The sequence below is a fragment of the Calonectris borealis genome, chromosome 2 (genome assembly GCF_964195595.1).
Source record: "Calonectris borealis chromosome 2, bCalBor7.hap1.2, whole genome shotgun sequence".
NCBI lineage: Eukaryota > Metazoa > Chordata > Aves > Procellariiformes > Procellariidae > Calonectris > Calonectris borealis.
Window position 1 is genome coordinate 105,279,184 of NC_134313.1, and position 143,724 is coordinate 105,422,907.

General features: G+C 45.6%; 1 protein-coding gene across 3 annotated transcripts; it reads left to right on the forward strand.

The window, feature by feature from the left end:
* The first annotated feature begins 792 nt into the window (after window positions 1-792).
* On the forward strand, window positions 793-113,117 carry NFATC1 (nuclear factor of activated T cells 1). Of its 3 annotated transcripts, none has more exons than XM_075142847.1 (10): window positions 793-937; window positions 5,962-7,060; window positions 16,248-16,407; window positions 42,052-42,254; window positions 45,376-45,548; window positions 47,954-48,094; window positions 63,855-63,910; window positions 65,191-65,323; window positions 79,676-80,362; window positions 110,568-113,117. In XM_075142847.1, the coding sequence occupies exons 1-10, from the start codon at window positions 856-858 to the stop codon at window positions 110,615-110,617; spliced, it is 2,784 nt and encodes a 927-aa protein (XP_074998948.1). In that variant the 5' UTR covers window positions 793-855; the 3' UTR covers window positions 110,618-113,117. The 3 variants fall into 3 exon arrangements, with proteins under 3 accessions (XP_074998948.1, XP_074998949.1, XP_074998950.1); XM_075142848.1 differs by having other exon boundaries at window positions 79,676-80,055; XM_075142849.1 differs by lacking the exons at window positions 79,676-80,362; window positions 110,568-113,117 and adding an exon at window positions 67,951-68,106.
* Window positions 113,118-143,724: the final 30,607 nt, after the last annotated feature.

Below are 143,724 nucleotides of genomic sequence, written 5' to 3' on the forward strand. Positions count from 1 at the left end.
GCGGGAAAGGCGGCAGGCGGGGGGAGTGCTAGTGCCTGCCCCGCCGTCTCGCCCTGTCACCGGGGCCCGTCGCAAGCGCCTCCCGTGCGCGGCCTCGGCCCAGGGCCTTTCCATCCCCGGTGCACGGAGGCAGCCGGTAACGTTACGAGTCCCGCTTTAATGCGCTTTTTATAGCAGTTGGCACTAGTGGGTGCTGCAACTAAGTAAAATAAATAATAAATGAAAGCGAAGCCTCCTGGCTCGCAGACGCGGCGCGGTGGGGACCCTCGGAGGAAGCCTTAGCAGCCCTCAGCGAAGAGGGGGACACGCCGGCTGGGCGGGCAGAGCCCCCCGAAGCCCCCCCGGCCGAGGGCGGAAAGCGCCGCTGTTGCCCCGCTCCGTTTGGCGGGAGCCCGGCACCTGCGTCGTTAGTTACCGCCGGGCGGGAACAGGTGAAGTCCCGCTGCCCGGCTACCCCCGGCCCCCCCATCCCGCCCCCGGGGAGCCGGCGAGCGCAGGCTGCGCTGCAGGGGCAGAGCCCCGGCGGGAGGGGTGCGGCGGGGGGCCGGGCACCGCCGTTGTTTGCATCGACCCGGAAACATCAACAGCGGGAGGGAGGGCGGATCAGAGGCGGCGGCGGCGGCAGCGAGGTAGGCCGCCCGTCGGGGCCGGGGTCACGTTACCGCCTGCAGCGGCCGCCGTCCTGCGCCTTGCCGGGGCTTGCGCGCAGCCCGCCGCCGCCGGGGAGGGGGGAGCTCGGCCCGGCCCGCCGGCAGCAGGTGTCCGGGCGCGACGGGGCGGGCCCGACGGGGGCTGCGCCGCTGCCGCCGCCTGGGTGCCGGAGCGTGGCGGGGGTCGCGGCGGGCGGCGGGAGCCATGACGGGCGTGGAGGCCGAGCAGGAGTTTGACTTCGATTTCCTCTTCGAGTTCAAGCACAGCGACGAGGGCGGCGGCGGAGGTGGGTCGCGGCAGGGGCACCTGCGGGGGTGCTGGCGGAGGGATGCTGCGGGGACCCCTTCCCTGCGAGCCCGGTTCGGGCGGGGGGGAAGGTTATCCCCCCCCGCGGGGAGCGCGGCCGGGGGCGGCGGGGCGGGGGAGCCGGCGGTCCCGCCCGGCGGGGTCGGCCCGGCCCCGGGCGGCGCTTGTCGCCTCCGCCGCGCCGGGAAGCGGCGAGCGGGGCCGCGGCGGCCGGGAGTGAAATGCTGCCCCGGCGCCCGGCGCTCTCCCTCTCGGTGCCCATGCAGCACCCGGGCGAGCCTGCAAGGGGAGAAGGCTCGGGAGGCAGCCGGTGCCTAATTTTTGAAACTTCGGTATTGTTTGAGCTCTTCAAACCCCCGCGGTGCCCGCTCGCACGGCTGCCCCCATCTGCCAGCAGCCTGTGGCCGCCGGCCCGGCCGTCCTCGCAGGCTGCCCGGCGCTGGCCGGGGGGCGACACCCTCGCACAGCCCTCACCGCCCCCAAAGCCCCCGGGGGGTGCAAGTGGGGCTCTGGGGCTTGCACATTACAGAGATGGGCCAGTTCACAAACCGCCTCTGCCCCCCTCCCCTTCCCCCCGTGAGCTGGAGCTAGTTAGGCTCAGGGTTTAGCTTGAAGGTCATCTGTAAATAAAAATAACGGGCCTGAATTTATCACGGGTCACACCGTTCCCAACTCTGGTGTCTCGGTCCGGCTGTCTTTTTTTATGACTTTTAACAATACTTGAGGTGGAAATGAGGCAAACAAGTCTGGAATTGACACAGAGGGAGAGAAAGTTGTCGTTTCCTGGTACGAGGTTGGCTGCTACAGCGTCGGTGATAGCTGGTCACCATAAAAAGCTCTCATACGAGTAGATGATTTAAGGCAGCCTCAGAGTCAGGCTGTCTCTGTGCCTGTGCTTCATCTTTTGCCTTTAAATTGAAGCAGGTTCCCAAATCCTTGCCTGCGTAGTGCAGCGTGCTAGGATGCAGGTGAAGGCGTAGTGCTCCCCTTCCGAATGTTCCCCACTTGCCCAGCTCTCCGGCACATTGTCAGTGTCCAAATAGTTGTTAGGAGCTTCTCAATTTTTAGAAAAATGCGGTTTTAAGAGTTTCACTCCAAGCTTTTCAGATGAGTGTCCTAGTAATTAGACATCTGGAAAGTGGAGGGGCCTAAGCAAATTAAGTGTGAAAGTCCTAGTGAGAAAAGTATCTAACAGCATTAGGCAATTTTGAAAGCATGAATTTAAACACAGACCTAGATGTGGCTTCATCTTTAGAAATGTAAAATAGCCCTCACCTTCTCTGAAGCCCCTCTGAGCTGCAGGTATTCAGCATTCCTATTTAAAGAATGTAAATAAAAACTGATGCTGCCCTGCCTTGCAGGAACAGCCCATTAATGACAGAAAGGAATAAAACCTTCGCTCTGTGAAATTAGCTAGAGAAAAAAAAATCTGAATTTTTTATGTTGTCACAAAGTGAAATGTAATATGCGATGTGCTCACAAATCAAGGGGTCCAATTTCTTGTCCTAGTTATATTTAACATAAGTGTGGATTTGTTGGAACAGAACTGTTGCAGACCTGCAGTGGTCTGTCTGATACTGGGGTTTGGCTCAAGATATTAAAATACAGTATTGAAACTGTCTTGGTAGTAAGTGCACTGCTCCTGGGGGCCTCCATGGATCACGGTCGTGACAGTGACTCCTTGTTAAAACGTTACCTTCCTTTCATCCCTATCAGCACTGTCAAAATACCCTACACAGCTGCATTATGTGATGCAGTTGTATGCCTTTGTAGCCACCTCCATCTCCCGTCCCTCAAGACTGGCATTTTATTTCTACATGTCTAATTCACCCTGGTGAGGAAAACGTCAGCATGTTACGAATGCTGACTATGTATGTGCATTTGATGAATTTTGTAAATGCGGAAGTTGTGGAGAAGATTGTGCTTTTTCAGAAATTGTAGCTGGTGGTTTTTAGCTCACAAACCAAGAACTCGGTGCTGTTCCTAGTTCTGGCTTTGGGGGTTTTATATTTGGTGGGCATGCTTTCTACGCGCTGCCTGAAACTTGGAAGGCTTTGGATCTTGCTTCTTTCAATTTTGAGTACTATTGTGTGAGAAGTTGTATGACGCGTTATTTTTCTTGGCCCTTTAAAAGTTGACTTTTTAAAAATACGCATAATAGTTCTAAAAGAGGCTATTCCTTGCTATGTGCATTAGGGGAACTTGTTGCTTGGAGCACTTGAGGCTGTCTTAATTTTTTTTTTTTTAAAAAAAACTGGATTCCAAAGGCTGGTGTGAGCCTTTATGTTGCCTGTTCAGCCTGGGCTGCAGATCTCCAGCAGATTTCAGTGTTTGTTTGAATTTCACTCTAGTCATACATTAGATTTTAAGAGAACTGCTGGGTTCACAGTACTTTTCACGCAGGTAATAATTATCCCTGCTATTTTGTTTGTTTACCTATTTACTTTTAATGAAAGATCTAAAGGCATGGATTCTGCAGTCAGCAGATGCTGCTGTTGCACCCTGTCTGCAAAGCCCACCTGGTGGGCGCAGAGCCGGGGCAGCCTGTGGAATCCGTGGCCCCTGCCCGGGGCGTCCGACTGTGCGGTGGGGACCGGCTGGAGGCGGCGCCTGGCTGTGCCATGTCGCCAGTGCCATCATCTACATACCGTGCCGAGGGGCTGTGGAAGGGCTCGCGGGGCGTACGTGGAAGAAGAGCCTAGCCAGTGTCCCGGCAGCAGTGCGGTGCCCGGGACGTTGCCTTCCTCTGGAGCTGGAGGAAGCAGTCAAGGGGTTGAGGCTGCTTTGAAGGCGCTGCCTGGACCCCTTCTCTGAGCCAGTTTCTGAAACGGAGAAGGTCTTACCACTCTTGTACCACTTTGGGTTTGTTTTCTCATGAAGAGCGAGAGGGAAGGGGTGGTGGTTGTGGTGGCTATGAGTGGTGCTGCCATGTAGCAGGGCAGCAACAAAAGGGGACTAATTTTGGAAGGAGGGGACTCTGATTCCCCAGGCAGATCTGTGCCTCGCTGTGACCACTGCAGTCGGATTATCCTTGTCACAGTAGCATCTCTTTCTCTGTAGTTCCTCTCTGCCTTGTTTGAATAGCGTGTGAAGCTGCAGCACGTTTTGAATAATCCAGTTTTATTTGTGGCACACTCCAGTGTAATTTAATGACCCTTCCTCAGTAAATGGCTGGTCTCTGAAGGCAGACCAGAGAGCGAGTTCAAAAGGTGGTGTTGCTCATCGTTTTTGACTGTTACCTGACATACATCAGCTGGAACATCGCAGAGTTGCTGTGAAATTGCAACAGCACATTAATTTTTCCTAAGTACCGTTTGCCTTGGAGTCGTTGCCAGCGAAAGGCGAGCACGGGATCGCCGGAGGATGACACCAGAGAGGGCTGAGCTGATAAACAAAAGAAAGAGAATAGCCGCTACGCTGGCGTTACCAGCTTGGAGGCTCGTTTGCATCTACAGTGCTCCCGGGGAGCAGGTCCTGTTGGGAATAACAGCTGCAGTAATTAGCAAAGCTTTTCCATATCTCCTTAGGGAAGGTGGGCAAGGGTGACCACCCAGGGAGCTTGCCTCCTGGGGGAGAGGGGGACAAGCTTCCATCATGGACCAGCTGTGGCCAGAGGAGATGCAGAGTTTCCCTCTGTCCTGCAGGAAAGTGCCGCTGGTGTAACAAACCTCAGGGAAGGCTGATGCACTGCAAGCACAGCTGGGGGCTGGCGCTGGAGCTGGAGCCGAGTGCCTTTCCAGCCTGCTGAGAGGAACCTGTAGAAAAGCATCACTCAAAGTTCAGCGGCTGTTGTCCCTGATAGAAAGGTTTTGCTGTCTTTTTACAGTACGGCAAGAGATACTGGCGTTAGGGATCCTGGCCCGTGTGTGCTGGTGATGCAGAGACTCCCTACTTCAGAAGGCACCGGGTCAGTGACTCCTGATCCCGTTGCCCTCAGTTGAGGGCTGTCTGTCTCCCTGTGCGCAGCCCACCAGTGTCTCCAGGTGGCAAAGGAGACCCACACGTGGCCCTGGGACAGGGGAGCAGAGCTGAAGGGGTCCCTTCATCAGGCCGACAGTGGGGTGAGGCAGGGACACTCTCCTGCGGGCTGGCTTTGGGATGCTGGTTCCCTGTAGCACAGCAGGGATGGAGGCGTGCAAAGGGCGGGCTGTTGCCCTTCGCTGGGTCAGGGAGCCCATCGGTGCAAGTCTGTGATGTCATCTGTCACCTTCCAGATTTTTCACACTGGCTGTTTAGCTCTGTTGTTGCTTTTATACACCCGGAGCTGTTAAATCCGTTGGCCAAGAGCACGCTGCTGGCAGCGCTCGACGTGGCGCGCGTAATAACTAGCAATTTCAATGGAATTTCAGCTGTCGCAGAGTAGTGAGACATCCATGTTTATCCTTCACCTGGCCTCTGCCAGTTGGGCTGGAGGATAAGTGGTCCCAGAAACCAGAGCAGGTCAATAGATCCGTCTTGTTCCAAAATCCTCGTTAACTGGAACCAGTTGGAAACTTGCTGTAATGGAAATTTCAGTTGTGTATAATTTTTTTAACAGAACGCAGTTGATCATGTTCTTCGCTTTAGTCTGCCTCCACTTTTGTTTTTTGTCCTGTGTTTTTTGTGTATTCCAACTTTTCGAGGAGGGAATCAGGCTCACTTACGTAAAAGCACATGTCTCTTGAGCAGCACTGCAGTCTCCGAATGCTGAAGCACCGTTGTTTGAAGACTCGATTTTTTGCTCTGAAGGTTTGCATGAGAAGAGTGTCCTCGAGACAAAATCAGTCCATGTACATCCCCCTCCCAAGATAGCTTGTCTTGTGCCGCTCAGTTAGTAACATTTCCAAGGATGCTAGTCTGCAGCTTCTCCCCTAGCGAGGCGTGCCTGTGGGCTGGGTTGTTAAGGAGTGCTGTGCTTTTGTGTGTTGTGCCCCGACCCTCCACTCCAGCTCGGTATGTTACTAAGTCAGTATATTTGTGCAGCACTTCATATCATTCTTTTTTGTTTGTTTGTTTGTTTTCCAGAACACTATAATTATACATCCTCAAACGTAAATGCTGGCTTGCCTCTAAATGTGGCACATTCCTCATTGTCAACTCCATGTCATGGCCTTCAGACATCAAATCCCGTCATTTCAGTTGTCCCATCAACAAACCATCCCTCTGGATACGGAGGACACATTGACAGCGGGGCCTCCGAGTATTACCTGCCGCCAAACATCAGGCCTAATGGAGCTCCGGCGCTGGAGAGCCCTAGAATTGAGATCACTTCTTACATGGGACTTCATCATAACAACAACCAGTTTTTCCACGATGAGGTTGAGGAGGCCATCCCAAACACCAAGCGGTCGCCTTCCACTGCCACTTTGAACTTACCGAACATTGAGGCGTACAGAGACCCGTCCTGCCTGAGTCCAGCAAGTAGCTTGTCTTCCAGGAGCTGCAACTCCGAAGCGTCTTCCTACGAGTCCAACTACTCGTATCCGTACACTTCACCCCAGACCTCTCCGTGGCAGTCCCCATGCGTCTCTCCGAAGACCACCGACACGGAGGAAGGCTACCAACGCAGCATGGTGGCCTGCACTTTGCTCAACTCTCCGAGGCACTCTCCGTCGACGTCTCCCAGGACGAGCATCACAGAGGAGAACTGGCTGGGGGCTCGCAACTCCAGGCCTCCGTCTCCCTGTAACAAGAGAAAGTACAACCTCAACGGCCGGCAGACCTCCTACTCCCCGCACCACTCCCCCACGCCTTCTCCGCAAAACTCGCCGCGGGTGAGTGTCACAGATGAGACGTGGCTGGGCAACACCAACCAGTACACCAGCTCCGCCATCGTCGCCGCCATCAACGCCCTCACCACCGACAGCACCATAGATATGAACGACGGGATTCCCATCAAGTCAAGGAAGACCGCCATCGACCACACCCCGTCCATGACTCTCAAAACTGAACCGGCTGGCGAGGATCACGGGACCATATCGCCAACTGCCGATTTGTCACCGGAAGACTTCTCCAGCTTTCAGCACATCAGGAAAGGAAACTTCTGCGAGCAGTACCTGTCCGTGCCACAGCATCCCTACCAGTGGGCCAAACCAAAGTCTCTGTCTCCAACATCCTACATGAGGTAAGGGACCCCGACTTAGAGGGCAATCCTGTTACTATCTTTATTACGTGCTTTTTTTCCCCTCCCTCCCCTTCCCGTCTCTGCTTCCCACCAAATCTGCCCATCCACTCATTCCACTTAGCCCTTTCCTGCGACACTGCTTCCGTCATTTGTGTGGGGCGACCACGAGTAAAGCTTTGAAGGGTTAAAATGTCTGTCCTAGGAGTCGTCCACGGGTGGGTTGTAATTAGTTATCAACTTCCCAGGGGACAAGCCCCAGCCTGGGCAGTCTGGAAATGAAGTATTCAGAAGCTCGTCAGGCAGCAGGACAATTTGGTACCATCAAACCTTTAACTTTACTTAAATATCTCCTCATGTCTTAATACGTTTTTGTTGTAGAACTAAGAGATGTTCCCATAATTGTGGCTGTTACAGGGCCTTTTACATTTACGCTTCATAGACAGTGAATACAAAGAGAATAGGAATACGGTTCTTTTGTGCATTATTTCTGCTTTTACTTTGCTTCATCTGAAAGCTTCTTACCAATCTTCTTTTCCTATCTGCGTTGGACAGTGATTTTCTTTTTTCCCCTTTCCCCACCATTTTTATGTTTAAAGAAGAAAACCTTATTTGTCAGATGATAATATACTGGTCACATTTATTTATCACAAGAGGACTCCAGGTAGGAGGCACCACAGAATAGCCAGAATTTGAGTTACATCCATTGCTTTCTCTTTCGGTCTCAGTTATGGTCTTTATTTTGAAGTCTTCTAAAGGCTGTATATACAGTGGCACGTGGTGCAGGAAAAGAGTTTGGCTTTCCAAAAGTTTGCAGGCTGATCCCAGTCCCTGGTTGTGATGGCCACCCCACTCCTCTTCTTCCCCAAGCACTTCTGGCTTCTTGCTTTTGACAGCAAAGCTGTCTTTCTCAAAATGAAAGATGTGGACACGCAGCTGAAATGTTTTATTTAGCGATACTTTCCCTGGTCTCATTTTTCTCCAGCCAGCACCTCTCTGCCACGTGCTGTCTCCCAAAACTGAGATTGAGTGGTCTGTGGCCCTTCGTGTTACAGCATGTAGTGCTGTGGTCCCCCTCCTCCTCCTCCTCCTCCTCCTCCTCCTCCTCCTCCTCCTCTCTGCATTGCCCAGGCTTCTTGCAGGACCCTGCCTCAGCTCAGCGCTGGGAAGTGCAGCAACCCCTTTGGGTCTGGCTGAGCCACCCAGAGGTACGCGCTCACTGCCTTTCGGAGCTGGGATAGCGACTTTTAACACCGGGCAAATCCTTCAGAGCCTTTCTGCGTACTTAAAAAAATCCTTTTATGTTCTCCCACTGAAGTGCCCAGTAGCCCGCGTTCAGCCGGCCATGGGCTTTTGCGTCGGGGGGCTGCCTTTTCCCGAAGACTTCAAGGGCAGTAATAGGACAGTTTGACCAAACAGGCTTTTATCTTTCCGTTGCAGCGAGCGGCCCGTAGGCCCTTTGCTGCAGTCCGTCAGGAGGCACCCGGCATGCCTGTGCGCTAACACAAACAAGAAAGGTGAAGCGTACAAAACGGAGCCCCACTACGTTGTGTATTTAACATTTTTTTCCACTGTTTTGGTCTTGTATAAAATATGTTTCCTGGTTTGCAATATGTTTCCATGTGATCTCATTAACTCGTGCTCTAGGGCAGTTGGAAGTTACTGTCGAAATGTGATTTTAAGTTATTTTACCAATCAGATAGACTGACCGTGCTTCCTTCCACCAAAAATACCTCTCGTTTTATGTATATGAAAGTGCTGGGCAACTGAACACGGACGTCAACAGGATCACAGCCTACGCAACAGAAACTATGTTATTTTAAATCTTTCCAAAAAAATTGGTTAAGAATTTGTCACAACAGAGCTGGATTTTTTTCCTGTTATGTTACACATCTGTTCTATTTCAAACGCAAGGGCTGGAGGGGTGGGTTCCAACAAACAACTCGGGCTCCAAAATCTACCCGGTCATAATGATTGCGAGATAACCAGATTTGATTACCTCCTCTGTCTCTTCCTGAATACGCGGTACAATTTTCATCAAAAGCCAGCGTGCCTTGGAAAATCACTGACGCCTTTCCCTCCCTCTCTTGCATTCCCATCTCTTTGGGGCAGGAGGGAGCAGGCTCAGGCAGACCGTCGGCCGGGTGCCGTCTCCTTTCCCGGGGTTTTACAGCGGGCATCAGTCTAAAAGGGAAACTGCTTTTTTGTATTGTTGCTAAAACTGATGTTGTTTTCATTTGTCATAATTAAAGCTCAATCTGCTTTAGGCTTTTCAAGTCCTGGCGCAAGGGAATAATAAGAGTATATAATAAGAGAGTAATAATGCCTGCCGTAACAGAAACACAGCCTTTCTGTGCCTCGTGCTTCTCTTGGTGGCTTAAGAGGACTGTGAGCTCGGAGGCTCGGCCCGGTCCCCGGGCTGTGGGCTCTTTGGAGCGGGTTTGGGCTCACGCATCCCCCTCAGGGGCTATGGACGGGCGACTCTGTTCCTGCAGGGGACTCGGCAGGCGGGTGCTGAGGATCACAAGATGGGGTGGGAGGGAAGAGCCTGACCCCGCAGCCGCGGCTGACGCTGCACGGGGTAACCCAGGTCTGCTGGGGATTTGTCTGCGGTGCTTGGGTTGCAGCCCAGGGCCTCATGCCAAATCTTTGGATGTAGAAAATATTTAGAGACCAAGCAGAGATTTTCAGGGGAAGCTTTGGAACAAACCTTGAGGTAGCGATGGGAATCGTACCTTTTCCAGACTAAAATGGGTTACCTAAATGCACCAATCTGCCTCAAAAACTACTGGAGGTAAATCATTACGTGGAGAGTCAGGAGGTGGTCTTTGTGAAATTCTGCTTTAGCTTTTAGCTCCAAGTTTCAAGTAGTTTAAAAAGAAGCACTCTACTAGGCAGTTATTGTATAAGCTGGTGATGCTCTGTGTTTCTCAAGCCCTTGCTGCCTCAGTTGTGTTCCTTCTGTGACATTTCTCCATCGCTCCTCAACGCTGTGTAACGCAGAATCTCTCATGGGCAAAAATGTCAAAGCCAAAATGGAAGTACAGGACTGGACTTCTGCCCTCGGGTATGGCGGCAGTGTTAGTGACTATTTCCAAAACTAAACTCCCATTTTTGTTTTTTACCCACTCATTAGCATGTCCCAAATCATCCTATATTACAAAAAAAAGTATAGGCACTTATGGAAGTGCCGGATTGCTGACTATCTTACCCATTTTTTATGACTTCCTCTTTAGCCGCTGTATTTGACTAAACACAACCTGAAATTTCCTGGAGACAGTTTCATACTCGTTGAAAAATAATGCATTGTAGTTATTTCAAGTGTCATCAGTTTAAATCCAAGAAGTGTGTTGGCCTGCAACACTTGAGTTTTCATTAAACGTTGTGTTTTTTCAGGGGAGGGAGTAGAGAAATGGTTGGGTTTGTTGGTTGGGCATATGGCATGTATGAGGTCTACCACACCAAAAGGAGTTTCCAGGAATAGACACCCAGTTCCAGGTGGCTTATAAAAGCTCCCTCTTGTACAGTTTATTTTTTTAAACCGTTAAAAGCCACATTTTCTTTAGCTGCAGTCTCTTTTTCAGCCTCAAAAATATACGTGTATGTTCTTGACCTCACAGACACGGGGTCATGTAGTTTTACATATGGAGGCTGTAGTTTGCACCCAGAGAACATATGGCTGGATACCTGTCTACCAGTTGCAAAAGCGCATTTGGTAAAAGCCAAAAGTCTGCATCAATGGGCTTGTTTATTTTTTGTATATTTTCTGGATTCCGCTTTTGTGACTGTGACGGTATTAAACTCAAGCATGCAAAAATCATTCATTGAGGCCCCAAACCATATGATTTCCTTAGAAATCGTGATTTTAGAATGTTGCATATTTTTTTCCTTCTTTCTTTTGATTTGTGGACCTTTCAGATGCTCTTGATGCTTTTTTTTTTTTTTTTTGAAAATAGATGTTTTGGTCCAGATCACGAGATAGAGGACAACCTTACTTGGGAGAAGTTGCGTTTCTCAAGAAATTGGGGTTTTCTGAAGGTGGAAAAGGGCACCAGCTATCTTAAGATGAGATAGTCACCGGTGCAGCACCACTGGATTTGCTGACCATGGCAAACTTGTGTGTTTATGGTGAGCGAGGGGAAGTTCCTCAGGCAAGCAAAGGCAGGGCTGTCTGGGCAAGACCCAGTGAGATGGGGACCTGGGGCTGTGTCGGTGACCATCTCCTGGGAGTCACTAGTGTTAACTGGAGGGCGGGGGGCGCGGACAGGGAAGAGCCCACAATGCCTCTAACCTTTTTCTCTCTCCTGCTGCATTCATGCTGGATGGGGATATTTAGATGCTTCAACAAGTTTGGTTTGCTACCACGTAGCGGTGGCTTTTGATTACGTTAGGTTGCTGTACCATAAGGCTGAAGACTGCTTGGAAGCCTGTCTCGGTAAATGGATTTTTTTTTGTTTGTTTGTTTGATTTAATCCTCCCCACGCTTTCTGCTGACTGTTTTTCAGTTAATTCAAATACCCTTGTGAGCATCTTATTAATGGCCTTCCTTCACCAGCTCGTTTTAGCACCGCGTGATTCTGCATTCAGAAGGAGCAGAGATGCGATGCCAGCCACTTGTTATCTCCATTCCTGCGGCAATAATTTCTTGTTCTTTCTCGAAGCCAACAAATGCAAAATTTCCCATGCAAATCGATCTCTGAATGTGAAATTTCGGGACGGTAGTGTTAAGTATTATCTGGGAGTATGACGACAACTCATGTTTTCAGACTTCAGCGTGAGGAATTCCAGTGCGCCGCATGCACTCCACAGAGGAGCTACTTGCTCCACATGCCAGCAAAATACAGCCAAGTCTGGGGTGGGACACAGCATCTATTTTAAGAGCTCGCAACTAGATTGCTCAATTGTCAGACGGGAAATTAAAAAAAAAAAAAGAGAGAGAAAAATCTGCCCACGTTAACTCATAGGTGAAGTATAAAGCAGGTACATTTTTCTGACCACAACCAAGTTGGTGGACACATAGGCATCATTGTTGTTTTCTTACTCTTCGAAAAAACACACAGGGATCTTTAACAGGCATCTGCTTTGATGTGAGACACGGGTAATAAATAATGAATTGTAACCATATTTGCATTTGGTGCACAGTTGGAGCAGGGGCAAGCTAGCAGCCTGGTAAAAGTTTCAGCAGCCCTGTGGTTTCTCTAGTTGATGTTTTTGTTTCTGAAGGAACACTCCCTGTTAGAAAAAATAAGTTCAGTGCAGGGCACCCAGTCTCAGCCACACTCCTCCTAAGTCCCTGGCTTTACTATAGGCGCTGAAGCACACTTACCGTCCTGCTCTTCCAGGCAGTGGCTTACGCTGCTGTCAGGCAGCTATCTGGGGTAGGTGACTCCATGCCATGGTACTTGGCCAACGAGCAGGGTTAGTCCTTGGGCAAGACCAGCAGCTGTTCTGACACCTTTTGCACAGCAGCCTAGTTAAGGACAAAAATGTTTGCAAATCTCTTTTTCAAGTGGCCTTGGGCATCTAGTAGCTTAGAGAGTGTAATGGTAATTTAATTCCCAAATGCATAGCAGTCATGTGAAAATGGGGCTTAAACACCTTCACAAAGTTTAGTAGAAGTTTTTGGCTCTGTTTCCTCCCTGTCTATACTCCAGTGTGCTGCTTAGTATCTTTCTTTTTTTTTTTTTTTTTTTTTTTTTGTAACTTGATAAATCTTTCTGCTAAAGGCAGAAGTCAGCCAGACTGGATAATCTGTTTTTGATTTAATCATATTGTGTATCTGGTGTATGCAAAATAAATCACTATTCATCTGTTTTGTAATCTGATTTATGTAGGACAGAGTTACACTGAGCGAGTTTTCTACAGCCTAACACCAGGTTTTGTGAACCCGCCTTGAAACGACCATCCCTCATTACAGCATTTAGGAGGACTACAGTTAGATTTATTATGGCGAGGAAAGGAATGGGACAGGTTTTCAGTTGGTGGAAAATTCGATCTGAGGGAAATACACCGATGTGTGTTTGATAGGAAGACTGCGTGAAGAACTTCTATTTCTCTTCCTGACCCCTGTGGAGGGGCTCTTCTCCCCTCCGCGTGATGCTGGCTAGATGAGATAGTGTGGGCCTTTTCAAATTGATGAGGTTTATTTGCAGCAACCAGATTTGATTTTACCACTACACCATTTGCTTGGTGACTTTTTCCTTTAACCACGTTTAGCCGCAGGAAATTAAGTGCATGACGAAGATAACCTAACATAGGAAATAGCTCTGACAGCCCCAGCCCATGACACTGTTAAATGCATCACTCTGCTTCCTTTATCAGGAAAACTGCCATTAATTGTCAATTTATAATTGGCAGGTGGTATTTTGGAATTTCAATGATAGATTGCAGGCAAACACCAAACTGTGTTTTTATTTTCAGGCTTTATTTGAGAACATGAATTTTACAACCTAATTATACTGACATTTTCAGGTGCTGATTTGAAGGGGGTTTTTGTGGGTTTTTTCTTTGTTTTTTAAAGAGATGTAATTAGTTACGGAACTATTACTTACTTCCATGTATCTTAAAAAAAATGCCTCTTCACTTGAAGGCTACATGATGCCGGTCAGAGTTGTCCTTTTTAATTAAGTGTTAAAAATTTCTAATCTGATAGATGTTGTGTCCTCAGAAAAAAAAAGATCCATCAAGTGAGAATTTACTTAAAACCAGAAACATCTGTTTAAAAATGTGTGCTGATCATCACCAGGAGAGACACAGCTGTTTTGCTCTGCTCTTTGTCATTTATCATTAGTCAAATACGGTTTATCCAGAATTTTTTTTTTTTTTTGAGAGTTTTTCAGACTAAAGTATGTGTACCTAATGTGCTAGGCAAAGAATAGTGGCTATATACAATACCCAATTGCCTGTAATTTTTTGCCATCTCTTCGCTCTTTGTATGAGTGTCTAGTAGCGGAAGAGCTTCTTCTCGCCCCCAAGGTGGGCCCTGGCCATTTTGGGGGAAAGGCTTGCTCAGGAGCTCAGAAGACCTAGCATCCTGCCTCTAGCCAAGGCTGGGGCTCCCGTGCTTGGGGGGCAGTAGCCAAATTCAGGATTTGTCCCTGGCATGGCCTTGCCTCTGCAGAGGGTGCCCTGCTGGCTCCTGCTGGATCCAGATGTTCATGGGCGCTGGGAGCCCTCACAGAGGCAACATCTTTCTTTTGGATGAGCTCCCATTTGGGCTGAGCTGGGAGCTGTATGGCTACTTTCTTCTCTCCCCTTCTGTTATTTTTGCGGATGCTCTGTGTCCTGAGGGCTGGAGAGCAGAGTAGCTGGAAGATTGGAGCCTGCGACTCGCCAGCAAGCCGTGCTGGAGTAGCAGGAGGTGTCCAGGGAGTGAGGGCGGTCCTGGTCCTCACCCAGGGCTGGGACTTAGTGGCTCCAGCTGACCCCTGTAGCGCATGTCTGTAGGCATTCAAATCACATGGCTCAAATCGGCAAATTTATAAGCAGTGAAGAAAGATAATGTAGAGAAACTTAGCACCACCTGAAGTCCCATCAGTGTACGTGCACATGTGCGCTAGCAGACAGAAGTTAGATGTGTCGGTGATAAAGGGCTGGATAAGCACTTTTAAAAAAAAAAAAAAAAAAAAAAGGCAAAGCAAAAGAAACCCCAGTGTGAGTGGTTAAAGTCTCTGGCCCGCAGTGGGAGACAGCAGGGATGCTTTCGGGGATGTGAAAGCTGTGATGCCTGCGGAGGCGAAAGCGTGCTGGGGTAGCGTGTGGGTCACGGGGACGGTAGAATGGAGTTATTCAATCTCTAGCTGAATATACGCTTGTAATACACGCATCCAGTGCAGAAGCTCTTTTGCATCCTTTCCCTCCCAGCCAGCTCATTTCGGCCGTGATTCACGCTGCTCAGACTGTCCTTGCACCAGGGCTATAGCAGCGAGGCGGGGAACTGGTAAATCCCGAGCGGCCAGCCTCCTTGCAGACCGGGGCGAGAGCTAATTAGCCCTTCAGCTTCCTCATCTGCACGCTGCGGCAGGACGAGCCCTCTCACCATGGCGGGTAGCCCCGGTCCGTGACGACAACAAAAGAGTCGAGGATTGTGATTTTCTGCTTGCTGGTCGTCCTCTCCAGGCTGATGGGAGAGATAATAAAGTTTGATGTAAGAGGACAGAGTAGTATGTTGCGGTTGTGCCTTTTAACAACCTGTAAAGGCTTTTGAAGGACATCTGGTGAGGAGAATTCACCAAAGGACAGAATATACGCTAGACATAAAATTAGTGTTTTCATCATGAAGCTTTTTGCTTCGATTTTAAGATCAATAAATTTGTCTCACGACTAACACTGTTGCAACAGTGCTTGTTTGTTTCTTTTTCTTTTTTTTTTACCCCAAAGCATCAACCTGGCATTTCTTACAGCCGAGCTCTCCTGACTATTTTCAAGTGTGGTTTTACACTGGAAGTGGATTTCTAAGAATGACGCTTCCCCACCATCGCGTGCTGTCAGGCCAGCTTGCTTGTGCGATGGTAATGAGTCCGTAATGTTTTGGTTAATTGCAGAGTCAATACAGGGCCAGAAGAGCGAGCTGGATTTTCTTCTGGCTTGCGCGTCATCATTAGTAGGATTTGTAAGCAAGTTCTGACTTCAGAGCTTGCTCCCTTGCAGTGCATGAACCAGAAAGAGACCGGCTTCGCTTTGAGCCTCTCTTGATGTGTTTTGTGTTGGGAAGGAAGCTGGGAAATGGCTTTTCTTCTTCTTTCTGCCCCCTGTAAACTGAGCAGATCTGGTGAAATCCGTTAGATTCATTATATGCAGAACTCCTCCAAAGCTGGTTTGGCATTCACTTCCACAGCAGAAATCCTCTTCCTTAAATTCCTCTGTGTCTTTCTGCCTACCTTTCTCCTTTTGGTTCAAGAATCAATATATTAAGATATTTGTAAGCTGTGTCTTAACGTTTTTCCATTTTGTTTGCAAACAGGATAGCATCTGGGCCATCAGATATGCTCGACCCATAAATCTTCATAAAATAACCATTACCTTCTAAATTACTTATGTCGTGGCATTATCCATATTGATGAAATTTTAAATGTAAGATGGTGAAGGATGAACTGCGAAACATGGTCTCTAAAGTAATAGTGCTGGATGCTTGTGGTTTGTGATAGTGTACTTGATGTTAATTTTTAATACGTTTTCCTTTCCATTATAGCCCATCCCTGCCTGCCCTTGATTGGCAGCTGCCATCTCACTCAGGACCTTATGAACTGCGTATTGAAGTGCAGCCGAAATCCCACCACCGAGCTCATTACGAGACGGAAGGCAGTCGAGGGGCTGTGAAGGCATCTGCAGGGGGCCACCCTATTGTGCAGGTACCAAAACACGTAACGAGCAGCAGAGGTCGTTTATCTCGGTGCTCTGTGGTGAGCACTCTTTCTTCTCCAAAACCGAAAAGTGACAGGAGATTTTTCCTGTCCTCAAAGATTACTGCGCGTGAGCGTGCCTTAGAATGTATTTTAAACTGGATGGACCAAACCTTTATTAAAAACAGGGCGAGAGCATCCACTTGCTCTTAGCAACGTGAATACGGCATGAGCGGATTGCTGCTCTGTCGGTGCACGACTTAGCAAGTGTTCAGCTGGCAAGCGGTGGCCGTGGACCGATCTGTGCAGTCAGATTCCAGACATGCAGTTTATACTCAAATCAGCTGGGGACGTGCCTCAGTACTCTTAGTCCTTAACTTGTGGTTGGATTAATCAGAGCTGTGAACACATGTCGGAGGGCAGAGCCGTAGCAGTAATGTGGAAGTATGTCGCTGGTTTGGTTGCAGTGAATGCTGAGCAAAGCGAGGCTTTTTGAGTTTCTTCTGTTTAGTTCCTTAAGCCCTTCCAGCCACTCCGGAAAACATCTGAGGTCTGAATCTAGTTTCATGAATTCTACTGAACTCTTCAGTTACTGTATATAAAGCATTTAATTTAATAACGCTGTAAACTGACCCTTAATTCATTTATATGACTAGTCTCATTGATTTTTAAAGGACTTTTCTTAGGAGTGGGAAGAACAAGATTTAGTTGTTTAAAACAAAAAAAGAGAAAGTAGCGGGAGGGAGCCAACTGTGCCTGTCCCTCCTCAGCTGCTTCTTTCTCACCCAGAAGTTAAACTCTCAGTGCCTTCTGTCGGAGTTGTGACCCCCTGTGCAGTGGAGCCCAGGTTTTATCACTGCCCGGACGCCGTGGGACCCACGGGTGTCAGGGCACTGTCTGTGGGAGGGAGGCAGGCGCTGCCGCCGTGCTCGCGCTGCTTGGGTTTATGCCACATCTCTTCCTGTGGGAGCAGCGGCTTGTCGAAAGACCGGATGGCTCAAGATGATGCACAGACCACACATGCGGGGCTCGTGTGCGTTTGTTTATTTGCTGTAAAACCCTGTTAGCAAACACGTCATTCGAAGGAACGATGCGAGTTTGAGGTGACATTGGGCAGGGAATGCCACTACAGAATTTGTGTGCTGCTGCGGCAGCTGAAGAAGGAAAGTGAGGGGAGTTGTCAGCCGCAAACACGGTTCGCTCTTTACATCTGCCAAAACTCCTCAGTGACGTGGGATTATGGAAGTGATCTGCTGAAAGATGAAAGGTTTTAGCAGAACATTTGTGAACGGTATGAAAGAGGGGTTTGTGGCAGACACGCTTCATGACAATTAATACCTACTCTGTTTGCGGCTTGATGCAAGGAAATGTAAATGGGGAGGCATCAATTCGCAGCAGCCAGCCTGGCGTTTAAAGTTTCCTACGTGCTTTTTGGAAAGACTGAATGTGATGCCAACATTTAATTGGACTAAATGCGTCCAGACACTTCCCCTCTCATCCCCTGTCCCGGTCGGGAGTGAGCACGCTACTTCCAAACAAAAACAAGTGTCAGAAAAGAGGAGAGGAGAGGAAACTGCGGAAGGGCATGAAGGGAGAGGGGAGGAAGCAGCCAGCCCTAGCCCTGTCAATTGGCTCTACCGGTTTAATAAAGATTAATGTATTTTTCAGTCCTTTTATTACAACCTGAATATCCTTTTCTCCAAAAAGAACAGAAACATAAAGAGGGCCAGAAAAAGCTTCTCCGTGCTGACACTGCCATCCCAGCCAGTGTTACCTGTTTGAGGAAGTACTTAAAAGCTTCTGACTTAGACCAGAATTGGATGGATGGATGAAAAGTACTTCCGAAAAAGAAGGAAAATACTTATCAATATTTTTAATAAGGGGAATAGTAAGTACTTATAAATAAAGAACTACTTTAAAAACAAAAGTACTTATAAATAAAAGAAAGGAGGAGGAGGAAATCTAGGGAGTAACTTCTGATAAATCGGTGACTGACAAAAGCTCTAAAATGCATTTCTCAATCAACGTATTTCCAGATGTTGCAGGTGTTTGGGTTGGGTTTGATTCAGTCCACTATGTTATACAGAAAGGAGCCCAAGCTTCGAAGTTCACACCGACGTATAAGCTCAAACAGTATCTGAGCGTCTTCAGGTGAGAGATTTTGGATCAAGCTTTTCCCTCTAATATTTCCCAGTGTTTTTAATTGTGTTGACTCAGGGAAACCCCTCATAAAACTGATCTGACCTCTTGCACTACCCTTTTGCATTATTTTTTTTCCCCATGTGGGCAGTCAGGTCTTTCTTATGCCACTACTTTGGGGGAGTTTGCTTAAATTCTGCTTTTGTTAAAGCTCTTCCCCTTTACCTTTGACAAGAGGAGGATGCGGAAGAGGTCTCTTCCTCCCTTCTCCGTTTCAAACCCCCTCTCGCTAGCATCCTGCTTCCCAGACCAGGAGATTTTCTCACACTAATACCTCCACATACCTGTGGGGCAAGCATCCGCTACTCATGGCACGGTTCCCCAGCAAAATTGCCAGGAGGTTGCTTTCTCTGCACCCGGAGCGTGTTTATCTTTTTTTCCAGGCAACGTTAGCTTCCTTGCTGCTGCTCCATCTCTTCTTGTAGGAGGTGGAAGGGTCCGAGAATCAAAGGTTTCCAAGGCAAGCGTGCTGGATGAGGAGAGCGGTGGTGTAGGAGGCTGGGAGTCTCTTGTGGGTGTGACATGAAGTCCAGGGTTGGAGACCAATTTTTTCCTTGGCTCTAGTGGCTCCTCCAGGCTGTTGACTGTTCTCTGGAGCTGGAGAGGGCCGCATGTAAAGCTGACGAGCTTTGCGCTGGGACCCAGCAGCGTGCTCAACGCCCGCCGGCGTATGAGATTACTCTCCTCTCCCAAACCTGAGCCCGGGAAAGGGCAGGCAGTGCTGAGCGTGGCAGGCTGCCGCGGGGGTTTACGCTGACCCACGGAAGGGGCAAGCCTGGCGGGTGCTGGCAGCTGCCCGTGGCAGCAGAGTCTTGCCCCAACCTGGTGCTGGAAGGCGCCACTGGCTCCTTATCACCTCTCCATCATCTGCGTGGGGCTTGCTCACTGGAGACTCCTGCGGCTGTCTCCCAGGCGTATTTCATGCCAGCAGGATTTCCTGCTGTGGGATGGCTGCACCCTCCCTTCTGCACTTAGGAACAGTACAGTTTTGAGCGCTTCAAGTTGCTTGTGAGGGCTAATGAGCCCAGTAACGCAATATTCTTCTCTCTCACATTTTGCCTTCGCCTGTTTGGGTGTTTGGCTGCCGTGGCAGCCCCAAGCTATTGCTGTTCTCGATTGCTAAAAGTTTTGAGAATGGGATGAGCCGGCGCACCTAGCGAGCTAAAAATGCTGCAGAAGATTGGCAAGCGAGTGGTGCCGGGGAGTGGTGCTGGTGAGCTCACGGCTGGCACTGGCTCTTACCCCTTGGCTCGAGGAAGTATTTTGTGAGTTGTCGTTGCCTTCGGTGATTTCAGACCAGGGTGCTCCCCTCTCTGAGTCAGAACGGGGCCGGTGCCCCAGCTGGCGTCGGGCGTTATGAAGCTGCACGCCGTGCCAGGTGAGGGTGAAACCTGGGACCACTTTGGGGAGCAAAATCACATCCTGCTGGCACTTCTGCATTTGCAGGAGTTCATGACTAGAGTGAGGATTTCTCTGAATGGAGCAAGATGACATGAATGGGGATTTCAGGAAACCCACAGAGTTAGATAGCTACAGCCATATTTTAAGCAAGGTGAATTTAATTCAAGGGGTTTACGTCCAGAACATCTTAAAAACGTCCTCCATTTGGACCTATCTCCCATTCTTCTTAAAAGTGGTGGTGAGGAGTTGCACAAGATGGGGGTTACATTCCAGCCAGCGATGGCTCTGTTTCAGCTGCAGGTAAGTAATCTGGCAGATAAAAGTTTGGGATCCCCACGGAGGGATGGCACCAGATTATAAATATATGGTCTATAGATATTCTAATTAATAACTCACCTTTGGAGTAAGTCAAGCACTTTGGCTGCCTGAGATGGAATTTTTACAAGCAGGGCGCGGTGTATCTCTGAGATAAAATCCAAATACTCAAGAATGTTTAATTAAAGGGAATGATTTACTCCCATAGAAGACTGGACTAAAGGGTGAAAGAAAATGCTCAAATGCACAGAATAGTCTAGTAAGCACTTTCAAAAGTCATGATTATTATTCAGTTTTTTGACGCAAAATATGCCAAGAATTTTCTTCACGATCACTCTTGACGTGAGGTAGATAAATCAGTTAGAAAAAGGGAAGAAAAGGAGTTGTAGGGTTTTTCCTTTTTTATCTAGGTAACCGGTACTAGCCAGAATTTGTTTTCCTCTTGGGAAAATAAGTTAATATTGAAGATACAGTGAATGCTGCCTTGCCTTTCACTGTATCGCTCTGCAGTGAGACGGTAGAGGTTGTGTATGGCTTGTGTGCTCCAATACAGAATTTGATCAGAGCCTGTGAACAGGTGAATGGTCTGAACTCCCTCATTTTACAGGCAAAACACAATGTTTTGTCTGCTGGTTTACATAGTCAACATGTTGTCTGTGCCAGGAGACTTGCTCACAAGAGTTGGCTTGTGTCGTTTCTCAATGAGATCTCAAGTAGGCACTTTGGGTCTGATTTTCAAAGGCCTTGAGGCGTATGTTGGGATTTTTAAATCCCCTTTTGACGAACAAGTGTCAAACTCTTCTCTAAAGCAATTGTTGTCTCAGTATTTTTGTACATCTCCACATCACCATAATTAGGCACCAACATGCCCCTGAGCTATTTGTGCACCCCGGTAACACGTGGAGCGTGTTACCATTTGCTTCCCATGGATCAGTTGGTTTTGTTGCTTTCGGATAACGAGCTCAAGTACTCCAGGTCCAGGTGCTGGCCACCGCAGGTATCTATCAGAGTCCTTTCATCTTCCCAAAAGCTATGAATACCTTTTGCAAACCCCTCAGGGAGTAGAAAGCCTTGTTGATCAAACTCTTGTAACTTCAGGGGGCAGCAGTCAGTCCAGCGAGCTGCAGATGCATTCAGGTTGGGGCTTTATGTTTTAACATCACAGTCTTATATAGCACTTCTCATGCACCCAGCTTCACAAATAGTTAACATCGTGAGGCAATAGGGTTGTGCAGTTACACAGAAGGCAAGATGGGAAGAAGAGAGAAATGAAGAGCTAAAGGAAAAGACTGAAAAGAGGCGTTCACCATTGATGACAGGAAGGAGATGAAGGGATAAAGAAGCCGAGAGGAAGGCTTTTCCAGACAGAGCGGGGCAAGTCCTTCGCAGCGATGCTCAGATGCTGTACAGCAAGAGTGAGCCCGTGGTTAATTTCTAAGTACATAGCGTGGGACTTCTCATATACCTGCAGTGTGTGCGTAAGTGCTTTTCTTGGTAGGGGTCCCCCAGTCTGCGAGTTTGTTTTAAACAACAGGGCTGCCACCATTGCTGGGTGAGTCCATGGAATTGGAAGGAAAACAGTCCCTGGTGGGTCCAGCTCATAGCCATCTGACACCTGACCAAGAGGAGTGGATGTGGAAAAAATCGTGTTTGCCACTTTCCCCTTCCCTCTCTGGGTCTGTCAGAGCAGAAAAGAGGGCATATTCTCATTAGTAAGCAGTGATTCAACTTGTCATGCCACAGCGGACTTCCTCTCTGTGCTGCTCTTAACTTCTTTTTAGAAGACAGCGTCACCCTTTTATCCAGATGGAAATATAATCCTTCCTTATGGTGAGGATATAAAGATATTGGCAAGCACCTGTTGGCCAGGTTGCAATTAATAGCACAAAGCCATGCAACCATACAACAAACCAGACAGGGAGCCTACATTTTATAGCCTTGTTTTAGACAGCCGGTACTTCTTAAGAATAAATCTAAGCTGAATGGCTTTCTCACTTCTTGCATCTGTATAGTTAAAGCTAACCTCAAACTAGAAGACAGATAATCAAAACTGAAAAGTAGAATGATTTGGCAGATGTTTTAAGGCTGCTATTGCTTCTATAAATCCAACAAATGGAAGAAAGCCCACTGAGAGCTTTTTATCACGGTTTTTCATCGTTAGAAGATCGTATTTTGGGAAGGGGGGAGTTTCTCTTTTTTGGTATTTCACATGAAGTTGGTCCCACAGGGTAGCTCCACAAGCACAGCCGTATAGGTAGCTTATGGCCTCCCTGAGAAAAGCCAAGTCCAGAAGGGAGCCGTTCTGGAAAGCGTGCTGCTGTCAGCCAGTGAAGATTTCACGACCCTGAAAATGCAACTTCAGCTCTGATTTATGAGCAGTCCTGGGGACAGGCCTCTGCTGTTTGGCGCAACAGCCCTTTCCAAATGAAAAACGAAATTTGCACCAGCCAGCGCTTGGGGGATGCACTCTGCTCTCCTTTAAAAACGACGCCTCGCCCCCGCTCGGCCTGACGGACGCTGCCGTACATATCCCAGCTGTTAGGACACCGAGGTATTCAATCTGGCTTTCCAGCCGGAAGGATTTAGCCCAACATCCTAGGTTTGCCTTCAGTTTGGACTCGCTGGCTGCTGGAAAAGCAGAAGTTAGTGGTGGCCTTGAGGGAGGAGGGGATGGAAAGCGTTCCCACTCCTCCGCCGTTGCTGTCTCCATTCCCTCGGGAAAGGGGATGATGATACCAGCTCCCGGCTTTCCTCTTCCTTGGCCTCTCCCGGTTTCCTTTCTGCCTCGTCCTTTGCGACAAGGGAGTTGGTGGCATTGCTCTTGCTGTGTGGGGTATCTTCTAGCTGTCCTCAGGTGGTGGTCGATAAGGCGAAGACCTTCTAGGTTAGACCTAGGAAGGAAGCAGAGGAGTCATCTTTATCTCCACCACTGCTCACAGAGCCATCCTTTCTGCTTCCCTTGTCGGGCTGGTTTTGGTGACCAGCAGCACACGCACCTTGAGTGTCTAGAAACAATATGATGGACATCTCCGCAAGACCACGAAAGACGGAACATAAATGTAGTAGTCTGTCTTCTCTTATTCCTCATTTACTTTGTCCTCAGGTCTCATGCTGCGTGCTTTCACTCAGTGAATTGTTTGCAGTGTGGACAGAGTTTTTCTGCACACTGTCTGAAAGGGCGATTCATCATCATTTTGGAAGCATACCTCAAAAACGTGTATCACTGCTCTCCGGGGAGGAATTGGGACTCATCCTTGACTGTTTGAGTGCTATGCTTTTTTTGTCCTTTCCATCCCTTTTGCCCCCTGCTTAATATTGCATCACTCCTGCTAAAAGTTGCAGACGCCATGTCTCTTGCTGTCTCTGAATTTTCTTTCTAGAAGTTGCCATTCCCCTTTCTCACAAGCGGTCAGGTCCCAAGCAAGATAAGAAAAATCCCCCTTGCCTTGCTTTTTCTGCATAACTAAATAAAGTGCAAGTGTGTCTGTGGGCCTGGGGAGTATCTGTCAGTGGGTGGTGTTCAATGAAGATGGAAACAGAAAAATTAATATAATCAGCAATTGAAATAGGTGATTTCTTTGCAGTGGTGTGCTAGGAAAATACCTGCACAAGCCGCAGCAGCCCGGCAAAGGCGTTTGTGGTACTGCTAATGAGGCTGCTGCAAATGTGCTTACGGAGCTAAATGTTCCCAGTTCCTTCCTTTGTACTCTTTGTCAAGATGTGCTAGAGCTCAGGAGCCCGTAGTGTGATCTGTTCTCTCTTGTATTTCTTTTTAAAAAAAGTATTAGAAAGAAATTGTTCAGCTTAAGTGATACAAGAAGAGAAAAACAACAGCCAGTGAGATTCCTGAGGGTTTTGGCACATTTGAACGCTTGAAAAATGGACCTAATGTAAAAACAAAAATTGGCGATTGCTTAATTCATGCTCTAATAGATCTTTGTCTTTTGGGAACATTATTCGAATGCCTGAGCTATTCATGTTAAAAAATGGCCCCTGCATCTGCATAGTGATTGCTCTCACAAGGACAATTGGTGGTGGTGGGTTTTTCCCCCGGCAAATTCGTGATAGAAGCACTCTTCCACTGAAAATGCATGCATTGGGGGGAACACCTAGAAGTGATGAGCGTCACAGAATGAGAAGGCTGCAGTTCTGCAGACCTCTCTGAGCTTCAGCAGCTCTTCTTCTGCCCTCCCAGTGTCTGAGACGGAGCTGCAGATGCTTCTGGTTAGCCAAAAGAGGCTACCAGTAGTGCTACAAATGGGCACCCACTTTTCTAAGGAAAAATACAACATGAGTAGACCTTTTGCGTGCCTCAAATTACCAGACCTCGGTTACAAAAGGAAAAAAAACCCAAACCAAAGCACATTCAAAGCAGTATTGGGGCACTTCTGAAGTCAGTCAGCTTAGCCTGCTTAATTCAAGCACATGCTTAGGAGTTTGCTGACTCTTAGTCAATTTAGCTGTTTTTAAGAAAATAAGACTGTAGATGGGTAAGATGTTGAGGACTGGGTTTAAAATGGCTTTACAGGGAGGTTCAGATGATATGTGAGGCTGTGATCTGGGTGTGAATCACAGTTGTTACTTGACTTAGTTTTGGTTGCAGTTGAGAAGACCTACACCAAAGTTACCAATCAGCAAATCTGCTCCAGACTTGTCAGATTATTGCACGTTGACATACGCCCAAAAGCTGAAATGAAACACAGTTAAAATTAAAATGCAGCTTTACCAAAAGCCAGATGCTTCATTATGAGCTGAGCTAACCTACCTGCCAAATACTGCTAACCTGCATGAGGCAGGTGATTAATTTTTTACAAGTCTGCTTTGGCAACTAGACATCTGTCCTCTATTCCTAAAAGTAATATCTCAGGGCAGATGATTTTTTTTTTTCTTCTTGGTACTCCAAATTACATAAAACATATCTAACATGAAAAATATATTGTGTGCATTCTGTATGAAGATATACTGGGGGCCAGTTCGTATTGCAGATCACTTTCACACCAACACGACTCCACTGGAATAATTTCTGGTTTTATACTTCTTGATTTTCATATGTAAGAAGAGTAAAAAATGACATCCATAACATACCTTGTAATCTGGAATGTCAGTATATGTGGTTATAATATAGATTTTCCATTTTAATCAGTCATTGTTCCAACTAACAGGCTGAATCAGTGGAAAATATGGTGTCAAATTACTCAGTTGCTGTCTCAAAGTACATTGCAGCTTTCATTATGAGAGGGGTTTATCATTTCTTTCCTTGTGAAGAATAGCTCGAGATCTTCTTTGATATGTGCCCTGAAAGGGAGATGATCCATGACAGCATCTGCTATATACATACATATAAGTAAAATACGTTGCATGCTGTCAGTGCAGCGAAATCAAATAAACTTTCTCCTCCCTCCACATGTTTAAGAAATAATTTAGCAGGAGTTGCATATTTTCACTGAAACAGTTGAAACACGCTAGTGATCAATTTACTTGCACATGGTAAAAATAATACAGGTTGCAGACAGATTTGTAATACAATTTTTAAACACCTGTTTTTAATGTTTCAGTACCCAATAAAGCGGAGGAACTCCTGCTTTTGGTTTGCATGCAGACATTATGTACATGGGGATTTAAAAGTCTACTGCCTAGGTTTCAAATGCAGCCCTGTTCAAAGCAGTAAACAACACTTGCAGGCACAGCGTGGTTTCGTTTCTGGGAGTTCCTTGGCACTTCAGTTACAGACACCGAAGGTCCCCCTCAATGAGTTTTGCTCTTTGGGGCACCGATGACACGGTGTTACTGCCAAACGTGAATCCTGGCGAAAACCCATCGTCCTCACCAGAAAGGAAGCTCCTCCCTTGCCACTTGCAATCCTACTCGTGTAAAAATATTGCTGGTCCCGTTCTGTGTAATGTAAGGGAAAAAACGTAAAAAAGATTGAGCGAAGTGATCTTTCTATTACAGTGCAACAGAGCACTTAAATACATCCTTAAATTTTCATAAAGTGGGACTAAATGTTGAACACGTGCTTAAGTTTTCTACCAAGCAAGGATACATTGATCAACTCGCAATTAATTGTGTCACTTATTGTCGCTCAGGTTACTCAGCTGCAAAATCTGGATTAAGACATTTTCGCTGCCTTGCACAGGTGTTACAAGAGATTGGGTGTCACACGTGAGCATGTGGGGCTGCCAACTGTCCAAAAATAGCATGAAAAAGGGGAGCAAGTTGCAGAATCTGCGCTCTGTTCTTGCAGACCTCCTTGCTGCTTTTCAGGAGATCCATTAAGTTTTGCTTCTTAAAAATCTGGTGCACTTTGGGCATCGGTTGGACGTTCCCCGTGTGTCGCTGCTTCCTTCCGATGGTTTTCAGGTGAATGCTGTTAACTGGATCCTCCTTTTCCTCTGCCTCTGCCTTCGGTCCCTTTGATTTTGGGATCCCTTAGGATGATTGCATCTTCTTTTTGTTCCGCCACCGTTATGCCTGCCCGCATCTAATGGGCATGAAGTCCCTGTGTTGCTGAAGCTTTTACTGTGTGTCTTGATAGCAAGTCAGGTGTAATGATGCTAGAGCCAAGCTTCCCATCGCCGTCCAAAATCTTCCCATTACTTTCCTCTGTCTTTGGGCAAACTGTACCTTTCTTCATGTCATTTAAGTCTGTAATTCAGACCAGTTGCTGAAGTCTGCTATATTTAGCTGATTCCTGTCCCTGTGCCTGCATCAAAATAGCAATCTCAGCGTATCATGCGTGTTCTGCGCAAGACATGGATGCCCATATTCGCTGTACTTAATAAGCTGCACGTTCCCGTCCCCTCGGCTCTCTGCCCGTGAAAGGGCAGTGGCTAGCGTTGAGGAAGCCCGCAGCATATCGTGGCTGTGCAAGCAGATAAATAGCTAGAAGGGAGTGGGTCGGAGGAGAGATCACGTTTCGTTTCTGGGGAGCTGCTCAGAGCCGAGCCGTGCGTGAAGCCCGGGCGCAGCTCAGACACAAGGGGTTAGTCCTGAGTTTTCATCCCCCTCCCCATGTCCCCACCTGAGGCTGCTGCCTGATTTAGCACCGCAAGCAGAGAGACCTGAGCCCGAGACGGTTGCGGCACATCAGGATTAAGAAGCTCGAGCAGGGCTTGCACAACGTTGCCCGTGCTTGCCGGGGGCCAGGACTGCCAGCGCCGTGGCTCTCCTGCGTGTGCACGCAGGGACGTAACGCTCTGCTTACGAGCGCGGGGCGGAGAAGGGGTGCGAGTGCCTCTTTTGGATGAGACCGATGGTTGCCGAAGCGAGCACCGGCGAGCAGGGTGGCGCGCACCGTCGGGGTGCTGGATGCGGCCATGAGGCGAGGGGACGGGCGCCGCGTGGGTGCTGCCGGCGGCCTGCCTGGTGCAGCGGGCAGCAGCGGGGCCGGTGGGGGGCCGAGCTCCCGCCGCCACCCCCCTGCCCTGCACATCCTGGCCTGGCATGTTGTTGTTATGATTGCTATGGAAATAATTTCAATATGTTTTGTAGTTCTGAGATGCTGTGTCTTGCATTGTTTGGCTGGAAAGCTGCTTGACTGGTTTTCGAGGGTGGCTGTACATGCACAAACACTAGCTGATTCTTTTTTCGTGGCGGAAAGTAGGAGATTCGCAGCATGGTTTTAATTAGAATCGCTCATTTAGTCTTTCACTGCAGTGTGTTCTTCAGTTGAAAGATAATTTAATTTTCTTTGTTTTGGAAGATTTTCGTGCTTGTCTGTGTGAAATGTCTTTATTTACTGTGCCTCATTGTGCTTTGTGCATAGCTTTGATTGTGAGGAGAGTCAAAAACAAAAACTTCCCTGGGCTGTACTGTTTTCCACCTGCTGTGGCTCTTAATACAGTCTCACTGCTATATATGTACCAAGTGCCTGCATTTCTAGGAGAAAAACACCAGAGAAAATTGGCAAAGCGTGCAGGGTTAGATTTAGCTGTAAAACTCTCATTGACTTGAAGAGGAATAGCACGCCTAAAAGTTGTGAAGTGCTGAAGAAGTGTAACTGGTATGGGTTTGGTTTTTTACCTTGGAGAAGTCCACGGAAGATAACGCTTCTTGAAAACAAGGCAAAACCCAAAAAAAACCTGCCGCTCTTCACAGAACTCTGTATTAAGGTCTTGTAACAGCTCCTGTGCTATGGAGAGCATTTGGTCTGGTTGGAACACAATACAGCATGGAGCAGTCGTGTTTGTATATATAACAATATTTAGATAGTGCCTGTCATCTCAGAATTAAAAAAAGCTACATAAAATAGGTAGATCTCTCCCCGTATATGCAGGTGTTCATAAAATGGCTTGGAATGTGCAGCTTTTAAGGAAAAAATTTATAGATGGAATTTATTCGTCAATAATGCTTAATAATCCTGCAATAGTTCTACAAATGGCTTTCAAATTAATTTTCAACCGCATCTCTTGCAATGATGTTGTTTTCACTTTGTGGGCCTTATGTGTCGTAGCTCTTATTCTGCAATAATATAATATTCCTGAATATAGACTCAAATATTGTTACTGAATATAGGTTATAGAGTATTATTGACTACAAAATGGCATACAGTAATAGAATTTTACACAAATCTCCACCCATAGCTGCAAACATGAGCTGCCAGGGACAAACAAATTTAGAGCACAACTTGCAGGCACATGTGCTAGCATCTAGGTACACAAGTAATCTCAAGCACATGTCCTGAACACATCAAAGCCTCATTTTCTAATCCCTCCCGGTTGTGAGGAAAACCTTAAAATATGTGAACTGACATAGCCCCACTGCCGGCTGCAAGAGTCCTACTTGAAATGGAGGCAGGTTGGAGAGGTTTTGCAAAGAGCAAGACAGTGCAGTGGTGATGCTGGCGCTGGGCTATGGCTCTGCAGTTCTGCTAGCGTAAATGAAGCCCCTGAAACTCTCAGCCCAAATAGATTTTATGGGTAGTTGTTCTAATCACAGGGCAGCATTAACCTAGAAGCCTAGATGTAATAGCAGCTGGTTTTAGGAAAGTCGTCTAATGAGTAAAAGCATTCTTCTGTTCCTCCGGTCTTGAGTAAAATAAGGTAAATAAAATAAAGAAAAATGTGACCAAATTTGTCCTCTAGCCTCTCGACTCTCCAGTTATTGACGAATGCTCTTTTCCTTTTTGTATTAGAAAGATATGTAATATAAGTAAGTTTGAATTTAGTATAAAAATGAACATTAGCATTAGATTAAAAAATGAACATTTATTATGATTTCAACGTGCACTCCAGTTTTGAAACAACAGCAACAGCGAGGCCACCCAAAATGTACCTGATGCTGCTCCAGAATTTCCCGCGTGCTCCAGAGCTGAGATGGGGAGCGTGGCTGGGAGCCGGGGGGTTGCTGCAGTCTTTGCACGCGAATGAGTTGATCCTTGCAGCACCTCTCCTCTGAGAGAGGGAAGGGTTATTAGTCCCACCTCGGGCATGGGGAGGGAGGCTGCGGGTGGAGCTGGTTAAGTGTCTCTCTCCCAGCCGTCACCACCCGCTGCCCACCCTGTGTTGTGGCTGGCTCTAGGTCCAGGGTACAGCAGGCCCCCAAAATCAGGGTGGAGAAGCCAAAGCGCTGAAGTTGAGCTGCGGTGGAACTGACTTTGACCTTTCCCTCTGGGAGAGAAAAGGGCTGCATCAAGTTGATGGTCTCCTACCCCTGCTGTGAAAAGCTGAGGGCGACCGCCCAGGACGCGTGATGGTGAGGTGCAAAGCGTTGTGTCTGTAGCGGGCTCTGCCACCGCGGGGGTCTTCTTACAGCAGCTCTGCTCCGTGTCTCTTTGGGCTAAGCGCAGTGTGCCTTTCCTGCAGCACTGCCCTGGGTTTGTGGGACACTCGTGCTTTGAACTGTGACCTGGGCTGGTTACAGGGGCAAGTCTACGTTTTGGGTTTATTTGGCTAACCGTAGGTGTCTGCAACTGAGCTAATTGCCTTAGTTTCTCTCTGTAATCAGGGGAAGGCTTGTCGGTATAGAGTTTAAGGAGCTATTAATTTTATTCTGATGTGAACATCTGAAGCAGCTCAGGTAAGTCACACCTTCAGAGTGCGTGTCTCATTTTGCTGGCTGTGAAGGCAGCCAAGGTGACTAGACCCTGTTGTTGTCCAGCCTGTATGTGTTAAACTTAGGTGGCCTGAATCACCTGGCTTTTCCCTGTTTCTTTTTGACTTGATGTGTTGTGTATAATTATGTGTAACCGGGCCCAAGAGGCTTTAAGATCTTACCAGTTTGCCGGGACCGAGGTTTACTTCTTAGGTTAGATACCCAACTAAGGCTTGAGTATGGTGGGGAGGAGCGGTGCCTTTTAAGACCTTGGCGTTCCTATCTCTGGTTTGGGACTTGACCCGTGCCAGAGCCGTATGTTAGAAGTCAGCAGGTTGATACAGATGCTGTCTTGGTTTGAGTGTAAAAACGCAGATCCTGGTCACCAGTACTCATCGTACCTCCCTTCAAAGGAGAAAGCGTTACCCTCAGCGTCCTCCTCAAATTCCAGCTGTGCACTGACACCCTGCTACACCGACTGCAGCAAGGTGTCATCCATTTGCAGCAGCAGATAAGCTACTCTCTAAAGCTTTTATTGGCGAGCTCTGCCATTAATATTTGCAACATTTTACTTGGCCGTCTTACTAGCTTTAAACAGCGTTGTGGTATTAGCTCCTCAGTATTTGGATGAAATTCTAGTGCAACAGCTGTTCCTAAATACTGTTACTCAACGTGACAATATTTAGAATGATCGATTGAAAATGGTCCATATATGTTGAGAAAGTTTATCTAAGAGTCTTTCACGCTGATTTTATTTACTTGCTGTTGGAGATCCCAGGCCTTTCAGTTCATTTTAGCCCTTGTGGCCCGCTGGGCAGAGCTGCTCATGTTATGCTTGTTGGTCAGAGAGTCTGGTCTGTTGCATCCATTTTTTTTTTTTTTTTGGTAAAACAAGTGACATCAACCAGTGGTAACACCGTTGCTCTCAAACAGCTCACAGTGTGGAATCCAATCTCTCTGGATTTTTCACAGTTTAATCAGACTGTCTCGGAGGTCAAAACCTTGAAGCCGAGCTATAAGATACACCTGACCTATTTTTATTGCTACGTTAAGATGCTTTCTGTGGAAGGCACGCTTTCAGATAAAACTGCAGCGTAATCGGAGCTGTAGGACCAGGTGGATCAAAGGTGGCTTGTGGAAGGAGAGTAGGACCAGAAGTGTGTAGTGACCTGGCAAAACACACTGCCCTTTTCTGCTCTGAGACGGGAGTCACAAATACCATGTTTATGAATCTTGTGCATGTGATGACAACGCTTTTTGGGGGTTGAAACGATGGAAGCAGAACCTGTCTTGAGGAACATACATGTGCAGACAGCACTTTTCTGACTCCAAAGAGCAAGGGGGTTGCATTAATCTGCTTTATTCCCCAAGGAACGCGAGTGTAAATCGCGCGAGGATTGGAACCAGAGGGCTGGGAAGTGCTGCGTTTTCTGTAGTGAAGGAAGGGTTACCCGGCCACGTGGCACGGTTACTGTCTTTTATTTTATAAGAAGGCTGAAGCACTAATTGATTAAACATAGAGCAGGCTGGAAATATGTAAAAACTTGTTATGAAATTTTCTCTGCTCTAATCAAGTCATGTATCTGTGATGAAGCAAAAACTATCTGGCAGAGCTGGAGATGGGAACTCGATCACCCTATGCCCAGCTCGCTACTCCTTCAGCCGCAAAGCCATCCTTGCTCTGCGCTTTTATAAAATGCCTTGAAATGCTTTCCTTCTTTTAATTCATTTCTACATTAAAAAAAATGGACAGAGGTACTGTGAAATTTGGAAGCCATCAGTATTCATGTGACTTGCCGAAGAAGCAAGGAGGTTTATTTCAGACAGCCTCCCTTCCTGCTCCCGCCTTTCCCCAAACACAGAAAGCAGTCAGGGCTTGACTTATGGACTGTGTGATTATAGTAAGTCCCACTTGGGACATACAGCTATATAGCGTGCTAGTGCACTATGTGCTTTGTCTGCCTCTATCATTGAGTTTTCAGTTCCTGCTCTGTGCTGTGGCCTTTGACTCCAATGGCTAATTAAATAGCAAGACGTCTTACATAAGAATTTTTTTGTCTTTTTAAAGGAGTTCTTGGCAAATCAGAGAAATTAAGAATTGGAAGTGTATTTATAGTAATTTTCATGGCAACAGAACAGTAAGTCCAATATTCGTATTATGAATATGGCTCAGTATTTATAGCTCTCCAAATATTTACAGAGATAAAGCCTTTAAACATAGCCCCAGCTTTCTGTCTTAAGTAGCAGTTTAAATAAATGTCATTGGGATAGGAGTTAAAATTTTGGGGGAAAGCAACCATTTCTGGTCTAATATTGTCCCACCGGTGTCTATGAACCCCAGAGGTATTTTGCTTGGAACTGGTTGCCCCTGTCGCGTGTGAGCCAGTGTTGTTCTTGATGTGCAGGAAAAGCTCCTCAAAAGCATTGACCCTTAAGCAGATAACCCCTGGGGGTAGCTGCCTTCAAATTTGCAGGGGTGGGAAGTCAAAGTTACGCAGTTACTGCAGCGCTAGCAAGCCACCGAGTGATAACGCGGCATTCGGGGGGTGTGAGGCGTCTCAGGTTTGGAGAAGTCGCCGATGGATATTGGCAGTGGCGCTGTGCCGTGGCTGGGATGGGCATCGGTGAGGGCATCACTCCCGTCCCGCTTGCGCTGACGGCATCTGACACACGGCCAAGGATCCCGGGCCAGCCTGTGCTCACCCACAAATGGGAGCTTGCTGGATGCGAGCGATGCGTCAGAGGCATGACGAAAGGCAGGTTCACAAGTATAAGCTTGCCCGGGGTATCTGCCTAAGAATATGTAATAAATTCCTGTTGCAGCGCTCCTGTGATTTTTTTTTTTTTTAACTCTTACATGACTGTCCAAACTGAAAGCTGTTACGGATGCTGAGGGCAAACATTTGAGTGGAAGCTGAGTTAATTGAGGGGTTGGGTGCTTTCAGGCGGGGCACTACTGCACCGGACTTCCTCCCAGACCCGGATTTTTAATCCGCGGTTTCCAGAGCCCCTCTCTCTGTTCTCAGCGTACATTTACTCAAATGCAGTTTGAAAGCCTCCCGCACTTCAGCCTCAGATTGCTATGGACCCTGTCCAAACGCAAACGCACGCAGGCTGCTAGGGTGGAGAGCCCCAGAAGGTCACACATGGTGGCCGTGCCGCAGGACAAGCTACCTAGGGGAAAGGTTGTCCTCCCGCGCGAGGGCCAGCGGCAGCCCCCTCGGGGAAGCACGGGCCTGTTCACGAAGAGGAAAACTTCTTCATTTAAGCGGGCTGCCTGGCATGGATGCCACCTCCGCGAGGGAATGACTCTCCCTGGCCCTGTCCTGCAAGGAGGTTTTGGAAGCTCCCACGGCTGCACATTTAGGTGATGCCCTCTCAGAGATGGGCCGTGGTGCAGAGAGGGCTGGCTGCCTTCAGTTACCTGAAAGTGGGGCTGGGGATCGTGAAGGAGCTGCTAGGATTATGGGAAGGACATCTCTTCAGTCTCGTGGTAGAAGATGGCACAAGAGCAGTAATGATTTCCCAGTGTCCCAGTGAATAAGGTGCTCAGGACCTACAGATGCATTCTGTTAGTAACTCCTTTTCTGATGGGCATCCCTCGTGTAAGTCTAAGAATTTTAGGAGGAGCATGAGTTGCGTTGGTTTCTAGATACGTCTATTTTTGAGGAGGAAAATCCTTGCTAGAAATAGGGAGCAGCGTCTTGCGGCTGTTAGACAAGGAGGCTTCATGGCCGTGCTGAGAGCCAGCAGCCACGAAGGCTGTTTTTCCCTGGATAGAGACTGAAATGGCTTGTGAGCCAGTGACTGAGTGTACAGCATCTCTATTACATTAAGATTAATAATTCCTCACAGCATATTTGCAGCTGGAAGTTTTATATAGGTCTTTATTCATCATGATGTGAACAGCTGCTCTTTTGCTGCACTGTTGAATTAAAGTCCAAGTGGCAGCACTAGAAAGTGCCACATAAAACACACTCCTGCTGTTTTCCATTCACTCCTTCTCCCGTCCAGCTCTCGCCCTCTGCCCAGGCTTAGCCTTTTGCAGGAGCAAACCATTTTATTTTTATTTGTGGACCAGCTCTGACTACATTTGGATCTTAAAACAGAGTTTGAGTGAATCCAAGGAAAATAAGTTTTAGAAAGGAAAAATAAATCTTGAAAGCAGCAGAAAAAACTGTAGGAATTCCTGTTACATTTTTATTTGAAGTAAGTGAAGGACTAAGGTGTAGTAGCATGTATGTTAAGTCGCACAGGGCATAAATTATACACTTTTTTTGGTTAACTGTGTCAGATAAAATTCAGCAGAAGCTATCAGAGCTAGAGGGTCACCTCAGCTCCTAAGGAGGTGTTTTATTTTCTGGATTTTTTTTTTTTATTTATTCTGAAGTCTGTCTGCTCTGCTGTTTTGAATAAGACGCTTCTCTTTTTTTGGCTTGTGCTCTCATCTGAGAACAGAATGTACAGGAGCATTCGCGTGGCCCAAGTTTAGCACCTCCATTTTGAATCCACACTGACAAGTGGTCTGGAGCTGAGCTTTGTACCTCATCCGAAAACTGGCATCCGCTATTGCGTGCCTGGTTGCCGGCAAAGGGAAGAGGTACCTGGTCAGGATGATGTGCCTCTCTCAGTCCTAGGTACTCTGTGGGCTGCAGCAGCCTGCGTCCTTCTGGGCCAGAGACCTAAAAAGCAGGAAGGGCACGTGGGTGGTACGGCAGCGGCTGAAACACGCGCACCTGCGGAGCGTCATGCTGGAGGTGGAGAGAAGCAGCTGGAAAGAAGCAGCAGGGATGCTGCCAGAGCCCGCAGCGAGGCGGGTGCCGCAGCGGTTTGCCGGTGCCCCGCGGACGCTGTGCGTCTGGCCGAATCGGCACTGCCGGCGCCGCTCCTCACCCCGCGGGGTCCTGCATCTCTCTTGGCTGGGAGCTGCCGGCCCTTGCCTGGAGCCCGCTCCGTAGGGCAGAGTGCGGCTGCCTGCTGGTTCCCTGCCGCTGCCCTGGGGCGCGCGGTGCACCCCTGATCTGCGGGAGGGCTGCCTGGCTTCTCCCGGGCAGTTGGTGTTAAGCCCTTTGGTTTGGGAGGGGAGGCTGAGTGGAGAACCTCTTCCATCCCCTGGCTCTGGGCACCTGAAGTGGTTTTTCTGCAAGCCTCCCCAAAGCAAAGGCATTCGGAGTCAAAAGAGGCCAGAATAGGAATAGGAGGGGACTTTGCGATGAGGGCAGCCTTTTCCCAGAGCCGTAGGTTGCTGGCTCCCTGAGCCTTCGGCAGCAGGTCCCTGGGCATTTGCAGCCCAGGGGCGGGGAGGGAGGGCAGTTCAGCGGCTGCCCAGGCGGGGGTCGGGCAGGATCTCTGCAGCGCACGCGAGAATAGATGCCCGGGTCTCCTGACCTCGCCCTCGGTGCCTTCGCTTCACATGGCAGTCATTGCCCGCAAGACCAACTTTTCCCTCTTCCCGTTTAAACCCATGATGCAATGGCTTACGTCTCCTAGTGTTTCTATGTGGCAGCTGAAAAGTAAATTCTTTTTCTTAAAAATCAGATTGATGACCCTATTTTTATGCACGCTTGGTGCTCACAGCTAAAATCAGTACTCAAAATGTTTGTGCACTTTCTTTGTAGTTTCAACAGTTTGATCTTCAGTTTGGTTTCAAAAAATCAGGACACTGAGCACTCGCTGATGTTATTTTTTTGAGGCTGTATATTATGTACATTTTTAAAACATGACAATTTGTTTCATTTTATCATTAATCATGTGCAGTTACTGTAACAAAAAAAAGACTTACTGCTTGAGAAAGTTAGCAATAAAGCTATTCCATGTGTAGCTCCTGAAGTTTTGGCTTAAAGAGACAAGCAGCAATTATGTTAAAAATGTCACTGTTTTATAGATTTTATCCTGTTTGACCTTTTTGAAAGCATTGGAATTACACCCCAAAACATTGATGGGAAGAAAAGGGAAAGAAGCCCCCTTTCCCCAGACTGGGCAGTAATGATTCCCTACAGACTGATTCAAGGTATTCCTTGGACAGTTCTAGAAACGCAAGTGGGACAGACGGACGTGTAAGGCATTGCTGAGGGTAAGCACTGCGGTACCTGCTGCAAGCAGCGTGCCCATCTGTTACGTGATAGGATAAGAAAATGTAGATATTGTTCTTACTATTTTTAGAGGCATAAATGGGTGTATTTACTTGTTGTCTTTATTATGTACCAAACGTACAAAGAACAGGCACACACATTTGTAGATGCATCGCTGATATGGATGTTACCTATGGATTTTTTTGGCACATCGTTATCGTTAAGGATGCAGCCCCTAGTAGCCTGGAGAGTCTCGAGTACAAGCTGCTGACTAGTTTAGAGGGTCCCTGGTCGTGCCCTGCTTTATTATTAGTGGGAGCTCTGCCCTGAATGCATTGGAACAGGCTAAGCCCTAAATGAGCCGCTACAGTCATTTAACATATTTACAGAGTCAGAGTCTGAGGGGTTTTGCAGTCTTTTCCCGAAACTCCCAGTAAGTACACTTAAAAGCTATTATGTAGGGTAGCTCCCTTTTTTCCTGATGGCGTGAGTGGGTGCAGAGCATGTACGTGGCTGGTGTGTCCCGTCAGAACGGGACCATTCTTTCGGTGGCCTCCAGGAGCCTCTCCAGGCACAGAGGGCTCCTTGTTATGACAGGTAGCTTTCTGAGCATTTCAACAGATGCTTCAGCATGCCAAAAGCATAAAGCACTTGGAAAGGAGTACGCAGAATATTTCAGCCGCCTTTCTTAAAATAAATGTTGTGCCTTAAATAATAGAAGTTTTCCTCTTCTGAAGTCTGACTTTAGAATCACCACCAATGCTGAAATAGCGTTTGAGTTATTGGACACGTCGTTTGCAAAAATTCCTCAAAATTCAGTAACTATAGCGAGGTTTGGAGAGGTTTTGGTTTTTTCCTAACACTCGTGTTAAAAGCACCTCAGCTCCATCTGCTCATCGTTTTTCAAGTCTGTTTAATTCTGATTGCCAGGTTTCATAGATGCGCACCAGGCGCACAGTTGGAATCCAGGCAGGCTGGGTATGCTCACATCTCTGATAAACCTCAGGTTATCATGGCTCTAGGACTGAACCAGATAGTCCTTTGCAGTCGGATGTAGGCTGCGAGGGGTGAAGCAGCGCTGTTTCCCTCGCGCTTTGCTGGCCGCCGGAGGAAGACGCCTGGCGTTCAGCGCCGCGGCGCCTGGACGCGCGAAAACATTCAGCCCCGGTGCACGGCGCGCAGCGCGTCTGCCCGGGGAAAGGCTGGGATTTGCTTTGGCACCCTGCGCCAAGAAGAGCAGCAATCTACTGGTGAGAATCAAGACGTGTTGGTGGGAGAGGGCGTTGTGAAAGCGATGACAGAGAGATGTAGGAATCCCAGGGAAAGCTTGTTGCGGTGGAGCAGTCGCCCAGCCGGTGCAGCCTTTCCCTCGCTCTTGCGTAAGATGATGTAAGGTGACAAAGAGCTTAACTGTGATCGGTCCTGTTCTGATGTTAATTACCAGTGACTGCATCGCTTTTGATAGAATTAGAGGAGTGTAAAACCGGCCCACAATTAAGTCTGATTTTGATCTTAGCAGCTTCAGACAATATAAAATGCAAATACTATTTGAGACCAGTTCAAATATTTTTAACAGTGTTGCTCAAAAAGGAAAAGAGCAGAGTAGTCAGTGGTCAGTCAGGACAAGAGAATATGACCTGCTTTCATTTCAAAACCAAAAACACTGACCATAGAGGTCTTATCTGCATACTTAAGTTTCACCTGCATTTTTCCTTGGTACTAAACCAGGCGACTCCTGTATCCTCACCTTTATTTGGGAAGGAAAACTCATTCCAAAACATTGTGCGCCTGATCCTTATTTGCAGCTAAGTCCTTTTACACTTTCACAGCAGAGGAAAGTACAGCTCTTGCCACTTGGATCTGCGTATTGCCAAGCAAAGCATGCTTGATAGGACAGGCACATCCTTTATTATGAATGCCGTAGCCGAGAGCAGCCTTTGTCACCCGTACTCAGCCACTGAGTTATTAAGAGAAGAGCTTCGGACTGTGTTACACAGAGAAAAAGATAAAAATAGGGTGTCTGACGCATGCATCCAGTGTCGCACGCCAGGAAACAGAATTGTTATGCCACCGAGTACAGTATTCCAGAGCATGCGTGGAAAATATGCATGGATGTGAACGCGCGAGATCTTTCCTAACCAAGAAAAATACTCAGTCCCCCTTTTCTCCCTTCCCATTTTACATGTCTTGTTCGATATTCCCTTTACCTGTTGACAAATCTAACAGCCTGGAGTACCGCAGCTCTGCCTTTACTGCTACCGCTCCCCTCGTCGTCCTGCTGAACGATGTGACAGGAATAACGCTCTCCTATATTTTGAGGGAGCTGCAGAATATTCTCACTGCGCCCAGCTGAGAGTAAGCAAAATCTTGCCTGTTCTCCAGAAATCTGCAGCATGCCGAAAACTCCCAAAGCTCAACACTTTCACAGAAATTGTGCGCTGGGTGCATGATCTAAAATTAGTCATCCACAGTGTGTGCCCCTTTAAATGTTAATCCCTGCATCGTTTTCTTTTATTGCTTTGTTGGCATACACGATTATGTGACATAATATAAAAGCAAATAATGTGATGCAATGGGTAAAATTCAAAGGGAAGTATGTCTCAGAGATCAGATGCCTCCTACCGCAGAATATGAAATAAAACTTAACAGTGAATTGAGAGTGAGGATTTTGCCTGTTTTGAGGGCAGCAAAATCAACCGTGTAGTGATTATATTAGTCTTTCTGGATGTTTTTGACACTTCCCAGCTCTTGAAAACTCATGTTCGTTCAGCGCTGTAGCCACTACTTGTCTTCAGGTGCAGAAGTAGCTGTCAGGGAGTAAGTAACTGGGGGTAATGGATCCAAAGCAAAGCCCAGCAGGGCTGTACGACAGGTCCTTTAAGAAAAAACAAACATAAATTCAGTTTAAAGATCACAAGCCTTACAAAACAATGCGAAACATACATCTGAGATCTTATTATTTATTTTCCAGCATGTGAACCCTTCTCAGGGGAGGGCAGATACGCAAAGCTGAGGACTTTGGGTATTCAATTGCCACCTGTGGGAAAAGCACAAGCTGAGACTCAGCAGTAGGTTATGAGATACGGCAGCAGCCGAGTTCAGATTTAAAGATAAAGTCTGAAATAGCAGAACCCAGTGCAAGACCAGCATTTTTTGACCCCTTTGCTCGGATTCAGTAAAACATGTGGGTACCTCAGTGTGCGATTTTGCTTTTGCTGTATTGAGGTTTGAGTTACTCGCTGGTCTATTTTTACTTTTTAAGCGGCCTTGTAATTCAATATGTGTTTGTTTTAATTTTACACTCTCCATAAAAAGCACCGTCCATGACGAGTTGGAGAAGCGACTGCTGGTAATGCATAGAAATTTAATCAGCTGGTGTGTCACACTGTCTTACTTTCCCCCTCTGCAAACCTGCGTGCCGCTTGCGATCAAAAATGCCCCACGATCCCTGTGTCTCCTCCGTCACCTCGGCTTTGCCACTGAGGCTCTGGAGATGCCGAGGCGGGGTGGGATCAGCCCGGGCCGAATCCAGGTCACTCCAACGGCCCTGCTCGCTCACGCCGGTGGCGGTAGTGAAGAGGCAGGGCTGCGAGGCGGGGCGGACGGGGTGGTGGTGAGCAGGACAGTGGCCTCCCCGTGGCTGCCGGCTGTGCCAGGAGCACGACTGCCGTCGCCCACTGGCAGCTCGGGCTGCACCTCCAGCGATGGGGGTTAAAGCCGGAAAGCCGCCTTTTTGCAGCGTAGCACTGCTGCTGGTGTCAGGGGTCGTAGGAGGGGGGTGTTCCGTCTGGGGCTGAACTGAGACTGCCTGCTGAAGGCAACGCGCAGGCTTGGCTCTGCTTTTCTCCGTCATTTTGCCGATACTGCAGATTTTCAACCTGCCGCTAACGTGTTTTCAATTTGACAATACTGATATGGAAACCCGCCATATCATATCACAACCCCATGGCTCCGAGCTGCCTTCGTGTGGTGTCTCAGCAATGCAGAACTGATAAAATATTGGAGTGCTGGAAATGAGCCGCCTTCTCCTGTCCCTGTCCTCCCAGCATCCATGCACTTTAGGTAAGGATGTAAAAATTGCCAGACCAAATCAAACAAATTAAAGCACTTCTGTTTTCCTCTTGGCTCTTCTGACCAAAGCGTGGGGTGAAAAATCTGCAGTATGCCCAATTAGTGATAGAAGATGTGTCTAGGCACAACGTCCTTCCTCGCTCGTGCATTGGTCACTGTGGTACCTGAAACATTGTCATTATGCATGTGGGAGGTGTTGGTGTTGTGGGAAGGCTTCGTGCCTGTGTTTGTACTCACCAGAATTTTGCAGTGCTCAAGGAGCAAAAGTGACTCAAGATCTTTGTTCTTGATAGCATTCCTGCTGTCAGATGGTAAAATACCCTGGAGTGATAGGTCTTATGTTATTGTGAAGCCACAAAACACTTTTTAAGATTTAAGGAGAGTGAAAGCAAGCAAAACACAAATATCAACAACATTTGATACGGGTTTCACCACTTGCTTTCAGCTTTATTTAGCTTTGGACTTGCATGCACCGTAAATTAAAAATGTTGCTCCTTATCAAATTATGATCAGTGGTCTAATTTTGATCTATCAGATTTAGTGATGGTGCAGTGATGGTGGATAACTCGTGCCCAAACGCACCTGAACCATTCGCAGAGGAAACTAAACCTACAACAAAGCGAGCAGGTTTGCTCTGCGATGGCACATCTCCTGGGCAGCCCACCTTGCCTGTGCTCCTCTCTCCTATAGTTGCTGCGTCCTCCCTTCCCTTGGGACGGGGCTTCGCAGCTAACTACTGCAAGATAACTATTTTTGTGAGACTCATTTCCCAGCATCAGGCGGCAGTGTTAAGCGGTGGCTGGAGCTGTCCCCAGACAGCTCCACCCGTGGTCTCCTTTGCACCAGCGTGAACCCGGAGTAGCTTCTTCAGGAGATGGTGGGATGAGGTCAGACTCTGCTCCTGCTCCATCCCCAGCCTGTGGCAGAAATAACTCTTGTTGTCATCAGAGCAGTCACTGTGACATGGATGAGGTTCAAGTCAGGCCCAGTAGCTTCAATGAGATTTTTGTGCGATTATAACAAGAATTTGACACACATGGTGAGCTACTAGTCGTGTATATGTGATCTGTCTCCACGCTGTCCCAGGAGGTATTTACCAGCATAAAAATCAGTTAATGAGGGGATGTGTCCCAAGAAGCAGCCTGCTGCTGCACGAGGGATGACCCGGGAAGCTCAGGGATGGATGAGCTGTGTCCTTTCCACTTGCAAACTCCGTCGCTTTTGCCACCCTCGGTACTGGGAGGGAAGATTGACTTCATTGTGGTTTTTTGCTGAACGCCGCGGCAGAATTTATGCAAAGTTTTCTGTGGACGTAGCAGGAGTGCTCAAAAGCTCACCCCATCTAAAGTGCCTCAGGTCCTTTAGGATAATGAGACATTTTCTGAGTACACCTTTTTATTGTACCAATATTACGTTACAGGAAAAATGGAAGGGGGGAACTTAACACATAGCACCTGTCACAAGTTCTCTCCTTGAATTAGGCTCTCCTGCTTATAAAAATTTAATTGATTCCTAGCAGTTTATGTGCATGGTGCTCAGCGGGCGTTTTCTGTTCTCTTGCCAGCTACATGGTTACTTAGAAAGCGAGCCGCTCACGCTACAGCTGTTCATTGGGACTGCAGACGACCGCCTGCTGCGACCCCATGCTTTCTACCAGGTTCATCGAATCACCGGGAAGACCGTTTCCACCACCAGCCATGAAACAATACTTTCCAACACCAAAGTCCTGGAAATTCCACTTCTTCCAGAGAACAACATGAGAGCAATGTAAGACCCAGGCACCGTATCTGACTCCTAGCAGTTTCCTCCTGGTCGCCCCACTTGATTTCTTCTGTGTTGTGGGGGTTTTTTTGTACACAATTTTCCTTCTCCTATCTTCTTTTTTTAAAGTTCTCTCTATAATAGTAGGTTTTCACAACTTTGCCGGGACAAAATGCCCTTAATCAGCTTAACAACAAAATTACCTTCACAAATATTTATGACAACTGATTGCTTTCATTCTAGAGTTTCAGCCAATGTGCTTATTTGTCGTTTAAAATAAGTATCTCAGTTACCAAGCTGTAAATATCTCCTACCTCAGCTCCTGCATTTAGTTTCTAAATATGACACCTCTTGCTCCTATACGCACTAGCGCAAGGAACGGGGCCTACTAAAATTTATCTTTGGATGTCAAAGGAAACTCTTAAGAGAGCATTTCCAAGTACCCTAGTGTTTTTTTGAGACGAAGAAAACCACTCTTATTTCTTACGTAATAAAAATCAGCATTTTTCATGGCATTTGTTTAGAAGCAAAGCTTCTAGAACTAAGAGGAGGAGTAAAGGTGATACAACTTACAGATTGGAGTTACTTAAACTGGGATAAGTTTAGTCCTATGCAGAAAAGCAGGCATGGATGTCTAAGGATCTCTGAATTAGTAGGAGTCTGAGTGATAATTAAGTGCCCAGTAGGTCCATTACATACAGGTAAATTTCATTATAGGATTATATGTAAAGGGTCAAATATTCCTCTGTGTATGTGACATACATGAGACCCTCCACATTATTTAATCCCGTCCTCTCTGCCCCTCCTCATTCAAATGATCCTAGCCCTTATCTGAGTTGTCTCCCCCCTCATTCAAATGATCCTAACCCTTATCTGAAGTGTCTGCCTTGGGAGGAATTTGTGTGTGCTTGTGTGCATGTACATCTCTCGGTGTGTGTATAAATGTGAATGTATTCGTATTTGTATATAGATGCACGCACCTTTCTGTGTATGTATAGGGAGATGGAAAGATAAGTAGGTAGATAAAGAGAAAGCAAGCAAGAAATCCTGGCCCCACCAAACCAAATACCACGGGAAAATCCCAGGGAGCCTACTAAAATCACAATTTCACTCCTTGTTATTCATACAGTTTTCCGTGCCTTAATGGAGTGAAAAATGGTATCAGACACCTGAAGTCCTTCTGCATGTAGCGGTTATTAGAAGCTGGTTTGCAGTGTCATGTACAACATGCCCCAGAGTGCCTCATGTAAATAGAAGAGCTAGAATGTGTTCAGCTGCATTGCCAGCCGGGCTCAGGGTGATCACTCGAGACCTGAGGACCCTCTGTCAGTGCATTGTGTTAAAAGTCATGACAAGCCTGCAAAATTATTGGCCCCATTTGCTGTCGTTGTAAGCTGGCATGACTCCATTGAAGTTATGGAAATTTCACTAATTTGTACCCACACAATATTTATTTGGCCCTTTAGTTATCCAGTTTGAATAACATTTTTGGCCATCTAGGGACATATTACCGTTTCAATCATCTTTCTCCCTAGAATAAAGATAGTTACATAGTTTGGGAGTCAAGCTGAATATTTTCGTGACGTGCGTGCCAGGTCGTAGTAGAGCTCTCTCAAGAACCACAAACAATGCTTTGGCCTTACACGTCAGTAGTCTAAAACCTCATGTAGCACTAACAATGAATTGAAATTTGGAGCCAAGAGCTTTTCTCGTACATACTTGGTGTATTCAGGCCTTGATTCAGTGAAACACTGACGCTCATCTGCACATTTAAACTTTTGCACATTTAGCTACTCCTATTGACTTCAGATTTTAATGTCCAGGACTTTACAAGCCTGAATTTAAATGCTTTTTCTCCTCTGAACTTTATTGGCTCCGAACTAATTCTCATTAAGTACTTTTTATTTATTTTAGAAGTGTAGCTATAGGAGAGAGAATATTGAGAAGCGCACTGTTTCTTCCGTATCTCACGGATCTTTGCGTAGAATTTTGACATATATTTCATAATTATTATGGCTTCACCTGCTAATATGCATTGTTGAGAAGCTTTAATACTTTCATTAGTTTCTTTGATCGTATCAGCAAGGGCCTTTTCGTTATTCTGAAATCCATACTTTAGAAAAAATGTAGATCAAAACTGTGCTGCCATAGTTCTTGTTTGCAGTTTGCTTCAGAACAGAGCTTCAAAGGTCTGGAGGGGGAATTAAACTCTTTGAATGCAAAATAAAATTAAACTATGCATATTCAGTGTAATAAAATGCATGCCAGAGACCAGTACCAGAAGAAATTGCCATGTAGGCTTTGTAGTTGTGGCCAAAGCAGAGGTATTTTTGCAGTGGGTTTTTGAGTGTGTGTGTTTATGTATCTTTTGTTCTGGGAACTTCCTCTATTGAAATTTGCTTTGACAAAAATCCTGACTTGTAAACTCATCCAGGAGAAAACCAAAGTTTAAAAAAAGGAGAGAGAGGTCAGAAACAGCAATAGTTCTATCTGACAAAAAACATGTTTTTCCCTAACGTGGAGGGAGGACTCTGAGTTTAGGTTTTTTCATGCAGAGCTTCAGCTCAACACTCAGCTTGGGAATATTTCCAACTCATTCAAATACAAACACATTGACCTCAGGGAGGGCTGTGCTCATTAATAAGCATTTTCAGGACTTTGCCCTAGAATAAAAATCATGTCAGATTTTTCTCCAAGGTAGCTGTAACAAGTGAAATCGTAAGTAACCTTGCTTTCTAGGTTAGTAATACTTCGTGCACTACCATCTCATCCCATTGACTTTCGCTATTTCTTTGGGCTTTGGTTAATCTGTAAGCGCCATCTTTACAGGATGTGTTGGAGAGGAAGGATCTTTTACATTTTCTTCCTCTGGGAACTGAAGTAACATCCTAAATTTGTGTGCTCAACAGCAGCTAGTACCTGTTACTACAGATAGCCCCAAATTAGCTACTTGTGAATGCAAGTACTAAGCTTAACAAAGTCTGCCATGTTCAGCCTCGTCATTGGGTCGTGTCTGACTCAGATTTTTCAGAAGGGTGTACAGGAGAGAGGGAAGATATTGCACGCTCGTGTCTTCCTGAAGTCTGCTTGAAATTAATTGAATTGCTCTGTGTTTCCTTTTGGATAGCATTGACTGTGCTGGGATATTAAAGCTCCGAAACTCTGACATTGAGCTGCGCAAGGGAGAGACGGACATCGGTCGGAAGAACACGCGCGTGCGGCTGGTCTTCAGGGTTCATATCCCGCAGGCCAACGGCAGGACCCTCTCCTTGCAAGTAGCCTCCAACCCCATCGAGTGCTGTAAGTAGCAGCAAACATCCTTCTCTTGCTGGGTATTGTGCCACCCCACATGCAGTCTTTGTCCACCGACATGCTATACATTGGTTTTGCTTTACCTGTCTAGTCGGTGAACCTTAATCTGCTTTCCAAAAGCACAGAGTTTATACGGAAGACAAAATACTGTGTCTTAGGGAAAAAAGTGTAGCTTTGTGCATTGATTTCTATGGGAAAGAAAGCACTTAAAACAAAAGTAGAGTGCACTTAAACAGTAGACCTGGGAGTGACAAGGCTTTTTTTTTTGGTGACTCCCTATCATATAGGTAACTGCTGTAGGAGTTTTGGAAGACAGCTATCGTGTCCTATTCATTCTCTGTATCCCCATCATAAAGCAAAAACCAGCAAACAAAACTCCAACCCCTTTGAGCAGTATACTAGCGCTGACGCTGGCACAAGCTGCCTGCAGCTTCAGAAAACCTCCAGAAACCAGGTTTCCGCACTGGGGTCTCTTTGATTGAACAGACTGCTTTTTATCAGATACACTGGGGCACCTCCAAAGACACCTATCTCATTCTTGCTCTCTAAGCCTCGTCAGCCTCCCACACACAAACCAAAACCGGTTTGCTTCGTGTAGCTTTAACACTCAGCATAAGTGGTGGAAATTGAATTTCAGTCTAACTCCCATTGCTAATTTGGTTGGCTGGATGGACCAATACAGTTTTTTAAGGTTCTGTTGGATTCCACAAAGTGGATCTTTCTGATGCTGACAGGGTAGGGAGTAACTTAATGTCTGGCGGGTAAGTGGGGGGTGAGCTGCGGGTGTGGGGAGCAGAGGAGATGGGGAGGAAGGCTTGACCATCCCTAGCCCTGTGCATGCTGGAGGGTCGTGTCCGTGCTTGTCCCTGCGTCATTGCCAGGCTGGAGTCCCACATAACGTGTCTGGCAGGTTCGGGAGCGTGTCAACTTTTGATCTCTTGCAGGCATGGTGCTTTTTCAGGGATCATTAATAGAGAGGCTGCAGGAAAGAGCATCCCTGCATTCCTCTTGCAAAAGCAGTGGCATTGGTGACAGACTTGTCAGACCAGCGACAGTACTCCATCCTTTCACTTAGGGTAGCACCACTGCCGCTCTGGTAGTCCAGTCTGCAAGAGAGGCAGAAGTTGTAGAAAAGGGTAGTGCTGTTAGACCAACAGTGATAGCTTCTTTCCTTCACGGTCATTCATTTAAATAAACAAATGAGCATTGGCAGTGGGAAGGGAGTCACATTAAGGTAAGCCTATGTTATTTATGAAGAATGTCAGAGCCTCCTTACCTATAGCAGGTAGAGTGGCACAAAGCCCTGTCTTCTGTCCGGGATATGTATGAGATGAACAATTTGCCCTTTGTTTCTTATTCGAGGGCAAGTTCTAGGCTAACAGGCAAAGCAAAAAATGTGAGGAGTCATGGTTTCATCCTGCTTCTGTTGAAGTTGATGAAAGCTTTTAAATTGCTATATAGAAGGATAAGGCACAATTTCAATACATCCTGAACTGGTCTGTGCAAAGGTGCCAAGCTCAGGAAGCCACTAAATATGAAGCTGATTGGATTTGTATCAGTGAACTGCAGTTTTGAGGGCTGTGTAACGAGCAAAAGCATCGTATGTGCCTCCTGAAAGGAGCGGAAAACAGGAGAAAAAATAAGTGCTAGTGTTATTTCCAGTGCAGAATGTGGAATAAGCTGGTGCCAAAAACTTCATGCATCTCTTAGTGCATGTGACACCAGGAGGAACCATGTAATCTGGATAAAATGTCACATCATCCCTTGAAGCACAGCCACGCTTGCTCCGTGTCCCAGTTAGGGGGGGTAAAATACGTGCCACGAGAATACCTGATTCTGTTTGCATGGATCCACTTGTGCTTTGGCACTCAGGTGCTGGTGGAAATACACTCCCTAAACTGGGAACTTCTGCTGGATCGCGAGGCCCATGGCTGCTGCTGCTGCTGCAAGACAGTTAGCAGAATTGACAATACAGTGTTTAGTGACTGAAACACATTTTGGTCATCCTGTCATGTGTGCCTTGTAAATGTACAGCATATATGTTATAGATAACATAAGAAAAAATTATTTTAAATAAATGAATTTCAATAAAAATACCCTTTTTGATACAGTACACATCAAGCTGAGTTTTAAAACAGCGTGTTCTTTGTGAGCCTTTTGAATCTGTACTGCTATGTTTGATAACCCTATTGTTCACAATCAAGCTGCTTGAAAACCAACCATGTTTCCTGCAAACCTTCTGACCTTTCTTTGTTTCTGTATCAAACTCAGCTTGGCTTATAAGGGTAAGCATTAAGTTACTTACTAATGCGCTATTTGCTTTTATTTGTGTGTGTGTGTGTGTGTTTGCGGTTGGTTTTGGTTTTTTTTTTATCTTCTTTATAACTCTCTAGCTCAGAGATCTGCCCAAGAACTGCCTCTGGTGGAGAAGCAAAGCACTGACAGCTTTCCTGTTATTGGAGGGAAAAAAATGATATTGACTGGCCATAACTTTCTGCAAGACTCCAAAGTCATCTTTGTGGAGAAAGCACCAGGTATGTCTTTTCAATCTAGACTCCGGTCTGCCTTTTTTCCCCTGTTTTAAAATCTCTGCCAAATGATGAAAGCATAAATATGGCAATGACATTTTCTTCTGCATGTAATATGTTTTCCATGTCACTGGGCAAAGCTGTGAAAGTGATCTGAGCCATGCCTAATACTGAGGTTTCACACTATGGCAGGTGTAGTTACAGGTAGACAATAGCGACATTGAAAGTCAAAGTTGGGCATTTGTTTTTGTAGCAAACGACGACTGTACCGGCTGGGACCTGTGAAGGGTGTTCGAAACCTCAGGTGGCATGTCCCCGTAAAACCTGCAAGGTGGTGCATCTTGCTAAAGCTTTCTGTAATTTGTGGAAGAGGCGAGTGGTGTTGCTGGCGATGTGTATGTGCACCTGTGTCTGCTGTGGCGGTCGAGAGCGGCGGCATTTACAGTCTGCTGGCTGAGGAGGACTTGCAGCGCACGTGCATTCATTCGAAGGAGATATTTCTGGTTTACCTTGAGGGCTGGGGAGGGACTGCCGCCGGCTCCCTCCTTGCACGGCGTGGCTCCTGCAGTGCATTGGTGGTGGGACTGGTCCTCCCAGGGAAGGGTCCCCGGCCAGGCTGAAGCAGGGCAAGCGGCATGGGGTGGGAGCTGGGGCTGGAGCAGGAGGTGTCTGGAGGAGCTGTGGGATGTCTGCAGGAGCGGTGGGTCGCAGGGTGACAACGCGATGCCCCCGCGGGAAAAGGCGGTGGGAGCGGAGCTGTGAGTCAAAATCAGGCTCTGAAACGAGATCGTTAAGGGTAGTTTTGAGTCTTGTTTTGGAAAGGGTTTCCGTGGTGCTGGCACAAGCTACGGATTCCTCAGCTGCCGGCTGAACCCCCCCCGAACTTTAAACCGTCTTGGGCGCTGCCCAGGCCGCCAGCGCGGGCTTTGACGCTGCGCCCGTTTAACCCTCCACGTCCTCCAGGTTCCGGCGCCATTCCCCTGCCCGCGGCCGCTGCGGCTGGCGGGGCGAGCAGGGGAGGCTCTGGAGGCGAAGACATCCGAGTAGGCGCGAGCTCAGCGGGCTCAGGGGAAGAGCAGAAGACTTCCCTGAAGTTCCCCGGCAGAGTCATGCCGGGGTGAGGTTTAAGTCACCAAAGGCTCTTGGGGGAGAGCCAGTCAGCGCCGTTCCTGTGACCCCCAAGCGCCGCCCCACACGTGGTCGGGCTGTGGCCGTGAAATGAGCAGAACACCCTTCTTGCTTCTTAAGAAAGTTTAAAAAAAAAGGAAAAAGGGTGGTATCGCAGTTAAAAAAAAACGTAACTCTGCTCTTTGTATAGCGTGAGGGGAGGGAAGAACGTGACTGTCTGCTTCGTATTTAAACTTCCTTTGCTGCACAGAAGTGGGTTAGTGTGACATGTCAGGGGCAAAGTCCTCGATCTGTCTCATTACAGGAAGGAAACCACATTAAAAGGTGCTTTCCTTCGTACTTATTTTCTCTCCTCTTCCTTTATTGAGTTGGAAAAATTTTGAAGTATCGCGTCCCAAAGGATTATGATGGTGATGCTACTCGCCCACCAGCAGCGTGGATTTGGACGCTGTCTCCCTTAGCATTAAGAACAGCAAAAGCAAGATGTTCACTGTATAGCCTTAAATTACAAAAATGCAAAACGGGGCCAGCCTTGTACTTCTTAACTAGACAGATACCTCCCTCGAGCAAAAGGAGTTTGAGACTGCACAAAGACAGCATATAGATAGAAAACAATTTTTATAAGCGACATTTTTTAAACCTTGTGAGAGATGGAGGAGTGTATTGCTGCACACTGGGTGTGCTGATGAGGAAGAAAATGATCAAAAGGCCTTGCCTGTCACCCTGAAAAACTCCTGGAGTAAATCCTTGGGTGGATGGCTTGGCAGGATGGACCAGCGCAGGAGTGTCTCTTCTACGTGAAGGCACCACCGGAGATCCCCCTGCACTCTTCCCCCTGGCATGGAGTGGGGGGCAACGCTACAGGAGTCAGTCAGTAAGCTGCTATCATTGAAGAGTAATCAAGATCATTAAGTCAGTATTGAAAGACCTGATCCGCAACTGGTTTTAGTAGTCTCACGGTAGGTTTGTTGCGGTTGCAGGGCAGTACTGGAGGTACACTGCAGGGGCCGAGCCTTTAAAGCCGAGAGTGTTCAGCATCTCAAGGAGCTGCAATCGTGTCACTAGGAATGGCACACAAAAAGCAAAGTTGCCAGCTGATCTGGGCTGAGCAATTTCTAGGACTTCTCTGATGAGTTGTGCACTACGTTGCCTAACAGCTCGATGCATTGGAAACAAACAAGTGCGATGCATCGTTGTCTCAGTGGCAAACTGCTCCGGCTCAATTTTTGAGCAGAGTCACTGTATTTAATGTCAAATGAACAAGCATTACCAGCCTTCACTTTTGAAAATCAGCACTTGGTGTTTCTTTCCCTTTCAGCTCTTGCACGTCTATGAAAGTAGGTCAAGAGAGGGAACACCAGCATAGTTTCTCTTTCTCTTAGAAAGCTGGTTATGAACTTTTGTGATTAGCTGGAGACATTCATTAGTTTTGCTGCTCTTACCGCTTTTGTTTTTGAATTCGAAATGTTAATCACGTTCCTCGTGGGTAGCAGCCAAACGCGGCTATTACAAAGTAATAGATCACAGGAACCATTGCGCTCATGAAGAGAACGTATCTTTTATATAAAATTTAAATATTATACTGCATGAGCTTATGTCTTCAGTCCTCTCTTGGGCAGAGTCCCCAAGCCAGGAGGCAGTCTCCAGGAGCTCGTCTCATTCATGCTAGTCTGCATACTTAATTGGTTAATGCAAAGAGTTTGAGAACACTTTTTGTTTGTCTTTTTTTTCCGCCCCCCCCTTCTGTCTGAATAATTTCTTTAAGTCTGCCTAGTGCATTGTGGTCCGCTGAATGTTTTTCCAAGCATGAGTCCCAAGCTCTCCGTCTTCAGGGCTAGCCCTCAGCTGTTGTAGTCTCTGGAGGAATGGCATTATCCTGGCCTCCTTGCGTGGGGAGTCTGTCTGAGCAGTGACTCATACAAGAGGGAATCCCTGAAGAATGATCAAATCAATCCTTCAGCCGGGGAGGCAGTGGCTTGGTGCTTGCAGCTTAACCCCTTCCTGGCTGCTTTTTAGCTGAGAAGCATATGAAACAGAGCAAAATATACTTTGCAGCCCTGCGACTTTGCATCTCGGAGAGGAGGAACGCGGCAGCCGAGGGATGAGGGCGCACTGAAAGGACTGTGGGAGGAGCGCTCTGAGGACCTCCTCTGAAAGGAGAAACCCCTCACGGTGTGGTCCAGCGCTGAGGCAGAAGGCACCCCTTTGGATAAATAATGAGTCTTTTCAGAAGTGGACTAAAATTTGCTCAAGCCTTTTTACAGTACCGTAAAAAAGTTCTCATGTGTTGAAATGAGTCCTTATTTTACGGAATTTTGGTCAACGTTTTTATTGCTTACACATCAGACCATATTTTCCAGTGATAAACGATGGTATAAAACGACCGTCCGAGAAGCCTAGTGGTAGTAAAAATGTGAATGCTGAGAGATTCATTCTTTTAAATTCAGAATTTCCTTAGACTGGGGAGGGGGAGTCCCACAATGACTTCATCTCTTACAAATTACACTAACAATTGTTTTTCTTATCTTCTTTCACTTTCTGTCTCTCTTTGTAGTCATGCTTTTCTCTTCCTGAGTTTCAAAAGGGTCTCGTGCATCTGCGTGTCATGGTTGTTGGGTGCTAGGTTTAGGACGTCCAGTACCAATCTGTTTTTCTACTTTCTAAAATATAAGAAAGTCTGCAACTTCTTACCAGCAAGGGCCCTTGATGTCTGTATGCTGGTATTCGCTGTGGAGGCAAGGTGTGCATTTTAATTACAAAAGCGGATGAAATGAAGTTGATGTTTGTTAGCTATGGGAGGAGGTGTTTGGCTAGGAGGGACAAAATGTTTCCTATCTAACACATGAATCTGCAAGAGCATGGATCGTGATCTGGGATTATAATAAAAAATACTGATTTATTTACTTACCTTTTTAGAACTTGTTATTTCATTTCTAAATTATAAATGTACCAGGCAACAAAAATCTTGAGGGAAGTTCAAAAATGCAGAGGTGTTTGGAGAATGTTTTAAGGAATATATATCTGTCAGCGACCTTTTTTTGGTAACAACTTTCGCAAACACTGTGTATTTGTTTTCAAAGCTAGGTTTTTGAAGGTGATATGAGTTACTGAGCACAAAGCAGCACAAAAGCCTAGCAGAAATGACCAGACTGCTGGCTCCTAGTATATCAGATTATGATTAGTGATCTATAAAACTGAGTGCGGTGGAAAAATCCTAGTTTCTCTTCACTGAGTTCACAAAATGTTTCCTGTCACTGACAAGTGAAAGCTCACTGGTGAGACACAAAGCCAATATCCCAAGCACAAAGCACAGGAAAGTTATGGGTATGTCTTCCTGGCATGCTCTAGGACATTGTAGAGTTGCCCAAGATATTTTGGGATTTAGAAAGAGTCTCGCACTAAGATCTGAAAGAGTTAATCTACCCCGAAAGTTGCTCCTTGCTCAAAAATTGCTCCTTACTCCTGTAGCTAGAATGATTTTGGCACTGGAACTAGCTCAAGTATTTCTGGACTTCACGGATTTGGCTAAGTCTAGACATACCTAAGAGATCAGGTTAAGCTGACTGAAATCTTCATTATTAGCAAGTTGTGATCTATGGGAAGAAATGGATATTTGGTGTATTATTATTAATTATCATTCAGTTGAGTTTCCACTAGTTAAGTTAGCACTCCAAACCCATTTCTTTGGTTTTGTGCTTAGTGACCAGGGCTCAAGGCAAGAGTTTTAAAGAGTGAAAAGGCAGAAATGTAACACCCAACTTCTCTACAGGATTAATTTCTCAAATAACGCTGACTTTGAAATTCTGATTCTGGACTGTTAATGTTGAGGGCCATTTTGTCCTGGTCAGATGCCTGCATTTGAGCTTCCTTCTGACAAATGCCCCTCCCTGAAGATGCATCACTGTCTTTGATGGACGTTAATAGAGTTCACAATTTGTAACGCTGTATCTCTGAGTAACTCCAGGCTTACAGACTTCAATGGTTTTGAACATGTTGTTAATTACTCAGCCTTCAAATCAACAGTGATCCTAGCACCTACACACTCTGTAACCTAACTACATAATATCCTCAGCTATTGTGCCCGAAGCCTTTGAAACTCAAGTTCCTGAAAGACAGAGAAATAAACAGCACCTAAGCAACATTTCCTCCAGGGGTTTTTCTCTTTCTGAATATTTTCAATCAATTAAAGAGTTTTTCAGTTTTAGTTCCTGCTTCAAACTGTTCATTCTGCTGTTGTTTTTATTTTGTTAAATGGATTTTTCTGTCAAAACTGTTCCTCTTCCCTGCTGGAACAGGTTTTGCTCTTAGAACATGAAGGCGCTGACGTGGCATGGTAATAGTTATACTAGAGCAGATGAAAGATAGCTGGGTGAAATCACCAAATTTTTTGGTCTATATGCCAAAGGAAATCACGCTTTTCTGTAAGTATTTCAGATGGGAAAACATACAGTTTGCCTCCCGTTAGACGTGTGGTCAGGCTTGGTCAGCCGAATGTTTGCACAAAGTAAATGCGGTATGGAAAAGAAGGAAGCTGGATGAATTTAAGTGTCCACTCAAGCATTTCACAGGTTTTTTGTTCCTCTCAAATTTCACTGTCTCTGGCAAAGATTAGAATCAATCAGTTGCTGCTTTAAGGTACAAATGTCAGTCTGAGAAATTCAGTTCTGTTTCCCATATGTTGTGTGAGCAAAAGTTACCTTGCTGTATGGCAGGTAACTCAAGTGCAGTATTTTAGCTTCAGGAGACTTATAAAAAGTTCTGGAAGATGATATGTTGACGAAACATTTGAGTGGCATGTGAATGGAACGGATGCATTGGGGAAGCATGTGGGCTTTTTGCTTTGACTCAGCTACACTTTGGAGCTCAGGGTTTGGAGTCTTGTTTTGACATGATGTGATGTGATGGGGAGACGGGTGACCTGAGTCTTGGCAGAGCTCCATTTGGTAAAAGATCTTACATTCTCAGAGATCTTTCCATTGCTCTTTCCATTGCCAGTAGCAGTCACAGTTTGGGGGGCAACTGGCCAAAAAGGGGTCACGTTTCACACTGGTAATCATACTGTAGCTCACATAATAAATAAGCAAGTGGCAAAACTCCCTTTCCCCCCTCTAGTCAGATGGACAGATACTACATAATTTTGTCTTTATCTGTCTGTTTATCCAAGTTCAGGACACACGTTCCAGTTGGCAGTGAGCGGTTGCACGCTGACTCATGCGCAGTGAGGTTAAAAATTCTGGAAACTAGATAAACTGGAAACTTCAAAGGCATACAAGTTGGGAGCATGGAGTTCATGTGAAGGTCACTTGAACCTATTTCCTAGAGATGTATTGATAGCTGAAGGGGTTTCTGGCCACTGCCCAGAAATAGATATCCTTGGGCAAATAGTGTCATCAAATGGTGGAGTCATTTGATGGTGGAACCCTTTCACGCGCATGCAGGAGCAGTGATGTAGCTTGTAGGAAATGTCAGCACGTTTCAGTTTTTCCTGGCTGTTTAGTCTAGGGAATGGCAAAGACAGAACGGGACAGCAGCCATACGCGTGAGATGGTATCAGCGGCACCAAGCCTCATCCAGGGTGTTGCTCTCACAGTGAAGAACGAGATCAATCAATCACAGATACTTACTGTGGACAACAGAGAAATAAGGAATAACCATATGGTCTCCAGTTAAAAGTCACTTGTCTGAGTAATCCTGTAAATTTTTAATTATTACAGAAACAGTGACTGAATGCTTGAAGTTTATTCTTTCATGTCTTTGCCAGACTAAGTGGCTTCAAGCAGCTGTATCTGTGCAATCAAAGCTTTGTCTCTGAACTTTTATAACTAGCACAAGATTTCAGATAGTTTTTACTGTAACTGTTCCAGTAGGACCCTCTGTCCAAACACACAGGAATTCACAGCCCTTACCAGAAAGCTGAGAGTGTAATGAAGCAATCAGTGCCTAAAGACAGTAGAGGAAAGGAGTGTGGTGGGTTGACCTTTGCTGGCTGCCAGGTACCCACCAAGCTGCTCTCACACTCCCCCTCCTCAACAGGACAGGGGGGAGAAAGTAAGATGAAAAAGCTCATGGGTCAAGATAAAGACAGGGAGATTGCTTACCAGTTACTGTCACAGGCAAAACAGACTCCACTTGGGAAAAATAATTTATTGCCAATTAAAAATAGAGTACGATAGTGAGACACAAAGTCAAAACTAAAAAACACCTTTAGCCCTTTTTCCCTGCCCAAGCTCAACTTCACTCCTTCATTCCCGACTTCTACCTCCTCCCCCCGAGTGGCACAGAGGGACGGGGAATGGGGGCTGCGGTCAGTCCTTAACAGCTCCTCTCTGCCGCTCCTTCCTCCCCACGCTGTTCCCCTGCTCCAGCGTGGCTCCCTCCCACGGGAGACAGTCCTTCATGAACTGCTCCAGTGTGAGTCCTCTCCATGAGGTTCAGTCCTTCAGGAACAGACTGCTCCAGCGTAGGTCCCCCACAACCGCAGTTCCTGCCAGAAAACCTACTTCTGAGCAGGCTCCTCTTCACAGGCTGCAGCTCCTGACAGGAGCCTGCTCCAGGAGCGTGGGCTCTGCCCAGGCTGCAGGGTGGGTATCTGCTCTGGTGTGGCTGTCTCCATGGGCTGCAGAGGGACAACCTGCTTCACCGTGGTCTTCTCCATGGGCTGTAGGAGAATCTCTGCTCAGGCGCCTGGAGCGCCTCCTCCCCCTCCTTCTTCACTGACTTTGGTGTCTGCAGGGTTGTGTCTCTCACATATTCTCACTCCTCTCTCTCACACGCTGCGCAGCGTTTTTTACCCCTTCTTAAATACGTTGTTAGAGAGGCGCCACCAGCTTTGCTGATGGGCTCAGCTTTGGCCAGCGACGGGACCATCTTGGAGCTGGCTGGAGCTGGCTCTGTCCTTCATGAGGGCAGCTTCTGGCATCTTCTCACAGAGGCCACCCCTGCAGTGCCACTGCTACCAAAACCTCGCCGCATAAACCAATACAAGGGGATACCTTCAAAGTACTTAGTTTTTGGAGGGATTATCTGCATCTTTTGGAAAAGCGCAACTCCTTGTCTCCTCTTACTTCCCTGACATCATTAAGAATTGGTTCATGTCTCAGGTGGGCATCACAGGAAAAGTGGGGAGAGCTGAGGGAAGAGGACCATGTTCCTTTTAGGTCTGTTGAGGAAATAAGATTACACCTTCAAGAGCAATGTGGAAGAAAGTGCAATGATATTTAAGAGAGGAATAGAGAGATAAGACATTTCCAAGGTGTCCCTTGTTGCAGGGACGCTGATGTCAAGGCAGGTAATCAGAGGAGAGGAGGAGGGACCTCTAAGATTGAGCCTGACCTTCTTGGACAAGAGAAACAAGAAAAGGGACATGAGGGGGACAGTGAGATGGAAAAAATAAAAATGCCATTCAAAAGTTTACTGTTTAGACTCTGCTAAAAAGTCATGAGGGTTTTCCATAGTGGCAGGATGAGGAGTTGTGGCCATATAGATAAACTGAAGAATTTGTGTCTTAAAAAATAATCAAGAAGGAAGAATTGAAAGCATTTGGATCAAACTTACATCTTGAGTTTGAGATGAGAAAGAAGTAGGAGTAGCTATAGTACAGGTGGTGGTGTTGGCATCAAGCACAGAAGCAGCAGAGGAAAAGAATTGTTCATGGAAGGAAAATTTGGAACTTGGTTTAAACTGGCTGTGAGGTTTGTTACTCCAGTAGTCTCTGAGAAAATATGAGACAGATTAGACTGAAGAAGATGGACCAGGAATATATTACTCAGTTTCAGCTGCGAAGTCACAGGTTCAACCTACTAGAGGCTCCCAGAGGAAAGTAAAATTGTGAAGACAAGGAGATGACACAAATGTAACCAAAGACAGAGTGAAGTATTGTCATGACTGCTGGTGGGTGGCTGTGCTGGGTGTGCTTGGTTCAACCTGCCTGCTCTAGAGGGATTTTGCAGGGATGTCAAGCTGCAGTTTTACTTGGAAGTTGAGTGTCTTAGACCTGGAATTACTGAGACTTATTAAATAAAACCCTCAGACCAATGGTAATTTGAATAGGGGGAGGTGCCAGAGAGCACAAATTGCATAACCAGCATCCATTCTGCTGAAAATAGGATCTGGCAGGTCATTCCAATGGTTTTGGCTCAAAATGAACCCCGATCAGTCAGTTGTCAGCACAGTGCCTCCTTTTAATTACCTGGACTAAAATTACAGTTCATTTGCAAACACTTGAACTCAGAATAATTAAGTCTGTTAGACATACTGTGGTAAAAGCAGCTAAAAAGGCTCACCGTTTAGGCAAAGTGAGTCCCTCAGCTTTTGGCTTGGCCACCTGAGCTACCAGATGCTCACCTTCCAGAGAGGAAGCGCATGTCTGGCACAGATGCCAAAGTACTGTAAGATACAGTTAGTACTGGATTTTTATCACCTGGTTGCTGCATGACTTTTTTATTGTTAATTTAAGGTAAAAAAGAGAGAAAAAGTAACTTGAGAGCATCATATGCATGATAGACACACGTAAGTCTACATAATATTCAGCTCAATACTGCAGAAGTGTATAGCTGAAGGAATGGACAAAATCCGTATGCTGCAAAAATGCTTATGAGGAGAGACAAGCAAATATAGCAGCTTTGATGTGGAAATGCAAATAGGTCAGTTATGCGTGAACCACACTGCACATGGATTGATGCATGCTGTAAGACATGCCGGGGACAAGGAGCAAAGCTATGGGGTAAGTCTCTGTAGCAGGACAGTAGGCTGTGAGGAGGGCAGAGAGGAACAGCTGGGGTCTTCCTGGCAAGGAAGAAGGAAATAAAGGACGTGAAGATCAGTCCAGCCGTGTGGTCACATAGCAAAAGTAGTGGAAGAGCAAAGGGGAGATCAAGGTGGCTGGAGAGGCAGACGGGGACGAGGTGCCAGGCAGCAGGCAGGCCATGGCACCAGTGAGAGCAACGGCAGGAGGTGGACCTGCTCTGCAGGTGGCTCGGGGCACACACACGACTGGGAGGCCTCTTCTTCCTCACAGAGTCCTAAGAGATGACGGATCTCAGGAAGGTGAAGCGCCACTGAGGTGGTTGAAAGAAAGGTCCGGGCTGCTTACATTGCAGATACTTAGTCCCCGCTCCCTCTGCATTCGTGAATGTTTTCTTGCTCTCTTCCTGCCCCATCTTCCCTGTACATCCCATGGCAGACTGCTTGGCTGGTGTTGGTTCATCCTTATAGCCTGTCCCTTGTAAATGTCTTTAAAACGTACACCAGTGTGTAAACACGGGCATAGACTCCCACCCACAGATTATTGGGCTTGCTGGTGTCCAGCTGGGGAAATGTTGTGCACAGCAAGACACCTGCAAGACCAGCCTAGAAAAGCTCCTTGTGGCATCCCCAGATGCTTGGAGGAGAGCACTCCCCACGCCAGTCCTGGGCTCACATCATCCCAATCCAATGCATGTCCGCCGGCGGGTGAGATGGTGCCAGTGGGTCATGCCCAGGACTGGCGTGGGGAGTGCTCTCCAAGCAACGGAGCCGCCTCTTTGCCTCTCTCATTGCCAGCCCAGGCGCACACCTGGCCAACCTGCCCTGCGCCTGGAAGCTGATAGCATCTCTGCACAAAACTGGATGACTCTTCAGTCCGAATGACAAGACTTTGCCTAAGTCTTCATCCTCTTCTCTGGCTGGAAACCCATCCTTTCCTTCCAGAGCTGTTCACAGATCAGTCATCGCAGCGCTGTGAGTGTACTTGCCAGAGAAAAGGGGTTGGGGTGCAAACTGAAAACTTGCAAATCCTTCACTCCTAAGGGATTTGCATATGCATTAACAGGGCGAAATAGGAAGGTAGACAACCCTTGCAGAGCACCTCAAAATTACGCTGTATAATCATTCTGCATTGCATCTGTGCCCTGCCTGTTGTGGACATGTTAAAGTAATCTGGGGTGTAATATAGGCATTATTGTTTAGGGTAATCTCACAACACATTAATCAAGTAGTGGGTTCCTTTGGGACGGCAGAGCTAGTTTCACCATCTTACTTGCAACATATGAATGTAAATACAGATTTACAGTCCAGCCAGTGCAGTCAAACTCTGTTGAGCTCAGGCTGGAAGAGTATAAAATGTACACTGCATACAGGCAGTGAAACCCTAGATAATGTCTTCTATTCTCATATCTCAAGTGAACATAGGACTACTAAAGAATATAGACTGTTTTAACCTCCTGTAGTAAAGTGAAATCACTTAAATATATCTGAACGCTCCCATTATGCCCATTTCATAGAGGCAGGGTTTAAGTGGTTGCCAGATGTTATACCCTCCTGAGTTTCCAGGCTTGGGGTTTTTTTGGTACTGTGTATTCTTTCCCCTTTCTGCCATCCATCAGTCTGTAATGAAAGTTACACCGGTGGTTTGACTGTTGTGAGCTTGTGAATGAACCCCTGGCACTACGCTTGCAGTTCCCTGGGGTATGAAGGTAAACCCAGCCCTGGAAACCCTGGGGGATCTGTCCTGATGGGCAGCGAGGAGGGGAAGGTGGTAGAAAAATTTCTTTGGAAAGTCTTTACAGCTCTTTGTGTTGCTCTTCCATGAAGAAAATCCACATGTTGTGGTCTGCTAGGCTTTATGTGTGAATAACTGATGCCGCTAGATTTACACAAGTACTTTTTAGCGCTGCTTCTGTGTTAAAACAGGCCTCTACAGTGCCTTTTTATGTGGAAATCTTGTAGCTGGGTGTGGTGGGGAAGCCGTTCAGTGACTCATACTGCAGGGAATTCCCTGATGAATTAGAGTATTTTTACTTCTGGACTTGTGCGCAGTTTCCTTTAACGCCGGAGCGAGCGGCTGATAAGAGCAGACTACAAAGGCCCATTCACTGTTCAGCTGCCGCATGTTAAAACGGAGTATTTATGTTTTGCAAAGCTGAAAATCCACCCCATGTAACGTGGTAGGTTCACGGTATTTTCGTCATTAGCAATCCCAGGTGCTCTGAGTGTCGCAGCACCGAAAAAAAAAAGGCTGAAGCGGCTGGTGGCGAAGTGCACCCGAAGCAGGGATGGCTATAAATAACAGCCATCGGCCTGTAAATGTCAGGCTTCCTGGCAAAACCCGGTGTCTTCAGCTGGCGGCAGCGCTGATGGCCACCTGTCAGTGCAGCACCGAGCCCGGCCGCAGTCGGAGAGCCCGTGCGAAACTGGGGGTTTCTCACTCCCCTGGCACTGCCAACGCCTGCGCTGCCTCTTTGGAGGAGGAGGGATTCGAAGGTCCTTCTTCCAGCCCTTGGCACGCGTCCCCAGGTGAAGCCTTGGCTTTGTCGGGTCGACTGCTGCTGCTGCTGGCAGCGGGGGAGCGGGGCACTCCACCGGGGACTCTGCAGGGCTTTTGCCCTGCGGTTCTGTGCACGGATGTTTTGTTTTTATTTCGCTTTTGTGAAAAAACCCACAAAATAAAACAAATCCAGTATAATACCTTGACGCAACTTTTTAGCTATATAAAAAGATGTCTTTCTGTTCAAAATATTGCACTATAAATCTTAAAAACGCCAAAACAAAGTCAGGCATTTGGTTTGGAGAAGACACTTCGTATTACTCGGTAAAAGTAAATAGCGAAATGAAAGGGAATGAAATGAGACCTTTGGAAAAGCCGTTTTCTCCCTTCTCCCTTTTCCTCCCTGCCTCCTCCTCTCCTTCCTCTTCTGCCTCCGTCTCCCCCCCTCCCCGTATAACAACTGCCCATTTGGGTACGGTAATTCCAGAGAGTAAACTTTAACGGGAATGCCTGAAATGTGTCTGCTTCAGCTTTGTGTTATGTCTGTAATTTGAATTATTTGCATTTTGGAAAGGTATAAATTGCTCTGGTGTACTTTGGTTGGCCGGCGGCCAGGAGGGAGTTGCCTCGGGCCCCGAACCAGGCGGGCTGCTGCAGATGTGGCAGGCGTACAATGGAAACTTTTGTGGTCGAGCAGCCCTCGCTCCTCCAGCACACGCTGACGGGAGGCGGCATCCCGCCTGCTCCCAGGGTCCCCGGCGTATGGGCACTGGGGGCAAAACCGTTTTCTCCGGTGCAGGGAGATTGTCATGATGCTTCAGGCTCCCACAAACTGTTCCGGAGCCATTATTCCTTTCTCCTTTTTTTTTTTTTTTTTTTTTTTTAATTTCAACTGAACTGTGTAAACCTGCAAAACATGTTTACTGTAAGAGGTTGACGTAGTGGTCTAAGGTTTCCCTCCTGGAGCTGGTCCCAGTCCGTGGGCGTTGAGATTTCCCTCTTGGTTCACCAGACGTAATATGAGGAATTGTCTTTTTTTTTTTTTTTTTTTTTTTTTTTGTCTCTGCTTCATAACAACTTTTCCTCCCTGTGTTTTTGTTAAATGAAATGTCACTAGCTGTTAATGAGTTGTCTATTCCCTACTTCTTCCCTCTCTTCCCCTTCCCCTCCGTTGCTGAGCTGCGACGGTCTGGACAGTCTCAAGGGAATTTCTTGGAGCGAAACCCGTATTGTTCTTATTAGCTTCCAAAGACGAGCCACGGCTCTGGATTTTTATTTTCCTAATAGTTTAGATTACAGCATTTAAAATATTTCTGAACAAGCTCTCTTTGTCATCATAAAAATTTCAAAAGCGCATAAAGGCAGTGCTGCGTGAAGTAATTGAAAGATTAGCTAGAGATGGAGTCATTTTGAATTTTACTGAAGTATCGGCAGGAAATAAAAAACAGAAACCTGAATCAGATCATTCGTCTTGCAAAGCAGAAATTAAACATAGCAAAAAACCTGAACTTCTGGTAATCCGTTTACAAAGGCAAATTGAACACATGTTAACTACTAGTCTGGACGTCTGTAGATTTAAAAAAAACACCATCAAACCCCTTACAAAGCAGAAGTTCCTAGACTTTGCAAAATGTGTGATAGTGTCGGTGTTGTGTTACTTTTACAACTGATTGAATTAATTGGGGCGGGAGGGGGGGAAGGGAAGGCTACAGGGGCTCTATAGGGAGAGGGCGGGAGATAAAGGAGGCTGCTCCCAGACAAGGGATGTGTCCTGGCTTGCCGAATTTTGGTCAGCTTTTTTTTACTGACAGCTCGGGGGAAGCATCTGTTGGATAAATTGTGAAGTGATCGCCAGTCCTCCCGAGAAGTCTGCTTCAATTCTGGCGCTCTCAAAAGGCATCGTTAAGCAGGCTCGAGCACGGTCTGGCTGCTCCTTCTCTCCCGGCAGCCGAACGTGGCAGTACCAATTAAAGGGATTCCTTTTCCAGCGTCACAATTTAAAATGTAGGAAGAAACTAAGGGTAGATCTGCTAATTGTTTCCTACAGAAAGACCTGCCAAATCCACTGTGCTATTTGTGCTGCAGCTTTCACGTTGCGCTTCTTTCCATACATTAAAAAGAAAGGGGTTTTGGACATTAAAACAATCGCCAGGGCTAGTCCCTCAGCAGCATTCCTTTCACAGTAGGACAGCTGTACACAAAAATATTATTTACAGACATTTGTAATAAATCAGGCCGTTCTAAATGCGTCACCTCCATCCTGGCCACGAAAGCGAAGAGAGAAGAAAAAGTGCATTCACTCTTTTACCTTGCCGAGAGCTGTTTTTCTAAGGCAGGCCCACGTCTATGTGATGAAGTTCAAAATAGCTAATATTTGCATTTGCATGTCCCGATGCTGCAATAAATATACAAAAGAGATGACATAAAGTCTTATTTTCCCTTTCATTCCAGTGACATCTGACAATGGTGGGACTCATGAAGCTGCATGTGTCCCCGCTGCCCAACTTAGACAGCGGTCTGCCTGTGGCCTTTCGTACACGTTTGTGTTTTTCTAGGCCTGCAGAATGGAAACCTTACGTTTTGTATTATTTTTCTAATTTCTTTGCTGTTGAGTTTTGAAGCCGCAAGGAAGAAAAAAAAAACCCGTTATTAACCAGTGACTTCTGTATCAGTGAGGCGCAGGAAAAATGACCAGACAAAACCAATTTCTTCCAAAAGATGGGTCCCCAGAAAAAGTGATAGCTGTGGCTTAAATCTATGTTTGCTTGAAAACAGAAATGCAGTAAATTAGGGGGACCCAACACACCACTAGAAGCAGCTCCAGAAAACTGTGGGTGGGACCACCGTAGCTGAGCTAAACCAACTCTAAAATGGAGTGAAAAGCTATGTTTCCCAGCCGATGGCCTTGCCGTTTGATCCAAGCAGCAGAATTATGACAAGTCAGGCTAGGAGTATATTAAAATTAAATACTGCATGGCTGAGGAGCTTCCTTAATACTACTTTTTTGTTTTGTTTTGTTTAATATTAATGTTGAATATGACTTACTAGGCCTCATAGGTAGCAGTACTTTTGTCTGAAAGTTTGGGAAACCAAGGTGTAGAACAGTTGCATATTTTGTCCAAACCGGTGGCAGAATAAACTCGCGATGGCTTTCCCCCATCGCAGTATCATGCGCTCCGGATTGTGGTTCCCCACTTCAAAAAAGCTAAGTGGACTCCCGCCGCGGGTTACCCAGATGGGCTCCTGGTTGGGCAGTGCTTGGCCAATGCATTTTGAGAGCTGGTTTTCATATATGCAGTGCCCCTTCAAAGAGATTTTTTTGCAAAAGTCATTCTTTTGTAGGCTTGGGAGAGGAAAAAAGGACGGAACTAGATATCTCTTTCTTTTGTCTTTTAGATGGTCACCATGTGTGGGAAATGGAAGCCAAAACCGACAAAGAAATGTGCAAGCCAGTAAGTCTGCCTTAAATATTTTAACATCAAGATGAAAAATATATATTGCCTTCTCCAGCACTGTTACTAAAGAGGGATTTCCAAGGCTTTGGCACTGTGTCTCCCCACTGAAACAGAACAAGTACTTAGGCCTCCCCTCCTGGAAATCTTTCTTTAATGGGAGCGTGGGGTAAAAAGCCGTTGTTGGAAGCTATCCCAAAAGTAGGAGAGACCATTTGGAAAAAATTTTTTCATTGTCCGGGATGGGCCAGCCCTGTCTGCTCATCTTCTGTCTTGCTGGGTCAGTTCTTCCCTCTGCTCCCAAAGCAATTTCTGATAATTTTCCTTGGCTTTCGTCTACCGTCGGCAGAAGAAATGTGAGTCCCCTCACAGGAGATCAGCCCCACAGTTGGAGATGTGTGACTCCCTCAGCCATGACTATAAGTGGGAAATATGGCCACTATTCCACCCCTGCAGGAATATGCAACAGTTTGTTAGCTGCAAACCTGCTGGAGACATGCAGGCAAACAATTTAAAGACCTCAGCTGAATGCAGGCCAAATGCTAAGACGAGTGTTCCCTTTTATTCTTTCAGAAAGTGCCAAGGGAGGTTTTGATGGTCATAGCAGATTTCATTGTGCATTTGTGTAAGCTGATGCCCTAGCAGCTAAGTCGTTCCTTAGCCCCGTGCTGGAGCATTTGGTTTCTGACAGTGGAAGATCATCTACACACTCTCCAGCCTTTCTTCCTGTAGCACTAGATGTTCTTGCAAGATCTCCCATCCACAGAAACTAGCAAGCTTAAAACTTCAGGAGTTGTTATATGAAAAAACATTTCACTGTGGAAAATGGAAATATTTGAACAATCATATGCCTGTCCTAATTCTCCTTTCAAAGGAAGTCATGTTGGGGTGAGATGCACTGGCGATGACGTGCCAGCCGAGTGGTTGTGCTTTCTCCTGCTGAGTTAGAGACCACGATTTGATTGTGGTCCCAGATTCTTGTTAGAGGCAGGAGGGATAGAGCCTTGTCCATACGCGGTATCATATTTGCTGTCCAAAGGGAGGAGGTGAAGGCTAGTGATTTTCTAAAGGCCTGAGCCATGCTAAAATACTATTTCCCTATTTCTGGACTCCTTGGCATGGAGGACACTGGGGGTGGTGGGAGGCCATGCCTGTCCACAAAGCCTATCAGTTCCCCTGCAGAGTGTGTGTTCCTCCTTGTGAGCCCGGGCATCTCTCTCTCGGGATACAGCTCGACTGCCTTAGTCGTGCCTTGACTTTCTGATTTATTGCTTTTACAGAATTCGTTGGTGGTTGAGATACCACCTTTCCGCAATCAGAGAATTACCAGCCCTGTGCAGGTCAACTTCTATGTTTGCAACGGAAAGAGAAAGAGAAGCCAGTACCAGCTTTTCACCTATCTTCCTGCTAATGGTAACAAAATATATTCCTTATCTCTGCTAGGAAAAAAGAGAGATTATGATGATTACTTAGAAAGATATATGGCCCTGATAATTCTTTAGTAACCGGAGTAATTTGGAGGTATATCTGGTGCTATAAAATGAGAGTGAGAATCAAACCATGAGAGCTGCCTTTCTCTCTGCTGCCCACACAAGAGACCTTCTCTGCAGATTATTTTCTTTTGTATTGTTGGCAAAGACCTGTTGGAACAATGACTTTTTCTGCTTTTGGGAGCTAAAGAGCCCCAGCACAAACTCACACGTGTAGCCACAAATTGCGAACGCGCTGAGCTCTCTGCTAAGTTGTTGTCAACCCTCAGTCTGACTTTGTGGCCCCAGAGGGTACATTGCATTTGAATAATACTTCCGAATTCGCATCACAGCGTTGTAAGCGTGCTGGGCTCTGAGCTGGAGGTGGTGTGGGGGATGATTCTTCCAGTCATCCTGTACCTCGCTGTCTCGCGCAGGGTGAAGATAGCACTCCAGGCTGATGCCACTCTTGGGTAGCAATGAAAAGCACAATGTCGATGGAGATCAGAGCGCTCCATACAAAATACTTCATGTATAGGAAATTTTCAGAAACACTTGTGCCAATTTATTTTGGAAGCTTATATTGGTGGCTGTGAAGTGACAATAAAGTACTCATGCTGGCTGAATTCCAAGCAGGCTTGTATGAAGATTTTAGTAGCAAGTAAATTTAGATTTTTTTTTTATTATTTGAAATGGCTGTTTTTCTTACAACACTTTTTTGGGGAAAGTAGGAAAAAAGGATGGTTGTTTTGTTGTTATTGTTTTGGAAGGAAGAGGAATTAGAAAAATGATTGGGTTCATGCTTTTTTGTAGACTTCCAAGTGAAAATAGTCCTTCTGAGGGAAATTCCCACAAAGCAATACTCGAGTCATGTCACATGACTTGAAGAGACCTACCAACTTTTTGCAGGTGAAATCCCATAGAATACATGTTTGGAAGTTCACCTAGTTAGCTTGCATGCACTCCAGACTTTTATCAGGACTTTAATTTAAAATAAAAGTACAGGAAACCTGACATGGGCAACTGACTGCTTGTTGCATATGTGCTGCGTAGCTATGCTTCGCTGAATCAGCCTACTTATGCAAACTTCATCCCCAGTGGTTATGTCTGTGTATATTTAAAGACTGTTCATCTCTTAAATTGGAAAGAAAAAGAGTTGTTATTCTCTTGCACAACACTTTTCAGCAACAACAGGTACTGCCTTGCCATCCAAGTTACCCTCATAAGTATTTCAAATACATGCCTGTAGTTAACTGCTGTTTATTAAGCAGCATCTTTCCTCTCCAGCCTTTACATAGGCCTTTTTTTACCATTTTATTCTAAACCATGGGAATAGTAAGTTGGTTTATGCTACCACCATTCTGAGTTTGAAACATCTGGTGTTTCATTTGATGTGAAGCGATGGGAATAGCTACCTAGTAACAGGCAACAGAGAACCAGCCTAGGCTTTATTCTGCAAAGGCATCTTTAATTATGGTAATTGTTGAAAACATTGGGAATCTTGTTTAGTCTGCTGTACTGGTTTAAATTCCTGTGAAATCTTTTCATTTCAGTGTAGGGAAACCTGAAAGAAAAAATATAACACCAGAGTAGGGCAAAGGGAAGCAGGTATTGAATAGTAAATATGCCTTCCCCCCATTCCTGTTTGGTTCTCCACTCACGTTCTCTTAATATATATGTATATGTGATATAGGTAATTGAAAAACATCTTACGTTCTTTGCAAACTCTCATAACAGTAGTAGGAGTGAATGTACTTCTGCAGTCATCGGAACTAATAGTATAGTATGTTTTTATTACGCCTGTGTTGTAGCTGTAAGTTTTGCCCTTACATTGCTGGTGGTTGTTTCCATCGTGCCTTTCATAGATACGATCACCTTGACTACGTATTCAGAAACCACGCACAATGACTGAATCAGTCATTTATGCTGCTGTATTTCTAGGAGTCATTTTAGGATGTTCTGATTTATTTGATTTCAGTCACAGCATTCTTTTAATGTTTCAAGACATTATAGAAAACCAAAGTTTAGCTCATGAAGAAAAAAATAGTTAAGTCAACAAGCCCTGTGTGATCAGTGTAAAAAAATGTGAAGGAGAGAAGCACTATTTTGGTCCAGGTAACACTTTGTCTCTTGTTTAAACAAATCCCATGAACGTAGAAGGTGTAGGTTTTTGACAAGCAGATGTCAGAGTGATCATCAGGTGTAAGATGTGGTTTCACACAAATCAGATGGTATCCTGTAAGCTGCTTCTTCTGTGCTTTAGGACTAGTCAAATGCTAACATTTCAGTGCCTACCAAAATTTTGCAAGTATTTCTGCATGAGGGATCTTTTAAAAGCTGCATGACGCACATTAAACATGTATTTTACAGCTCAACTAGACTGTGCCAAAGCAAAATACCGTATATGGACTAAAGCCTAAATATTGTGTGAGCCCGCTGGCCATGCTCCTGGGGTGGGTGTGGGCACGTGCAACCAGCAGGAGAGCCATGGGCTCGCTGTGCGGTTCCCACCCCAACCGCAGAGCAATAGGGTTTTTTTTCCTGTAGCTCCTGTTTCTCCTCATTCCCTAGGGGAGAACAGCCAGTGGATCCAGGGACACATGGCCTCACTCATCCCACCTCCTGTGGATGGTCCTGTAGCGTCTCCATGGAGTACAGCTCTGTGACACGCAGCCAGCACAAGCTGCCCTCTCCAGCAGAGTGTTACGGTTTCGCCGCCGTAAAGCTTCTCCGGTGCTGCGGAGATACATGGCAGGATTGTACTTTTCCTCTGTGTTAGCTCAAGTGTTTTGCAGAGCAGGGACTTACTTCGTGAAGACGAGTTCCTGCCTCAGAAAGAAAAAAAAATGCTGTAAAAATGAAAATCTTACTGCTCTGTAAATGAAAAGTTTAAATAACAAAACAAAACAGAAAGTAGAGGCTTCACAAATGAGAGCCAAGGTCTGGAAAACGGTCTTGCTTAAGTCTTTGGCTTGGGACAGACCATAAACCTAAGTACTTGTAATCCACTTTTAATTGAAATTTTGATTTACTGTTCTGCTGAATTTGAGCAATCCCCGAATCCTGTATTAGCCTATATTGTACAGAAATGACTGTAATGTCATTTTTTTTAGTATTGCTTCAATATTACGCATCGCTGAGCAATTGCATATCAGTTTTGTCCTGGAGCCTGCAGGCTGTAGGCTCTTGAGACTCCTCCCCAGACGTGGCTGGCACAGAAATATAAGTAGTTTCCATACCATTCTGGCACAGGTGAATTCCCACAGCTCATCTGGTAAGTACTAATATGTTTTGCACTGCCACATCCCATCAGAATGTGAGGAGGAAGGCGCAGGACCGGACGCTGCAGTCAAGAGTCTGAGCAAAGCACAATGAGCAGGTGCTTGGATATTCAGCTTTTAAAGTCCCTCCACTGCTGCAGTTCTGTGCAGGCGTGCTCTGCGGCTCTGTTATGTGCAGCAGAACATTTTGGAAAACCGTTGGTGAACCCTGCATTTGTGAACCCTATCTTCTGGAAAAACACTTCGTTTTAATTTCTGTTTATGACTGCGTATCATTTTGCTTCTATGAATTCATTATACCATTGGCCCATATATGCATTGGCCTATACATGCCTTTCAAACAGGAGGAGTAGTCTTCTGAAATCACTAGACGTAAGTGGTAGCATTTGAGGTATAAACAATCTGGAGAGGCTGAAGAAGCACACAGGCAATCAGACGTGTATGTTGTGGTTCCAAATCCTGTGCTTTCATCTGCTAAGAAAGCTGAAGGAATTCTCCAGCTCAGAAGTCTTTAAACAACACACTGAATGATAAGGGTTAGATCTCTGTTTATTCAGATTTAAGTAGGTACATCAAAATAGAGGAAACGTGTTCCGGAACTCATTTTTCTCAGATAGAAGTGAATGCTTTCTATGATTTCTGTTTTCTAATGAATATTGATATCAAGAATGGTGAACATAGAAAAGCTTTTCTTTTAGTTTTTTTTAGACAAGTAGTGATACTTGACTAAGCAAAGACAGGCTAGTTTGTCTAGGAAATATTTAATAAGACGGAAAAAGGAAAGTTGATGTGTTTCTTTTACTGGAATGAAAAATACGCTTTTGCAAAGAGTTGATGATAAGGTATTTCCAGTTTCTGTTTCTGTCAGGCTTCTTAATTGTCAAAGCATTATTAAAAAATCATTTCACCACTACTAGTATTTATTAAAATGGTGTTGATATGCTGGGCAATTTTTATCCTGAGATGCATTTTGCCACCCATAGGGCCAGATTTCCAAGTGCATGGCCTTCACTCGTAGAGCCAGCTTTTCTGCAGTTTCTTTGCCTTTCTGCAGGCACCTGCACAAGCTCCCAGGGTGCTGAGCTCCTCTGAAAACCTGGCCACATAGACAAGTGACTTGGTGGGGATGGAGGTCCTTTGAATCTGCGGGTATGGAGCTGTGCTGAGAGCCTGCCTGTGGTGACCAGGTGTGCCTTAGTATTGTTTACAGCCCAGTGGCACGAAAGGTGGGCCCATGCAAATCTCATGAAGTTCAAAAAAGCCAAGTGCAAGGTCCTGCACATGGGTCGGGCCAATCCCAAGCACAAATGCAGGCTGGGCGGAGAATGGATTGAGAGCAGCCCTGAGGAGAAAGACTTGGGAGTGTTGGTTGATGAGAAGCTCAACATGACCCGGCAATGTGCGCTTGCAGCCCAGAAAGCCAACCGTATCCTGGGCTGCATCAAAAGAAGCGTGGCCAGCAGGTCGAGGGAGATGAGTCTCCCCCTCTACTCTGCTCTCATGAGACCCCACCTGGAGTACTGCATTCAGCTCTGGGGCCCCCAACATAAGAAGAATTTGGGCCTGTTGGTGCGAGTCCAGAGGAGGGCCACGAAGATGATCAGAGGGCTGGAGCACTTCTCCTATGAAGACAGGCTGAGAGAGTTGGGGTTGTTCAGCCTGGAGAAGAGAAGGCTCTGGGGAGACCTTATAGCAGCCTTCCAGTACCTGAAAGGGGCCTACAACAAAGCCAGAGAGAGATTTTTTACAAGGGCATGTAGTGATAGGAGAAGGGGTAATGGCTTTAAACTGAAAGGGGGTAGATTTAGATTAGATATAAGGAAGAAATTCTTCACTATGAGGGTGGTGAGGCACTGGAACAGGTTGCCCAGAGAAGTTGTGGATGCCCCATCCCTGGAAGTGTTCAAGGCCAAGTTGGATGGGGCTTTGAGCCAGCTGGTGTCCCTGCCCATGGCAGGGGAGTTGGAACGAGATGATCTTTAAGGTCCTTTCCAACCCAAACCATTCTATGATTCTGTGATTCTGTGATTCTATGAAAGTGAAGCTCTCGGTGTGCTTCTGAAAAGGGTGAGCGGTGCCCACTGCGCATTGCTGTCAGCATCCTCCTACCTTCCTGCCTCTGCTCTAAAATTATCTCCTGCCTGCCCTACAGAGGAGTGCAATCAGCAGTTTTCTAGTGATTGCATTGAGCAGCCGTGTCTCCGTTTCACCTCGGCTCTTCCGCCCACAGCTCACTTTCTAAGTTAAAAGACGACATCGGCTGCCTTAGCAGAAAACAATAAAATAAGGATGCAAAGCGTTGCCGCTCTAGTGTGACACAAAGCACGGCTTTTGCTGATCGTCTCCTGACACCTCTCACCTCTTGAGTTTTCATGCTCGAGGCTGGCAAAATTATTAGCCAACCCATGTCTGCAAAATGGTGGTAATCTGGGGGCGGCTGGGGAAGCGGGGCCAAATTCGGTGCCTGGGGTTGTGGAAGGATCCCAACCTGCAGCGTATGCAACGTGACCGCGGCAGTGCCACGACGGGCAGCGCCTCGGCGGCACCTTCCTTGGGGAGCCGGAGGAAGGGGCATGAAAGCCAGTAGGAGTGCGTTACGCCCAGGCCCACCTTAGGTCAGGTCCACGTTCCTGGGGCCGTGTGCGAGGGGACCGAGAGTGGCTGAGCCAGGCCTGAAGCCTCGGACCTGCTGGAAGAGTTTCCATCCGGCCCAGGGAGCAGCCGGGCTGCTGCGAAGCCTGCGCAGATCAGGGCACGGCAACAGGAGGGACTGGGGGAAGGTTGGCCCCAGGGTATTTCTTTTTATTTTAGGTGAAAATACGAATCACAGTTGCTCATTTTTACACTATGCGCTGTTACAGTTTATTTCGTTTTGGCTGCTAGGTGGCTGATTGTTACTTTTGACATTTAACAGAGTAACAAAAAGCAGGTGAGATTTTGTCGAACTCCTGTTTCCTTTTAAGAGGATCACAAAATTCATCATCGCCAGGCGCATCAGCCCCTCCGCTCCCTACCAGCAGCCGCGCGAGGTCTGTGGTGGAGCGGAGGAGACACGGATTACGCTCCCCAGCCTTACGCCCTCGGGTGCTTTTGCTCCCAGTTGCTGGGTCCCCACTAGAGCTGCCCACGCCTCATCCAGGTGACATCCCATGTCGGCTGGAGCCTAGCCAGCCGCATCCAACCTGCAGATGCAGTCGTCTTGATCTTTAGAGGCAAAACTCTGCCTCGCTGTGCGGTCCTCCATCTCTGTCTGGAAGGCCAAGAAGGAGCGTTACCTGTGTGATGTCCCTGCGACAGGCAGGGGTGGACAAGCACTATATAGAAGCCCCTGGCTGTGTCTGACCAGCAGGCTCCATCGCAGCAGCAATGATCACCCATAGTAGTTAACTTCCAGTGCATAAAGTGGCCTTTTGGCAGTACGTCCCTTTCCAAATATTCCCCTTCAGACAACAAAACCCAGCCTGTGGTTGTGGTCACTGAACCCCTCTGCATGAGCATTTCGAGGACTCCCTCCCTTACTTCCCAGTGATTTCACATGCATATGTTAGCAAGCATGGGGCTTTAGGATCTTCCAATTAGCTTAAAAGCCAAAAGGTAAAACTTGCGTGAGGGAGAACGGGGTTTAGAATTACATGGGCTGGATTACAGGAGATGCTTATTTTTGTTCTTCTCAAGTGGCTGATCACCATAATTAATCTAGCCCCGTGATTGATCCTAAAAGGGATGCAGTGGTGGTGGCTGCTGGAGGTGAAATGCACGGGCGAGGATGTGTTTTGTGGGCTGTGGGAGGGACTGCATCCCTCTGAAGACAAAGACCATGTCAGAGCCCAGATGGCTGAGGTCAGCTGGGTCCAAACCCCTCTCCGGAGAGGCCGGATCTGGGGGTAGGGCTGGCGCAGTAAGGATGCCCTCCTGCCAGCCCATCCCTGCAGAGCTTCCCGCAGGACTGCCAGGGATGAGGAGCTTTGGGCTGCCCCCACACTGCTGCCTTGCAGGACCTCTGCCCACAGCCCCCGCTTTCCTATTCTCCTCCCCTCGTTGGGAGAGCAGGAGTAATGTCAGTGCTGGCCGTGTAATGTTGTGCCACATTGTCAACAAAGACCTCACCCCAGTGAATTTTAATGTGTCCAATTTTCACATGTCCAAAGCCTGGCCGGTGCAGCCTGGGTGTTGTGCACAGCTAAACCTCCAGCTCAAGGGAGCGGTGGAGCCGGGTGCTGTGCCGTGGGAGCAGCAGTAGAGCAGCCCAAGCGGGCATACCACAGAACTTGGTTTATCCTTTACAACGTTGTAGGATTTAATAAGGTGTTACGATGGAAAATGAATTGTGTCTTTTAAGAGTTTTCCCCTTTTCTTTTGAAAGAAAGCTAATGCATATCTTCTTACTAACGCAACCCAAATGCCCTCTGCCTACCTTCCACTTCTCCCCACCCAGTTTAACAGTGTATGCACCAAGCTACCATATATAATCTTCTGTCTCATAAATACGCGTTGCATAACCTAATAGTTTAACAGCTGTTGAAAAGCATTTAGTAAATGAGTTAGCTGGAAAGCACTTTCTAATCAGATAATGGCACTGTCCGAGATTATAGGCTGAGATGCATGCGCAAGGCTTCCATCTACCTGGAGGCTATTCTTGTATAAAACTGTACATATGCATCTGATCCCATAAAAATATATACACATGAACCCAAAGAGGGCAGGCAGGCATGTGTTAGAGGTAGCCCTCCCGATGAGCAGTACCAGTAGCAGTGTACTAGCAAGAGAGGGTGAGTGAGTTCAGATACTTGCGTAGATAAAAGCTGCAATCACACGTGTGTACTGCCTACAGCTTCTCGATAGCGTGAGGCTCCCTTTGTTTCTGAGTCACCATGCTCTGGTTTTATTAACTAAAAAGCAAAGGCTTGATAGTACTTGACCTTTAAAAAATGTTTTGGTTGAATTAGTGCCTAGGGAAAAATACCCAGTTCACGGACAGCATCTGCAAAGGCCCCTGTAGTGACTGTCTCAGGAGATCCCCGGGGTTGAGTCCCTTGTCACTGAGATTGCCACTGCTGCAGATGCATTGGCAGGGCGTTTCAGAAAGTTTTGCTCGACCACTGCTGCTCTTGTGTTACAAAACAGTGGGATTATAGTTTCTGAGGGCAGCCAGCCCATTGCCTCTCCCCAACAACAGACTGCTCCAGAGTCAGAACGAGGGGTGAGGTCCACGCTCCGCTCGAGCCTGCTGGATCCAGCCGATGCAGCTTCAGCAGCCAGGATTTTGTCTTTGCACGAATCCAGAGTGGCTAAGCTGTACACGGACATGTGTCCGCATCCCTAACTGTGTCTCCAGTCGGCCAGCAGCAGAGCAGCAGCAGCAGTTGGGATGACCTGTGCCGCGTCTTCTGAAGGAATGTCTGGTTCGTGGTGAAGAGGGTGTGCTGCCTGGCTCAAAACTGACTGACGGGGGAGGATTTTGAAGGCACAAATGACATTTCAAAGCTTAGCTCAGTAATGGAGATTTAGCCACCTAACTCCTCAACCCTCTTTGAACGTCGCATCCCAAATGCTTACCAATTATGAGACATTTAGTCCAGAAGTTGAAGAAATGTGTGTGTGCACATGATGAAAAAAGTAGTGTTTTGATTTTCATATGCTAACCAAAATCTGTGTGCTGGTGCCAGGGAACTACATCATAGTCTGCACTGTGAAAGGTGGCTATTTTGTTTGATAGGTTCAATCAAACTTAAGGGTAAAATAAATATATTATAGTGCCATAAATGTCTGCATTGATAATACTACGTGGAAATGGGAATTTGTTAGTTTAATGTTAATCAGGATAAACATCTGTTTAATTTATCTGATTATATTTTCTCAGTTCACATATTTTAATAGCACCTCCCAAAAAAAAGTTTTAAAACCCATCTGGATTGCTAAAGTGTAAAAGCAAACAGACTTGTTAGAATTGTCAAAAAATACATATAATTTATATTTAAGCACTTTCTGACTCCCTTTACTGAATGTGCATGATTTATTATTTTTCTTCAAGGTTTGATATATTAACTTTTTACCTGCTAGAAAGGCCTTTCATTTAAACTTGGGCTTGCAGAACTGGCTGAAGTATTTCTCCCAGATTCAGACCCACACAGAAGGACCATTGTCTTCCTCCCAGTGCTTCGGTATGATGTCATAACCCTGGTCTCTCTGAGTAAGAAGCTTTGATTTATAATCAGGGCTGCTGCCAATGTGCGGTTCTCAGAACTTCGTATTAAATTAGATGACATAATGACATGAGTCCAGAGCCTAAGAAGGCATCGTCAAACCATTGAAAACCAATTACCACAGATTAAGTTGCTTATCAGACTAATTTAGAACTGTAAGCTCTGTCATATTTTAATATTCAAAATTGAGGACTATTTAAAATCGTCTGTCGGCCAACCTAATGCATTGTGAAGTAACAAGCATTTAAAAATTCACCATACAAACCGAACTTGCATTCATTTTTTCCTTTTTATGGCAAGGGCCTGATCCCTCAGCAGAGCAGGGTCTCTTAAACAAGTAACATTACCTTTGAGTCGGAGTGTATGTAAAAACTGCATTATCTTTTCTGTTTATAATTTCATGAATTCTGGCTTCATTGCTGCAATTTATTATTGGCAAATCTCAGTGTATGGCAAATTCAGTCACAATTTTTCATTCTAGCCAGCTGAGAGTCTGCAAGACTGGGTGTTATCTCAGCACCACGGAGCAGCTTTGAGACAGAATGCTTGTTGCCATTTGATAGGGCTCTGCTGAATTGAAGAAATAGTCCGGTTTCTGCTAAAAGTGCTTGCAGATTCTGAACAGCTGTAGGGCTTTCCAGTTAATTGCCAGTCCAGGCCTGCTGTGTGACTAGGAGTGTCTCTTTCAGCTGGTAGGTTTTTACCAAGTCATTTAAGATTTGAAATATTTGAGCTAGAAGTTAGTCAGGCTAATACTGTTCTCTGTTAAATATTAATCCTGAGAAAATTAACTGTACTCTCTGTATCATGTCGCATCTCCCTGTGTGAAATATTCACTTGTGCAAGTGAGTGACGGTGGAAATGGATATGTGTTATGGCAGCTAGCTTACCATGCCTCCACAGGGATGTATTTGAGAATGAAACTCCTTTTTCTAGCTCAGGTCTGAAAAGATTTGCCGTTAATCAAGCATGAGTCAATAGGTAAGTGGCAACACTAGTCCACGGCTGGCCAGTGATCAGCCCTGGCTGCTCTGGAGGAACCCATTGGGTTCCTGCCTAGGAGAAAATGGTGAAGGTGGGCACGTAAGGTTTGTGTCTTCAGCTGCTCTAAGTCAACTGCAGCTGCTCGCCCCCCAAAAAGTCAGTGAGACAGTGGGTAGGGTGTGTTAGGAACTGGTAGCCTTATTACATGCAAGTATTTTAACTGGTTTGAGTAACGCCATAGACACTGTGATGGTAAGCGGGTAGCCAGCGAGTACAGGTACAGGCCGTTCCTGCGTTGGTTTTGGAAGGTGTGCCTTGAAACACCCACAGCTCCTGGGCCCTCTGCGGTCCTTTGCAAAGTGGAAGTAAACGGTTGCCCTTTTAAAGAAAGAATATGAGGTGATTTACGCCAACTTTTAACACATTCGAAGTATTTTCAGAATGACCAGGAGGTCAGACCCACAGCTCGTTTGAGTTGAGTTTGGAAATACAAACATTGGCAAATATTTTTGGCCTTTGTTACTCCATTTGGTGAAGTTACGTAGGCTGGGGAGAAGCAGATACAGGATAGAGTGTCATAAATAAACTGTTAACTGGTGTAACGTAGCAATTTGTGGTATATCTGTCCTCCACAAGTCAAGTAATACAGTTATTCATGTAGAATACAAAAGTTGAGGTTTAGCCAGAAAGGTTAATATCTTACGTTTCTGCGGACATGCTCAGCTTTGCAGGTCTGTTTCCAGATCATCTGGGTCATTAGTAATGGTCTCTCCAGGAAGAAAGAGAGGAAAAAAAATCTACAGAGCTTCCTTCTCCAAACTGGTACCCTGTGAAAACATTTACACTTTTTTAAAGGGGAGTGAGTGTCTGCCATCCCAGCTTGCTGCCATCTGTACGTCCACTCTGCACAGTGTTAAATGGCTATACAAATGGCAAAGCACTGAAAGGTCAGATGATACAAATTCCTTCACCATTTCATCATTAATACTTTTTCTGTCTTTCGGTGTGATACCTATTCTAGTGATGAGATTAGTATACAAACAAAATATATGATATGTAGCAAGGGGAGACTTTTTTACAGTGTTGAAAAAACACATTAAAAAAGGTAATGGAGACAATTCAGCTGAACAAGTTCAGACACCTCTAAGCCTAAGTGCAGGTAGTATCTGTCCATTTAAAGACAATTTGTTTCCCATTACATGAAATAACTGATGCTCAGGAGTATCAGTTCAGAGCAATACAAGGGCAGAATGTAAACAGATGTCAAATAAAATGGAGGTCCCACTGAATCTCATATCCCTCCTTCTTGTTTCCCTCTCTGATTACCAACCTGCCATCAGCAAACAAGCTACTGTGACTTACCCTGACTGAGTAATTAACACCAGTCTCTATTTTCCCTCTGAACTCTGAATTTATGGGCAGCCAGGAGTACCTTGGTTGCTGTCACCATCTTCAAGAGAGTTTTTGGACTAACAGGTCTGGAATAGAGCCCAGTGCAGAGTAGGACTTACTGGTTATTCTCTGTTGGTTGCGGCAGGTGTATTTCAGCGTAGCAACATATGAAACCCAATGTTCATGGCCACTAATCAGACCACCAAATAGACCCCATGGCATTGCTCTTCTAAAGAAAAAATTCAAAGGGAAGTGACAAAAAAGTGCCTGGTAAGCCAAGTAGCAAAGATGTGCTGTAGAAGAGCTACAATGAAAAATCAGCCTGAGATCAGGAACCTGCTGCCTTGAAAGCCTCCAGCCTGCCTGCCACCAGGGCCATAACCCTTCCCTAGGTTATAACAAGTCAGACAACTCCAGGGTTTATTGGAGTTGAATTGCCAGTGGTTGAGCTTGGAATTATTTAGCACAGGTGTTTCTATAACAGTGATATATTGGGAAAATTCAGTGTTCAACAACCATCATATTTCCAGCTGTGCTGTGGTTAGTGCTAGTACAGTGAAACTAATATAAAACATGTGAGAATATTTGCTAGCTCAGGAACTTGTTAAAGGTATTTTCTTACAATATCTGAGCTGCTGTGTTTATCTAGGTGCGTTTCTTTGGTCTTGCATTTTCATAAAGGGTGTGATGTTGGTTTTATAAAGCTGTCACTGAACCTGGAATCTGCCTCTCTGCAACCAAGTGCATTAGTAGCCCTGCTAGCCAGTGCGCAGCACGCGAGCAGGTGAAAATAAGATTATGAGGAATCCAATGACAGTCCATTATCCATAGCACATTCATCTTGAGCAGCACCTGTGCATCTGTTACATATATAAACATGTTTTTACTAGGGGTGCTAGAAATCTTGAAACAAGTGTTGCAAGCATCTTATGTAAAAGAACATAAAAGGAGCAAAGTTAACAAGAGGCTAGGGAACTGTAAAACAAGGGTAGTGAAGTGCATTCACCAGCAGCAAAATTTGTGAGTGTTAAAAGAGGTTTTATATGTACACATGGACACACGTGCATTTTTAGGGGTTCAAAAGACTCATACATGAACATAGTAAATGGCTGGAGAATGTATAAGGGTGTTTGTAAAACACATGCAACTAAAAATACAGTCAGAGACACTGACGCAACACGCATGTGCTGTGAGCTGAGTTGTGCAAAGATGTTTCATTAGTAACTTTGTGCCGCAACGGGTTGGTTATTCTAATATTCTGAAAGATATTCTCTGGTGTCACCGTAAATTTCCAACAGCGCCTTCAAGCAACGGCTGTTCCTGTGGATCTCTTTTTGGGAAAGAAGATAAATGCAACTGTGCGTCCATACTCAATTGTTGTATACGTTAGAGTTGCATCTGGCTAGAAAAAATACATCTACAGACTAGCTTGGCCCTATTATTTATAATTTTCCTGATAGAGAAAGTGGGTGTGTTTTACCTATGCACTGCATATGCTGTAGGAGAAGCAGCAAACGCACCTCCCTCAGATTTGAGAGAGAAAGCCAGTGTGAAAAAGGCACTTTGATTTGAGGAAGGATCTTTTCTCTGACTTGAGAAAGCAGCTCTACATTTGTCATGACTGAGTTGATGCTCATAGACAGTCATTCTGTCCATGTGCTGGTGGTATTTAGAGACATGGCTTGACAGCTCAATTAGAGCCTCTTTTGGGACAATGGGTAGAGCGAGCAGAGGTCTAGGATAGGAGTCAGTTTTTCTTGGTAGCCAGAGACTGATTTGTTAGGAGCTGGCATTAGCAGTTTGGATCCAACTTAGAATCACTGAGAGTTGGATGCAACTTATTGAATATTTTACACCCATTGGCTGGTTAGTAAGATTAAACACAATCATGTAAAAACTAAATAAATCAAATCCTACTCTTTCAAAAGTATCCTCATAAGGGAAAACTTCTTGTACATAGTAGTTTGTCATGTATCTTTGCACTTTTACTTTCACTGAACTCTGAAAGCCCCATCTCTACCTTATTATGCTTCAGTTTACCGAGTGTGCAGACATTTATCAAATGGGCCATCAGTAGCCGTAGAAATGCAGTAGTATATCCAAGTTAAAATTCTTGCTTTGATTACTACAAATCCATGGAGCCCTTGGGTCCAAAGCTTCCACTGAAGCACAGCTATTTGCAAATAGATTTTTATAGCACATTAGTGCTGGAGGAGAGTCCAAAGAAAATAGTCCTTTTCAATATTAGAACCAGCTGTGACTTTCTTGTGCTGATGACTCATTCATTTTTTTTTATAGGGTGGGAGAACTAGGCAAAAGACACACAGAGTCTTATTCAAGACGTTGTTTGTTTTGCAAAGGGTATCCTAGCCACAAGCCAACTTGATCATACCAATACGCAACTCATGTTTATTTAAAACTTTTTTCTTTTAACAGTTCCAATTATAAAAACAGAACCCACAGATGACTATGAGCCTGCTCAAACCTGTGGACCAATGAACCAAGGCTTAAGCCCTCTCTCTAAACCATACTACAGCCAGCAGATCATGATGCCCCCTGATCCTGGTTCGTGCCTCGTGGCTGGCTTTGCCTCCTGTCAGCAGAGAAACGCTGTGATGTCACCCTCTCCCAACGCAAGCCCCAAGCTGCACGACCTTTCGTCCTCTCCTTACAAGTGCATCCCCAACCCGGGCCACAGTCACCTCGGACTTCAGCAGCCCGCTGGAGGTGTTCCCACCATACAGGAAGTGCCAAGGTCTATAGTTGTGCACCCAAGCTCCCCCGAGCAATCATCTCACATCATGCTGCAGCCGCAGGTGAGTCAACATCTGAGCAGTAGCTGTCCCCTTGGTTATCAACAAACACTCTATCCCAACAGTCCCTCTTCTCCAGTTCCATCTGTTACCCAAGAGCCAACCTATTTGCAGTCCTGCAGTCCAACTCACTCATCCATAATGGGTCAACAGCAGCAGCAACTGCCGAAGGTTCACAGAAATGAGTCTCCAACAACCCAACCACTGTCATTGCCAGAGTTGCATGAGGAAAGTAATCATAATTTGGCCCCTATTCCTGTAACGATCAAGCGAGAACCTGAGGAATTGGACCAGATGTACCTGGATGATGGTAAGTCTTCCGCAGCATAGGTTTGCGTTCAACCATGTTGCTATATCAGTGAGTTCCCTTAACTTTCTCCTCCTTTTGAGTCCTGGTGGAAAAAAGTTTAATTAACAGCCTGGTGGAATGGTGCGGACTTTTGCTTGGATTGTCTCTATATGGGAAAGGGCTCTTTAATTTCATTTGTGACAATGAAACCATATTATCTAAGCGTTAAATACTGTTAGTTACCATAGAGCTAGATGCATGACCGATAGCTATGTTGCAATAATCTTAACCGTACGGTCTTGGCTTATGCCCATGCCAGTGACCTGTGGAACTGCAGTGAAAACATATTTAACGTTGTCCCATCCATAATACAGTGAAACCTCTGATGTGCAAATCTGTTGACTGGAACTAAATGATAAACTGCTCTACTTCAGTTTAGAAGGTTCAAATTAAAAACGGAGGCACATCTTTCATCCTAACTTTTCAGTCCGGTGGCATCTGACATAAAGACTACTTTTTCTTCCATTCTTATTGTGGGCTTGCTGCTGCTTTTTTTTTTTTTTTTTGCTTTTGTAAGATTCTATATGTATATGTATTCTACACGCACCACTGAAAAGTTAAAATGCTGTGATGAACTTGTCAGACTCTAGTTTCCAAAGATTTATTAGTCAAACGTAATAAAAGGGATAATCTGGAATTTGATTATGTGACCTCATTGAACTGTGATTTAGCACTTGCTGCTAAGTATCCCAGTAGTATTCTGGACCCTCACCTTAATGCAGTACGTGAGTTCCCTTCCAATAGCCACATAACTTTATATAACATACCATTCTATTTGAAGAAGAAATGCCTTTGGAATGGCAGCACTGAAACTAATTGGTGCCAAGGAACATCTGAATGTGATTGTCTTTCGGGGAGAATTTAAAGACAATTCATTGCACTGTTTTTAAAAAAAGGACATTTAGTCATTCTATTTTAAACAGCATGATACTCACTGAATTAGGATTACAAATGAATGTTTTGGAGGTTGAGTAGCAGCCTTTTGCTTTTCAACTCCAGGAAAATTACTTTTCTTAACAGTAGTTATTACTCGTTACATGATAGACAGATCTAAGGAATTTTTCTTAATTAGGAGTTCAGTTCACTGAAGTTTTGCACAACACATCTTTTGTGACAAGGTTTTCTTCATATAGCGTGCAGTTTTACCACATATCTATGCTCAAAGGGGCAAGATTTCAACAAACCAAACAAGAAATGTACACAAACCAAAACAAAAAGCCATGCTCAAATTTCGGTTTTGAGAGAAACCAGAAGTTATCTATGGAAGGAAGAGAATACAGATAAAATCTAAATTTAGTCTATAGCTGTCTTCCTAGAAAAGCACAAGAAATGGGCAGTCTTTCTGCCTTACCTCTCAAAATCTAGGAACTACTTCTCTGACAGCACTATGAAAGCTGCCTTTGGCTAGTCTCTGCTGTAGAGATGGGACTGAGGCTCAGGGATGAAGGGTGAAGCTTCTCAGCCATGTCTGCTTCAGGTTTCTCCTGGAGGAACAGAGGAACTTTGCTACCATGTGGTCTGGGAGAGAGATTTTATTTTTTGCAGCAATGCTCATTCTGTCTGACAAAGCATAAATGGTTTAGTCTTTAACACCATCTCTCTTCCATCCCCTCTTCTGGACACACACGCACACCAGTCCTCTGACAGATAATCAGAAGTAATTGTAGAAGCCACCATGTACATCTGCACTGACACTTAAAGTTGACTTTGAAGATCTCTTCAGCCAAATCCAGATATACTTCCCTTTGGCATCCAGCAGGCTATCAAAATCATTCTGTGGCTGACCACACGAACTATAGACCAAGGAAGAATTCATAGACATGTAACAGTCATGGTAACAATACATAATAGAAAAAACCTAACTTACGTAGTTCCAAAAAATTAAATACCACCAGTTCCCTCTGAGGGTGGTAATCAGGAATGGTAACCAGAGGAAGTCCCTTTTCTATGTCTAAACTGATATGTAGGTTTGTCTCAGGAGTCACACTGATGGAGCGTGAGCTGCCCTTTCCTATCTATGCGTTATCTCACTGCCTAAAGAAAAGGTCATCCACTCTATGTTTTGTGTTGACAAAATGAAGCCCTTGTAGAAATCAGGAGTGGACTACTACTGTCTTCTTACTTGTCTCAGTATTTGGGCAGTTGAGAGAGAAGGTATGTGGCAGAGGGGCTAAAGGCAGGAAGCATGTCTTGTGGGACTTGTGCTGGCCAAGATCCTCTGTTCAAACCATGCAGAGCCCCGGCATGCCTCACACACACGGCACAGGAGCACAAAGCTGCGAATCAGGCTGGAAGCCCGTTTAGATCTATGCTATATGCATTTCATGCAGGCACCCTTACCACCACCAGTGCAGTCGTTGGTTTCACATTACATTTAATCTGATGTAACTGCAGGCTCCCATGGAAAGGGTGGCCTCGATCCATCTTGCCCTTAGCCACATCTTCTTGCTGCTTCCTTTAAGTCCTATCAATTGATTATGGAGCGGCAGAGCAGGCTAATGGAAAACTAACCTGCCAAAAATAGCAAAACCCACATAGTTTTCCACTGGGTCAGCTCATGGAACCACATCCCCTGGGTCCAATAGCTGGGTCCAGCCCACGAGAGGGGCAGGAAGCCTGTTGCTGCGGGTCAGGGAGTGCAGTGGGACAGTTCTTGGTGGCAGCATCTCACCCATAGGCCAGAGTAAGTGCGACTTGAAGCCACATCTGATGTCATCTGATCCTCCCCAGCAGCTATCTAATCAACTCATCCTGTCTCGGTAAAAAATCCCCTCCTCATGCTCACCAATTAGTTATGGAAGGATGGTATCTGGCCTCACACAGCCTCAAAGGGCGGTTTGGCCACTACGGTGACTGCCTGGAAACCACCAGTGATTGCGTTTGGTGTCCCAGTAGGTGCTGTTCACCGAGATCTGCGCTGAAAAGGCAAAGCACTCCACATATGCAATGCCTTTGTGTCTGGTGCCATTTCATTCAGACCTCTGGCCATAACTGTGGAATAAGGGAGAATGGGTTTTGCAGAGTGGCTCATACTGAATAGGAGCAACTAATTTTTCATGTGCTTGATTTTTTTGGGAATAAGAGCTTTTAAGCCATTGCCATTATTTCTTCTTAGTATCATATCCATATTTAAGAGTTTTCCTTGTTGGAGGAGTGGGTGGGATATCTGTGCTTTATGACCATATTCTGAAAACCAGAATATCAAATCATACCCGTGGGTAAGGACAGTTACTCTCTTTTTTTAAATAGGTTGCTGCTCTACCTCTTCATAATTTGTTGTCTCACTGATTCAGTTCAGATCCCTTCATACAACATGATTTAACCTTTTTTTCAGTATTTTTTCAATCTTTGCACCTGTGAACAATATGAAAGCCAGAGAGAAGTCAGATGTACTTGACTGCTTTCCTTGCCTGCTACTCTAAGTATACCAACTCTTTTCCTCATCCCTAAAGTAATTTAAAAGTAATGAAATATTTTAATGACATTAAAAATTAAATTCTCAAAGCATCACTCCATTAAAAAAGTGTATCTTCACGGTGTCTTTAATACCTCCAGTTTTACCTGAAAGTATTTATGAAGTGTGAGGTATAAACATCTAACATACTTATGGGACTACCAGAAAAATAAAATATCTAATTGGTTATGCTAGATTATATTAGGTAAAATTTTGGTTGCTTGTTTGCCAATTTGGGGAGGTTTGATGTATGTATCTAATATACATATAGCAATCTTGAACCAGGTATAAACTGATTTTTTTTTGTTTCAGCTTATGGGATCAAAGCAATATTCATTCCTTTTGGTCTGGAGAATCTCCAAATATAGACCATCTATACTGCAGAGTATAGATGGAAAAAACCAGTCAGTGAGTTTATATAAATATATGTCCTGTATATGACATTTTCTGCTTCGGTAATGGTGGGCAGCTGAAGTGATATAAAGGGAGCACCCAAAGAGACTTCCATTTTGGCAAATAAGTTTTGGTCTTGGCAATCTTGTTTTAAATCAAAATCTACAGTAGCCACCTGGGCTACTCATTAAATGTGCTGTCCGTTTCAGTATGTGAATATATGAGTGAACATGTAGAACGTATTTAAAACTCACCCTGTAAAGTGATACCTGATATATTATGGCTATGCTCTTGATATTGAAAGGTATCTGGCTTGTATACCAGCACTCATTTCAAATAATTCCAAGTTCAACCTCCTAACAAAGATTATGGCTGACTCCCTTTGCTGCTTTCACAGCAAGATTTGATTAAAAGCGGTTGAAATGTGACATTTATGCCTGGTTTTGGTCCTCTGCGGGAGCCCCTGGTCCTTTGCAGCAGGAGAGGGGGTGTCTCCTGTCCTCCCTGCCAGAAGCTCTTGCAGCAGCCTGCAGGGCGCTGGGGCACCCTGGCAGACCACGCCAGGGCTGACGCTGGCTCCACGTGCGTCTGCCACCCCTGCCCCAGGCGGTGGAGGTTAGGTGACATTCCCCTTTCGGATCTAACCTGGGAGTAGCATGGGGCGCTAGGGTGGTGGAGCTCATGGAAAATCCTTAGACAGGCAGGCTTGAGGGACCTCTTCAGTACGAGTCCGTGCAGTAATTGCTTTTAAGAGAAAACATTTTATCTGGGGATCGATGAGTCTAATGTGCTGTTCAGCCCTTTGAGGCATGAAGTGGAATTAGCATTGCCCAAAGAGATGGCCAGTTTGGGGAAGCTACATGCTGATGAGAAATCTTCCTGGTCCCTTGAACTAGTCATTCTCTCAAGGGAAGAATACCTAGTTTATATCTCATTTTTGAACGTGCTCCTCTCTGTGGCCCTCTAACTAGGACTTGGGTCAAAAGCTGTGCTAGTCTGCTCTTGAACTAATCTTGCTATTTTTCTGTTGACCAGGACAGCTCAGATGATAGTTTTTCCAAATTTTAACTGCTTTTCTTAGGGGTAGAAGAAACCCCAAGCCAGAGGCGGTCGAATGTAAGTTCACATGGCTTTCAGGATGTTCAGGCAGCTGCGAACTGGCCAGGCTCACAACAGGAGATGCTAAAGGTGGCTTGAAATCACCTTCCTTATCCCCGTTTCCCTTTCCTGGACCTAGTGTAGCCTGGGTGGAACACAGAACTGAGCTCCAAATCTTTATTTCACCAGGATGGAGAGTGTTCAATTAGGCATGCTAATGCCAAGAAACATTTTTCAGGTTGTAACTGGCACTCCCACAAGCTATTACATTTTTTACCTGCAGCAGAATGACACTCAGTTGTGAAATTATTTCCTGCCGTTAGAAACATCAAAGAAAGTAGTTTTCATTACAGATGAAAATGAAGCTATTTCGAAAAAGCAAGGGGGAAACACATTGGTACCAACAGGAAAAAATGTATGACTTACGTTCTAAGCAGATTTCAAGGTGTATTGTACACACTGTGATCCCGTTTGTTATATTAATGCACAGAACTTTACAAAAGCAGTTTTTAATTGAAAGCAAAGCAGCATCCTGGAGGATTCTTTAATCAAGGTATGCTTGAGTACTGAAGCTGAAGAAGATCTTGGCTTCTTTGAGCTTTGCCTGGGTTCTAATCTCAACTTTTGAGATGCAGTCCCAGCCACGTTGAAATCGGCGACACGCTCCCATTGCCGGCAGTGGGGCCAGGGTTCCCTCTGCCATTGAAAAAACTGTTTTCCAGAACGCCCCGAGTCCTGTGTAGGAGCCAGAACTGGAATAACAATATCTGAAAGACAGATCTCTTGTCTGAAGTTTTGTATATTAATTCAGCCTCCTCCTTTTGACACGGACGCGTTCGTAAAGGTCTCTATCCTGATCTTGACTTGATCAGATCTATAAATCTTTGTGTAGTAAGATGAAAATACATAGGCCATAAACGAAGGTATCTGATGCTTAGATATGTGGCTAGCAGAAAGTATCAGAACCACATCATCTTTTTTAAAACAAGGAGGCTTTTGTTCTTGTGATTGTCTTTGCACAGCTGTGAGTTTTATAGCACCATGCCAATGAATGCATTCATTGCGACTTTTATTTTACTCTAAAAAGGTAAATTGGGAGCATTAAGCCCCCAATAAGTATGTAAAAGTGGCAAAACCACAGGTAAAGTGTTACTGAAAGCTGCAGCCCTGCCAGCCATTTCATTTTAAACATGGCTCTTTTAAAAATAACCTTTGCAGTAAAAGCTGTAACTCCTGGATGTAATATGAGCTATTGCTAATGTCATTCCCATGAATTGCTTACAGTGTTGAACTGTTAGATGTCTGACAAGTCCATATATCTCCTGTACAGTATATATGAAAGTTTTTTGCCTCTAAACCATATGTTCTTTTTTTCACTCCTCTATATGCTTCAAATGCACGTGGTTTGGTGATATAGTTTATTTGAACAGGAACCATAGCAGACAGAATTATTCTTTTGCTGAAATGTATCCTTTTTCATACATCTCAGCTTCATGATTAAAGCGATTGGCTCTCGAGGCATTAAGTTTAGTCTGCTGCTGCCACAATTATGCCTTTGAAAACTCCTGAGCGCACTCGGTGATTTCCAGTAGTCCAGATGTCATTAGAACAACACGCAGGTAGTCTGCAAAGTCCAGTAACACTGTCTACACTTCGGTCTGGCTTGGGCGAGCTTTTCCCTCCCTCCCTCTTGGCCAAGCCTCGCAGCTCTGGGAGAAAACAAATAGCTTTCCTCATGGAAAGTTTTACTTAATCTGGCGTGGTGCCTGAGCCTAGACCCTCCTCGTCTCTAATGATGATTGAAAGTGTACATGCTACTGTGATAAAACATGCTGAGTCGTTAACATTTGGGGCTTGGGTTGTACGCGATGAGTAAGGGAGACTGAAGTAATGCGTTCGAGTCAGACCTTCGGTGGACTTGCTCGTCTGGGTTTGAGGGGTATCCTGTTACACGAAACCGCACACCCGCGGTATCGGGTTTTGCTGTTTCTAGCGGGTTTGCTGAACTGTGTCTCCCTGGAGGCCCACCAGAAGAAAGCCCCCAGAAGAGCAGCTGACCAAACTAGGTGTCACTGCTGGTTTTCTCCAGTCCCAGGTGTGCGGTTGCCCACAGAGAGACCTGCCTACCTCTTAGCTGCAGTGTGCTCTGAAATCTAGCAGCGAACTTTGCTGTCTTCTAACATCAGCACTTAGATTTCCACGGACGTCCTTGAGTCTCAGGCTTTCAAGGAAGTGTCTGGTCGCCTCAGAGAAGTCCCGAGTGCCTCCACCCTCATTCAGTGATGGTGATGGCAGACACTGGCGGAGGGAGCAGGAGGCTGGCCAAGCGATGGGAAAGCTGCAGAAATCAGCAGGCAGTGCTTTGCAGCGTTTTGATACTCGAGAGTACTTTTAGTGTTGAAAACCCAGCATTTGCTTGATGTGCATCTGCACACGCACCTTTGCATTAAACATTTTGAGTCATTAAGTGTTCAGCTGAAGCTGCGTTGCACCCTCTTCTCAGCTAAGAGCCAGCTTCACGCTGCAGCCCTGCTAGTGGCTGTGCAGTTAGCGGGGGAAGAAGTCGCTTCTCAATCCCATGCCTGATTGATTCTCCTATTTCCATAGTAATGGCTGTTGACATTGCTGTTTCAAATGGTAAAGGTTTTGTGGGTTATTTTCTGTAAGTTTTCCTTGGCGATCGGGGGAGAAGAAGTTGCTGTATCTGAGCCTTGGTAACATTTACATCTGCTTTTAAGCCTGGAGGCGTGCCAAGGAAAATATGTGGCTTGCAGAAGCACAAGCTTCATGAGAAAGCTTTGTTCCGATGCGATTCATTTTAGGAATATGTTGTTTGTTTGAAACGTTTCTGCTGAGCTGTGCAGTGTTAGCTGGTCAGGTGTGGCCGCGTGGCTGGTGTACGGCCTCCCTGCTCTCGTGTCCTGAACCCGTCCTGGCAAAACACTTCTGGGGAAGTTGGTTTAGAAAACCCCTCTTCTCCGGGAAGCAGAGTGTCACACAGACCCCTGCTGCCTCTCAGCAGAGCTGGGCTGGAGCAAGCCGCCGGCTCAGCCCAGCAGACACATACGTGTCGGAGGAAGCGCTCTCATGAGTAAACTCCCCGACTTCACGTACGGCGCTCCTGGCTAGGCGCTAGCAAGCTGTAGCCTTGCTAGATCGCAGAGCAGCGAAGGGCCTGCCTCTGCTCCCACTTAAGTCAATAACACCGTTCCCTTTGGGTTTGTTGGGAACAGGACCAGGCGTATGGCTGGTAGTTAAAACGCATAATAGCTGCATTCATTGAAATCCGGTCGCTGATGGACAGGCAGAGAGGGAGTCTTTTCTAGCGGATTTCTGCGCGGCACAGTTGATTGTTTCATCTGCGTCTGCCGGACAACTGGGGGGCTCGGTCATGGGCCCGATAGCGGCTTGACCATAGCTGTCGAGGACAGGCTGCTTGATAACCTGGCTCCTGGTCTTTCCTCCTCTCCGAGGAGCTAATGCTGATTGCAACCAAAGGGGGCACAGGCTTTCCACACCAGGCTTATCTCCAGGCTAGGAGGAAGCTTATGAAAAAAAGCAGACCCTCAAAATGTTCCCCTCCTCCTCTGTCACTGAGGAAGCCTGCAAAGTCTGGACGTTGAAAATACCTGGAAACAATCGGTGAGTAAGAAATACAGTAGGAAAACCATAGTCCTGTTCATCGTTGGCCAGTCTGACTGGGTTTGTCTGCAAACCAGGGAGCTGGAGCAGTCCTCTGCCTGCTTTACAGGCGTGGCTTTGTCGGTAGGTCTTTTACATTTTGCATACTTTGAAGCCTACTGCAAGACAAATATCGGAAAAAGAAGTGAGATGGTGCTGCAAGTGTGTCGAAATTCCCGAACTGTATTGTCCCTGGGCGCATGAATTGCAATACGAGCACTTGAACAGTCTTGAAAAGCAGTGCTACAGGCTATCAAAGTCCATAATTAGTGGATTAAATTCTTTGGTCCTTACACAGTTATAGCTCATGTTATCCAAGCATCATGTATGCACAAGAACATTCCTCACTTGCCTTGCCTTTGCACAACTACAGCATGATTTTTCTACTTAATTTTGGCCCTTCTGCAGCCATATGAGAGTGCAGAAGACAAAATTTGACTCTTCATGTCTGTGCTGTCCAGATTGCTCTTGATGTTAGATTTCAGTGGTAGCTAGGGCTAAAGATTTGTTCCATTTCATAACTCTTGTGATATCTTTGGGGTTGCAGAATAGGTATTGCAGTAGACATTGCAAATCAATTTTGATACCCTGGGAGCAGCAGTCAGTTCTTTTTCTAGTGCTTCAGGGAAAATATGTGTTTCATTGCCACCTCATAAGCAAAATCTTCTGCAAATTACTAAGTAGAAAAAAATGCTATTTTAGGTCACAAGAGAAGCCTCCAAAAATACAAAAATGAAGAATATTTATTTTAACTTTATTTCTATCCCTGTATATGCAAATCCGTACACGCATAAAGTATGTGTGTGCATATATATCTGTGTGCACATACACAGACATATATGTAATGAGCTATAAGACTTAGTATACTAATTCTTTTGCTTCTTTGAAGTTGTTGTTGGCGAGAGTGATGTAAGTCTCTTCTACTCATGACTGCCTTCTCTGAAAATCCTGCAGGTGCCTGTTGAGTAAAACCTTTTAGAAACATGAGGTCAGGTGAAGAAGCCCATCCTGTGGACCTCCTGTTGTGCACAATTAGTTTCTGAACTGAAATGTCCGTTGCAGCTCTGAAATCTGGCTCCATGCTGCTGCCTGCCTCGGAGCTGCAGTTGTCACTGCTGCTGAATGTTTCTCAGGCATCTGAGCTTTTGCTATCCAGCTATTCTTTTGGAAGACTGAAGCAACTAGTAAAGATGATCTCTTCGCTATTATTTGGCTTTTTTCCCCCCGTGATAACTCTGTGTTCCACCATGTTCTAGGCTGTGCTTGGGCTGAGCTTTTCACTTGAGAGCTTTCACCTCGGAGCATCTGCATGAGCCATTAACAACTTCTCCAGGCATCTTCTCCTTATAGTAATATGTCTCTGGGCCAGTAGTACTCGGAGGTTCAAATGTGCTTCTCAGTCTAAAATGACTATGTGTGAAATTGTCGTATAGAAAGAGGTTAGCAGAGAAACTGGTCCTGATTTTTTTCAATTACGCACTCTCTTGTTTGTTTTCTTTCTTCTGAGAAATTTCCCCGACTCATTAACTGTTAACCGTTGCGCGAGACGATACAGAGCTGTCCCTCGGGCCCCAGCAGTCAAAGGCTAGAACTTCCCGAAGCTGCTAGAATTGATGCAGCACAAATTCAGGTTTTGCAAAAAGATATAATGAGACCAGGCTCTGGTTTGATGTACCTCACCCAGGGACTGGAAGGGCCGCCAGTGATGGAGATGGCTGCTCTGCTCTAGTCCCTGAGATTCCTAGGTAACTTTGGCAGAGTTCTCGGGGATTTTTGCTTATTTTTTCTTCCACATAGAGAGTATGTTAGGATGAGGAAAGACCTCGTTGCAAAAGAAGAAGAAGCAAAACTGATTCCAGGACAGAAAGTGCCATTGACCACAGGGACACTACACTTTTTGCATCGGTGGACAAACACAGCAGCAATGGCTGCATCAGAAAACATTCCAGGAATTCTCCCACTGTTTCCAGAAACCCAGGCTGGACCTTTACAGGCCAGACAAGCACCACTACAGTCTGCTTAAACCATAGACTCACAGTTGGACATACCGTGTCAGATACCACTTGGTAGGAACCTGCAAACCTCCATTTTTGCCAGACAAACTGCTGGTTTCTGCCCTGTTCAGCATATAGCCAGAATTGTAGAGATAAAGGTGACCATCTCCTTTGTAGAGGGTTTAGACTTACCTTTTTACAATCCAATATCCCAGATACTTCACACTATTTCAATGGTAAAGTCATGTCCTGAAGAGGAACCAGCAATGCTGAAGTCAAGGAAAGGTTTGCCGGAAGGACGTGCTGATGTGAAAGCATCTTCTTGCTATTTTAGTAGCTAGTTTACAAGTCCAGAGATAGCTGCAACCCTCAGCTGAGTTGGTGCATACTTGCTAGCAGAGTCAGCTCCGTGCGACAGGACTCCAGGACCCCCAGTCGAAGCAGGGGCTCTGCGTGGGGCTGCACCCTGGCAAGGATTCAGCACAGTTGGGGAATCAGGGCCCTTTGTGACAAGTGCAAGCAAGTGCATGTATGTATATACATTTATTCTATTTGGGGAACATACTGAAAGAACAGAAGCTTTCTCATGATGCTGTAGCACAGTTAGCAAGCATTTTAAAGTTTCAGACTTAGAGTATGGCTGTGAAACTACCTGGTGGTGTAATTAGAGTGAAAGAGGGCTTGAGAAAAAGAGAAATGAGAGGAAGGTTAAATATAACATCCCCATAAAAAAAAGATGAGCAAAGATGAATTTTGGAAAGGGTGAGTGTGGGTGTGAGAGAGAGGAGTTTCTCTAAAACTGAAATGGTACAAATGAGTAGTAAAAGCCCAGGATTTGACTGCCATGGAAAAGTGTATCTAAAGAATACCTCACTTTGCCCCAAAATAATTTAAGTATAGAGAAAAATGAGAGGAGATGATGAAATGAGCAATGTGCTCATTAAACTTATATATATCTGAGGAGTGAGTGCATCTGAGTAAGCTCAAGTCAGTATTGATCTGCAGTGAGGTGGCTGCACTGCGTGGAGGTAGGAGGTTTGGGTGGCCCGGCTCCGCTGGGGCAGGACCCTCAAATAACCCTGGGAGTTATTTCCACGCTCTATTGCCAGGTTTTCTAAGGAGCGAGGAGGGGACTTCAGTGCTACCACTGGGTGGAGAGAGAGCTCCTGTAGGGAGCCCAAAAAAACTTAGAAATATGGTAGAAGAGAAGGGGGTGGGAAGTGCTCTTTGAGTAAATACAGTCTCGTCACCTGAACTTAGTGAGAAATTTTTGTATCAGTTTTAAGACTTCTCTTGCAGTGTAACAGGGCATTCAATAAAAGTGAGAAAAATCAGAAAATATTACCCATTGGCTCTTCCCCAATTAGAAATTACCCAGGAAAAGTACTGCTAGAAGGAGTAGAAGTGATCAGACTTTGACAAGGCAGAGGAGGATTTGTAAAACCTCCTTTTCAAGGTTGTACGATTGAAGAATAAAACAGGAAATCCCGTTACTTTGCAAGTTTCGAAAGATGGCATTCAAATTGCATTTAGGACATGATCCAAATGCCATGAAAAATTTTTCCATCAACTTCGATGGATGTTCTAAAACAGGATGTGTTAAATCAGGGGAAATAATAACAGAATCGCAAGTAAATTAACAGAAGATTCGCAACACATTATAAATCAGTGTATTAAAGAATCAATTAGAGCCAGCTATTTAAATAAAGGCAGACTAGTAGCAAAAAAAATTTGAACTAGAAAAAATTAGAACATCTGCTGAAGTTTCCAAAGCTATATTTAATATTAACTTGGGAAAAGCACCTGGACTGAATGGTGTCTCATCAAAAATTTGTAAGTGTTTCCAGACCAAAATCACTCAGATACTTTTTTAAAAAAAAAAATCATCTGCTCAACTAAAAGAGAAAACTCCTTTCTAAACCCTTCCCTAGCACTGAATTTCATTATGGGGAATATCACCATCTTAAACCAGAGAAGAAACAGAATGCAAATGTTTCTGTATGATCCAGTTTTTTGTTGATTGTTAAGATCTAGTACCAGAGTCTCTGCCTCCTGGCTGCTGCACACAAGCTGCACCTTCTGCCCCAATGAACTGGTTTGCTGGAGCAGGGCCTGCCCTTGTATAACAGTACAATTAGCTAACAGTGGGCTAGGCTTTATTATTATAAAGAATATTTCGGATTCAAGCACTCAGCACAGAGGAGAGTATGAAAAGTGAGCAGACTTTTGGTAGAGATGCCAGATTTCCTTCCAAGAAGTCTACAAATGGATGGGCCATTTCTTTGGTTGTTAGGTGAATATTCAGAAAAGAAATCTGCTTTTGGAATTTGAAGCAAACTTACTGTCTTCTTTTATTTTAGTCAGGAAGGTGGTAGGAGACAGGACTGCCTATGTACGATCATGTGAGTTGTGACCCTAAAAATGTTCGGTCGGCCAGCTAGAGATCAGCCAGCCGTATACCTGGTGTTTCAGTGGCTATATTTATGGTTTCTCTGATGATGAAATCTAGATTTCTGCAACGACCAACATAATTTCTCTTCTGTCAGTTAAGACCTTGTTTCAGGGAGGAGCTGACAGATGCTTGTGACACCAAACGAGGCTGTATCATACTTTCAGTTGTGCATGGTCCCCTGAGCAATGTGGGCCACCGCCTCCCTGTGCCTAATTTTCTAAAAAATTTTGGTGTTCAGAAAGTTGTCTGAAGACAGATTTAAATTTCATATGAAAAACTTTCATTGAGGGGAAGCACCACTGCCGGGGGAAAACCCCACACCTTGACGCACTAAAATGATTGCAAGAATTCTTCTTTAAGATGTCTAAGTAGGAATATTTCTCATAATATGGAAGAGGTCTAGATTTTGCGTGCTGCTGCAAAATGGAAATCTTAGAGTGGAAGAACTCACCTTTGGTTATTTTTGATAGAGACAACTAGAGTAAGTCAGCATCGATCCATCTAGCTGTAGTGCAGCTGCACTGATTTCTACCTGTTCAGACCCTAAACCCGTTTATTTAAGAATGAATGTACTAGTTGCAGGGACAATTCTTCTAGCTACTTCCTTACTTGAGATTACCCCACTGTTAAGTACAAGCAGACATTTCTGTGTATCTTTTTTTTTTCCTTTACAGGCTTTTATTTGTATTATGTATCTGTATCTCACATGCCAATGGAAATCAGGAAAGGAAATTAATTTGTATGAATGGACTTCATAAATTTCATGATTTACCAGTAATGAAATCCTGGTTTGCAGAATGAGAAATAATAGGGCTTTTCCAAAATATCTTAATCCTTGGCTATGATTAGCGGCATAAAATGAACCATTCTTTCCTATGTGTCTAAAGTCCAAGTTGTGCTCCATGTAGCTATGTGATATTCTTTCCAGTCTCATGTCAGTAAATAATTGCAGTGCTGCTCTTTAGTCTGTCTCTGACCTTCACTATGCTCGCCTTTCTTGAACAAAAGCTGAGAATCGTGACAGATTGATCTGCTTCTGTGATCTGATCTAGTCTAGTGTGAAAGGAAAGTTCATTAATCCTACTTCCAAATTCCTTAGCCAGTTTACCATAAATGCACTACTCTATAAGCGTGTGTAATACAGCACAGCCATAACAGTGCTTAAAACAGGATTAGGCAATACCTCATATTTTCTAACTACTTCTACTTTTGCGGAAATACGAATTCACTTTCTTTACATTGTCAAGGGTGATTTTTTGTAAAAAAACTATTTTAACTAATTTAGGTTTTACGAGTTTAGGCTAGAATATTGTCTAGTCTGTCTAAACTTGGCCACTTTGTGTAATTCTAGTTGTTATTACCTGAACATGAACCAAAGATGATTCGTGTTTTAAGGAGCCTCTTTTGGGGATGGGAAGAACCAAGTAGCTTAACATCATCCTGTTTTAACAATTAAAAATTGGCTGCTGAGCTGTGTACTCAAGCAAAACAAGGATTTTTAGGCCTAGAGAAATGGTTTAGAATCCAGAAAAGAAAAGCAGCATGCTGCTAAAACCCTGTGTATGGTTTTCCACTATTCCCTAGAAAGCGAGTAGGGCTCTGGGATCAAACTGTACCCACACGCGTATGCATTAAAGCCAACACACTAAAGTAAACACAGAAACGTGGTTGTCCTCTTTGAGTGGTAGGAATCAGAAGTAAGTCTGCTGACATCAGAGAAGTTGTGTATGCTTCAAAATTCAAGCAAAATAAGAGAACAGATCTACCTGCCTTTTTCGTATATCAACATTAAAACATTTCAAATAATCTTTAGGGAATAATGAGCAAAATAGGGTGTTTACAGTGCAGGGACTGATTCGTTCCTGCCAAGCCATCAGACCTGTACCTTGAGCATTTGGAGACCACCTTTACGTATCTGCCTGTGTTTAATAAGGACTTGATGCAAATCCCATTAAAGTGAATGGGAATACTTCTGTTGTCTTCAGTGCTCTTCTTTGATCAGGCTCCAACTTACAATCACGAGAACCTATCACTTAATGCTCTTAAAAAAAGTCCTATGTTAAAAGAAAATAATGCCTGAAAATCTCTAATACTGAATGAAAATTTAAGGGCCCAAAAGTTGACGCAAACACAAGTTACAGTTCCCAAAGTAACTGTAAAAGATTGTATTACATTAATATGTAAAGGTCAACGGCACATACAATAATCTGAAATGCTGTCTGTATTGTACATGTAGTGTGACTGACTTGCAGGGTTTTAAGAACCCTCACTTTGGTTGTTTGGGTTGTTTGTGTTGGTTACAAGGTCTAGGCCAAAGGGATCTCAAGGAGCCCTACGTTCTTGCACATTGAAGAGTGGATAAGTATATTTTGGGTGAATGCACCATGCCTGTTTCTGTCCCCCTTTATGCCAGTAGGAAAGAGAAATTTGTCTCCTGGAGTAGTTGTTGTAGAGGTATGTATGTGTGGACCTTTATGCCACTTTGGAGGTCTCTTGAGTTGCTGTACTCTTTCGTATGGTCTGTCACGGGACAATGACAAAGCGCACCATGCGTTCTCCATGGAAAATGGGATAATTTCAACAATTTTACATTTTCTGTAATGTTTTTCTCTGAAGCAGGGGGCCTTCTTTATGTGTGCAAAGCTTTCTCCATAGATAGCCATGACAAAGAGAAAGCATGAAGGCTTCTAGGGCAGAACATTCATCCTCGCTTATCTGGCCCTCGGAGACATTAGCTAATCGAGGCACGATACTCCATACAATAGGACAAGTGCTGTAAAGCTACCTCTGTTATCCCAGCGAACATGAAGACTTATCATTCCCATGGCCATTTTACAGGATTTGTTTTCTTCTGACAACAACATCCACAGCCTATGGTGCTATCGACTCCAACAATGAATCTGATGCTGGCTCTGTGTGTTATCGGCTCCCTAATAACTGTCTTTTTTTTTTTTTTTTTTTCCTTCTTTCCCACCCCATTTGTGAGAATTTGTCCCCTGGAGCTCTTCTCTATCAGGCCCCTGCAGCTGCTGTTATTTTAGATATGGCAGGAAGTAGGTACCGGAAAACAGCGAGAGCTCGCAGCACTCAGAAAAATCTAGAAATTCCTCTGATTTACCCCAGGCTCTGGCTCCAATCAAAGCCGGTTGCAAAAAAAAAAAAAAGAAAGGGAGGCGGGAGGGTGTTGGCGGGGGGAAAGGCCCGAGCTGACAACTGAGTCTGGGCTGCGTGTGTCAGGAAGAAGAGTTTTAGCCATCCCCTTCTGCGGGGTACCGAGGAGGTGCTCGACTCAGCCGTGCAAGCCGGGAGTGCTTGGCTGGGAGCGGCGTTCCAGGCCACCGGCGTGGCAAAGCTGGGGCCGGCACGTGGGCAGCCCCGCGCCCGCAGGCGCTGCCGCCGGCACCCTCCCTCGCCAGCCGAGAAAACCCCCTCTCGCCTCCCTGGGGACACGCGTTTCTAAAAGCTCATCCCTTTTTTACGCTCTCCCCTCTTCTGTCTGGTGTGCGCCTAAAGCAGATCAGCTTGCCCTGTCGCCCGGCGGGCTCCCATAAATGCTTTTAGCAGCACTTAGCAAAGGGCGCTGGCCAGAGGCACTGGTGGAAAGTCACTAGAGCAAGAAACTTGCATCACTACTACTACTATTATTACTATTATTACTATTATTATTATTATTATTATTATTATTATTACTGCTATTATTATAATTTTACAGCTCAGATGGGATACTTCTTAATCTGCTAAGCAAAGACATTTTTGGCCACTTCGAATACCTTTTAAATCAGGCTAACTCTGGAGATGACTTCTAAAAGAAAACTAAAAAAGAAGAAACGATAAAGAAAAACACCTCCAAACCTTTCAGTTCAGCAAGCGGTTTAGAAAAAAAGACACCACCACCCCCGTACACAAAGACATACACGGAAAAGATACTACCTTTAGAACTGGTTTTAATAAAGAAATCTTCCTCTTTGACACAGCAGATAAGGAGGAAGATGTCCGCCCACAGACATCTCACACCATTAGCAATCTAGTTAACATCTGTAAATGTTTTAGGGAAAGAAATTACACTTTGAGACATTTCTTTTTTAATTACAGGCTCCAGATGAGATTTGTTAGAGCAGGGAAATGTATCCCATAGCGACTGATGTCAATAGCAAGCAGTCCCTAAAGCCAGCCAGGATTGGGAAAGCCATGCTGTTTGCTGCTCTTGGCACTGCTCCCTGCTTTCACAATGTCAAACTTAGAACCGCCTTTATATGCACTTTCCATTTTTTTTTCCACAGTAGCTGTTGCCAGCAAGCTGTAAACTACCGTATATCACTCAGATTTAAGAACCTAAACTTTAAAACAAATTAAACTCTTGTTGACATTGTAATAAAAATCAGAATCGAACTGAACAGCTCAGTAAAACTGCACTTCAATTATTTTATGGATTTAAGATTGTTTTCTAGGATTCCCAGACTCCCAATACAGCAAAGTTATTTCCTCTTGGCAGATGTCTGGAAAAAAAAAAAATCATTGAATGGATAAAATTATGTGGCAGACACTAGGTTGAAGCCTAAAGGGAGGAAATGGTGTCTCCCCAGCACCTGTAAATATTTGCTCTGTGTCTTGACCAGAAGAGCCTTTCGTCCGTACTTTGAAAAAAAATTTCAAGGTATTTATTTTGTGAGTTTTTAAGAAAATAGAATTTTCATCTGTCAAAACCCAGTTCCTTACTAGGTGTTTATGTGGTTTTGAACGAGAACGGCAAATACGGGTCTGACCCACCCTTCAGAACCATGTCCAAATGCAGGTAAATGCATGCAGCGCACGAGTGCTTCCAGTCGCTGGCCTCTGCTTATCTTTCATCTCCCTACTTAGCAATTAATGTTGGGTATTCTTTTTATAATTCTCTTTTTTTTTTTCCTACTCTGTAAAATGGAAACAGAGGTTTCCATCCGATTAATTGCCAGGTTTCCATTCTTTATAATGTTTCCTCTCAAAACAGTTTGGAATGAAAGTATTTCAGAAATGTATGTAGACGGAAGCTACTGGAGATAATAATTTGTTTCATGTAACTGTGTTTTACAAAAGGTGTGGTGCACGAGAAAGGCCATTGCATGGAGCAAACAACAGTCAGCTTGCGCGGCCTTTCACCAAAACCTTTGTTGCGCTTAACTTTTTTTCTTTCATCGCATCAGTGAAATGTCCTTTACTGTCCCTCAGGCCCCAGCCTGAAAAGTATTGCGTTCCCAGGGTCTTCAGTGAGAGCTGAGAACGCTTGCTGGGTCGTGTTCATACCTCCTGTCACAAGGATGCTTCTGAAGACCGAGCCAGATGTTGCACATCTGCATGCCCACAGCTAGGTCCCAGGGTCTGCATGTTCTGGCTGAGCTTCCGGGGAACGGGGAGCCGCCTGTCCCTCCGAGCGATGTGCAGTGGTGTGGATTTTCCAACGCTGCTGTGTTAGGCTCCGTGTGTTCACCTCCTGATCTGAATTGGCTGACTTGACCTGACCAAATCCCACGTAAGCAGCCAGTTTTCTTCATTGTAGCATTAATAAATTTTTTAAAGCTACTCTTGAATTACTGTTAAAGCTCTTCCACTCATTTTGTTGCCTGGAGCACCTCTCAAAGTGCAGGCCAGACTCCTACTGGAGTTTGGATGTGCTGCCAGATCACAGCCCGGGCCGTGGAAGCACCCTGTCATTTCTCAGCTATTCAGAAGCGAGGGTTTTGGAGTCCAAGTACTCAAAAAGAGGCAGAAAAGAAGTCTGTTGCACATTGCGAGTGGTTGTTTGGAAAGTGTAACGCAAACATTTTGAATAAAATTTCAGGTCCTTAAGTGTGCTTGAGAGATGGGTGTTGTACGCTTGTGTTTCTCAAGTGCCGTTTTCCTAGTTCTCTAGTGCTGGCTGCAGGTTTGCCGTGCTTCGTTCTTGGGGCAGAATAAATTTCCTCTCTAGTGGAGAGCACTGAGCTTCAGCATGGTTCTTGTGTCAAGCATTAAGCTATAAGGGGGAAGGTTTCCTCTTCCCTTGGAGCCCGGCTGTGATTCTTGCTGAATTTTTGCAACCGTATCTGGTGTTTTTTCTGTTGACATTGCTCTGTCAGTCCAGCCTAAGGAGCCATTCTGCAGCTTAACACAGCATGTGGGAGAGGGGAAAAGAGGAAAAGACATTTTGCCCTGTTTGCAGCTCTGTCGCACTGGGACCATGTACAAATAAGAGTATTCTTCCAGCTGCTCTAATTTGAGATGCTTGCTATAGGCGGTTTTAGCATTCGAGGAGTACTGGAGTCCAGCAACTGTCTGGACGCGGTGGTTTTCACAGCTACGTCTTCTGTGCTGGGGAGAGCACCTAATAACACCCAGCTGGTGGTTCCCCCCTCATGGCGCAGCTTGCATTGATATGTGGCCCCACTAAATCAGCCTTTGGATCAAACCTTCCCAGCCAAACTGCATGGGAGTTTTGTCATGAAAAGGTCTTTACCTAGTGTAGTTAGTGAGGTGCAAAACCAACGCAAGAGTATCATTAACCACTGCCAGTGCTCTTCTCCAAGGAGCCGTGACGGAGAGGACGTGCATTCCTCTTTGAACTGCAGCTTTCTTCAGCAACAGATGCTACTGTGGTTAAAATAAAATCCTGTGGCATTACGTACAGCTCGCATTATGATGGTGGTCATCATGCCACAAGCAAATTTATCGCATGACAATTTGCCTGCATCATTTTTTTCGCAGGCTGTTTGTGCAGATTCCCAGAGCTAGCCCTGCTTCTGTGCCCACTGCTGAAGATTAGCAGCCGTGTTCCGTCACCTAAGGATTTCCCCCAGCTAGCGCGACCTTTCCCAGCCTAGCCCGCAGCAGGCTCATAGGTGGATTTCTTTTCCCTTATCAAACACATTAAAAATTTTATTAGCCCCACCCAGCCTTTCTCTTCCATCGAGCAGCGTGTGGCCACTCACTGAGTCATCTCATGGCCATCATTTTATCTGCCTGAGCAAAAATCCTGTGAATTAGGGGTAGCAAACAAAGCTCAGCCTTCACCACAGCCTGTGTGGGAATGTGGCCCAACAGTGGTTGCCCCCCAAAGCAGCACACAGGCACATCGTGTATTGTATACGTAGCAGCATCCTAGTGTTCTCCCTGCCTCGGTGCCCTCTTTGCTAGATGACGTGAATAATAGCATTGATCTCTTCTCTTTAGCACGCGCTTTGAGGTTTGCTGATGAAAAGGGCTATAAAGTAAAGAGGTGTTGATGATGGTGATGATAATAGGGCAAGTAAGGTCCATTGAAAAAAAAAACAAAAAACCCTCCTTGCTCAGAAAAAGATCAGATACACCCTGTTTTAACCTATCTCCAGGACACTTTTAGTGTTGAGACCCAGTGTCACTCCTACTGAAGTCCATCAAACTTTGAGGCTCATTGAGTGGAAGAAGAGCTGAGTCTCTTGGCCGTACTCTGCCATGGAGGGAAAAGGGCACTCTGCAAATACTCCTGTATGACCCAAGGTGCTTCTTTCTTTCTTCCATTCATTATTTCTTTGCTTTATTTGATATACCCAGCTGCACACAAGCTGTTTTTTTACGAACAGCAGCGCAAGGTGACTCATTTTGGAGGATTCCAGATGATCACTAGGGGCCACACTATTATTACGTAAAGTCAATTAAAGAGCATACGTGCACATCCCATTGATTTGATTTAGAACTAACAAAAGCTTCAGTAATGTGCAATTACAAGAAACTTAATGACCCCTTTATATTGAATGCAACTTCTGTGGCACCTAATATGCTTTGATGAATTGCTCATTATGTGCAGTGTTGGAAAAGCTTCTAAAAAGATTAATAATTGTATAATCAATAGAGAAATTCAGTCTTATTTGGCTTTTTTTAAACTCTGAAATCAGTAAGTCATAGAGATTATGGATCCTCTCTTGCTCCCTTTTTCCTCCTGTACCCCCAGAAATTTTTTTCCTAAAGCTAATCTGTCGCTTTTCCAGCATGCAGAGAAACCCCTTCTTGCATTATGTGGAAAGGTCTGGCCTGATACGGGGTGCCGTGTGAGGTCCAAAAGGCTGGTGCCGGCTGCCGGCAGAAATCTCCGGTGCTGGGGTGGATGCGTGCACGTGGGAGGCTCCTTGGACAGGGCAGGAGGTCCCCAAGTAGCAGCCTCCAGCATTGGGCTGAGGGCTTTGCAGCATGGTCCAGACCCGCTCCCCCTCTCCCGTTCACTGCCTGTAAGCTTCGGGAGCTGCCAGCCCTTGGTTGGGGCCATCAGGTGGGCTTTAACCTCGCTCTTCTAGCCGTGGGATGCTTTGGGAACCTCACGTCTCAAGTGTTGCTCGCGCCGCAGTTGACTGCCGGTTGCGAGGTACAGCAAACCTTGTGGGATGGGATCAGAAATACGAGAGTAAAAAGGCAAAAAGGAAGTTTCATTTCTGTTACATTCAGGGTTTGATAAATACTGCCAGAGACGTCTGGAGGCTAAAAAACAGGCAAATGCAGAATTGCTTGAAATTTGTTTCGATTTTGAATCCACTCTTGTCATGCTTCAGGGCATGATTCATGAGTTTTGAATGCCGGGGTCTGACAGCACTATTTTACTGTTGGGCACTCAACTGATCACCGGGATCAGTTTGTATTACTGTATTTCTTATGGTGGGGGCAAATTTCTGTTGTCTCTAGCAAAGCAGTGCGTGCTCTTCCTTATTCCTTCCTGACTGGTACCCACACAGCTTCCAGCAGTACCGACCTCAGGTTTTGGCTGCCTTAGGTAGCATTTGCGTAGTTCTTCTGTCATGTGGAAATTTTGTGTAAAACGTAAAATATGTCTGTTTTGTTTCCCTTACAGATGCTCTTAGGAACGTAAACACGTAATTTTGGTTAAAATGTGGTTTATTTGTCCGTTGCCCAGCCCTACCCTCACGCATGTGTGTATGTGTATGTCAAATGCGGCTTGCATCGTAGCGGGGCAGATCCTGCAGCCTCTGCACAGCCCGAACCCCAGTCGCTCCAGGCAAGGGTGGCCTCAGTGAGGGCTACTGAAAATTCCTGTTGACTCTCTGATTCTTTGGTATAAAAGCTAAACCACGTTGAGTGCAGCCACTTTCTTATGGAGAGTAAAAACAAGCTAAAGTTTAGACCCCAGTGTGTTGGGAATCACTGCGGCTCTGCTGATTGCTGCGCTAATTCCCAGCAGCCGGGGAATTCTTCCCTAAGTGTTTGCAGAGCAAGAGACGTAGGGCGTTCCCGGGGCTGCATATGGGAGGGATGAAAAAAATCCAAACCCAGGAGTTTTGGTGTGATAGGATGGGACTCATTTAGTCTGGGCACCTAGTCAAGAGCCCCAGTTAAATTACTGCCACACAGTGCTGTCATCGCACTACAGCGAGGAACCTTTCCCATTAGCCCTCCGCAGCGCAGCCGCTGTGGGAGATTTTGCATTATTTGTAGTTGTTGAGCTAAATAAGGCAGAGGGTAGATCAGGTAGGAAAATGACTCCATGTTAATGGCTGTCGTGCACAACAATACCATCCATCGTCCCAAGCCGACGTTCGTATGGGAGGATCATGTTTTATTAAAACCTGCTACTTGTTGTCACTCACTTGCTCCACTGTCCTATTCGCTGCCTCCAAAAATAGCATGCCCTGTGGTGGTGTCTTATTATGATTAAACAGATAAAAATAAGTTTAAGGTTTAAACGCATCCAGGACACCTGAGGTAATACAAGATCTGACTTCTTTATGGAACGTGTGAAGTTATATTTTCCATTGCTTCACAAGACTTGTTTTGTTTGGTTTTTAATTCAGTAAGCTTTAATGTGATCTATAGTTTCGCATTACAGGCTGGCACCTCAGGAATTTGTATCACTATTTTCTGATTTTTTTTCTTATTCACAGGACAATACTTACTAGCTTTGAAAAAAGAATTTCTCTAAGATAGCTCTATTTTTTTCAGTTATGTAATAATTCTATGGTTTTTGTTGCAGCTTTCATATGTCAGAAAGGAGTGATGCTTATTAGTAGTGAGGAAGTAGGTACCCTGATAAAAACTGTAGGATTTTATTCATGTGATGGAGTTTATACCAGGAGCTTCATTTCTGTACTCGCTGTATACGTGTCTATATTTAGCCATTTTTCTCTTTAAATAAAAGCTGTACATGGAGATAAGGGAAAACATTTTTTCCTCCTGTATTTCTGCTTCCTCTGCATTCATTTGCAACTTTGAATCCCTCTTCAGTGATATGCTAGTATGTGGCATTTCATCTGAAATGAAGGGCATACGAGAGCGCAGGAGCCTGATGGAGCAAGATGTGGCATTGCTGGTGGAAAAATCCGACGGCAGTAATTATAGACAGCAAAGTGAGCGTCATACTATGAAGCATTACTACAGGTAGCGTGGTGTCAGCGTCACTCACAGACTCACTCCAGAGTTATGTTTCCCTGTCCCTGTTCATATGCTGAATAGTGACAGAGTGGTCAGAGCTGTACCCAGTGGAGAGGAAAACACAGTCCCCGCTCCACGATGCTCATGAGCAGTTGCCGAAGGTGGAAATTCAGAGCACTTAGGGGTATGACTGTGCTGTGTAATGAGGGGTATGTGGAGACATCCCTGACCTGGGAGTCGCTGTAGTTGTACCGACGTAAGGCTTGACCTGAGGTGGTCAATTCTGCTGGAAGGCAAAAACGATGAGCCAAACTGAGGCAGTTTTGCTTTCAGGACTGCTACTCTTTTCTGAAGATTGCTCAAATATGACACCTAGCCGTGCAGTTTGATCCGTGTCAAACATGGTCCAAACGTGGTATCCAAACATGGCACCACATTGCTTGGGCAGTTACACCCATCTGAAAGATGAAGCATTGTTGTCCAGACATGGCAGAATCCGGGCGTAATTTCATACAGGCTTTTCACACATGTAGCTTGAAAGATGCAGCTGGTATTACTTGTATTTTCCATGACACATGCACCAGTCAGAGCAGGTTGCTTTTGTTCCTTTTTGGCAAGAGAGCATTACGGCATCTGAACCTCCTGCTTCGGTTCTGCCTCATGGTAGAGACGATGGTCCCCAGCAGTCACAGGTGGAGTTAAAGTAACAAGCAGAGATTGGTTAGTCAGCTGTGGAAAGAAGCTTGACGTGACTTTGAAGACCTAGATGTCTTGGGACATGCTGTGTGGCTCTTCCTATTGGTAAGGAAACCAAAAACCATCCTGAAGGAATCGAGCTGTGCCATCACTATTTACGCAGGAACAGGGAGACGTACACGTCCAGTGAGTCACAAGGTGTCAGCTCTACGCAAAACCTTTCAGTGCCCTTTTGCTTCAACTCTATCATGCCCTTTAAAAAAGACTGGAGCGGGGTGCCACAAAGCTCGCTTGTGAAAGAGAAGCGTGCGGTCGGAAAGGGGCGCAACAGTAAATACAACCCACAGCTCCGCTACTCAGTCTCCTTGTAGAAACCTCTCTGGGTCGCCGCTGAAGTCGATGGAATTGGAGTCGCTGGATTGAAGTCAATGGAAGGATGGTTGTTGGCTTCCACAGCCTTCAGTGTGCCACGTGTGAAGAGACAGTGGCTTAACCCAGCCAGAAACTGGAGCCTTATTGTTACTGCTAACAAAGTGAACAGAGATGGGGTATGTTTTCAAAGTGCCATTGTTCTCTCCCAAAACTGTAGACTCAGCTCTTTATAATTGTGGGTCTGACCATGGCTCTCAGCTCACCTTCCCTTTTTTCAGACTCTTGGGAAAATTGGCCTTTAGGAGTATGAAGCTCTCATGTTTGTAGCCCCAAAGAGGTCCCCGGTTTGGAAACCCCCTGCATGTGCCTTCACCCCACTCCCTGCACCACTGACCTTGTAACTTCTTTGATCTGAGTGGGATCAATATCTGAGCTGGAAGGCAGAACTTTGTCTCAGCAGAACAGGCATTTTATTAAAACAAAAGGCCACAATGTTATCCATATTAGTAGTCAGATACAAGGAAAGCAGAAGTCTGCAGAAATTTAAAATTTTGCCAGTTGATGGAATCCATGTACAGCCACCAAATGTTAAAAATATTCCATTTCCTATGAAGTTCACATCTATATATGGAACCCACATTTGTTCAGATATATCTGGTTGTCCTGTTCTGTGCAGGAACCCAAACTGTTGCATCGGTAAGACACTGATTTTGCTAATTAGTAAAGCAAAAATTTCCATTGCAAGGGCATTTTAAAGCAAAATTAAATACAAGAAGAAAAAACTCCTTATTAAACTAAAATGTGGTGTAACAGCTCACCACATCCTGCTACCGTGGCATCTGCTGTTTAGCAAAGGAAAGATTCCTCTTTCAGACTCCTTGACAGGTAGAGAGGTCACGTGTTACCTGCCTTTCTCAGCACTATTATTTTTTTTACTTTCTGTCAGTGGAAAAGCTGAACGTGACAATGGAAAATATCAGTTGTGGGGAACTGTAGGTGTTAGCTATAAAAGCGACAGTGGGCCCCCCTTCCCCAAAGCCAGCAGAAAAACAGTGAAAAAAATCTGATGACAAAGGTGGTGTAAATCATTGTACTCAGCTGTTTGATCTGATAGGGATCAACCTGTTGCTTTAAGGGAAGTGTTGTGCTAATCTAGGCATTGAAAATTAAACATCTTGCATGCTACTCCAGATCTGCCGCTAAGCTGTATGTAGGGCCTCCAGCAAGCCCGGTAATTCTTTGTGTCTCATCTGTCCTGTCTATAACACGGGTCTTTTTGAGTACTCAGGTTACGTTGTTTTAAAAATGAGTGTAAAGCCCTTGCAACCTTTCTTTGAAAAATGTTGCACTCATTCAAATCACAACTACTCCTGGAATGGTACTACAGACGTGAATGGACGCGTATCCAAGCAGCAGCGGAATCAAAGACCAGCATTTGCTTTAGGAATGAAACTCAAACCCAGGCCAAAATACTGCTTGCACTGAATACTGCTGTTCTGTGGAACACGCACAATCCTCTTGTAGTAACAGGTTTGTAAGCCAAAACTTGAGCATTCAAGACCGCAACCAGCTGACTCTCCTCAATTATATAATAAATATTTTGTTAGAAAGTGGGAACTAAGAGAAAAATACCAATTATTTTCTCTGCACGAGCAGTATATCTTACCTCTCTGGGGAGTTCTGCAGTGGTCCTACAGGACTGAGTAGAGCCCTGAGGATACCAGGGGGAAGGAGTGTGATGGATGGCAGAGGAGATGGTGAACAGGGAACAATCAGCTTGTTCACATGACACGTGAATGAAATTATTAAAACAAAAAAAAGTACTTTTTCCACCAGCACATCCTTAAACTGTGGAACCCATTGCTGCAGGAAACGGTGAAGGCCAAAACAGGTTCAGAAGGTTATTAGAAAACTTCACAGAAGCTAGTTCATCAAAGTTCACTAGAAACAAGGATGCAGACCTCCTCTTCCTCACGAAGCCCTGCAGCAGAGGAAAGGTGTACTGAGAAAGCATCACTGGAGATGTGCCTGGTTCCTATGCTCTTTCCCAGAGAATTGGCTACTAGCCACTGTGGTAGATGCGACACTGGTACGTACTGGATGCTTCAGCAGAGCCGTACTTCAGTAACAGAATTTTTGATTTGCTGTTGGGAAGGACAATCTTGGATCAACCTACAACAAGAATATTTGATGTTTTCTTGCCAAAATAAAAAAAAAAAAATCAGTTTTGGGTCCAAAACATTCCATTAGATCCAAAATAAAACATTTCCTAACATGCAACAAAAATGTTAATATGTTTTGGAGTATTAAAAGAAGCAAATTTTCCAAAAATTTGAAATAAAAAATGTTGATGCTAAAGACATTTGAAACTATTTCAGAAATGTAATCTGTATTTTTATGTCATTTTGACTGACCCAAAACTGCATTTTCCCCCCACCAAGTTTTCCCTCAACGTCTGTTGCTCAGCCCTGGAGGGAGAGAGGAGTGTCTTCGTGGGAGTGCTAGACCGTGCAGCTGGAGGTGGTGGGGAGCATCCTTCTAGCCGAACCCAGCGAGCATCACCCAGCGCATATCACGTGTGCTTGCCGCCTGGTTTCCCCCCATTCCCACCCGCCGGAGGGTTTTCCTTCCAGCCTCAGGTGCCTCGGCGGGCAGCGCGGGAAAGCCCACTCTCAGCACACTTCCCCTTTCAGCTCTCGTGTTTAGTGCTCTACAAGGTCAGCTGCTTTGCCAGATCACATATTGTCCCACCTGGGCCTCGTGCTTGCACCCTTGTCCCTTTCTGTAGATTTTTTTTCCACTGCGTTACTGGGAATTTTTGCATTTTCAGCGCTGTGGTGGGTAAAGGGGAACAAGCGACAGTGAAATAGAGAGAGAGACCTGTGTCTGAGTGGCACTGTCTGTGGGCCGCCATGGATGAGAGAGATGGTGAACGTCCTCTTGGCATTTTTGGCCCCGTTTGATTGTGAGATCTGGTGGCAATGGGTGCACTTTGGTTGAGGTTCAGTTAGCGAGTCAATGCTGACATTGTGTAGCGGCGGTTGTTGAACGGCTCTCGTACGCTGTTACACGAGCACACCAGACTCGACTGCTGCGGATCAAGGTAGCAGAAGTCCACCTCTGTTAAGAAAGTAACGTATAATAAAAATGATCAATAGAGCCGAAGGTCTACTCTGTATCCTCTTGGAGTTGATAACAAAATTATGAGTGATTTCAGCTGGGGACAGATTGATTTGGCTGCTGAGAGTTGGAGAGAGCATGACCGAAGGACCGCAGTGGTCTCATGGGCTGAGCCAAGGGCAAGGGTCTCCCCGCTGAAAGGGAAAGTCACATCATCTCTAGGGTAAGCCATGTGTCCTTGAGTGACAGAGGATTCAGGTGAGGGTACCTAGTGTGGCTGGAAAGGGCAGCCTCTGAGTGCCTAAGCCGATTTTGGAGATGGACCTTTGGCTCTTAGATCCTCATGTCATCAAGTTGCTTCCGAAATACTTTTACTAAATGCTTTAATAGGGGAGAGCATGGGCTGGCGGGCTGGGGGATGTTACTTTTGAAAGTTTTACTGAACGAATCAAGCAAGAGTACCTCAGCGTGTGCTATAGCATTAGTCTGATATTCAAGATGCCCGAGTGCTAACCCTGACTGAGATGGGGAGCTCCTCAGCTTTTCCACCTCCCTGTCCCCATCTGTGAAATACCGGTGATACTTATGTTCACATTTTACAGAAGTGCTGTGAAGATTAATTATTTAATGTTTCTAAGCACTACCTGTACAAAGACTGAGGATTGCTTTAAGTAGTATCTTAATTTTATGTCATTTTGACTGACCCAAAACTGCATTTGGTGTAACAGAAACTTTGAGGGAAAGTTAGCAAAACTGTGACACTGTCTGGCCCATATGAGGATTTATTTTCATTGTCACACTCAACACCAAGGTGTGTTTTTGCTGCATACCCAACGTTGCTTTGAGAAGTTTATCAAAGAAACTATCTTTACAAAAGCATCATGGAATAATCATCCCACAGAAGTGCGCTGTTTGCATTCAAGGCAGAGACTCGGTGCCGAAACCTGTCTGGAGTCTTGCAGCATGTAAATGGGGTAGCACTTCTTGCTCTGTTCAGGTGCATCAGGGCAGTCTTTGTCACAGAGCAGAGCTTGCTGCTTGCATTTGTTTCCGCTGTTTGGTAATATTAAAGATGAAGTCCACGGCACTCTCAAGAGAAAGAACTGTTTTGTCTTCACATCTCATTTCCATACCGCTCTGCCATAAATAGGTAGTTACAAATACAACTGATATTTCCTTTCTGAAGTATGGTGTGCGTATCCATTGGTAGAAGTGGTTTCGGTGGCCAGGACCTGTGACACAAATCCTGACTGATTCATGTGCTGCAATTACTAAATGGGCAATAGGTCTGCAGAAAAAAAAAAACCAAACGCCCCAACTAATTGCTTCAGGAAAATGGTTTTAGACAGGCTTGGTCTTTTCCAGTAAACACGTGCAGTCATCTGGATGGCTGTGAACAGCAGCCCACGAGGAAAGGAAAACGCGGGCTTTTCCGTGGTGCTTCCATGACGTGGGCATGTGTTTCCCACTCCCAGCAATGTTAGGGAAACTCAGAAGCAGTGATAGCCCTACTGATGGCATTTTGTCTATCTTCATGTAAATCAGGTGGTGGCAGTCGCTGCAGGGAGGTGGGGTGGAAATAAAAGGGATGTTGTGTAGCGCACTGTAGATGGCCTTTGCCAGGTTCAGTCATTTCCTGTCCATCTGCCAAAAATCACAAGCTGATAAATGGACGTAACTGGAGTGTGGGAAACTGTTGATGGTCTGCAGGGGAGGGGAAAAGAGTGAAAGAAGACTCGTGAATAACGAAAACAACACTTTATCAGTGGAGATGCAGTCTGACTGGCTGATGCTGAGATAGCGGACCTTGTTTATTCTTTTCTCTGACTCTTACCAAGCGTTTTAACTTGCTTGTCCCTCCCATCTGTCTGTGCAGATAGGAGCGAAGACTGTGTGTCCAGTGTGTTGGTCACCACGAAAGGAGGGTATATATTTACATGTGTTGCCAGCTCCAGGGAATGGGCAAGCACACCGCAGTTTCTTCTCTTCTTCTTCTTTTTTTTTTTTCCCTTAATATCGTCCCACAGTGGAAAAAAATCAGCACGTGAAGTCGTATTCTATCTAGGCATTGCAGCTGCACATACCCAGGTTCACTGGCTGGCAGCTTTCTGCCATCAGCACCTACCATGGCTAACATACTTTCCAAATAGCTCTTTTTATGGAAGGGGTAGATTACTCTAAGATTTCCTGTGGTTCTCTTTGCTTTACGTTTCCAAGCCAGTTCTACAGTGAATGAAATGTTTTATCTGTAACTGATTTGAAATGTTAAATATGTTTGATGCAATCAAGGATCCAGGACGCTGCTGTTCTTGTGATGTCTGGTTTTACACAGTATTTAGCATGTTAATAACCTTGGTTAATCCTGCTGGTTTGCACTGTGATCGGCCTGTACTAGCTATCTCGTGATGTTACGCTTACTGTTCAGAGCTGTACTGAAGCCATCAAGGAACGGATGCAAGTTTGGGGGGGCTGTGTGCTGAAGAGACCCGTCTGCAGCTGTGGGATGCTAATCGATTCCTTTTCTCTTGTCTTCTTTCTTTGCAGTAAATGAAATTATAAGGAATGACCTTTCCAGTACCAATGTCCATTCATAGCTTTCAATACGGGCCTAGCATGAAATCCACACACACTTTTGACTTAGCTGGCGTGTCAGCTCGAGTAGAGAGATACCGAATAAACTGAAGACGTTGCCTGGTACCACTCTGATCTTCCACCTTACTGAATGTCAGGAACTGAAGATTTACCTCTTGCTTACAAAGAAGTAGCTCCTCAACTTCAACTGATGAAACAGCTTCTTTAAAGGAAATCATCTCAAAAGAAAGAGGAGGGGGTACGCTCCGAGACGGCGCATTTCATGGGACAAAACTAGGAAACTCACAAAATCTGAGTGCTTCTTCCCAGTACTGGCACGGCACCGCTGGAATACAGCCCTGGAAGTGCCTTATTTTACCAGGTTGTGGCATCAGGGCATTTTTAATAAGCTTTGAATTTGCTACCCTTAAAAGTGTTGTAGGTGCAGAAACTATAGAGCTTGCATTCTGGAGAGTGCCATTGGAAAAAACTGTAGGACGCTGCAGCAAAGTAGGGAGAGCAATCACTACTCCAGAAAGATGCGTTGATGAATTCCAGAATTTCTTCAGCTTTTCCTCTGCTGTAATGTACAGCCTATTGCCTTATTCTCAGTGCATTTCAAAAGCCTCCTGATTTGTCATCATCTCAGCTTTCTTTTGCATATTGTCTTTATTATGTGCTAATGAATCATAGGGTTGTTAGTAGTAGCATGTTAAGATTTTGATTTTAATCTGGCTTCAGTCATAGCACAAGTGAGTTGAATAGCACAAAATAAAAAAGGTTGATGGACAAAAAATTGAAATCTATCTATTACATGATAGATGAATGTGTATGCATGTACATACATACTAGTATATATGCATATATTTATATATGACAAATAATATAGATGATTGCCTAGTGAGGGCACTGAATTTAGCAATAATTTCAATTTCTGAGAATGCATTTCAGATCCACAACAAATATTTCAGCTACTTCTTTTGAGGGTTTGTTGCACCGAAAGCAGGTATGCATTTTCTTTCCTCATGCAGTTAAGCAAGCACTTTAGATAGGCAAGAAGGATGCATAAAGATACATGTTATTTACCAAATGACAAAATATGAGTTATAGCAACTGTAAATACCATTATGGAAGAGTGTAAAATATTTGTTCAGTTATAATGTTATTATTCCGCAGAAGCCTTATAACTCTCTGCTACATGTATGAAAAAGAATATTACCAAAAAACCACAAAGGTTTAATATGCAGCGCTGTATAGTGTGTTTTCAGATTAGTTAATGTTTCTGGAGCTACAGGTAGGCATGTAGTGTAGCCTTTAACATTGTATTTTTTACAATCAACCGCTTATTATATAACTAGCAACAACCTATTATTTCATATAACCAAAAAAATAAAAACAAAACTAAAATAAAATAGCATGTCTTAAATTAAAAATGTTTAACATTAATATTGTGCCTTAGGAATCTGTGCCCCCTTCTGGAAATACACCTGAACTACACCTCTCTGCTGGGGTGGCTCCTTAACCCTCATGCAATGAAGATTGAACAGGTTTCACAAGAAGGTGAAATCCTCCTAAGCGTTTTAAAACATTATTCTGTATAATTATGTCTTACTTTCTTTAGAAAAAAAATGAAAGCCATATTTGTCACATTTGCACATTACTGTGAAGACATGAGAATATAATATGGCTACATGTACATAATATGCTGTTATTGGTCATTATAATAGTCTGTTATTCCTCACCTGTTTAATCCCAGTTATCTACCCTGTATTTAGCATTGTAGACGTTGCATGAAACATTTCTGATAGACTGCCATATGAAAAGTTAAAAAGCTTGACAGATGTCAGCTTGACTTGTAGCTAGAAAAGAGATCCAATAAAGCAAGATGTTTTGCTGGAAGCTAGTCTTAGAGTGGTTCATTTTATGTTATCTTGACAAATCTTCCTTTCTCATATAAAATAGGCATTTTTACATTATATACATATATATAAATATATATCTCCATCTCTTCTATTTGAAGCTGTTTGCATCCTGCTGCGTTCTGCTAATATAACCATCTTAGTATGGAAGTAAAGTCTTTTGTCAACAGACTCTTCTTCATTTCCCCCCTGCATTTAAAGACGTTGCTGCCAAGGAGAGAAAATTATATACGATAGAATTCTCAGATTTTATTCTCTCAGTATTTCAGAAATGTCAACAAAGCGTGCGTGGAGGAATCTCTGATTATGCCAAAGCATTTTTTTATTCATATACATAAATACCTTAGGTGAGGCTCTTACCATACAGGATGATACACACACACACAGACACACCCTCCACATGTTCACATTTCAGCAGTCACTTTAGCAAGGTTTTCAACTGTATGGTTTGGATATGTTGCACCCTCTTCATCCTTATTTTTATTTTGCTCTTTAAGCTATTTTGGAAAAAAACCCCAACAACCTGTTACTTTTAAGCCTGGATAATGGAAGATTATGCATCTCTTGTATATGTATTCATAAAATAAAAACGAAAGCAGAAATATTTCCCGTATGAGACTGCTATCTTGTTTTTGTATGTGTGTTATGGTTGTTGCTGTCAGTTTATGAAAATGATTTCATCAACGCTTTCTGAAAACAAAGCAAAACCAAAAAGCCACAATGCTCTGAACTTAGAGCGCAGTCTTATAGGTATGTTCAAAAAGACTTTTGCCAGGGATTATTCTGACTATTAAAAAGAGCCCTCTGGATGAATTTTGAGTGGTGAAAACAAACTACCACCTTATTCATCATGCAACAAAGTACTTGCATCTGTATATATTGCTTGGACAACAGTTTCTTTTGCTGTCCCTGGAACTATTTGTGAAATGTGTGGGTGCTAAGGGTAGGCTTTGGATCTGTGGTCTTCAGTGCGGTAGGTACAAGAGACATTTTTGTTAGGCTGGAGGCTTTCTCAGCCCTGCGAGGGGAGGGCTGCCCACAGACTGGCAAAGGGGGTGGCTTGCCACGAGCTGCATACGTGTGATGGATCCATATGGTGGATCTGATCTGTATGATGGGTCCTACTCCCTGAATCCCCCCCGCTGCTCTGCCCCGAAGGAGAAGGGGCAACAGGAGGCTGTCAACTTAGTCAAAGCTGGGCTGAACACGCGTCTGGGTTTCTATTCACCTCATCAGGTGGTGCATTTGTATTGCACCAACATGTGACACCTCATGGGCCAAGTCATACAGAAACGCTGGAAAAACCTGAGCTGCTTCAATTTTTCTAGACCAAAGGCAAGTTATGAAGTATATAAGCACAACAGCATGCCTACCACAGCAGTCCTGATTTGGGTAAGCATTGAAACGCGTTTCAAAAGTTCGTCAAGAAGAAGGAGACACGATACGCATGTAAGCCTTTGTTGAATGAAGACTTTTCTCTGCCTTGGGTTTGTTTTCCTGTGGGTAGAGGGTGGCATGCCCTGCTCGCTGTCACACCTGGCTTCCCTGGGGCTGCTACCGAATCCCTCACAATTTAAGGAGAGGCAGATGCTCCAAGCCCATTAAAACCCAGATACAGCCCAGCTCTTTAGAGGTCAGTCAAAATGCTCTTTCTCTGCTTCCCTGTCTGGAGGGTGGAAATAGTGATATTTACTCCTCATGTGGACAGCGTGAGCCGTATTGTTGGTGAGGTTCCTGGAAAAAGGAAAATACTGAAAACTCAGTCACAAATTCCCTGTGTCTCCCGGAGACGGTGGCATCATTTTGTACCAAAGCAAAATGTCTGGTCACAAACTGAATTCGTCCAAGCAACATACTTCGGTCATTGTGCTACCTGGCTTCCTCCGAGCTTCCTTTCTCTCTCATTTCCACACATCCCCTCCTCAAAGCACAGCAGACCCGAGCACGGCTACCATAACCACATCTTGACCAGACTTCTTCAGGCAAAAATAGCAAACTCCTAGCTGACTCCTTTCATTCATAACCAAAGCAGAAGGTGAATCCCACACATCCATCTGGTACTGTTTGACTAAATAGCCTTGCTGGAGTCATGCCTTTGTGATTTTTCCTTTCCAGCTGAAAATGGCAAATTTCAAGGAGTTAAATTTCTTGGGCAGAGCTGTACTGCCTTGAAGCTAAGCTTTCCTTCACCATGTGTGTAATTTTATTGCATTCATCACTGTAAATCTATTGAATTTGTCTCAGTAAAAATAAAACAAAATCCCTCTCATCAAGTATATTACAGAGGAGTGTTAAGGTCAATGGCATAAGATCTTCTTGGTTTTTGTAGCTCTTTTTTAAACAAATGGTCTAATTTTATGTCATAAGCAGTGATTGGACTGTTCATCAAACTAAATCGAGTCCCATCTTCTCCACCTCTGCACACGCTGGCCCAATATGGAGGTCAAGTGTTTGCCTGTTTTAATTTGCCCGTATTGTTTCCTCTTTCTCAGCAAGTTAATGTTTCTCTTCTTTGAGCCTCTTTCCAAAAAAATAAAAAGGTTCCCTTCTTTTCAGGTAGCCAAATAATTTGTTCAGAGCAGATCAGTTACAGATTCTCATACGGTTGGCTTTAATTACAAGCTGTTCTTGATTCCAAAACCAGCTTTTTTTTGGCCAAAGAGACTGTATTTTTGGACTGTGCAAACTCGTGGAGCTTTAACAATTCAAATGGTTGCGTTTACAGGATGTAAGGTGACTGGTAGTATACCTGACACTTGCCGTTGCCCATGGACACATTAGCTTTTGTCATTTAAAGTGAAAAGTTGCTGACTGTAGTGCTTCCTTAGCTACTTTCAGGGACAGGCAACCCACAAGCCACTCTTTGCAGATGTGGCAAATTCATTTTCAGTCGTTTTAGGAAATCCCTTTTTTTTTCAGCTCAGGGAAAGAGTTTCCAAAAATGCCGTCAGCATCAGTTTCCAGCACCTCTTCTGAATTAGTTTTGCACCCGCAGCTCCTGTACCCAGCCTGTTTCCAGCACCGCTGACGGAGGCCTTCTGGGTCAAAAATAACGTAGAGCAAACACTGACAGTAGGTATCGGTGGCAGAGCTGTCCTAGCCCAGGGCTTACTCTCAGCCCAATGGCCAGTTCACTGCTCCAGCGGGAGTAGCCGCCCAGCCGGGCAGTCGTGCACCGCATGCGGCTGTTTTAGGCATCTCCCTCGGCCATCGCTCCCCCTGCCAGGCCAGGGGATGCCCTATACATGCCGCTGGGGCCACCACGTGTCTGTGATGCTGAAGGTGTTTGTAAGCAAGCCCTTGGCTCCCAAATTGAGCGTGGGTTTGCCTCCGCTGGCATCACTCTCTTGGCTTCCCCACGGTGGTTTCTGCCAGCTCCAGGACCTTCCCTCGCCCTCGGACTGGTCGGGATGGGGGCGTGGGGACACGCTGGCTGAGAGGTTGTTTGTCTGCCATGCCAGGAGGTCCCAGGAGAACAGACTCTGCATTTTCAGATGCATTTTTAGGCCCTGCACTGGTGACATTTACAAACCCGATTCTGGGGTGCGAAATCTCCAAGAACACCCATGGTGGGGGGGTCCCAAAATTCATTGCAGTGTTGTTCCCATCCAGCTGGAGAAGCTTCCAGTGACACCAGTTTCATGGTACTGGGGGAGAGAAGAGACCTCTGGGCCTCACCAGAAAATGTTTCAGTGCTTGGCAGGAATTTTTTAACTGCAAGGTTTGGGGTTTTTCTGGTCTAGTTTGTTTTGGTTTTTAATAGGAAAAATGACATTTTCTCCAACATGAAATCTTTTGCTGTACTCACTTTTTTGTTTTTTTAATTTCCTGCTTAGAAAATACAAACCACATATTATTTTGGGTCAGGTTGATCCAAACTGCACCTTCTTTCCCCCTCGCCCCCCTCCAAATCTCCAGGCTGGGCTGCTTTCCCAGACGATGGCTCCCCCTCCACCCAAGCAGAGCCACACAGGCGTCACATGGATACTGCCTCTGCCCAATTTCTTGAATGGTTTCTTTGCAGGAAACTCCTCATGGATCTTTCCTGCCTCCCTGGCCCCTTTCCAGGGCTCCTGCCTGGGCCGAGCTGATCCAGCCCACTGCTCTCATCCTCCTGGCAACCTCTTCTTTTTATTACTTTTTTACCGTAAGCTTCTTGTATATTTTATCCTATAAAACAGATTGGCCCTAGTCAGATGATGACACTAAATTGAGCACGCACCTTTCGGCGTATTGAATGAGTTACTCCCGTGCTTTCCACCCACCCCGTGCACAGGCAGCCACTCCTCCGGTTTTTAACCCCGTCTGTCCCGCTGGCACGCCGGGATGGCTCCCGTCCCGCGGCGAGCTCCTTGCGAAGTGCCCCGCAGCAAGAGGCTGGGACGCCGGCTGCGCACGCAGAGGGGACAGCGTTCGTCGCTGGTGATACAGGGGCCTGGTGAAGGACCTCGCCAGCCGAGCGCTCCCCGCTCCCGCTGCCGGACGGGCAGCGCCGGGGAAGGGCCGCCGAGCCTCTTGCTCTGACCCACAGCAACCGCCCTGCCCTCGGCAAGGCTCCATCCCCGGCCATGCCTTGTGACAAATCCTTGGCAACCCCATAATTTAGTGGTGGTAACGGCGTTGCAAAAAAAAGTGTGTTGGGGGGTGAAGAGCAGGAGAGGCAGAGGGAGGAGGAGAAGCGGCACATGGCACTAACCTGGTTGCCAGCAAGGCAGCAGAAGCCGTGGGCCTTTCCCTCCCAGCAACGTCACGGGCCGGGCGGGGAGGGGAGACCCACCACAGCACAGCCCAGGGGGCCCTGGCCGCGCTGCCCCAGCCAGGGACGAGCGTGGGCCTGGCTGGGCGTGGGCTGAGAACAGCCAGACTTCAGCGCGCCTGTGGAAACAAACCCTGTGCCAGTGTGCCTCTGGGATGTGCCCCAGGGAGACCGCCCGTCACCCTCCTTCTGGCAGGTCCTGGTCAGAGCGATTAAAGCAGGTTTATGGTGGTTTCTCCATCCAGCAGCATGGGGGGACAGGAGTGAAGGGCTCCAGGGCCAAAGCTGCAGAGCAGCGGCAGTGTGTGGGAGGGAGCAAACTCTGCCTGACTCCTGGGATGAGTCTGTGCGGGTGGGTGTATGAAAACTCATCTTCTTTTCTCTTTGACTTTCCAACTGAACAGTGTGGTCTGGGCAGAGAAGCCATGGGGGGGGAACCCCAGCACCGTTTCCCTGTCCTTCCTTGTCTTCAGGAGCAAAGCCGCCCTTTCAGCAGGGAAGTGCCCCTGGGAGCAGGAGGCACCAGGTGTTTTTGGGGTGCAGCCGCTCACGTGACTCCTGCTGCCCTCAGCCGTGCAAGTGACAACCCGAGCATCTACATGAAGAGGCAGGCTGGCGTAGGAGTTTCTGGTTCAGTCTTCCCTGCAGTGCACGTTGCCATCGACGCTTTAGAAAGTCGATTTCAAGAGTGGCGAACAAGATCAGAAAACTCTCGCTCTCAATTTACAAAGTCAGTAGTTTCAGGGTTTAACCCACAGAGCGTGAGCACACGGGTACGCGTTGGAGGGACGGGATGGGAGCCGGGTGCTGCTCCCTTCGCAGAACCACAGCGGTGAAGTACCTGGCCCATACTGAGGGCCACCTTCTTTACAGATGATCACTTGAACATCCATGTGATCATTCAATAGCAACGATCGTCTTGCTTTGGTGTAAGGTAGCAGGCACCGGAGACCTCTGGCAACGTTCACAGGCACAGGGTGCCGGGGTGTCTCTCGAAGTCATCCCAGCTTGCAGGGAGGGATGCTGCCTTTAGCAGATTAACCCCTTGGTATTGCTGCCAGTGACCGAGAGGGCCAGGAACCACTGCGTTAGCAAGGTGTGTTGGTGAACCAGGTCACCACATAGTAAAGAGCATAATAAAAGCTCAGATCCAGTAAAAAAATCTTGGTCTACCCAACCTCTTCTAAAATACGTGGGTGTACCAAAAGATAAGCAGAGAAGTAAAACTTGTTGCTAAAAATAATAATGGAAAATGATTGCTACGTTTGTGGTTCACATGTACGTGGCCTGTATAAGCTTTATAGGCCTGAAGAGTTGAACAGTGTTTGATTGACTAATAATGTTAAATAACTTCTTATATTACACAATGTGTCCCTAAAACATTTTTGTGGCTGAAGTATGCACATTTCTGGTTACTCAAGTACGCTATCTGAGCTGTAAAGCAGTGGTCAAGCGCAGTGACGGCACATCACTTATCACGGCTACCTACTGGTCCAGCGGTTGACCTAAAACCCCAACATTTCCTTTCCCCGCAGCCAGGGTTGTGAAGTGTAGGATAACAAACACACCATACGCCGTCTGCTGACGCACTTCAGTCCCGATGCAGATTACAGCACGGTCTTGCAGAGTATTGCTCCCGCCGGCTCTGCTGGGTGATGGAAAACACAGAAAGGCCTTTTCTTTCTAGGCAGATCTTTATCAGCTTAACGTGTCTGAACCGCTCGGGTCGAAAGGAAAGACACTGAGGCAGCCTGGCCCTGGGGTTTGTGGTTTTACACGCTAATGCTTTATCCGGATTCTTGTGGCTACCTCGGTCGGGCGTCCCCAGTTTGAGGGCACTTCTCAAAAGAGCAGAAGGGTGCCCGTGTTTGCCCCCCACGGCAGGGGACCGCTCCTGCCGCTGGCTCCTACGGACACACTACCGAGTGCTGCTGCAGAACCAGCGTGGTCCCAGCAGCTGGCACAGTACTTGATCAAAACCCCTTGGGATTTTTTTTATCCAAGAAATCGAGATTTTAGTCTCTTTGGGCCTTTCTTCAATGTGCTTGGAAGGGCTGACTGCACATAAAGCCTCTCGTTTACTAAACCCAGTGAGTCGCATGACACAGCACTGGGCTGTGCTACGTGAAGGCTCTAAATATCTTTGTTTCTAGGATTTGTCGTGCTTCACAGCCATGCTTCATAATCATGACGAGGAACGAGTTTAAGTCTCTGTGGTCACACATGCAGTTAATCCGGACCAATCCTCAGCTAGAAGATAAACCCAGTCAGTGCCTGGGGTTCCTCTCTCTTGCGGTCTTCTCCCACCGCGGCTGCCTGTAGCTTGGCACGCAGACAGACCCTGGCAAGGCACCACGTCAACAGCTTCCCTAGTTCACTGGCTGTGCTGTCAGCATGCCACACGCTTTGCAGGCATCCCGGCGAGCTGCTGAGGGTCCAGCCGCCCCCGGGCAGCCATGAAGAGCGGAGGAGGGTTCATACTTCAGGGGATCCTAAGTGCTGTGGGCATTGAAACCGGACCTGCAGGGATGGCAGTCACAGCGTGACACTGACCCTTGGAGGGCTTTTTGAGCTCCCGGTTGCTTTGTAGCTTACTGAGTGTGGTAGTGTTAGAGGTCCAGGCCTGGGTACGGAAATCTTGCCTGTGGGATGCCGTTCCTCAGCACTGACCTTCCACATCAGGATGGGAAAAGAGCAGTGTTTCTCAGTTCTGTTTTCTGAGTATCCACTTGACATTACTCAATGGAGTTCAATCAGTGCTCATTAATAAGTGAAACCACACATCGCACCATTGCCATATTCTGTCTGATAATACAAGTTGCCACTGGAGACAGTATCACTACTATTTTCAGCTGATAGGAATTTTCCAATTTTTGTTTTCTTCTATAAAATTTTGCATCATAATGCCAAATGTTTAGGTACCATGGGATTTTTTTTCCCCACAAAACTATTTTTTCAATTAGTTAAATAGCTAGCCAAAAACATATTGAACTTTGGAGGAGGAAAAAAAAAAATCCTTTTTCAGCTGGCTCTATTGTTCACATCTTTGATTATTTTCTTCTTTCCGCAGACCACAAATTTTGCCCAGTTAAAAGGAACTGGACTTATTTTGATCTTCTACAAGTATAACTGTAGTTACTCCTGAATTATGCCAGAATAAGTGAGATCAGAATTGGGCTAAAAACCCTGCTTCTCCAGAGCTTTATGATCAAAGTTATGTTGTGCAAGAAACACTGAGGGGGTAAAGGGAATAGAGGACAACCGACTTAACTGCAGTCAAAAAGAAGGGTTAGTGCAGTAGCTGCGCTACACGCACTGCACTTTGGCTGCCTTGCAGAAGAAAAAAGCTCATGCGCTGCAGCCCCCATCCTGGCGCTTTAGAGAAGGTGAAGTTGCATCAGTCTCGTCCCAGCTGATCCAGGCTTCATCTGGCCGGGTAGTTGGGCCCGTAGATGCTGAATATCGGCGCTGCAAGGCCCATCAGCCAACCATCCTGACCTGGGACGTTTGGCTGAACTTGTGGGTCTGAAGTCATGCCTGCTCCCGCTGGCCTCCCAATCGGTTCCTCTTCCTTCAGCAGGTCAGCGACTTACCTGCATGCCACAGGGAGCACAGCGGTGGCAATCCCACAATTTCCTGCTTCCGGCTTCTGCTGGTTTGAATCCCTGAGAGACAAATCTGGAGGGAGAAACACCCTGTCTGCACACCGCCTTTTGGAGGGGTCTCACTTCGGATGTATGCAAGCAGGGAAACCAGAAGCACCCGGTGAAAGGCTTTGACACAGGCTGCAAGGTAGGCAATCGATGAGTGACAGCTGGGTCACTCAGCAGACACTGAGTCAGGGAGACCTTACTGTACAGACCATCACCAGGCTGTTGGGGACTTTCTCCAGCCAGTGAAGCTCACTAGACTCAAGAAGACTTTCTGCTGCCCAAATGGGCCAAACTGGTGATGCCAAATCCCATCCTTCTGTCATTGCAATATCCCAGACTGCATCCTGGAGGGGACTGAACAGGGCGAAGCAGAAATCTCAGTGCAGGGGCAGTGCTCGTGTTTGGAAAGATTTGAGCAGAAGTATTTATTTTAAATGCTGCTGTCTCTAGTCTTACAGCATTGCAAGTTCCTAGACCAGATAACCACCCAAAGCAGGTGTCCCTGCCACTTGCTCCTGCACGCAAATGGGTGCACCTTCTTGGGGGAGTGCATCTCCTACCAGGAGGAATCGGACCATTACTGGCTGCTGCCTTCTCCAGCCGTCAAGATCGCTGCGACGGAGAGCCAGGCTCGGCTCAGTCTGATCCCGTGGCCTTTGCTAGCTTTATTCTTACTCTGCTAACGTGTGTGGCTTGCGTCGGATGGAGCTGGGATGCTTCACAACCTAGCAACGATACATATTTACACAACCTCAAAGAGTCCCAAAGTAATCCTTGTTGAGGTGTTACTCACAGATAGAATAATCATAGAAGATTGAAAAAATAGAAAGGAACATGCCCCAAAATACATCTTGTTTTATTTTGGTGGGGTTTTTTTCCTGTCATTGCTGTTTATACTTGAGGTTGGGTTTGCTCCTTTTTTTAGGAAGATATTCTTTGTTAAGTTTTATATGTATATTTTTTCAGTTATGCTGTGTAAAAATAGAAGTCAGTGCTGATTATCAACATTTATGCATGAAGCAATTATTTTAGAAGGCCCATAGCTACAGCACAATCCTTCCTCTGTATAGTTTCCATCATGATTTCAAACAGCAAAAGGAAGCTTCAGGAGTTTTCTGTCCAGAGCTTCAGGCAGGGAATGCACCCAGGTTCCCAGATCTAAAAGAAAAGGGGGGCAACGTTTCAAGTGGCTATGTACTGAGGAAAATGGAAAAACTAGTATTTCAGCCTTGATGCGTACAATGTTTACTGCCAAATCGCTGAATGTGAGGTTTTGGTTTAACCCTCCTTTGCTCCCGAGTGGTTGAACTTTACAGACGTTACTGAAGCTCCAAGCAGTGCTTTCGTTCCTGGTGGTCTCAAGTCCTCCTTGCTCTGCCGATGCGATTAAGCGCAGTGGATCCAAGCCTGCCCTGATGGAAATCCCTGCGGCTGCGGGGCCGTAACCCAAGCCAGAGTTTGCCCAGCTCAGTTTATGCTGCGCTTACAGGCAGCTTCACGGAAGGGACCCTCCCGAGGGATCGAATTTTTAAGAACCTTCCTAGACACGAACAAAGGCCTCGCTGACTGCGGCTCGCTGTGGAGCAACAGCCTCCAACCAAGATGCAACACCACCACCAACAGAAAGAGATTACATTCACACTAGGAGTTTTGCTTCACTTTAAATCGCCACCAGAGATGCATTTGTTTTAATAGTTCTTTCTTGGCAAAATTTTCAGTATTCTGTTTTCGAACGTGGGTACCTACATTATCTGTCTGGTCCTGCAGTTTATGGGCTCTATAATAATATGCACTCGCACTTCGCTGTTCACTTAAAGCCCTAAACAGAAGACCTGAATATTCTGTTTCAAAATTTGGCTCAGCCTCTCTGAGGATAGATTTAATAATTAAAAAAAAAAAAAAAAAAAGAAAAGAAAGAGGCGGGGGAGGTTTTGGAAGGGCTATGTTACGCTAACAGTGATAAAGCAGCCTCTGAAAGCAAGGCAGTGTCTGCCACTGCCAAACAACCGCATTTCATTACTTTGGAACCACGTTTTAGGGCTCAGGCAGCTTGTTTAAATACGTTTATAGTGTCCCACTGCCATGGGCAGGCCTGCTGCAGCCTCACCTCTGGTCTCTGTCATTTCTGTCTGGCGCTGCGGGGCAGCTCTCTTCCAGCCCTGTGCATGGGGCTGCTGCTCATCCCAGGGGATGTTGGAGACTGCACTCGCAAGGATGGCTTTGCCATCCCCAGGAGCAGCGGGGTAAGGATGCAGCAGGCATCCGCTAGCCATTAATGCACAAATGTGCTGCTAAAGAAGGGAAGTGAGGAACAACTCCTGCAATTAGAAGCACAGAGGTGATTTTAAGTAGGTAAACTGCCAGAGCTGGTGATGTGCCAGAATGGGATTTGGCCAGGACACCACGGCTAACACCTGCTCGGATACAAGAAACGCCACAGGATCAATGACTTTGAGCGCTCAGAGCCTCCCGCCTCCTGTGTCGCTTCGAAGCTCTCCCCTCTGGCGGCACAGCACCGAGGTGCAACATTTGGTCTGCAGTTGACACCAGAAGCATCAGCATTAAGAACTGGTCCACTGAAGACTCAGCCTGAAAACCGCAACCTAATGAACCTCCAGCCCCACACTGTGCGAAGGCTCTCAGCCCAGCGAGGGCTGATCCGGGGATGGTGGAGACGAATGGAAAACCTCCCCTGCACGCTGCCAGGCGCAGCTATCAGGCCAGCTTGGTTACTGCAATGTGTGAGCTCCGACAAGAACGTAGCGAAAAAAGAAAGAGCTGACCACAGGCAGATTTCTTCCTAACTCTGTCACTGGTGAACGCCGTAATTCCAAGCCGGAGGTGGGAGAATGGGTTTGTTTTTACAAGAAACCTGTTGACGGAGAAAAGAAAAATTTGAGGAGAATTTAGCAACTGGCTGAATTTGGCAAATAATTTCAGCTGGAGAAAATAGCTAAAATAGTTCAAACTTGGGGGGGGGGAGTGGGAGAAGAGAAATTCTGAAAATCCATTATTTGCACAGCTCTCCTCCCAAGAGCTTATATTATACTGCCCGCTACCAGCTGGCCCGAGATTTAGGTTGCCTAATATTTTCCGTTATAAAAGATTCTTTCAACATTTTTATTTTTTTAGAAGCTCTAACACCTCCATTGTTTGCAGCAGGCCCTTATAATTTGGCAGGGACAAAGCCCCTGGGCTAGAGAAGTGCCTTTTCTTTCATCCATGAAATTCCAGTCAGGTTTGGCTGGATGAAAAAAAAAACCCTGTTAAAAATCACCATTTCCCTTCTCTTTCTCTTATGTGCCTCAAGAAAATATGCTGGCGGGCCGCCAGCATAGCAAGTGAACGTGAACGTTCTCATTAAATTGAGCCCAGGTTGTCACCAAAGCAGCCGTCCAGACTCTGCTGGGATTGTCTGGGGGCTTCCAGGGCAGCTGCAGCAGCAGGAGAAGAGTTGCGGGAGACTGAGCACCACCCCGAGGAGTTTCCCCGACAGGAGAAGGAGAAAGAAAGGGGAAGGAGCTCCTCCTGCTCCTCCTGCCACTGATTTAAAAGACCTGGCAAGCCAGTCGGTGTGCCTTGGGGCTCCTGCCCCTACTTAGGCTGGGAAGAGTGGAGCCAAGTTCTCGCTCAGCCAGCTGTGAAATAGCAACACTACGCCACGCTCCTCTTTCTCCAGCACCTTGCTCTTCTCCTCAGGAACAGCAATCTTATCCTGCTCTCCCCTAATATAATTAACCCTACAGTCCTAATTGTATCAGTCTATTCTGCAATGCTGAACAGCGAATGGATTTTGTGGTTGTCGGGGGTTTTTTTGCAGCACTGAAGAGGGGATAGTTGTCTTGGAAAAGTTTCTGGCCTGCAGGTTGGAATGGGACCAGCCCAGAGGACTGTGCAAGAAAAGACAAGAGCCCAGAAGCCAGACTTACTAGGGGGGCAGCTTCCAAACAAGATGACAGGCCCCACTGTATAATAAACTACCAGAAAACGAGAAGCAATATGCCCTGTTCACTGATGGGTCCTGTCGCCTTGTGGGAAAGCATCGGAGATGGAAAGCTGCTGTATGGAGTCCTATATGACAAGTCACAGAAACTGCTGAACGAGAAGGTGAGTCGATCCAGTTTGCAGAGGTGAAAGCCATCCAGCTGGCCTTGGACATTGCTGAACAAGAAAAATGGCCAGTACTTTATCTCTATACTGGCTCATGGATGGTGGCAAATGCCCTGTGGAGGTGGTTGCAGCAGTGGAAGCAGAACAACTGGCAGCGCAGAGGTAAACCCATCTGGGCTGCCGCATTGTGGCAAGATATTGCTGCCCGGGTAGAGAACCTGACAGTAAACGTACGTCACGTAGATGCTCACGTATCCAAGAATCGGGCCACTGCAGAACATCAAAGCAGAACATCAAAACAGAACATCCAGCAGCTGGATCAGGCTGCTAAGATTGAAGTGGCTCAGGTGGATCTGGACTGGCAACATAAGGGTGAATTATTTATAGCTCGGTAGGCCCATGACACTTCAGGCCATCAAGGAAGAGATGCAACATATAGATGGGCTCGTGATTGAGGGGTGGACTTGACCATGGACGACATTGCACAGCTTATCCATGAATGTGAAACATGCACTGCAGTCAAGCAAGCCAAGAGAGTAAAGCCTCTTTGGTATGGAGGACGATGGTTGAAATACAAATATGGGGAGACCTGGTGGATTGATTATATCACACTCCCACAAACCCACTACGGCAAGCGCCATGTGCTCACCATGGAGGAAGGAACCACTGGATGGCTGGAAACATATCCTGTGCCCCATGCCACCGCCCGGAACACCATCCTGGGCCTTGAAAAGCAAGTCTTATGGCGACATGGCACCCCAGAAAGAATTGAGTCAGACAATGGGACTCATTTCTGAAACACCCTCATAGACACCTGGGCCAAAGAGCATGGCATTGAGTGGGTATATCACATCCCCTACCATGCACCAGCCTCTGGGAAAATCAAACGATACAACGGGCTGTTAAAGACTACACTGAGGACAATGGGTGGGGGGACATTCACGCATGGGGATACACATTTAGCAAAAGCCATGTGGCTGGTCATCACCAGGGGATCTGTTAATCGAGCTGGCCCTGCCCAATCAAAACTTTTACTTACTGTAGATGGAGATAAAGTCCCTGCAGTACACATAAGAAATACGCTGGGGAAGACGGTCTGGGTTACTCCTGCCTCGGGCAAGGGAAAACCCATTCGTGGGATTGCTTTTGCTCAAGGACCTGGGTGCTTGGTGGGTAATGCGAAAGGATGGGGAAGTCCGGTGTGTACCTCAAGGGGATTTGGTTTTGGGTGAAAATAGCCAATGAACTGAATTGTATTATGTTAATTGTTATATAATATTGTATATCATCATTTCTATGGTTGCTATCAATGTTATTGCAGTAAAAGTCAGCCAGATTAATGAAGAATGAACTCCAATGAAACTGAGCAAAGTGCAACGATGATAGCACCGGACAAGCGCAGCGATAATGAAATCAGAACTGGCTTCAGGATGCAACAGTCCAACACCACACACCATCTCTCCTGCCCTAAAAGACTGTTATGACAGATGGAGCCCAAAGTCATGGACTAAATGAACTCAATGGACATTTTAGAGGGATGCCCATAGACTAAGGGAATGATATCTGTGTGTGTATATATATGTATCAAAAGACAAGAAAGGTGGTGGTGATTAATTGGAATGTATTGGAAAATGTGAGACCTAGGCGTAGATCTCTATACCATGACGTAGATGGTATAGAATACGGGGTGGATACTGTCCTGGTTTCAGCTGGGATAGAGTTAAATTTCTTCCTAGTGCTGTGTTTTGGATTTAGTATGAGAAGAATGTTGATAACACACTGATATTTTCAGTTGTTGCTAAGTACCTTGCTAGTCAAGGACATTCAGCTTCCATGCTCTGCCAAGTGCACAAGATGATGGGAGGGAGCACAGCCGGGCCAGCTGGGCCAGCTGGCCAATGGGGTATTCCATACCATGTGATGTCATGCTCAGTATATGAATGGTAGGTGTTCCTGGAAGTAGCGATTGCTACTTTGTTATCGATCAGCGTGGGTGGTGAGCAATTGCATTGTGCATCACTCATTTTGTATATCCTATCATCATCATCATCATCATCATCATCATCATCATCATCATTATTATTATTTTCCCTTTCTTTTCTGTTCTATTAAACTGTCTTTATCTCAACCCACGAGGGTTTTTTTCACTCTTACTCTTCTGATTCTCTCCCCGTCCCACTGGTGGGAGGGGGGGGAAGTGAGCGAGTAGCTGTGTGGTGTTTGGCTGCCTGCCGGGTTAAACCACGACAGTCAGGAAACAGAAATGGAACCATGTGTACAGAAATGAACCCAGAGAGCTAACAGGAGTGGAACGGGAAATGGGAAAATTTGAATACCATTGTGCGGGAGATCCAGTGAAGGCCTGGAAGACCTTAAGTATCCAATATAAACCAGTCCTGGCAGAGGAGACTGTATCATGAAAGTCAACATTGAGTGGAATGTAGTGAGATGAGCACTAAAGCAGAAAGAAACATAGAAATATATCATTTGGTGGTCCCCCAGTCTAGTTTTTGGCCTCCACGAGTGACACTGGAAAGGATGGCATAAAGAAGCTCTGCAGCCAGCAAATTCCTGCCATTTGTGAAAATCATAGTTCAATCCTAAATAGCAAGAAAGTGGTTTATGCCGCAGAGTATCAAGTTTTATAAGTCTTCCCAAATCTGTTAGTATTAACTGAAAATTGGATTGAAAGCCAAACGTCAGAGTACACCACACAGAAAAAGTTCAGCGTGCCTGTGCAGATCTCTTCATTCCCATAGATGTGTAGTTGTCAAGAGAATCTGGCTGACTTCGCAGGAGAGGTGCTTACCCACGGAAAAGCTGGCGGTGCCCATTTAAGAAGTTTGGTTGTTGCCTGTAAACAACAGGGAAAGAAGAACAGAAGGTCGCCTTAGCTCTGTCATCCTGCCCCTGCTCTGTTGGCCATGTGTGCAAGGTTCAGGCATGGTCTGACCCTTTGCTCCATCCAGAGATGGAGCTTTGATGCCGTTTTAGAAATAAAACTCCACTCTCACATCTGAATTCAAACAGAGTCGAATCTGTGCCCCTCAAGGGAAAGTGGCAGTTCAAAGATGGGTCTTGGTACTGCTTCTAATTTAAATAGAAAAGATTGTGTATTTTCCCCTTCAGCTGGATATTGTATTAATTAGCGCAATAACTTCTGGAGTGCTACTAATAAACTCTATGTTCAACGACTTTGGCAGTAAAAACCATCGAAGCAAACATCAGCAATTCTTGAAGACAGAATATAACTACAAGTACCTGAAGACTCTTTCTTTGGATTGCAGGAGTGGGATAACTTGTCAAGAATGAGTAAATTGGAATCAAATATGTCTAGAATTCAGACTAGCTAAAGACGGAATAATCAAAACCATCAAAGCTTGGTGCATAATGGTTTGAGACAAGTGGTCCAGCAAATATTGTTCTAATATCATCTTAACCACAAGGGCTGCTCAGATGTGTTTCTTGAAGACGTTTAAGTTAGCAAACAGTACTTATCATTAATCTTTTATAATGGCTTTTGGGAGCCACAGTTCATTTAAACATTTTACATTTTTATTACTTATGTATGCAGGGCAGCAATTAAAGCTGTCGTGGTCATATAATGAAGACTAATGAAAGCAAGACGAAGGCAGGTTTTCATTTTCTGTCAACCTGAATATCCATCTGCTTCTGCCATCTCCCTGTCCCCTCCCCCCCCCCAATATTTTTTTTTCCTTTGCTTGAAAGCCAGCTCCCCAGTCCCTAGGCATTTAACCAAACACCTTCACAACTGTCCAGGATGAACTATGAAAACTAAGTGGTCCTTTTTTTTCTTACATGGAAGAAGCATATCTCTTGGTAATCAGACAAGTACCGTAAAAGGTCCAGTCTTTCTCAATGCAAGTAAATGTGAGTGATGCAATAACAACATCTTTATGGTATGTTTTCTTGGCCACTGTGAAGTAATAGTTTTGGAGGGGAGACAGGGATTAGTCACCCCGCAATTAGTCATTCTGCAGTGTAGTTTGATACTTGAAAGATCTGTATTTCAGAAATGCAACCATAGGTCCTATTTTCAAGTACTTTCTGCTTTCTCCCTCTTTTAATTGGGAAGAGCTTGTAGAAAGAAAAAACATTCACTCTATGCTTCATGCGCTTCTGCACTCATGTGTCTCTATTTCACCTTCATACACACTTCGCTTTCCCTTTCTCAGGAGCTGTGACCAAAACCCCATTTTGGGAAGTGCCTGCTGTCCACAGCGGCTTTCCCTCGTCGGGCTCACTTCTGCTGCCGGCAGAGTTCTCTGTCCTAGCTTGTCTAAGGGAGAGCCCATCCGCCTGGCTAGATATCCTAACGCCAGGGCTGCAAAGGAGGGTCAAACATGCAGGGCCAATGCTCCCTCCCATGTGTCTCCAGTAGCCTGGGAGCCCAAGAGGGGCCAGTGCTCGTTAGCGCCTGGCAAGGTGCGGGAGAGGCTCATGGCCGCTGCAGCCTGCGTGCCTGGCGGGAGCTGTCTGGGGAGTGAGCCGTGAGCTGGGGCACCGTGAGATACCTCCTTCCCAAAGGCGATTTACTGCCTTGGGAATAGTAAAGGACAGAGATAGCTGAACTGGAAGTCTCCTCTTTTGAACAGTCAGAAACTTTGCTACAGAAAATCGGTTCCCTTTAACTGGAATTCTTCTGAGTCAAAAAGGCAATGCAGATGTTTTAAAGTGTTAATCATAAATATCAAGGGAGAGGGAGCTTAATGGCAGAGCTCCCAATGAGTAACAACTTAATGTTTGGCCTCAAATATTTCAGCTGGTAAGATGTTGCATACTTCACTGATCTGTACATGGCAGCTCCACAGTTGTCTTAACCATTTCATTTTTGGAGTGAGTAGTTGCAGCAGGGTCTGCACTAAGCACACCTTCATCACTGGTCCAGGCACCTAGGCGGATCTAGTCCTCTCCTTATAAGATGGCTTCCTTCATTGAATCTCCCCACCACAGCAAGAACCTGGATCTTCTTTCCAACCGACCTTTCTCCCAGCTCCTTGGTATTTCTCCGTCGCCAAACTCTCGTCTCCTGAATGTATTCCGTGCATACCAAAGCCTGCTTGAAATTTGGCACCGGGAGCCTTTCATAATGCTGCTTGCGCTGGTATAAATAGAGTTAATATCTTCTTGTTTCAGACACGTTGTTGTCATTATTACTTACCAGCCCAAAGTCCAAACACAAAAATCAAATCTGGCAAAAGAAATACAGAGAGAGTCATGGGCCAAATTGATTTGACTTAAAACAGCATTGAAACAGATGAAATACTGTGTTTCATTTGGAAAAACAGCAGCTGTGTCTGTACAGTAACTACTGTGCTTCTCCAAAGGGTTTTTCCCACATGCAGGGCCAAACGCAACCAAATGTAGCTTGGAGTTAGGAGGTAAAGCTCCCATGAAATTCCTGGATCAAACTGTTTGAAGATGTAAACAGGGTTACTTGATTTGAAGTCAGCCGAAAGCGGAATGCGTTGCACCAACTATGGGAATTCAGCGTAACGTCTCTGCTGATGGCAGTCAAGAACTGAGTAGAAAAACTCCAGCCCAGAGGACACCAGCTACAGACAGAGCCTTGCTCCCCTACCCTTTTCTCTCTGGCTGTAAGCAGATGCCAAGGTCTGTACTCCGCAAAACAGCAATCATCGTAATTTGCAATGATTTAATATTAAAATGTCAGCACCGAAGTGCAAGGAATTCCGTTCCTCCCCAGTCCCAGTGTGTGGTAGCTATACTCAGCTGGCACCTTCCCACAGCCCCGGCATGGTATAGGCCTCTCATACCAAATGAGCGCAAACACGCTACGATTACAAACTAAACTGTTTTCTGGCATACTGGAGAGCCCTCTCCGGTGCAAGCATGCTGCATAGTCATCTCTTCACCAGTGATGTTCAAAAGCTAAGCTAACCTGAAACAAAACTCTGAGCGGACCTAGCCCAATTGGTAGCTGCGTGTGTAACTCAGCAGGGAGTCTGGTTGTGTGGTGCTGTCCCTGGAAGCAAAGTCCTCCAGAGCAAACGCGATTCAGACTTGCTCTTAGTGACGCCTATACAAATGCTACCAAGGTCGGAGCAAGCACGTTGATGCCATTGCAATGGAAACAGCATCTGAAGCGATTGTTATCGTAAATGTGTTTTAAATTTTAAATCCTGATGGTTTATCTGAGAATGGGATAGCTAAAATAGCTTGTAGATCCCAAAGGTGAAGTTTCACTTCTTTTTGCTTCTCTGCTGGGTTTTGTGCCTCAGAGGGAAGGGGGGAAGCCAGTTTTCTGGTGACACACACAGACCTTGTTTCCCTTGACTCAACAGGGAGTGCATGGCATGCCTACGTTCCTGAAGTTGAACACTGCACTCCAGCTGTCATAGAGTCAAAAAATGAGGCATATCCTTGAGGCAGCTCCGGTCCTTTTACACAGGAATGATGCGGGGGAGAAAATCAAGGCAGATGCAATTAGTGAAAATCAGAAACTGCAGTGCGGCGTCTCTCTCCGGCTGTGTTCGTGCAGGGCTCAGCACAAACAAAGCAGCCTTCCCTGAGCCTTGGACTCCTTACAGTCTAACAGAAGGAAGATCACTACAAGCAGGTATTTCTGTTAGCGGGAAGCCTGGTAAATGCTCCTTCTGTGCCAGCAACACCTCCTGTTGGCAGGCTTACTTGGCAGGCTCCAGGCACTGAAGCAAACGTGCTCTCTGTTTTGCGAGATTCACCGAAGTGGGGCTTATCCCTGTCATGCCTCTCAAGAGAGTCTGAGGAGCCGGTTGTGGCCTTTCAATGTGAGGGAATGAAGCGGCCAAAAAAATGGAACTGCCTGAAAAAGAGTTGCCCCTTAGTTATGCCACGCAATATGGAAATAATTTCAGAGGGGGTTGCGTTTCACTTTTTTTTTTTCTTCATAATCTCACTATATTTTAAGTGTGGTTTTTGCCTTACATTTATTTTTTTTCCCAATCTCACTATACGTTAAAAGAACGGAGAGTCAGTATCATGTAAAGAGGGAGAGCGGGGAGCATAAGATAGGATGCAAAAAGCCTGGGAGAAGCAGCCAGTCCAAGCTGGCCACTCTGTATCCAGAGGGATCACAGGCTCATTCAGGCTGGAAGGGACCTCGGCAGATCTCTAGCCCAACCTCCTGCTCCCACCAGGGTCAGCCCTGAGATGGAGCTTACACCATCTTCTGGGCTACCCCGAGCCCAGAGCAGAGAGAGGCAGGCTACTGTCAGGAAGCTGCTTCATGGGGAATAAGCCATGGCATACAAGATCAACCCGCTGGCATGCCATTGGGCATAGGGACCTACCCTTTCCTTCCTGCCTTTTCTAGGGGCTGGCATGCTGTGTGTTAAGAGGATTTAATTTAGTCTACCAGTTTTCAAGTAGTGCAAGGGAAGGGGTGTTGTTCCCCCGCACCAAGACCAGCCGGTGGTGAGCTGTGCTCCCTCCCACTCACCCATGGCCATGCCCTCTGAGGAGGACCCGGCCGAGGTGGTGGTGGAAGCTCCCATCAGTGCTCTTCCTTCAAGCAGAAGTAAGAGCACTGAGGCCTTGTGCAGCCAGCAACATCCTTGGCATGCCTGGCTTATGATAATGGTTTTTCTTTGTACTAAACCCAGCTGGTGGTAAATATTAGCACACGCACATACCATTTTACCTTCTGCTTGTTGCTGCCTCCTCTCCCTTTTAATGCGTCAGTAAACAGAGGCACTTAAACCCCAGGTGACTTTCTTGAGATCCCAGTGGAAACGCACGGACCATACCCGGCAGCTGCCAGCTCCTCGTCCTGCCTTCACATCGTTAGGTCATTCTGCTGTGAGCACATCCCTGCACAGAGCGTCGCAGAGACCAGGGCGGTCATGGAAGTTATTCCAGGGGCAGTGCACAGGCTGGAACGGGTGGACCCACAGCACGGCATCGCTCCTCCGCCTGGCCCGGATCTGGCCTGGCTCTCCTCTGCCCGACCTGCCCCTTTGCCAGCAGCTGCCCCAAGCCAATGGACCAGAGGAGTCACCCTGGTGCTGCTGCACCCAGAAATGGGTTATCGCTGCGATACGCTAAACTTTGCCTTAGAGTTTGTTTGGGAAGGGTGGGAAACGGCCACGCAGAAAAGAGACAGAGGCAAAAAAACCTTAGAAAAATAAACTGCAAACAATATCTCATTGATACAGTGTCTGGGGCTGGCACTGTAATTCAGGCGACATGCAGAGGAGGGAGGAAAGCCCTGGCCCTCAGAGTAGCCCGTTATTTTCACTGGTACTGCCCGTGCTTCCCCGCCTCCAGGCATCACGGGAGCCGGCGGGGGTACCTTCAGAGGGGCCACGAGGGCATTTTTGCTTCTGCTGCTTTGCCCACTCTCTCATTACGGTGAGACCGCGCTGCCACCCCCGCGCTGCTGCCAGCTGCTGCGGTGCTGCTGAGGGAGGCTCGGGACCGTGCTGCAAGCGCATCCCTGTGTCCAGACCTTACCCGAAGGGCTGGGCCGGCAGCCGCAGCCGCCCGAGCGGGGCCGTACGCACAGCTGGCTCCTGCGCCTGTTGAGTCACCCCACTGGCTACTTCTTTCTTGTTGCTTTAGCTAAATCAGGCGATCTGCCCTGCCCTCACAGGGCTACTTGCCAGCTGCTGAGGAGCCTGGTCCGTGCCAGCCGGTGAGGGGCTTTGCTTGCTCTCGGGCTGGAGTTGCTGCAGTCGAGAGAACGAGCAAAGCGCACACGAGAACTGCAGCCTTGTATATCTGTCACATAAAACTCAGAGCCCCCAGTCTGGCTCTTTATCAATTATTAGCCTGCTGCTAAAAGAAGAAAATAGATTTCATAAGTGTGTTTCTGTTCCACACACCAGACAGATAGTCTGGCTAAATGATTTATGGGTGTGAGTTAGTGCGTGTGTATGTGTATATGCGCATATGGTTCAAATCCTATAAAGCAGAGTCCTGCCTGTGTGTGCATGTGTGTGTATTTAATGCTTTATATGGTACATCATTCCTTTTTCGTGTGTGTCTGTCTGGTTTTCTTGGGCAGCGCCAGTTAAATTTCTTTTTCTTTTTTTTTTTCTTTTTTTTTTCTTTTTTTTTCTCTTTTTTTTTTCATTTCACATGAATTGTGCGGTGGAAGCCAATAGTGTCTGCCAACTCTGCTGTCCCAAAAATAAAAGTTGACGCTCTTCTCCTAGAAACAGTTATCTCCCCAGAGTAGTCATGGTCAGACACACCCACACCCATCCCTTTCTTGAAACTGAGGCCGAATTTAATAATGTGCTTGGCCGCTTTTATTTCTGACTTAAAATGTCAAAGATTGAAAGACCTTTTTTAAGAATGCAGAGGATTTAAGCGATCCCAGGACACGGCACTTACTATTGTAAGTGCGCACAAAGGAGCGGACTGCTCTCCTCCACGCTGGGCAAATGTGGAAGCAGTGATAGGAGAGTCACCCCCACCTTCTCTCCAAGTTGAAATTCCTCTCTTCTCTCATCTGTGGTAAATGGGCTGGTACAATTTTCAAATTTCCTTGACTTTTTCATTTTGATTTTTGAGGTTTGGGACTCCTCCTCTTTCCACCTAGTTTACTCAGAGAAAGTAAACAAACATTGATTTCACCCCGATGATAAATGCAGCAAACAGAGTCTGAGGAGGGAAAGCTGCTCGGTTGTGAAGCCAGTTCACGTCCCTGCCTACCGGAATAGCAGGGAGGGGTTGGTAAGAGTCGTGCAGGACACGTCGTCCACTCTTAAGTTATACTTGCCCTGTGCAACTTGTTTTCTAACTCACTTGGCAGAAAAGTAGCTATTCAGTGTTGCTGCCATAGGTATTTCAGAAACGGTGCTTTTAGTAAGAAGTGGCAACAGCCCATGGAAATGCCCGGTTCAGATAGGAAAACATAACTTAGAAAATGAATGGACAATCTGTTTTCCCGAATCACGCCCATTTCCACCTGTACAATACCTAGACAGCATGTGAGGTTCTTTTAAAGCAACAGTAAGTCATGAATGCAAAGTGACTTTTGCCACTGCTGTTGTGAAGAGCCATGACAAATTATATTCCTTCTTGGCTTGCGGAACCCCCACATTTATTTCTCTCAGTTTAGGTGTAGCAGTTTCAAGCTCCGATGACATGAAGACTCTTAGGCTATGCTAAGACTCTTAGGCTAAGCTGATTCTAATTTTTCTCTCTGTGAGTTCAAGCAATTGTAGCTGGTTGGGTATTTTTAAGCTTCCAGGGTTGAATAGTTTTCACTTACAGGAGTTGCTCCACATGGTCAGAGCTGCGAGTGGTTTGAAACCAGGGGTCAGATGTGGAAAAGGGCTGACGTGATGATTGAAGAACATTTTATGTTTTTCACTGACCAGGCGATTGCCAGCTGGGTGAGACCATTAGATATAGAAGTCACTGACAACAGAGATTTGTCAGTCTAAGTACCTGAGGAGGGTCTTGTGATCCTTCACGATGGGTATCTAGTGGGGTTGTTGGTTCATTGCCTTTGGAGAAAAGGAGGTGTGTGTTTAAGCCTTTGGGGACAGCAATTAGTTCAGCATCAATTTCAGGATTTTTTTTCTCCCAGTGAGCATGTGAGAACAAAGCTCCAGAGCAAAGGGATGTCTTTTCTTACCCTGCAAGCAATATTTTTGGCACTGTAGGTGCCATGGGAAGATGTGCTTTAGCTCTTGTGCCTGTGCTCAGCCTTTGCAAAGGTAACATTAAGTGTGTTGGATTGTTATTACTTACATGTTTTTGCAAACACAAAAAGAATTGTGTTATGAATTTGTAAAAGTCAAATACCAAGTTAGTCTTGGCACACTTAGAAACCTGGATAAATTAACTTTCTCAATCATGGAAGACTTGCATATTTTGTACAAGAAGCAGCTTGGATTCAAGGCTCTGCCTAACTGCCTAACTCTGCCTAACTGCCTGTTTTGAGGATTGGGTTGAACTGGTCCATCTGAGTTGTAAATTCTCTGATTCCATACATAGATTGTGAAAATCAAGAGAGATCCAAGCTGAGATGAATACTGCAGTTCGACTGTAGACCAAGTGTCCTTTTAGGCATGAATCTATGCTCTGAGTTGCTGTCTGAAAATGTCTTTCTTTTTCTCTTTACAATAAACCTGGTCTTCTAACTGTGGTTCTGCATGGCACTCAGATGTCTGGAGGAAATGGTATGAGTAGTAGTCTGAATGTGTGACTCTACGTATGACGGTATAGCACAGCATCTTGCCTGTAATGGGTAATAGCTGCTCCTCTTTCCCATTTCTTTAATATCCTATCCACGTTTCATAGACATTAAATATGCAGCATTTTTGAAGGGGGGTATTTTCTTCCTCAGAACATGTTTGTTTTTAATGAAAGTGGTAAACATTGTACTGAATGGGTCTGTTCATCATGGCTGGAGTGTACAACAGATATGTTTAGGGAGACCGCATGAGTATTTAGAGAGTGAGGATCATAGAATCATAGAATCACAGAATAGTTTGGGTTGGAAGGGACCTTTTAAGGTCATCTAGTCCAACCCCCCTGCGGTGGGCAGGGACATCTTCAACTAGATCAGGTTGCTCAGAGCCCTGTCCAACCTGACCTTGAATATTTCCAGGGATGGGGCATCTACCACCTCTCTGGGCAACCTGTTCCGGTCTTTCACCACCCCCATTGTAAAAAATTTCTTCCTTATAACTAGTCTAAATCTACCGTCTTTTAGTTTAAAACCATTCCGCCTCGTCCTGTCGCAACAGGCCCTACTAAAAAGTTTGTCGCCATCTTTCTTATAAGCCCCCTTTAACTACTGAAAGGCTGCAATAAGGTCTCCCCGAAGCCTTCTCTTCTCCAGGCTGAACAACCCCAGCTCTCTCAGCCTTTCTTCACAGCAGAGGCGTTCCATCCCCCTGATCATTTTTGTGGCCCTCCTCTGTACCCTCTCCGACAGGTCCATGTCTTTCTTGTGCTGAGGGCTCCGGAGCTGGATGCAGTACTCCAGGCGGGGTCTCACCAGAGCAGAGTAGAGGGGCAGAGTCACCTCCCTCGACCTGCTGGCCACGCTTCTTTTGATGCAGCCCAGGATCAGTAAGCAGAGTCTGAATCAAACTTTCAGCCTCTGAGATGTTTTCTGTGGCGTTTTCCTGTGAAAGGTGTCCAATAGTGCTTTAACTTGGAGGTATGACCATATTTATATAGCAACCCATCCGCGTATTGATGTGGTTAGAAGGAGTATGGGCATTATATTTGAGTGCTAGCCCAACACCTGGAAGACTTCAAGTTGGTTTCCTGCTCTGGGGAATCTCTGGCAGTTTGATTACCCTCTCTGCACTGTTTCTGTCCAACAGAGGGCAACTGCATGAAATATGTTAAAGGCTGTGATTCTGAAGGTCAGCCAGGTTGTTGTCTAACTTCTCAGCACGAAATGTTGATGAGAGGGCAGTAGGCATCTGAATGTGGCATCCCCATCTCTGAACTGGATAGCTAGGGCAGATAACCTGGTTGTGCTAGGAAGTCACAGTAAAATAGAAATCAGTGATGTTATAAGCTTGAGTGTTCTGGAAGGAATAGGCCTAAGGTAGTACTGGAGTCATAGAAATAGACTTGTACAGATAATAGTGCCAATAAGCTGCGGTACATCTTAGGTGAAGGCGGGCCTCTTGGACCAGCCACCCTCCAGTGACTGAACCTGGCTTACACTATGGGCTAGTGGTGAAAGATGATGAGTTACGAGCTTACCCTGAGCAGGAGAGTCCATGCTATCTGTATAGTGAATTAGCTTCCCTTGGAGAGCTATATCAGAGTCAATGAGGTGGGTTCCCATTTTGTGAGTTGCAATGTTCCCCATTAACTTCAGGAAGCCTTTATCTAAGCAATCAGGGAAGGCCACAATAATCAAAGTAGAGATAATGCACAGGGAAACCCACAATATTTGGTACACAACTTGTTTAAAAACAGTTTGAATAGCGTGATGCTGAGCTAACCCTTCATCTCTGTGCACCTAGTAGACTGCTGAGCTGCATGCAGGGCCTAACGCAAGAAACCACACTGGAGGGTGGGGTGGGGTGGTGGAGAATTGTCATGAGCTGGAGCAGAGGTCTGCCCTAGCGGTGCCATGAGCACCTGCCTGCAAGAACGTGGGAATTCGGCAGATATGGGCTGCTATGAGAGCCCAAGAGCTGATACAAAGGGTAGCCAGAGGAAAGCCAATTGCAGTGCACAATAACGTGTTTTATTAATCCTGCAAAACCGAGGAGCTGTCTGGGATAGAGACCAATTGCTGGTGTCTCTCTCCTGGCATTTTATCTATTAATAACTATTTACTTAGAGAGTGATATAAAGCACTCCTGTAATGAAAACTGATCAGCATGGAAGGAGAGACTGCTGCTGAGTTGTGGTAGCATCTCTTTTAAGGAGGAACTTTCTCTCCAGTTTGCAAATGCTAAAGATGCAAGCTTTCCAGTGTGACACCATATGACAATCTGTTTTATAGCTGGGATTCCCACTGAATGTATTTTTGAGACGGGCAAGTACCTACCAAAGATGTAGCCTTGTGTTGGCTTCTCATGATGTCCCATGAAGTGGTTAGTGAACCTGACATTTTAGATTCACTAACTAATCATGCAGTACATGGCTCTGGTGATCTGAATGAAGAACACCATACGTGCGAGAAACTGAAAAACATGTGTCACTTCACCACTAAAATCCAGTGACTGGGAGAAAAGCCACAGTAAAAGCTGAAGCCATGCTGAGAGAGAGAAAAAGAAGGAAATAGAAAGCTCTCCAAAAATGGCAGTACTTACACACTTATTTCACAAGGTATATATATGAACATATATATATGTGTGTATGTGTGTATATACCTTGGCAACAAATCTTTTTGTACATGGAAGGTCTGCCTTGGAAACTATCAAATATCAATCTTTTCTGGGGAGTATATCTGGGAAAAGGGAAAAATGTAACTTTTAAAAATTGACAGAAATTGTGTATGCATCTAAATTTCTAAGGATGATTGTCCCCTACAGTTACTTACTTTAACAGTCTGCATCAGGGTGCTGTGGAGTAAGAAGGATGTTTTCCTTCCCTTTTTATAACTATTTTGTACTCAGATAAATACAAAGCCAGTATGCAGCTTTAATACAAAGCTGATACAAGATGAAATACTAATAAAAACGAATCAATCATCAAACTGATTTTCTTTAAAAGTGAATATACAGAGCACTTTGGGTTGCCATTTTTTATTGTTACTGCATAGTAAAGTCCAGCAAAGTCTGCATTCACAATCAGAATTACTTTCTAATGGGGTTGAATGCTGTGGCCCCTGCAGTTGCACAGCACCAGGTCATCTGGGGTGCACGTTCCTTGTCTCTAACAACACGGGCTATATATGCAAGGCTGCAAGATGGACCCCTCTCTTAGTGATCTGTGTTTCAGCCATATTCAACATATATTTTCTTTCCAGTTTCAATATTTTAATGAACTTTTGACTCACAGCAAATTTTAAAAAAAAATTTTAAAGGCAAAAAGTACTAGAGAAATCTAATCCTGGATTATCCCACCCATTCCTGAGTTGTGCTCTCAGGAGCTCAGTGGGTGCTTTTTGCTAATCAAATAAATCTGAGTCATAAGAGCTCCCATTCACTGTCTTGCTGCTTTTTCTTTCTAGCATCCCTAATGTAAACAACAACAAGGGAGCACCTAAGTAACAGCAGGGGGTAAGTGCTGGGAGAGAACATTGCAGTGGAACAGGCATAGGAAAAGAAAATGCCTTTTTCTGAAGAATTCTAGTTTGGGATGTGATCCTTGTGCCTCTTAGATCAGCATAAATCAAGAGAAGAGGCTCTTAGCATCATAACGTTGTATGCTATTGCACAGAACTTCATGGGGATAAAAAAATCTCACACTAACTATTTATTTGGGTCAATAATGGACACAAGGAGAGTGGTTGAGGGTATCTGGGAATTGTGGCTTCCTTTCAATGGGTCGCTAGGAAGCAGCAGGAATAAAGCTTTCCAAAGTTTAAGTTAGCTTTGTCCCCATACTGGGACCCAGTATGAATTTTATAAAAGGAGGGAAGGTTAGTTTCTGTTTGTTTTCAAGAAAGAAAGGAAATTAGAGAATTTAAAGAAAACCTAGGTGAGACTTGGAGCTACCTGTTAAATGCAAGTGAAGTATCAAGGGCTACTGACCAGACTGAGCCTACTCCCACCATGCAACTGGTCTCCAAGGTCAAGAGAGCTGCTGTGGTGGAGGCCGCGAGAGTCATGATTCACACAAAGAGAATGTGAAGTAAGTCGGTTATTCTTTGAGAGTTTCACAATGGCAAAGAATGGGAACCAATATACTGGCCAAGAAAACAGGCAACAATGGGTAAGAGTACAAACATGTAGGGCAGACATATAGGGGGCAGGCAGCCAACAAAGAGGAAGGAAGAAGCTAAAATAAGCCAATGAATGAACAGACAGGAAATATTTAGCAGTGAAAGAGATAACGTGTGACTTAGAGGGAAATAAGAGGAAAGAGTTACAAGGCTAAATATATGAAATAATACGGTGGTTATTTAGGGGAAAATTTTCTGATGTCTTGCTGCAAACAGAAAGGACAGAACAAAGAAGTACAGGGGAAGTGCTGTAAAAGTACCGGCAAACAGCCAGCAGTGGCACCTTGCCCCAGCAAAGACTAGCCAACCCCTCTTGAACTCTGGTTTATCTCAGGCAATCACCCTGCTGCTTTAGGCCTTCTCTCACCTGGCTTGCAAAATGCATGCAGTGTTTCTGGAGTCTTTTGAGCACTTCTTTGCTGCCTCTGGTCTAAATTCCCTCTTGCCTATACTTTGTATAGGTCATACCTATACAAAGTGCTCCATACCCTGCTTCGGGGTTCTGGCAGGGAGGGCTGCTGGAGCTGGTAGATTTGCGTTCAGGTGATGTTCACATAGAGGGGGACAGAAACAACTACCCAAGCCTTAGCGAAGTTGAAAGGAGGTAGAAAAAGCACATGGGACTAACTGAAGAAAAATACTGTTTCAAGCAGGTCAGGCTATTTCAACTGCATTAGCAGAGCACATCCAAAACCAGTTTGGTATCTCTTCTTGGGCTGGGAAGAAGTAATGGCAGCTCCTTGTCTCTAAGCCCCTGGCATGCCTCCAGTCCTGCGCTTTCCTCCCCTATGGATGCTATGGGCTGGTGGAACCGTCCTGGTTGGATTCAGGCAGATCAGAGAGGAAAAAAAATAACCTGAAAGGCCTGTTTTTACAGGTTAGTAAATAAGGTAATGAACTTTTATAGTGGAATAGATCCACAATTCTAGGCAAAATTACATGTTATAAAGCCATATTTTTTTAGACAACTTAATAGAAGAAACAGCTGGCTCTACACAGAACTCTATTATTTTAGCATAAGGCGATTCATGCAAATATGGGAGGGGGGGGTGTCTCTGTATGATTGGCCTCCCCTCTCTTTCTGCATTCCTTCACATTAACTTGAGTTCCAGATTTGAATAAACTTGAACTCATAAAATCTTTAAATGGTCAGGATCTGCATGTTGAATTTGTACCATCCTGAAATTAAGCAAGTTCCACATTGTTCTAGTTTTTTTGGATGTGGTTTTTGTGGACAGCTCTGAAATAACATTTTGGGGAGATACCAGAAAATCATCAGTCTGAGAAAACTACTCATCCACCAAAGAGGAACATACGTTATGACACTAAGAAATAGGGGATGAAGATGCTCCAGGACAGCTTCCTTATTCAAAATTAGAAATTAGGAAGTGGAAGAGGAAAAATTAATGACTTTGCTTTGCTCAGCACAATACCGTGATTTGAGTGCAGTGCCTGACTTTGCTCTCAGTTACCCTGAGAAATTCAGCATGATCACAGTGTAAAAGTGGTAGGATCAGAATAAGACCTATATAGTTCTGACACATGTTCAAATCTCACAAAGCCTTTTGCGTGGGACTGGCAGTGTGCTCAGCATTACCCAAAATACAAAGGCAGGCACTGATTTTTGGAGCTTACCGTTTAAGTGCAAGCAGCTCTTTCTTTTAATCTCTCCTAGATTAAAATGAAACAGGAAAACCCAGAGTAAGATGTATGTGGCTACGGCAGCTTCTTCTAGTCTTTCTGATTGCCTAGGGACAGGAGAAATCTCTGGCCTGGCTGCACAGGGTGCAGAAGGCCTGACATCTGTCCAAGACTGAGTCTAGCTAGCCTGGGCAGTAAGAGTGATGAAGACTACCCCACTACCCAGCAATCAAAAGCTCAAGGTCTGTGGGGCTTCATGGTCCTGAGGAAGGTGCTGTGTTGTAGGAAGGTGCTGATGCCTTTGCCAGCATGTCTTAACCGCTGCTGTTATATACAACTGCCAGACTAAAGCTATCACAGGTACGTCTATCCACGCTGCAATCACGCCTTCTTTTTGTCGCGTAGGCAAGCACTTGGATACTCTCTGTAAATGGTGGCAGTCTTCCAGCTAACAACCGTGTCTGGACTCTCTGCAGTACTACCTGCTGAGGTGTTTCGTACAACATGTCACTTTTTTATTTACCCTTACTTCTGGCTCTTTCCCTTCAGACAGAGCTTGGCAAGCAGCTCCGTGGCCATTTTCTGCTCTGAACATGTACCAGAGGAAACCCACTTGGATAAGGACTGGGACATTTTGACTGAAAGCAAGGTTGTGAGTCCCGATGGGTATTCTTTTTTTATGTGTTTGTTAGCATCATTGCTTTTCCTATTTTTGCTATATGAAACAGTTTTCTGTCCTTGCCTAATGCAGCGAGCTATTATTCATAAGATTTTCTTACAAGTCCCTACCTTGGTATGGGGGACATCTAAAGTCCCTTCATTGAATTTTCTTTGTTCCTTGGAAAACAATATAGCAAAAACTGTATATATAGCAAAGGCTTGAATGTATTTGAAGTAATGCTTTCTCATTTGCTTGGGTTTCTAAAAATTACTTGTTAAAAAATGGGGTTTGAGAGTAAATGTGTTTTAATGATAAGGTGCTTTGAAAAAACAGCTCACAACTGCCAGGCCAGTTTGGTCAATCCTTGCTTACATCTGGACAGTACTTCATGTTGTGGGATGCCAGCTTGAGACCACCAGATGCTCCTCTGCAAGAAACAGTGCTAACGGTAGTTAATTGCAGCATAAGAAAAATTATGCCAATCACCTTTTCAATGAGTATAGTATTGGTATCAAAGATCAAAATGACTAATTTGTTCATAAATGAATAGAAGAGTTGCTGTTTCCATTTTCTTTTTTCAGATCAAAGCTTTTCTTAAAATCTCTGAGCTCACAGTGTGCTGGTTTTTAAACTTTCCTTTTCTTGTTTTCATTTAAAAGATTCAGACCCTTGGCAACATCAGCCATGTTTATGGACAGCGATATTTGCTTAAGAAATGTCATTGCCGTACCTTGTGAAGTGATGATAAACATCCTGAACTTGTACAGAGAAAAAGGTCAAAGATCAAATAGATTTCCTCACCAGGGAATTGTCCTGTAAAACACAATGATTCTGTTGTTTGTATGGTAACACAGGAGTTACGAACTGCAGACGATGATGTGGACTGGATTGAGAGATTTTGAAAGACACGTCTAAGATGTTGGATCTTTCAAAGACAAGAAGGTTGTTGCCTTGTCACTGTGGTCCCCGGGTTTAGTCCTTCTCATGAAAATGGGGTGAAAGGTGTGTGAAATGAATACTTGCTACCGGCCTATGTCAGAA

What these genes read in the sequence shown, in the direction of transcription:
- NFATC1 (XM_075142847.1), top strand. Translation starts at nt 856, where the DNA reads ATGACGGGCGTGGAGGCCGAGCAGGAGTTTGACTTCGATTTCCTCTTC. An exon ending in TCTCCAACATCCTACATGAG is followed by an intron (nt 7,061 to 16,247) that starts GTAAGGGACCCC and finishes TTTCCATTATAG; the next exon opens with CCCATCCCTGCCTGCCCTTG. An exon ending in GGGGCCACCCTATTGTGCAG is followed by an intron (nt 16,408 to 42,051) that starts GTACCAAAACAC and finishes TTCTCTTGCCAG; the next exon opens with CTACATGGTTACTTAGAAAG.